Source organism: Petromyzon marinus, chromosome 2, assembly GCF_048934315.1.
Source record: "Petromyzon marinus isolate PM22_M1 ecotype Great Lakes invasive population chromosome 2, UKy_Petmar_22M1.pri1.0, whole genome shotgun sequence".
Taxonomy (NCBI): Eukaryota; Metazoa; Chordata; class Hyperoartia; order Petromyzontiformes; family Petromyzontidae; genus Petromyzon; species Petromyzon marinus.
The window spans coordinates 7,400-151,578 of record NC_133668.1 but is presented as its reverse complement, the minus strand read 5'-3'; the positions used below and the strand labels follow the sequence as shown (position 1 = coordinate 151,578).

The 144,179-nt window shown below is 50.9% G+C and overlaps 2 protein-coding genes across 5 annotated transcripts; one reads left to right on the top strand and one right to left on the bottom strand.

Annotated features, from left to right (window-relative positions):
- Positions 1–73,158: 73,158 nt before the first annotated feature.
- LOC116950738 (solute carrier family 23 member 1-like) lies at positions 73,159–103,948 on the bottom strand. Of its 4 annotated transcripts, none has more exons than XM_032968760.2 (12): positions 103,861–103,948; positions 95,533–95,694; positions 91,301–91,458; positions 90,823–90,982; positions 88,063–88,244; positions 87,229–87,346; positions 83,036–83,192; positions 81,422–81,675; positions 80,705–80,869; positions 79,175–79,283; positions 76,740–76,835; positions 73,159–74,165 (listed from the first exon to the last, which is right to left on the bottom strand). In XM_032968760.2, exons 1-12 carry the CDS (start codon positions 103,906–103,908, stop codon positions 73,942–73,944), a joined length of 1,833 nt encoding a protein of 610 aa, XP_032824651.1. In that variant the 5' UTR covers positions 103,909–103,948; the 3' UTR covers positions 73,159–73,941. The 4 variants fall into 4 exon arrangements, with proteins under 4 accessions (XP_032824651.1, XP_075924768.1, XP_075924770.1 ...); XM_076068653.1 differs by lacking the exon at positions 103,861–103,948 and adding an exon at positions 96,806–97,104 and having other exon boundaries at positions 88,063–88,295; XM_076068655.1 differs by lacking the exon at positions 103,861–103,948 and adding an exon at positions 96,614–96,798 and having other exon boundaries at positions 88,063–88,295.
- Positions 103,949–126,551: 22,603 nt separating this feature from the next.
- LOC116950749 (UDP-GlcNAc:betaGal beta-1,3-N-acetylglucosaminyltransferase 7-like) lies at positions 126,552–134,011 on the top strand. Its single transcript, XM_032968777.2, has 3 exons — positions 126,552–128,148; positions 130,551–130,725; positions 132,023–134,011. The coding sequence occupies exons 1-3, from the start codon at positions 127,936–127,938 to the stop codon at positions 132,910–132,912; spliced, it is 1,278 nt and encodes a 425-aa protein (XP_032824668.1). The 5' UTR covers positions 126,552–127,935; the 3' UTR covers positions 132,913–134,011.
- Positions 134,012–144,179: the final 10,168 nt, after the last annotated feature.

The window sequence follows — 144,179 nt, the reverse complement described above, 5'->3', positions numbered from 1 at the left end:
ACACAGAGACACACAGAGACACAGACACACAGAGACACATACATACACACAGAGACACACAGACACACATACATACACACACAGAGACACACAGAGACACAGAGACACAGATACACATACATACACACAGAGACACACAGACACACATACATACACACACAGACACACAGAGATACACACATACACACATACATACACACACAGATACACATACAGACACACACACAGAGACACACACAGACACATACACACACACAGACACATACACACACAGAGACACACACAGACACACTCACAGACACACACACAGACAACAACAACAACAACCGCCATTCGCCACTAAGTGCGGTGACGTCACCACGACGCTTGTGCCAGGCTATGTGCACCCTGAGGCCACGTGAAGTGTCGAACACCCGCTGGCAGGAGGTCACGGGGCAGACCCAGGTGCCACGGGTCGACTGACTGAGATGACTGGCTGATGCACCACCTGTGCCCCCTACTGTGCCAACCTGCTGTGCTTTAGCCACCCGGCACTCCGCTCGTTGTTCTGAGCGTCGCTCCTCCGCCCTCCGTTGTTGTTGGAGGGCGACTGCCTCTAACTGCCCAGTAGCATCCTTCACGAGCCTCCTCCACAGAGGCCAATCTTGACACCGCTGGTACCAGTCATCGGCAAGTCCACTCAGCTCCACGTCCTCCTGTACCACATCACTCCATCTCTTCTCTAGCCCGTGCCGCACCCGCTTAGCCCCCTCAATCCGGCCAAACAAAAGCTGTTTCGGCATGCGGTGGCTGGGCATGCGGGCTACATGACCCAGCCATCGCAGCCTTGCCTGCCGGAGGAGCTCACCGATGGGACCCTGCCCAGATCTTTCAAGGATTTGTGAGCTCCTCACACAATCCAGTCTGGTTAAACCCAGGATGGATCGTAGGCATGCCAGCCTAAATGTTTCTAACCGGCGAAGATGTTCCATTAGGGGGGTCCACGTTTCGCAAGCGTAGAGAAGGGAGGGAATGACCGTGGCCGAGAAGACCTGAAGCTTAGTGCGGAGCGACAGACCAGGTAGCTTCCACACAGCGTTACGCAACCGATGAAAAGATATTGCCGCTCGACTGATTCGGAGTGAGACCTCTGCTGTTAAACTGGAGCCAGTCATAAGCACACTGCCCAGGTATGGGAAACTCTCCACTCTCTCCACAACTGCCCCATCACCGATCGGGAGTTGTGGGGGTGGAGTGTCCGATGGTACAAAATACCCAGGCAGGTGCTTAGTTTTGGTGGGGCTGATGGTAAGGCCCCACCTCTTAGTGGCACGCTCCAGTCTCAGCAGCAGCATCTCCAACTCCTCCTCTGACTGAGCAGCTATTACCAAATCATCAGCATACATAACGTGGTTGAGCAATAGGGAGCCATCCCTTGACTGCACCCGGGCATCGATTAGCCTCCCATTATATCTGTACCATATGGAGATTCCCCCGGTACAGCTATTGAAGGCTTCACGAACTACGTGGTCAAAATAGATGTTAAATAATGTGGGAGCCAGAGGACATCCCTGTCGCACCCCAAGGTGTACAGGGAATGGCTCTGACTCCCGGCCACGTAGTTTTACCCGGGCCCGCTCACCATCATGAAGGTCCTTAATGATCGTGAGCAGAAGGTCAGCTACTCCAAAAGCACGAAGAACGACCCAGAGCCCAGGCCTACTGATGGTATCATAGGCCTTGACCAGGTCAATAAAGCAGAGATGTAGGTCTTGTTGGAATTCCCTACACCTCTGCTGTAGCAGACTGACAGAAAATATGGCATCTGTGCAGGACCGCCCTTTCCTGAAACCGCATTGGGGCTCCGCAAGCCTCTCCTCAGCGTGCCTGGCAAGGTGATGCTGAATAATCCTTGCCAGGACCTTTCCCGGCACACTGAGGAGTGAGATGCCCCTGTAGTTGTTAAAGTCTGTGCGGTCCCCCTTCTTAAAAAGGGGGACCACCAGGGCATCCTTCCAATCCTGCGGAACCCGTCCAGTGGTCCAGACTGTTGTTATGATGTCATATAGGGCAGTCTGTGCACAAACGCCACCCTCCCTCAGCATTTCGCTTGGGAGATCATCTCTGCCCGCTGCCTTTCCTGGTCTCAGACTCCGGATCGCCTTCAATACTTCCTCAGCAGATGGCACCTCAGCCAGCCACTCACAGGGGGTGACTTCTTCCAATATTTGAGGCACCGCAGCCTCAGCAGGGTCATCCTCACTTTGTGCCACGATGTTTTCCTGGCTGAGGGATTTTCCCTCCCCCAGGACCTCACAGAAATGCTCAGCAAATCTGCGAACCTGTTCCTGGGGGTCGGAGATTGGATCACCGTTTTTTCCCCTAATGATGGTAATAGGTGTGGCGCTGCAGGTTACTTTTTTGATGGAGTTTAATAGAGATTTGTGATCACGGGCCACTGAGGCAGACTCCATCTCCTCAGCAACCCGCGACCACCACCCATCCTTGCAGCGCCTCACGGCTCTCCGAACCTCCGAGCGAAGGCTGCGGTAAGCCTCCTCATTCTCTGACGTGGGATTCTGTAGCCGATGACAGTGGGCCTGTCGCTTTTTCTCAACCATCCTGAACACCTCCTCTGTCAGCCAGGGTCTCTGGGGAGGTCTGGACCGCGTACCCAAAGCAGCCATTGCAGCTGCATGAGTCACAGTCCTAAACCTCGCCCATTTACTCTCGACATCAGGAGGAGTCGGGGACGATGCCAATCCCAGCCGCAAGCGATGATGAAATTCTCGCTTGCAACTTTCATCAGATAACTGAGACCAGGCCACTTTATGTTGGAATGGGGTCCTGGGTGTACACCCACCACCGGAGTCGAAGAATGGCAGGCGCATCTTACAGATGACTAGTCGATGGTCAGAGGGCAGATCAGCTCCACGGTAGGTCCTGGTGTCAAGGACATGGGCTCGCATTCGCTGGTCCGTCACTATGTAGTCCAGCAGATGTTCTTGCTTGGACCCGGCATGCATCCATGATGTTGTGTGGATGCGCCGATGCCGGAACAGCGTGTTGGTAATTACAAGCCCATGGGCTGCACAAAAATCTAGCAGCCTCCTACCGTTGTTATTGAGCTGATCTGGCCCATGCCCTCCAATCACTCCAGACCAGGTGCCAGTATCATGACCAACTCGGGCATTGAAGTCACCCAACATGATGACTCTATCCCGAGGGGCCACTTTAGCCAGCACCTGTGACAGGAGGTCATAGAAGGCATCTGACTCATCGGCTTTGCCTGCATCCCTCCACGGATGTTCATCTTCGGTGGGGGCATAAGTAACCACGACCACCATTCCTCGCCTCCGGTTGATGGGAATGCGAGCCCAAAGTAGCCTGGGGCTTACAGCTTCCCACACCTCACCGCCACGCTCCCACGCCCCCTTCATTCTTTTGTTCAAAAGAAGACCCACACCCTGTTGTTTGGCAGTCTGCTGCCCCGAGTAGAGGACTGTCCACCCCTCATGGTGGCAGGAGCCAGAGCCGGTCCACCGGACCTCCTGAATGCCGCATAGATCCAGGCGGTACCGGTCCAGCTCCCGACAGAGGAGTGGCAGCCTCTCCTCTGCAGTGAGCGTTCGAACATTCCACGTGGCCACCCGTAGTGGCTTTTCGTTGTTTCTGGAGTAGCCCCGAGGGTAGGTATTCAATCTCCTGGCTCCGCCAATTGGGGTTTGGCCAGGAGACGTCATAGACGCCTGGCCCCCCGGGGCCTCCGGCACAAGCTTATTAGTTACATATTTCAGTTTAATTCGTGGTTTCGTGGTAATTAATTGAAGGTGGAGGGGTTACCAGCCCCTCGCACCCGTCCAGAGCCCCCGTTTAGCCCCTGTGGTGGACATATATGCCATGAGGGGAGGAGCCAATCAAAATTGGATCTCCCCCCACAGCACTGTCCACGACAGAGTTGCCCGTCCGGCACCGCGAGGAGGTAGGGGGTTGTTTTGCCATACTACACAGACACACACACACTGAGACACACACACACAGACACACACACAGAGACACACACACAGAGACACACAGAGACACACACAGACACATACACACAGACATACAGAGACACAGACACACACAGACACACTGAGACACACACAGACACACTGAGACACACTGAGACACACACACAGACACACACACATGCACACAGACACACACACAGATACACACACAGACACACACCACGTCTTCTCATTAACAATAGGTACATTTCACAATATCACTGTCCTGGTCACAAAAGTAAAGTTTGTGGGGAGTAACAATAGCCACTTTCTGTAGTTATGAGGCATACGCAATTATAAAATAACACTTACTACGCAGAAACGAAAAAAGATATGTTTTGATAGGCAGTGAAACTCATTAATGACTCGACACACCGTGACTGTTCACGAGTAAACTCGTGAACAATCACGACTAATAGATACTCGTGAACAATCACCACTAATAGATACTCGTGAACAATCATCACTAATAGATACTCGTGAACAATCATCACTAATAGATACTCGTGAACAATCATCACTAATAGATACTCGTGAACAATCATCACTAATAGATACTTGTGAACAATCATCACTAATAGATACTCGTGAACAATCATCACTAATAGATACTCGTGAACAATCATCAATAATAGATACTCGTGAACAATCATCACTAACAGAAACTCGTGAACAATCACCACTAATAGATACTCGTGAACAATCACCACTAATAGATACTCGTGAACAATCACCACTAATAGATACTCGTGAACAATCATCACTAATAGATACTCGTGAACAATCATCACTAATAGATACTCGTGAACAATCATCACTAATAGATACTCGTGAACAATCATCACTAATAGATACTCGTGAACAATCATCACTAATAGATACTCGTGAACAATCACTACTAATAGATACGCGTGAACAATCACCACTAATAGATACTCGTGAACAATCATCATTAATAGATACTCGTGAACAATCACCACTAATAGATACTCGTGAACAATCACCACTAATAGATACATGTGAACAATCACCACTAATAGATACTGGTGAACAATCATCACTAATAGATACTCGTGAACAATCACCACTAATAGATACTCGTGAACAATCATCACTAATAGATAATCGTGAACAATCACCACGACCCCTGCTTTTGTCCCCCTCACCTGTCCCCTTGTCCCTCTCACCTGTCCCCTTGTCCCCCTCACCTGTCCCCTTGTCCCCCTCACCTGTCCCCTTGTCCCCCTCACCTGTCTCCTTGTCCCCCTCACCTGTCCCCTTCACCTGTCTCCTTGTCCCCCTCACCTGTCCCCTTGTCCCCTCACCTGTCCCTTTGTCCCCCTCACCTGTCCCCTTGTCCCCCTCACCTGTCCCCTTGTCCCCTCACCTGTCCCTTTGTCCCCCTCACCTGTCCCCTTGTCCCCCTCACCTGTCCCCTTGTCCCCTCACCTGTCTCCTTGTCCCCCTCAACTGTCCCTTTGTCCCTCTCACCTGTCCCCTTCTCACCCTCACCTGTCTCCTTGTCCCCCTCACCTGTCCCCTTGTCCCCCTCACCTATCCCCTTCTCACCCTCACCTGTTCCCTTGTCCCCTTCACCTGTCTCCTTGTCCCCCTCACCTGTCCCCTTCACCTGTCCCCTTGTCCCCCTCACCTGTCTCCTTGTCCCCCTCACCTGTTCCCTTGTCCCCTTCACCTGTCCCCTTGTCCCCCTCACCTATCCCCTTCTCACCCTCACCTGTCTCCTTGTCCCCCTCACCTGTTCCCTTGTCCCCTTCACCTGTCTCCTTGTCCCCCTCACCTGTCTCCTTGTCCCCCTCACCTGTCCCCTTGTCCCCCTCACCTGTCCCCTTGTCCCCTCACCTGTCTCCTTGTCCCCCTCACCTGTCCCTTTGTCCCCCTCACCTGTCCCCTTCACCTGTCCCCTTGTCCCCCTCACCTGTCCCCTTGTCCCCCTCACCTGTCCCCTTGTCCCCCTCACCTGTCCCCTTGTCCCCCTCACCTGTCCCCTTGTCCCCCTCACCTGTCCCCTTGTCCCTCTCACCTGTCCCTTTGTCCCCCTCACCTGTCCCCTTGTCCCCCTCACCTGTCCCCTTGTCCCCCTCACCTGTCCCCTTGTCCCCCTCACCTGTCCCCTTGTCCCCCTCACCTGTCCCCTTGTCCCCTCACCTGTCCCCTTGTCCCCCTCACCTGTCCCCTTGTCCCCCCCCCCCCCCGCAGCGCCTCCCACCCCTCTGGGCGAGTTCGCACGGTGACGTCACCGTCGGGGATTTCCGAAGCGGCGCGAGTCCGGGTCGGGTTGAGAGAAACGCCGCGGAAATCCCCTTCGCCAGGGGACCAATCAGAGCGCGCGACGAGCCCCGTTGCACCGCTCTGATCGGTCCCCGTCTCAGCACGTAAACACATTCTGGTTGCTCTCTCGCTCCGACTGGTCGCCTCACGGTGGTGCATTCTGGGTAGGGTTGAGGCATCGAACTCTGCACCAACGATTTGAATAAATTTCGATTTAAAACTTTCGTGACTGCAAGGATTCATCTTCTTTGGTTCTTTCGGTAAAGTCACGTAGAATGAGAATAAAATAATAAATTGATAAAATAAAATAACACAATAAAATTCTCACGACGTTTCGGCCACAACACAAGCGGCCTTCATCAGGTGAAGGGACGAGACTGTCTGGAGGACAGCGCTGGAGCGAAAAAGCCACGCTCAGATTGCGACCTTTAAGCTGTATGAGAAGAAACAAAGCGCCTTGACAAAGGAATTAGCATAGAATTTAGCATTGAAATGGCTGAGTGATTAGCTTGTGACTGGTCACAGAAATGGCTATGTTAAAGCATACACATCCGCAGAGGCACCCCTTGACAAAGGAATTAGCATCGAATTTAGCATTGAAATAGCTGAGTGATTAGCTTGTAACTTGTCACAGAAATAGCTATGTTAAAGTCAGAGCATTCACAGAGGCACCTAGTACAAATAAAACAGGAGAATTTAGCATTGAAATAACTAGGCGAATTTAGCATTGAAATAACTGAGTGATTAGCTAGTGACTGGTCACAGAAATGGCTATGTTGAAGTCAAGGCCTACACATCTGAGCTATTCACAGTAACTGGGTATACACTACAATATATAATGAAAACTACATAGTGAATCAATAAAAAACTAACATATAAATTACCTCAATGTTATCAATAAACTCTATATATTCTCCAATCAGCTATGCTACCAACAATAAGTCGTTATTTATCACAATGCTATATGGCGAAAAAATAGGTGGATTCTTACCCTCAACTTTAGCAACACGAATAGCTACGGGCCCCGTTCAGACGGACGAGTTCATCCATGGTCGGAACAGAGGAGGGAGATAGAGACAGCTGCGAGGCGCTGTTATACTCCATGTTGTAAACCATACCATTAACCGTGGTGTGAGAGGTATTAAGAGTCAATGCCAGCGAAAGAGCTGCGGTCTGAAGTTCATCGTAAAATACAATTAATTAAGAACGGAAATGGTTTAAAACATTTTTCCAATGGTTACTAAGCCAGAATCCATCTTCTCGGTTGAAATTGTCTCTGTGCTTGTATATGTGAATGGCCTCATGAACGAATCTCTCATGGTAGCCGGTTGGTTTGCAAAGAACCTCCGTCTTGGAGAAGTCAATGTCATGTGAGCCCACTGAATTATAACAGTGATCTGCCACGGCAGAGGAGTTCGTTCTACCGTGTTTCAAGTCTGCTTTATGTTCGCGGATGCGGTCCGAGATATGTCGTTTGGTTTCTCCAATGTAGCTACTACCACAGAGGCACTTTAGTTTGTAAACGCCCGGGTACTGTATGTCTGGGGCGTTTACAAACTAAACCCGGGCATTAACAATCCAAAGTGCCTCTGTGGTAGTAGCTACATTGGAGAAACCAAACGACATATCTCGGACCGCATCCGCGAACATAAAGCAGACTTGAAACACGGTAGAACGAACTCCTCTGCCGTGGCAGATCACTGTTACAATTCAGTGGGCTCACATGACATTGACTTCTCCAAGACGGAGGTTCTTTGCAAACCAACCGGCTACCATGAGAGATTCGTTCATGAGGCCATTCACATATACAAGCACAGAGACAATTTCAACCGAGAAGATGGATTCTGGCTTAGTAACCATTGGAAAGATGTTTTAAACCATTTCCGTTCTTAATTAATTGTATTTTACGATGACCTTCAGACCGCAGCTCTTTCGCTGGCATTGACTGTTAATACCTCTCACACCACGGTTAATGGTATGGTTTACAACATGGAGTATAACAGCGCCTCGCAGCTGTCTCTCTCCCCCTCCTCTGTTCCGACCATGGATGAACTCCTCCGTCTGAACGGGGCCCGTAGCTATCCGTGTTGCTAAAGTTGAGGGTAAGAATCCACCTATTTTTTCGCCATATAGCATTGTGATATATAACGACTTATTGTTGGTAGCTTAGCTGATTGGAGAATAAATAGAGTTTATTGATAACATTGAGGCAATTTATATTTTAGTTTTTTATTGGTTCACTATATAGTTTTCGTTATATATTGTAGTGTATACCCAGTTACTGTGAATAGCTCAGATGTGTAGGCCTTGACATCAACATAGCCATTTCTGTGACCAGTCACTAGCTAATCACTCAGTTATTTTAATGCTAAATTCGTCTAGTTATTTCAATGCTAAATTCCCCTGTTTGATTTGTACTAGGTGCCTCTGTGAATGTGTATGCTCTGACTTTAACATAGCTATTTCTGTGACCAGTTACAAGCTAATCACTCAGCTATTTCAATGCTAAATTCGATACTAATTCCTTTGTCAAGGGGTGCCTCTGCGGATGTGTATGCTTTAACTTTAACATAGCCATTTCTGTGACCAGTCACAAGCTAATCACTCAGCCATTTCAATGCTAAATTCTATGCTAATTCCTTTGTCAAGGCGCTTTGTTTCTTCTCACACAGCTTAAAGGTTGCGATCTGAGCGTGGCTTTTTCGCTCCAGCGCTGTCCTCCAGACAGTCTCGTCCCTTCACCTGATGAAGGCCGCTTGTGTTGTGGCCGAAACGTCGTGAAAATTTTATTGTGTTATTTTATTTTATCACTTTATTATTTTATTCTCATTCTACATGACTTTACCGAAAGAACCAAAGTAGATTTGAATAAATCTGATTGAAGCAAAACGCTGCTGGCTTTTTTGTTGTTCGATATTCGACGTTTCGATGTCTTGTTCAGAGCAATGTACACATTTGAAATGTGTATTATTGAAGTAAGTAATAAAATGTAATGGAAAAACGAATAACCTGCACTGTCATTGCAGGGTCATCACAATCTTTATTTAGGGTGGAAGGAGGAACCCGATGAGCTCTGATGCTCTTTCTCACAGATATCACAAATATCACAGAATGTTACAACAAACAGATATCTTGTAGGAGGGGTGGGACAGAATGTTACAACAAACATATATCCTGTAGGAGGGGTGGGACAGAATGTTACAACAAACAGATATCTTGTAGGAGGGGTGGGACAGAATGTGACAACAAACAGATATCTTGTAGGAGGGGTGGGACAGAATGTTACAACAAACAGATATCCTGTAGGAGGGGTGGGAAAGAATGTGACAACAAACAGATATCTTGTAGGAGGGGTGGGACAGAATGTTACAACAGATATCCCGTAGGAGGGGTGGGACAGAATCTTACAACAAACAGATATCCTGTAGGAGGGGTGGGACAGAATGTTACAACAAACAGATACCCTGTAGGAGGGGTGGGACAGAATGTTACAACAAACAGATATCTTGTAGGAGGGGTGGGACAGAATGTTACAACAAACAGATACCCTGTAGGAGGGGTGGGACAGAATGTTACAACAGATATCCTGTAGGAGGGGTGGGTCAGAATGTTACATGTTTGTCGTTTATTGTGAAAATTCGGTCACAGTCCCTATGATCACTGTTACATTGCTTTTATGGATCTGTTTTGGTGATTTCGAAAAGTTTTTTGGTTTGGACATGTTTGTTTGTTGTAGTACGGAGTTAGAATGATGGCCTTAATCTAAGTTGTCTTGTGGTTGTTGTTGTTGTTGACTTGCATCCCACTGGGATTTTTTGCACACAGCGTTGGTGTACGGTGCTTTTACTGGAATATTTTGCTGTTTTTTCCTCGATTTTCTCTTTGCACAGTCACACAAAGTCACTTTAAGATGTTTTTCTTGTTCGTGTTTTTTGTTTGTTGCGGTTGCACCCGATTCAAGAGCCGAATGGCTCACAGGGCTATACCAAAATAAATGAACTTGAACATGTCCCCTTGTCCCCCTCACCTGTCCCCTTGTCCCCCTCACCTGTCCCCTTGTCTCCTCACCTGTCCCCTTGTCCCCCTCACCTGTCCCCTTGTCCCCCTCACCTGTCCCCTTGTCCCCCCCCCCCCGCAGCGCCTCCCACCCCTCTGGGCGAGTTCGCACGGTGACGTCACCGTCGGGGATTTCCGAAGCGGCGCGAGTCCGGGTCGGGTTGAGAGAAACGCCGCGGAAATCCCCTTCGCCAGGGGACCAATCAGAGCGCGCGACGAGCCCCGTTGCACCGCTCTGATTGGTCGCCGTCTCAGCACTTGAACACATTCTGGTTGCTCTCTCGCTCCGACTGGTCGCCTCGCGGTTGTGCATTCTGGGTAGGGTTGAGGCATCGAACTCTGCACCAACGATTTGAATAAATTTGATTGGAACAAAAACGCTGCTGGCTTTTTTGTTCGATATTCGACGTTTCGATGTCTTGTTCAGAGCAATGTACACATTTGAAATGTGTATTATTGAAGTAAGTAATAAAATGTAATGGAAAACTAATAAACTGCACTGTCATTGCAGGGTCATCACTCACAATCTTTATTTAGGCCGGAAGGAGGAACCCGATGAGCTCTGATGCTCTTTCTCACAGAAATCACAAATATCACAGAATGTTACAACAAACAGATATCTTGTAGGAGGGGTGGGACAGAATGTTACAACAAACAGATATCTTGTAGGAGGGGTGGGACAGAATGTTACAACAAACAGATATCTTGTAGAAGGGGTGGGACAGAATGTTACAACAGATATCCCGTAGGAGGGGTGGGACAGAATGTTACAACAAACAGATATCTTGTAGAAGGGGTGGGACAGAATGTTACAACAGGTATCTTGTAGGAGGGGTGGGACAGAATGTTACAACAAACAGATATCTTGTAGGAGGGGTGGGACAGAATGTTACAACAAACAGATATCTTGTAGGAGGGGTGGGACAGAATGTTACAACAAACAGATATCTTGTAGGAGGGGTGGGACAGAATGTTACAACAAACAGATATCTTGTAGGAGGGGTGGGACAGAATGTTACAACAAACAGATATCTTGTAGAAGGGGTGGGACAGAATGTTACAACAGATATCCCGTAGGAGGGGTGGGACAGAATGTTACAACAAACAGATACCCTGTAGGAGGGGTGGGACAGAATGTTACAACAGGTATCTTGTAGGAGGGGTGGGACAGAATGTTACAACAAACAGATATCTTGTAGGAGGGGTGGGACAGAATGTTACAACAAACATATATCTTGTAGGAGGGGTGGGACAGAATGTTACAACAAACAGATATCCTGTAGGAGGGGTGGGACAGAATGTTACAACAAACAGATATCCTGTAGGAGGGGTGGGACAGAATGTTACAACAAACGATACGAAAAACGATAGGAGTGCAAAGTATAGGAGAGGTAAGCAAGTCACCAAGAATAAATAAAAACAAAGTATAGAAGTAAAACAACGTATAGGAGTTTAAATTGCATAAACATTAATCGAAGGTGTTGGGGGAGATGGCTAGTTTGTACATGGTGTGATATTTTGTACATTTCACATTTTCTCAGCGTGAAAATCACAACATTGAAAGCAACGCATCGAAAGTAAATCATCGATATTCTTAGCTCTTTCGGTAAAGTCACGTTGAAGGGAAACAATCAAATAATAAAATATACGTAAAACAATAAAAATTCTCACGACGTTTCGACCATAACACAAACGGTCGTCATCAGGTGTGAAAGCCAACGGCAAGAAACATTTGAAAGAAGTGTCGGTTTGCATTAATTTATTTATAAACCGAGTATTTATTTATTAAAAAAACGTCAGCGCCACGTCCTTCTAAATAAACTGCCATATCGCTGCCCGTGGCGCTGACGTTTTTTATAAACAAATAAATACACCGTTTAAAAATAAATTAATTAATGCAAACCGACACACCTGATGACGACCGTTTGTGTTATGGTCGAAACGTCGTGAGAATGTGTATTGTTTTATATATTTTTTATTGTTTCCCTTCAACGTGACTTTACCGAAAGAGCTAAGAATATGAATTACTGCAGTCACGAAAGCTTTAAATCAAAATTTAAATAATCGATGTTCAGTTGTTATTAGATACATCACCAATTATGTAAAGCGCTGATGTATTGGGACCAAAACATCGATGCTACTGATGCGTCAGTGTTGTCCTGGCGTCATTCCCAGCAGACATGAAGACACAAGCACGTGACTGAGGCTACTGTCCCCACTGCTGCAGTGACGAGCCTCTGGCTTGGTGGACAATGTCTGCAGGCCGAGCTGTCCACCTCTGGCTAGGTGGACAATGTCTGCAGGCCGAGCTGTCCACCTCTGGCTAGGTAGACAATGTCTGCAGGCCGAGCTGTCCACCTCTGGCTAGGTGGACAATGTCTGCAGGCCGAGCTGTCCACCTCTGGCTAGGTGGACAATGTCTGCAGGCCGAGCTGTCCACCTCTGGCTAGGTGGACAATGTCTGTAGGCCGAGCTGTCCACCTCTGGCTAGGTGGACAATGTCTGCAGGCCGAGCTGTCCACCTCTGGCTAGGTGGACAATGTCTGTAGGCCGAGCTGTCCACCTCTGGCTAGGTGGACAATGTCTGCAGACCGAAGTGACTTTAAGATGTTGGACAAATCTATCAGCAAGAAATGAGTCACTAAGTAGACAATGAACACACAAACTCAGCACATTCGTCACTAACACTGCCTTTAAACAAATAGGAGACGTTTTGGGCATTGGCCGTTCTTCAGGAGACACAAAGTGCCAGGAGATAAAGTGGCCTAAGTGCTGTGAAGAAGAAGCATCGCCCATCCCATGAATACTTATTTACTTCCCTCTCCAGCCTACAGACGTATTGACGACTGTGCCGAGTCGGTGTTCATTGTGCACCACTGCCGGAATCAGAATCTTTGTTATTTATCCTGGAGGAATCCGATGAGCTACGAAGCTCTTTGTCACAGGTGGAGCAGCAAGTTAGGACAATAACAAAGTGCCACGCAGCTTCAACCAAACAATTTGTTCATAATAACAATTTGTTCACAATTTGTCCACAAAGCCTCGCAGTGACGTCACTGCCGGGCTACCCGCGAGGATCTTCACTGGCGGGGTCACGGGGTCACGGGCTCGACCCTGAGCGCCCGATACAAATCACATTGGCAAAGGTGATTTCTATCTTCGATCCTTACCACCCGTGCATCGATAGCTCGATGTGTTCATGTGCCGTGTTCCTGAGGGACGACTCTGTTGTCTTGCTGTGGTCTGGGACTGTTGTTGTTGTTTTGCTGCCTTGTCCAAGGTTGCATTCAGCGTTGACAGATCGGCAGTACTGTATGTACTGTATGTACTGATGCAATGTCTACTTCTATACTTTATATATTTTATTTATTTATAGTCACTTGCTTCCCTTTCCTCGACTTTGCACTCCAATCGTGTTTTTGGATTGTGCCCCTACTAGACATGTGACAAAGAGCTTCATAGCTCATCGGATTCCTCCATGATAAATGCATATACATATTCTGAGTTAGCCACACACGTAGATGTAACAACACGTAGATGTAACAACACGTAGATGTAACAACACGTAGGTGTAACATGTAGATGTAACAACACGTAGATGTAACAACATGTAGGTGTAACAACACGTAGATGTAACAACATGTAGATGTAACATGTAGGTGTAACAACATGTAGATGTAACATGTAGATGTAACAACATGTAGATGTAACAACACGTAGATGTAACAACATGTAGATGTAACAACATGTAGGTGTAACAACACGCAGATGTAACATGTAGGTGTAACAACATGTAGATGTAACATGTAGATGTAACATGTAGATGTAACATGTAGATGTAACAACATGTAGATGTAACAACACGTAGATGTAACAACATGTAGATGTAACAACATGTAGGTGTAACAACACGTAGATGTAACAACACATAGGTGTAACATGTAGATGTAACAATACGTAGGTGTAACATGTAGATGTAACAACTTGTAGATGTAACAACACGTAGATGTAACAACATGTAGATGTAACAACATGTAGGTGTAACAACACGTAGATGTAACATGTAGGTGTAACAACATGTAGATGTAACATGTAGATGTAACAACATGTAGATGTAACAACACGTAGATGTAACAACATGTAGATGTAACATGTAGGTGTAACAACATGTAGATGTAACATGTAGATGTAACAACATGTAGATGTAACAACACGTAGATGTAACAACATGTAGATGTAACAACATGTAGGTGTAACAACACGTAGATGTAACAACACATAGGTGTAACATGTAGATGTAACAATACGTAGGTGTAACATGTAGATGTAACAACTTGTAGATGTAACAACACGTAGGTGTAACAACACGTAGATGTAACAACATGTAGATGTAACAATACGTAGGTGTAACAACACGTAGGTGTAACAACACGTAGATGTAACAACATGTAGATGTAACAACATGTAGGTGTAACAACACGTAGATGTAACAACACGTAGATGTAACATGTAGATGTAACAACATGTAGATGTAACAACATGTAGATGTAACAACATGTAGGTGTAACAACATGTAGATGTAACAACATGTAGATGTAACATGTAGATGTAACAACACGTAGATGTAACAACACGTAGATGTAACAACATGTAGGTGTAACAACACGTAGATGTAACAACATGTAGATGTAACAACATGTAGGTGTAACAACACGTAGATGTAACAACACGTAGATGTAACATGTAGATGTAACAACATGTAGATGTAACAACATGTAGATGTATCAACATGTAGGTGTAACAACATGTAGATGTAACAACATGTAGATGTAACATGTAGATGTAACAACACGTAGATGTAACATGTAGGTGTAACAACATGTAGATGTAACAACATGTAGATGTAACATGTAGATGTAACAACACGTAGGTGTAACAACATGTAGATGTAACATGTAGGTGTAACAACATGTAGATGTAACAACACGTAGATGTAACAACATGTAGATGTAACAACACGTAGATGTAACACGTAGGTGTAACAACATGTAGATGTAACAACATGTAGGTGTAACATGTAGATGTAACAACATGTAGATGTAACAACATGTAGGTGTAACATGTAGATGTAACAACACGTAGATGTAACAACACGTAGGTGTAACAACATGTAGATGTAACATGTAGGTGTAACAACACGTAGATGTAACAACATGTAGATGTAACAACACGTAGATGTAACAACATGTAGGTGTAACAACACGTTCATATTCTTTGAAAGAACCAAAGAAGATGAATCCTTGCAGTCACGAAAGCTTTAAATCAAAATTTAACACGTTCATAGTTCATAGTTGCATTTATTTGGTATAGCCCTGTGAGCCATTCGGCTCTTGAATCGGGTGCAACCGCAACAAACAAAAACACGAACAAGAAAACATCTTAAAGTGACTTTGTGTTACTGTGCAAACAGAAAATCCAGGAAAAAAACATCAAAATATTCCTGAAATAGTACCGTACACCAACGCTGTGTGAAAAAATCCCAGTGGGATGCAAGTCAACAACAACAACAACCACAAGACAACTTAGATTAAGGCCATCAGTCTAACTCTGTACTACAACAAAACAAACATGGCCAAACCAAAAAACTTGTCGAAATCACCAAAATAAAACCATAAATGCAATGTAACAGTGATCATAGGAACTGTGCGAGTCTGGTTGTCGTGGTTACCAATCACTCACGCACCACACCCGCGGTCACCATGGTAACGGGAGGGTGACCGGTGTCGCGTGAGGTCGGCCACGTGACCTCGGAAACCCCCCGATGGGTCCGAGATAGAGAGCGTGTGTCTGTGTGTGACAGGGTGTGTGTCTGTGTGTAGTTAGACAGCGTGTGTCTGTGTGTGACAGGGTGTGTGTCTGTGTGTAGTTAGACAGCGTGTCTGTGTGTGACAGGGTGTGTGTCTGTGTGTAGTTAGACAGCGTGTGTCTGTGTGTATATAGACAGCGTGTGTCTGTGTGTGACAGGGTGTGTGTCTGTGTGTAGTTAGACAGCGTGTGTCTGTGTGTGACAGGGTGTGTGTCTGTGTGTAGTTAGACAGCGTGTCTGTGTGTGACAGGGTGTGTGTCTGTGTGTAGTTAGACAGCGTGTGTCTGTGTGTAGATAGACAGCGTGTGTCTGTGTGTGACAGGGTGTGTGTCTGTGTGTAGTTAGACAGCGTGTGTGTGTGTGACAGGGTGTGTGTCTGTGTGTAGTTAGACAGCGTGTGTCTGTGTGTGACAGGGTATGTGTCTGTGTGTAGTTAGACAGTGTGTGTCTGTGTGTGACAGGGTGTGTGTCTGTGTGGAGTTAGCGTGTGTCTGTGTGTGACAGGGTGTGTGTCTGTGTGGAGTTAGACAGCGTGTGTCTGTGTGTGACAGGGTGTGTGTCTGTGTGTAGTTAGACAGCGTGTGTCTGTGTGTGACAGGGTGTGTGTCTGTGTGTAGTTAGCGTGTGTCTGTGTGTAGTTAGACAGCGTGTGTGTGTGATAGACAGGGTGTGTGTGTGTGTGATAGACGGGGTGTGTGTGTGATAGACAGGGTGTGTGTGTGAGATAGACTGTGTGTGTGTGTGTGATAGATAGGGTGTGTGTGTGTGCGATAGACAGGGGGTGTGTGTGTGTGTATGTTAGACAGGGTGTGTGTGTGTGAGATAAACAGTGTGTGTGTGTGTGATAGACAGTGTCTTTGTGATAGACAGGGTGTGTGTGTGTGTGTTAGACAGGGTGTGTGTGTGTGTGATATAAACAGTGTGTGTGTGATAGACAGTGTCTTTGTGATAGACAGGGTGTGTGTGTGTGTGATAGACAGGGTGTGTGTGTGAGATAGTGTGTGTGTGTGATAGACAGGGTGTGTGTGTGTGCGATATACAGGGTGTGTGTGTGTTAGACAGGGTGTGTGTTTGTGAGATAGACAGTGTGTGTGTGTGATAGACAGTGTCTTTGTGATAGACAGGGTGTGTGTGTGTGTGTGATAAACAGGATGTGTCTGTGTGAGATAGACTGTGTGTGTGTGATAGACCGGGTGTGTGTGTGTAATAGACAGTGTGTGTGTGTGTGTAGTTAGACAGCGTGTGTGTGTGTTTGAGAGATAGACAGCGTGCGTGTGTGAGATAAACAGCGTGTGTGTGTGTAGGATAGTGTATGTGTGTGTGTGTGATAGACAGTGTGTGTGTGTGATAGACAGGGTGTGTGTGTGTGATAGACAGGGTGTGTGTGTGATAGACCGGGTGTGTGTGTGTGTGATAGACAGGGTGTGTGTGTGTAGTTAGACAGCGTGTGTGTGTGTTTGAGAGATAGACAGCGTGTGTGTGTGAGATAAACAGCGTGTGTGTGTGTAGGATAGACAGTGTATGTGTGTGTGTGTGATAGACAGTGTGTGTGTGTGTGATAGACAGGGTGTGTGTGTGTGATAGACAGGGTGTGTGTGTGATAGACAGGGTGTGTGTCTGAGATAGACAGGGTGTGTGTGTGATAGACAGGGTGTGTGTGTGTGTGATATACAAGGTGTGTGTCTGTGTGAGATAGACATTGTGTGAGTGTGTGTGTGATAGACAGGGTGTGTGTGTGTGATAGATAGATAGGGCGTCTGTGTGTGTAGTTAGACAGCGTGTGTGTGTGTGAGATAGACAGTGTGTGTGTGTGATAGACAGGGTGTGTGTGTGAGATAGAGAGGGTGTGTCTGTGTGTGACCGGGTATGTGTCTGTGTGTAGTTAGACAGCGTGTGTCTGTGTGTGACAGGGTGTGTGTCTGTGTGGAGTTAGCGTGTGTCTGTGTGTGACAGGGTGTGTGTCTGTGTGGAGTTAGACAGCGGGTGTCTGTGTGTGACAGGGTGTGTGTCTGTGTGTAGTTAGACAGCGTGTGTCTGTGTGTGACAGGGTGTGTGTCTGTGTGTAGTTAGCGTGTGTCTGTGTGTAGTTAGACAGCGTGTGTGTGTGATAGACAGGGTGTGTGTGTGTGTGATAGACAGGGTGTGTGTGTGAGATAGACAGTGTGCGTGTGTGTGTGATAGACAGTGTATGTGTGTGATAGACAGGGTGTATGTGTGTGCGATAGACAGGGTGTGTGTGTGTGTTAGACAGGATGTGTGTGTGTGAGATAGACAGTGTGTGTGTGTAATAGACAGTGTCTTTGTGATAGACAGGGTGTGTGTGTGTGTGATAGACAGGATGTGTGTGTGTGTGAGATAAACAGGGTGTGTCTGTGTGTAATAGACAGTGTGTGTGTGATAGTGTGATAGACAGGGTGTGTGTGTGTGTGTGATAGACCGGGTGTGTGTGTGATAGACAGCGTGTGTGTGTGTGAGAGATAGACAGCGTGTGTGTGTGAGATAAACAGCGTGTGTGTGTGTATAGGATAGACAGTGTGTGTGTGTGTGAGATAGACAGGGTGTGTGTGTGAGATAGACAGTGTGTGTGTGTGTGATAGACAGGGTGTGTGTGTGTGTGATAGACGGGGTGTGTGTGTGATAGACAGGGTGTGTGTGTGAGATAGACTGTGTGTGTGTGTGTGATAGATAGGGTGTGTGTGTGTGCGATAGACAGGGGGTGTGTGTGTGTGTATGTTAGACAGGGTGTGTGTGTGTGAGATAAACAGTGTGTGTGTGTGTGATAGACAGTGTCTTTGTGATAGACAGGGTGTGTGTGTGTGTGTTAGACAGGGTGTGTGTGTGTGTGATATAAACAGTGTGTGTGTGATAGACAGTGTCTTTGTGATAGACAGGGTGTGTGTGTGTGTGTGATAGACAGGGTGTGTGTGTGAGATAGTGTGTGTGTGTGATAGACAGGGTGTGTGTGTGTGCGATATACAGGGTGTGTGTGTGTTAGACAGGGTGTGTGTTTGTGAGATAGACAGTGTGTGTGTGTGATAGACAGTGTCTTTGTGATAGACAGGGTGTGTGTGTGTGTGTGATAAACAGGATGTGTCTGTGTGAGATAGACTGTGTGTGTGTGATAGACCGGGTGTGTGTGTGTAATAGACAGTGTGTGTGTGTGTGTAGTTAGACAGCGTGTGTGTGTGTTTGAGAGATAGACAGCGTGCGTGTGTGAGATAAACAGCGTGTGTGTGTGTAGGATAGTGTATGTGTGTGTGTGTGATAGACAGTGTGTGTGTGTGATAGACAGGGTGTGTGTGTGTGATAGACAGGGTGTGTGTGTGTAGTTAGACAGCGTGTGTGTGTGTTTGAGAGATAGACAGCGTGTGTGTGTGAGATAAACAGCGTGTGTGTGTGTAGGATAGACAGTGTATGTGTGTGTGTGTGATAGACAGTGTGTGTGTGTGTGATAGACAGGGTGTGTGTGTGTGATAGACAGGGTGTGTGTGTGATAGACAGGGTGTGTGTCTGAGATAGACAGGGTGTGTGTGTGATAGACAGGGTGTGTGTGTGTGATATACAAGGTGTGTGTCTGTGTGAGATAGACATTGTGTGAGTGTGTGTGTGATAGACAGGGTGTGTGTGTGTGATAGATAGATAGGGCGTCTGTGTGTGTAGTTAGACAGCGTGTGTGTGTGTGAGATAGACAGTGTGTGTGTGTGAAAGACAGGGTGTGTGTGTGAGATAGAGAGGGTGTGTCTGTGTGTGACCGGGTATGTGTCTGTGTGTAGTTAGACAGCGTGTGTCTGTGTGTGACAGGGTGTGTGTCTGTGTGGAGTTAGCGTGTGTCTGTGTGTGACAGGGTGTGTGTCTGTGTGGAGTTAGACAGCGGGTGTCTGTGTGTGACAGGGTGTGTGTCTGTGTGTAGTTAGACAGCGTGTGTCTGTGTGTGACAGGGTGTGTGTCTGTGTGTAGTTAGCGTGTGTCTGTGTGTAGTTAGACAGCGTGTGTGTGTGATAGACAGGGTGTGTGTGTGTGTGATAGACAGGGTGTGTGTGTGAGATAGACAGTGTGCGTGTGTGTGTGATAGACAGTGTATGTGTGTGATAGACAGGGTGTATGTGTGTGCGATAGACAGGGTGTGTGTGTGTGTTAGACAGGATGTGTGTGTGTGAGATAGACAGTGTGTGTGTGTAATAGACAGTGTCTTTGTGATAGACAGGGTGTGTGTGTGTGTGTGATAGACAGGGTGTGTGTGTGAGATAGTGTGTGTGTGTGATAGACAGGGTGTGTGTGTGTGCGATATACAGGGTGTGTGTGTGTTAGACAGGGTGTGTGTTTGTGAGATAGACAGTGTGTGTGTGTGATAGACAGTGTCTTTGTGATAGACAGGGTGTGTGTGTGTGTGTGATAAACAGGATGTGTCTGTGTGAGATAGACTGTGTGTGTGTGATAGACCGGGTGTGTGTGTGTAATAGACAGTGTGTGTGTGTGTGTAGTTAGACAGCGTGTGTGTGTGTTTGAGAGATAGACAGCGTGCGTGTGTGAGATAAACAGCGTGTGTGTGTGTAGGATAGTGTATGTGTGTGTGTGTGATAGACAGTGTGTGTGTGTGATAGACAGGGTGTGTGTGTGTGATAGACAGGGTGTGTGTGTGTAGTTAGACAGCGTGTGTGTGTGTTTGAGAGATAGACAGCGTGTGTGTGTGAGATAAACAGCGTGTGTGTGTGTAGGATAGACAGTGTATGTGTGTGTGTGTGATAGACAGTGTGTGTGTGTGTGTGATAGACAGGGTGTGTGTGTGTGATAGACAGGGTGTGTGTGTGATAGACAGGGTGTGTGTCTGAGATAGACAGGGTGTGTGTGTGATAGACAGGGTGTGTGTGTGTGATATACAAGGTGTGTGTCTGTGTGAGATAGACATTGTGTGAGTGTGTGTGTGATAGACAGGGTGTGTGTGTGTGATAGATAGATAGGGCGTCTGTGTGTGTAGTTAGACAGCGTGTGTGTGTGTGAGATAGACAGTGTGTGTGTGTGAAAGACAGGGTGTGTGTGTGAGATAGAGAGGGTGTGTCTGTGTGTGACCGGGTATGTGTCTGTGTGTAGTTAGACAGCGTGTGTCTGTGTGTGACAGGGTGTGTGTCTGTGTGGAGTTAGCGTGTGTCTGTGTGTGACAGGGTGTGTGTCTGTGTGGAGTTAGACAGCGGGTGTCTGTGTGTGACAGGGTGTGTGTCTGTGTGTAGTTAGACAGCGTGTGTCTGTGTGTGACAGGGTGTGTGTCTGTGTGTAGTTAGCGTGTGTCTGTGTGTAGTTAGACAGCGTGTGTGTGTGATAGACAGGGTGTGTGTGTGTGTGTGTGATAGACAGGGTGTGTGTGTGAGATAGACAGTGTGCGTGTGTGTGTGATAGACAGTGTATGTGTGTGATAGACAGGGTGTATGTGTGTGCGATAGACAGGGTGTGTGTGTGTGTTAGACAGGATGTGTGTGTGTGAGATAGACAGTGTGTGTGTGTAATAGACAGTGTCTTTGTGATAGACAGGGTGTGTGTGTGTGTGATAGACAGGATGTGTGTGTGTGTGAGATAAACAGGGTGTGTCTGTGTGTAATAGACAGTGTGTGTGTGATAGTGTGATAGACAGGGTGTGTGTGTGTGTGTGATAGACCGGGAGTGTGTGTGATAGACAGCGTGTGTGTGTGTGAGAGATAGACAGCGTGTGTGTGTGAGATAAACAGCGTGTGTGTGTGTATAGGATAGACAGTGTGTGTGTGTGTGAGATAGACAGGGTGTGTGTGTGAGATAGACAGTGTGTGTGTGTGTGATAGACAGGGTGTGTGTGTGTGTGTTAGACAGGGTGTGTATGTGTGTGTGTGATAGGGTGTGTGTGTGTGTGAGATAGACAGTGTGATAGACATGGTGTGTGTGTGAGATAGACAGGATTTGTGTGTGTGTGATATACAGGGTGTGTGTCTGTGTGAGATAGACAGTGTGTGTGTGTGATAGACAGTGTGTGTGGGTGTGTGTGATAGACAGGGTGTGTGTGTGAGATAGACAGTGTGTGTGTGTGTGTGATAGACAGTGTGTGTGTGTGTGTGATAGATAGGGTGTGTGTGTGTGCGATAGACAGGGTGTGTGTGTGTTAGACAGGGTGTGTGTGTGTGAGATAAACAGTGTGTGTGTGTGATAGACAGTGTCTTTGTGATAGACAGGGTGTGTCTGTGTGTGTTAGACAGGGTGTGTGTGTGTGATATAAACAGTGTGTGTGTGTGTGTGATAGACAGGGTGTGTGTGTGAGATAGACAGGGTGTGTGTGTGATAGACAGGGTGTGTGTGTGTGATAGACAGTGTGTGTGTGATAGACAGTGTGTGTGTGATAGACAGGGTGTGTGTGTGTGCGATAGACAGGGTGTGTGTGTGTTAGACAGGGTGTGTGTGTGTGAGATAGACAGTGTGTGTGTGATAGACAGTGTCTTTGTGATAGACAGGGTGTGTGTGTGTGTGATAGACCGGGTGTGTGTGTGTGTGTGATAGACAGCGTGTGTGTGCGTGTGAGAGATAGACAGCGTGTGTGTGTGAGATAAACAGCGTGTGTGTGTGTATAGGATAGACAGTGTGTGTGTGTGTGAGATAGACAGGGTGTGTGTGTGAGATAGACAGTGTGTGTGTGTGATAGACAGGGTGTGTGTGTGTGTGTTAGACAGGGTGTGTATGTGTGTGTGTGATAGGGTGTGTGTGTGTGTGTGAGATAGACAGTGTGATAGACATGGTGTGTGTGTGAGATAGACAGGATGTGTGTGTGTGTGATATACAGGGTGTGTGTCTGTGTGAGATAGACAGTGTGTGTGTGTGATAGACAGTGTGTGTGGGTGTGTGTGATAGACAGGGTGTGTGTGTGAGATAGACAGTGTGTGTGTTTGTGTGATAGACAGTGTGTGTGTGTGTGATAGGGTGTGTGTGTGTGGGGAGCGATAGTGTAGCGGTTAGCGCGCTGCACTATGAACCTGGCGACCCGGGTTCGATTCCCGCTCACGGCCAACACCAGTGACGATTATCTGAACCGGTCCCGGGCCTCCCCTAGGTCGACTCAGCCTCAAATGAGTACCTTGTGCGGTGTGTAAACATCGTCACTAGGGAGACAAAGGCGGTCGGGCGTGGTGCTGGCCACCCACCCCCTCGTGTACCGTTACCGGCCTTCATAGGTGCTCGCTAACAGCACTTGCCCCTACAGTCTGTTAAGGCTATACGGGGGATCTTTGTCTTTGTCTTTGTCTTTTTGTGTGTGCGATAGACAGGGTGTGTGTGTGTGTTAGACAGCGTGTGTGTGTGTGAGATAAACAGTGTGTGTGTGTGATAGACAGTGTCTTTGTGATAGACAGGGTGTGTGTGTGTGTGTTAGACAGGGTGTGTGTGTGTGTGTGATATAAACAGTGTGTGTGTGTGTGTGATAGACAGGGTGTGTGTGTGAGATAGACAGGGTGTGTGTGTGATAGACAGGGTGTGTGTGTGAGATAGACAGTGTGTGTGTGTGATAGACAGTGTGTGTGTGATAGACAGGGTGTGTGTGTGTGCGATAGACAGGGTGTGTGTGTGTTAGACAGGGTGTGTGTGTGTGAGATAGACAGTGTGTGTGTGTGATAGACAGTGTCTTTGTGATAGACAGGGTGTGTGTGTGTGTGATAGACAGGATGTGTGTGTGTGTGAGATAAACAGGGTGTGTCTGTGTGAGATAGACTGTGTGTGATAGACCGGGTGTGTGTGTGTAGTTAGACAGCGTGTGTGTGTGTGAGAGATAGACAGCGTGTGTGTGTGAGATAAACAGCGTGTGTGTGTGTAGGATAGACAGTGTGTGTGATAGACAGTGTGTGTGATAGACAGGGTGTGTGTGTGATAGACAGGGTGTGTGTGTGAGATAGACAGTGTGCATGTGTGTGATAGACAGTGTATGTGTGTGATAGACAGGGTGTGTGTGTGTGTGCGATAGACAGGGTGTGTGTGTGTGTGTTAGACAGGATGTGTGTGTGTGAGATAGACAGTGTGTTTGTGTGATAGACAGTGTCTTTGTGATAGACAGGGTGTGTGTGTGTGATAGACAGGATGTGTGTGTGAGATAAACAGGGTGTGTCTGTGTGAGATAGACTGTGTGTGTGTGATAGACCGGGTGTGTGTGTGTAATAGACAGTGTGTGTGTGTGTAATAGACAGTGTGTGTGTGATAGTGTGATAGACAGGGTGTGTGTGATAGACCGGGTGTGTGTGTGTGTGATAGACAGGGTGTGTGTGTGTAGTTAGACAGCGTGTGTGTGTGTGAGAGATAGACAGCGTGTGTGTGTGTGTGTAGGATAGACAGTGTGTGTGTGAGATAGACAGGGTGTGTGTGTGAGATAGACAGTGTGTGTGTGTGATAGACAGGGTGTGTGTGTGTGTGTTAGACAGGGTGTGTGTGTGTGTGTGATAGGGTGTGTGTGTGTGAGATAGACAGTGTGATAGACATGGTGTGTGTGTGTGTGAGATAGACAGGATGTGTGTGTGTGATATACAGGGTGTGTGTCTGTGTGAGATAGACAGTGTGTGTGTGTGATAGACAGTGTGTGTGGGTGTGTGAGATAGACAGGGTGTGTGTGTGATAGACCGTGTGTGTGTGTGTGTGTGATAGACAGGGTGTGTGTGTGTAGTTAGACAGCGTGTGTGTGTGTGAGAGATAGACAGCGTGTGTGTGTGAGATAAACAGCGTGTGTGTGTGTGGGATAGACAGTGTGTGTGTGAGATAAACAGCGTGTGTGTGTGTGGGATAGACAGTGTGTGTGTGAGATAGACAGGGTGTGTGTGTGAGATAGACAGTGTGTGTGTGATAGACAGGGTGTGTGTGTGTGATAGACAGGGTGTGTGTGTGTGTGTGTGATAGGGTGTGTGTGTGTGGGTCGTTCTTCGTGCTTTTGGAGTACCTGACCCTCTGCTCACGATCATTAAGGACCTTCATGATGGTGAGCGGGCCCGGGTAAAACTACGTGGCCGGGAGTCAGAGCCATTCCCTGTACACCTTGGGGTGCGACAGGGATGTCCTCTGGCTCCCACATTATTTAACATCTATTTTGACCACGTAGTTCGTGAAGCCTTCAATAGCTGTACCGGGGGAATCTCCATATGGTACAGATATAATGGGAGGCTAATCGATGCCCGGGTGCGGTCAAGGGATGGCTCCCTATTGCTCAACCACGTTATGTATGCTGATGATTTGGTAATAGCTGCTCAGTCAGAGGAGGAGTTGGAGACGCTGCTGCTGAGACTGGAGCGTGCCACTAAGAGGTGGGGCCTTACCATCAGCCCCACCAAAACTAAGCACCTGCCTGGGTATTTTGTACCATCGGACACTCCACCCCCACAACTCCCAATCGGTGATGGGGCAGTTGTGGAGAGAGTGGAGAGTTTCCCATACCTGGGCAGTGTGCTTATGACTGGCTCCAGTTTAACAGCAGAGGTCTCACTCCGAATCAGTCGAGCGGCAATATCTTTTCATCGGTTGCGTACCGCTGTGTGGAAGCTACCTGGTCTGTCGCTCCGCACTAAGCTTCAGGTCTTCTCGGCCACGGTCATTCCCTCCCTTCTCTACGCTTGCGAAACGTGGACCCCCCTAATGGAACATCTTCGCCAGTTAGAAACATTTAGGCTGGCCTGCCTACGATCCATCCTGGGTTTAACCAGACTGGATTGTGTGAGGAGCTCACAAATCCTTGAAAGATCTGGGCAGGGTCCCATCGGTGAGCTCCTCCGGCAGGCAAGGCTGCGATGGCTGGGTCATGTAGCCCGCATGCCCAGCCACCGCATGCCGAAACAGCTTTTGTTTGGCCGGATTGAGGGGGCTAAGCGGGCGCGGCACGGGCTAGAGAAGAGATGGAGTGATGTGGTACAGGAGGACGTGGAGCTGAGTGGACTTGCCGATGACTGGTACCAGCGGTGTCAAGATCGGCCTCTGTGGAGGAGGCTCGTGAAGGATGCTACTGGGCAGTTTGAGGCAGTCGCCCTCCAACAACAACGGAGGACGGAGAAGCGACGCTCAGAACAACGAGCGGAGCGCCGGGTGGCTAAAGCACAGCAGGTTGGCACAGTAGGGGGGCACAGGTGGTGCATCAGCCAGTCATCTCAGTCAGTCGACCCGTGGCACCTGGGTCTGCCCCGTGACCTCCTGCCAGCGGGCGTTCGACACTTCACGTGGCCTCAGGGTGCACATAGCCTGGCACAAGCGTCGTGGTGACGTCACCGCCACTTAGTGGCGAATGGCGGTTGTTGTTGCTGTTGTGTGTGTGAGATAGACAGTGTGATAGACATGGTGTGTGTGTGTGTGAGATAGACAGGATGTGTGTGTGCGTGAGATAGACAGGGTGTGTGTGTGTGTGAGATAGACAGCGTGTGTGTGTGAGATAAACAGCGTGTGTGTGTAGGATAGACAGTGTGTGTGAGATAGACATGGTGTGTGTGTGTGAGATAGACAGGATGTGTGTGTGTGTGATATACAGGGTGTGTGTGTGAGATAGACAGTGTGTGAGTGTGTGTGTGATAGACAGGGTGTGTGTGTGTGATAGATAGGGCGTCTGTGTGTGTAGTTAGACAGCGTGTGTGTGTGAGATAGACAGTGTGTGTGTGTGTGTGTGATAGACAGGGTGTGTGTGATAGACAGGGTGTGTGTGTGTGTGTTAGACAGGGTGTGTGTGTGTGAGATAGACAGTGTGTGTGTGTGATAGACAGTGTGTGTGTGTGATAGACAGGGTGTGTGTGTGTGCGATAGACAGGGTGTGTGTGTGTGTGCTAGACAGGGTGTGTGTGTGTGAGATAGACAGCGTGTGTGTGTGAGATAAACAGCGTGTGTGTGTAGGATAGACAGCGTGTGTGAGATAGACATGGTGTGTGTGTGTGTGTGTGAGATAGACAGGATGTGTGTGTGTGTGATATACAGGGTGTGTGTGTGAGATAGACAGTGTGTGAGTGTGTGTGTGATAGACAGGGTGTGTGTGTGTGATAGATAGGGCGTCTGTGTGTGTAGTTAGACAGCGTGTGTGTGTGAGATAGACAGTGTGTGTGTGTGTGTGAGATAGACAGCGTGTGTGTGTGAGATAAACAGCGTGTGTGTGTAGGATAGACAGCGTGTGTGAGATAGACATGGTGTGTGTGTGTGAGATAGACAGGATGTGTGTGTGTGTGTGATATACAGGGTGTGTGTGTGAGATAGACAGTGTGTGAGTGTGTGTGTGATAGACAGGGTGTGTGTGTGTGATAGATAGGGCGTCTGTGTGTGTAGTTAGACAGCGTGTGTGTGTGAGATAGACAGTGTGTGTGTGTGTGTGATAGACAGGGTGTGTGTGATAGACAGGGTGTGTGTGTGTGTGTTAGACAGGGTGTGTGTGTGTGAGATAGACAGTGTGTGTGTGTGATAGACAGTGTGTGTGTGTGTGTGATAGACAGGGTGTGTGTGTGTGCGATAGACAGGGTGTGTGTGTGTGTGCTAGACAGGGTGTGTGTGTGTGAGATAAAGTGTGTGTGTGTGATAGACAGTGTCTTTGTGATAGACAGGGTGTGTGTGTGTGTGTGTTAGACAGGGTGTGTGTGTGTGAGATAGACAGTGTGTGTGTGTGATAGACAGTGTCTTTGTGATAGACAGGGTGTGTGTGTGATAGACAGGATGTGTGTGTGAGATAAACAGGGTGTGTCTGTGTGAGATAGACTGTGTGTGTGATAGACCGGGTGTGTGTAATAGACAGTCTGTGTGATAGTGTGATAGACAGGGTGTGTGTGTGATAGACAGGGTGTGTGTGTGTGTGATAGACCGGGTGTGTGTGTGTGTGATAGACAGGGTGTGTGTGTGTGTAGTTAGACAGCGTGTGTATGATAGACATGGTGTGTGTGATAGACAGTGTGTGTGTGATAGACAGTGTGTGATAGACAGTGTGTGTGTGTGTGATAGACAGTGTGTGTGTGATAGACAGTTTGTGTGTGATAGACACGGTGTGTGTGTCTGATAGGGTGTGTGTGATAGACAGTGTGTGTGTGATAGACACGGTGTGTGTGTCTGATAGGGTGTGTGTGTGTCATGGCCTGCGAGCAGCCACCATAACTACGCAATAGGGGAAGAAGTGGAGCTGCTTGGACTTGGCGATATCTGCAGACATTGCGTACGGTGTGAAAGAAGTTCAACAAACATCAACGTCGGCCTCTGTGGATGCAGTCGCCCTCCAACAACAACGGAGGGTGGAGGAGCGACGCTCACAACAGTGGAGCGGCGGGTGGCTAAAACGCATCCAGTTGGCACAGTAGGGGGCACGGGTGGTGCATCTGCCAGGCATCTCAGTCAGTCGACCCGTGGCACCTGCTGGGTCTGTCGCGTGACCTGCCAGCAGCGAACCTTCAACACGTCACGTGACCTCCTGCCAGCAGCGAACCTTCAACACGTCACGTGACCTGCCAGCAGCGATGCTTCAACACGTCACGTGATGTCACAGCGTCTCTTCAACACGTCACGTGATGTCACAGTGTCTCTTCAACACGTCAAGTGATGTCACAGTGTCTCTTCAACACGTCACGTGATGTCACAGCGTCTCTTTAACACGTCACATGATGTCACAGCGTCTCTTCAACACGTCACGTGATGTCACAGTGTCTCTTCCCTGGCTCAAGCATCGTGGAAGCGTCACGGTTATTTCGTGGCAGATGGCAGCTGCTGCTGCTGTTGTTTTTACACAAACATCAGCTTTATCCATTCCGCATCTGGGCGCAGCAGAACTGAGAGCTTCCTGTCCCAGACCTCACTTCGATCTTTCCAAGAAAGGGAACTCTCCAATCGAAGTGTTCGCCATCTGAGCTCTTAAACCAACCTTGCCTATACTCGGATTGTGGTTGGAAACGTAGTCAGAATTAACAACGTGTAAAGCTGACTGGCTATACAGGTTCAACAGGGCTGTACACAAACAGGTTATAAAAACACGGCGACATGATATAAACACGCTGCTCTCACAACATAATAGTAACTTGTAATAGGCATCGAAGAATTGTTGTTACCCTTTCTGGCAATGACACAGGAGGTGTTAGGAAGTGAAAACACCAAACAGAAACCTTTTGCACAGACAATGCATCATATCCTACCAGAGCATGATTGTGTTTGCATGATCACCACACGAACCGTGTGTGGTTAATGCAGACACGATTCACTGCTAAAGGTCTCTGGTGTTTTAGCTTCTTTACACCTCCTGTTTTTAGTGCCAGAAAGGGTAACACCAATTATATATTTTGATACTGGCAAAAAGATCCCACGTTGTATAGGCAGAGAAAGGCTCTCGGCTGAATTGTGTTGATTCGCCTTTAAAGCGTTACATCAGCAAGACGTGAGACTGTGGTAAGACGTGACCCAGTGTGCACTGTGGCAGTGAGTGGCATGTGCCCACCACCGTGAGGTTTAAACAGCCCCAGTCTCGTTGAGTTTAACTTGGCAGTGCTCTCTGCATGAGGGTGGCCGTGTTAGATCGAGATTCTTCCCTCACCGCATCCCATTTGATCAGAGCAAAATCAGTCCCAGCAACAGCCATTCATAGCACTTTGTCGATCCACACCTGGATGGAACAAATTGTTTGGTAATTCTGCGTTGGCAGCGGAGCACAAGGGCAGTGAGCAGAACAACGTCAATAACACCGCCTTCAAACGAAACGCGTGTAATAGGCGATGTTTCATCCAGTCTCCACTTAAATAACAAAACAAAAACACTCGTGTCTGGAGGCCTGCCCACGCTCTCGTGGTCATGGCGGTTGTTTGGCCCCACGTGACCCCACCAGGTATTGCGGTGAGTCACGTGGTTTCAGGTATCGCCCACACCACGTGGTAGCCACGCCACCCGTTTGAACTCGGGTGGTCGGGTTCACGGTGCTGATTGTTGCGGAGAGCCTCGACGTGGCAACTACCGCTGCCTGCCGCCCCAGCAGCATCGCTCACTCGTACCGCATGTCCATCGACGCCGATGTTTACACTCAGCATGCGAAATCATCGATGGCGCAACATGGTAACACTTGCACCTCGCAGCAAGAAGGAGCGGGGTTCGAGTTCCCGACATGGAGACTGAGAAAGAGAAGGGAGGGAAAGACAGCAGGAGCACAACGCCAGGAGAGAGGAGTGCTCGGAACGACACTGAGACGCTAAAGGAGCAATCCGCGCATCAGGTGACACTCACAGCACGTCTAACGAGGACAAGACGAGTTTAACTTTTTTTTATGTGGGAGTCGTTCAAGCCCCTGCAGTCCAAGTTGACTGACAGTCAAAGATGATATTCAAGCAAGTGTGCGTTCCAATACGTGGTGTGCCGTAGGTGAAGCTACAAATAGGGCAGGGTTCGTCTCGCGCTCAACAACAACGCCGAGTGTGTTAAGAGGCGATGCGTTCTGTCAGTCCTGCCGGCTGAACGGTATCCAGTTTGAATCTGAGGGCGCCTTCTCTCATTTCTGGTCCCATTCCCACCAGAGATTAAAACAAGGCCATGGCCAAGACGCGTCCCTGGGGCTTGCGAGCCACCGGCCAAGTGGTGAGCCACGGGACACATCTGGCATGCCGAGCTGGCAATATGTCGGGCAAATGTATCACCAAGAAAGAGACACACAGACCCGTCTCTACACAAACACCAAGAAAGAGACACACAAAGTCACCTTCATAGACCCGTCTCTACACGAACACCAAGAAAGAGACACACAGTCTCCTTCATAGACCCGTCTCTACACAAACACCAAGAAATAAACACACAAAGTCACCTTCATAGACCCGTCTCTAAACAAACACAACCCGTCACGTGCATCATTCCAGTGGCATTGATTCAAAACAAGGAACTCTGGAGCGGTGTTGACATACAGCGAGTGTCTCGTCAGCAAAGTCACGCTGATTTACATCAACCATGGTGAACTGGCGATCTTGCAGGCAAGGGCTCTCTCTGTGCCACGTAGGTCGCAGTGCATCGCTCAATCATAAACACCACAAAGACACGAGTCGCTTGGGTAGGCAATGGGCCGCGCTTCCCTGCAACAGTCACCGTGGATGCAGTGGCAGCAGCATTCTAGAATTGTACTTGAATACAAATTAGATAATGCGCACATTTATGGTTTTGAAGGGTTTGTCTGTCACTCAATAGCTATGAAAATGTATCACTATTCAAGTGTCAACATGAAACTATTCTTCTGTAAACATTAAAAACAAGGGATTTAGAGAAGATGTTGGCCAACTGGGCGCTGCAGTGGAGAGATGTCTCCTTCGCCTGGTAGGCAGGAGGTCGTGGGCTCCATCCCGACACTGACGCCTGCTGCTGTATATTGGAGTTTGTGTCTCTCTCCCCGTGGTCGCGTGGATTTTCCCCGGGTCCTCCTGTTTTCCCCTCCACATTAAGAAACACGTGGTACAAACACGCGTTTAGAGTATTTGGCTACTGCCATCAATGTCTACAGGAGCAGCCACTTCGTTGGGCCATCACTTGTGGCCAGGTCGCTTCTGAAAAAGAGCTGTATCGTTCAGTGGGCTTTACCTGTTAGAATACAACGTTTACTTTAACTTTTAACTGTATTGAGTTAAGTTGTTATTTGTCCACCACAATCAACGCAGAATCGTCGCACAATGTCGTGCTACGGGACGAACTTGGGGATTTCCAAAGGCGGGGCCACGGGTGGGGTGCTGTGAATAGAAAGACGCGGGCCGGGAGCCGCGTGTGGGTGGTGGGGGTCCCGGCCACGGCACGGGCGTGGACGCCAGCTCCAGGCAGCAGGGACATCCCCTGCGCCGCAGTGGCGGGACGGCGGATGGGGTCCGTGTCCTTGACACCGGGACCTCCCGTGGAGCTGGTCTCCCCATTCACCATCGGTTTGTCATCTGTGAGATGTGGCTGCCAGGCTTCCACTCGCCTGGGACCCCGTTTAAACCCACGGTGGCCTGGTCTCGGCGAGGTGATGGAAGTTGCACAGCGGAATTTCATCATCGCTTGCAGATGGAGTCGCGAACTCCTCCGAACCCCCTCCTCCTCTCGATGCCGAGGGGAAATCGGTGAGGTGCAGAACTGTGCCTCATGCAGCTGCTATGGGTGCATTGGGTAGGCAGTGCAGACATCCCCATAGACTGTTGCTGACAGAGGAGGCGTTCTGGCGAGAGAAAGCGACAGGCCCACTCCCACTGTCTATCACAAACATGCCGGAGAATGGTGGTGAGTGGTGGTGAGTGGTGGTGAGTGGTGATGAGTGGTGGTGAGTGGTTGTGAGTGGTGATGAGTGTTGGTGAGTGGTGATGAGTGGTGGTGAGTGGTGGTGAGTGGTGATGAATGGTGATGAGTGTTGAGTAGTGGTGAGTGGTGGTGAGTGGTGATGAGTGGTGATGAATGGTGGTGAGTGGTGATGAGTGGTGGTGAGTGGTGATGAGTGGTGGTGAGTGGTGGTGAGTGGTGATGAGTGGTGGTGAGTGGTGGTGATGAGTGGTGGTGAGTGGTGATGAGTGGTGGTGAGTGGTGATGAATGGTGGTGAGTGGTGATGAGTGGTGGTGAGTGGTGATGAGGGGTGGTGAGTGGTGATGAGTGGTGGTGAGTGGTGGTGAGTGGTGGTGAGTGGTGATGAGTGGTAGTGAGTGGTGGTGAGTGGTGGTGAGTGGTAGTGAGTGGTGATGAGTGGTGGTGAGTGATGGTGAATGGTGATGAGTGGTGATGAGTGGTGGTGAGTGGTGATGAGTGGTGGTGAGTGGTGGTGATGAGTGGTGGTGAGTGGTGATGAGTGGTGGTGAGTGGTGATGAGTGGTGGTGAGTGGTGATGAGTGGTGATGAGTGGTGGTGAGTGGTGGTGAGTGGTGATGAGTGGTGGTGAATGGTGATGAGTGGTGATGAGTGGTGGTGAGTGGTGATGAGTGGTGGTGAGTGGTGATGAGTGGTGGTGAGTTGTGGTGAGTGGTGATGAGTGGTGGTGAGTGGTGATGAATGATGAGTGGTGATGAGTGGTGGTGAGTGGTGGTGAGTGGTGATGAGTGGTGGTGAATGGTAGTTGCGGGTTGCTGAGGAGATGTAAAATGCCCCAGTAGCTCGCGATCACAAATCACTCTTTAATTCCATGAAACAAAGTAACTTGTATATCCACCATTGTTGCTCTCCTTAAGCAGACAACCGGTCATCTCCGACCCCCAGGAACAAGTTTGCAGGTTTCTCAAGTATCCCTGTGAGGTCTCGGGAGAGAGGAAATCCCTCAGCTCAGATGCCACCACAGGTTCATGGGGCAAGGCGGGCGCGACCCTACTGGGTGACTATGCAGGAGGCTCGTGATGGACCCTGCTGGGTGACTATGCAGGAGGCTCGTGATGGACCCTACTGGGTGACTATGGAGGAGGTTCGTGATGGACCCTACTGGGTGACTATGCAGGAGGCTCGTGATGGACCCTGCTGGGTGACTATGCAGGAGGCTCGTGATGGACCCTACTGGGTGACTATGGTGGAGGCTCGTGATGGACCCTACTGGGTGACTATGGAGGAGGCTCGTGATGGACCCTGCTGGGTGACTATGGAAGAGGCTCGTGATGGACCCTACTGGGTGACTATGGAGGAGGCTCATGATGGACCCTGCTGGGTGACTATGCAGGAGGCTCGTGATGGACCCTGCTGGGTGACTATGCAGGAGGCTCGTGGTGGACCCTACTGGGTGACTATGGAAGAGGCTCGTCATGGACCCTACTGGGTGACTATGGAGGAGGCTCGTGATGGACCCTGCAGGGTGACTATGGTGGAGGCTCGTGATGGACCCTGCTGGGTGACTATGGAGGAGGCTCGTGATGGACCCTGCTGGGTGACTATGGAGGAGGCTCGTGATGGACCCTACTGGGTGACTATGCAGGAGGCTCGTGATGGACCCTGCTGGGTGACTATGGAGGAGGCTCGTGATGGACCCTACTGGGTGACTATGCAGGAGGCTCGTGATGGACCCTACTGGGTGACTATGCAGGAGGCTCGTGATGGACCCTGCTGGGTGACTATGGAGGAGGCTCGTGATGGACCCTACTGGGTGACTATGGAGGCTCGTGATGGACCCTACTGGGTGACTATGGAGGAGGCTCGTGATGGACCCTGCTGGGTGACTATGGAGGAGGCTCGTGATGGACCCTACTGGGTGACTATGGAGGCTCGTGATGGACCCTACTGGGTGACTATGGTGGAGGCTCGTGATGGACCCTACTGGGTGACTATGGAAGAGGCTCGTCATGGACCCTACTGGGAAGTGGGAGGCAGTCGTCCTCCCACAAAGCAGAGGAGGGACACTCACAACAACGAGCATAGCAGCGGGTGGATAAAACGCAATTCATTGGTAGGTAGAGACCACAGGTGGTACTTCTGCCAGTCATCTTATTCAGTCAACCTTTGGCACCTGGGTCTGTTCCGCGACCTCCTGCCAGCGAGCCTTCAACACTTCACGTAGCCTCAAAGTGCACCTAGCCTGGCACAGGCGGTGTGATAACGTGACAGTCACTGAGTGGCGAATGGCGGTTGTTGTTGTCTGAGTGTATGGGGAGTGGCAGCGCAGCGGTTAGCGCTCTGCATTACGAACCCGGCCACACGAGTTCAATTCCTGCTCACGGCAACAGTGGATTTTTATCTGAACCGGTCATGGGCCTCCCCTAGGTCGACTCAGCCTCAAATGCGTACCTGGTACGATGTGTAAACATCGCAACTAGGGAGACAAAGGGGGGCCGCGCGTGGTGCTGGGCTGCTAGCCACCACCCACCGCCTCGTGTGCTCTGCGGGCATTCGTAGGTTCTGGCTAACAGCACTTGCCTCAAACGTCTGTTGAGGCTCTACGGGTCGTCTTTGTCTTGTGTGTGAGAGTTTGCTTGCGTCTCGACACGGATCGGGTCGGTTCCGCTTCTCTCGAGACGCGGCCATCGCCACGCACCTGGGCCAAGCAGAACTGACGACTTCCTGTCCCAGACCTCACTGCGATGTTTCCGAGAACGTGAACAACCGAATTACGAGGTATTCGTAATCTCAGCTCTAAGCCAACCTTCCCTATAATCTGTTTGCGGTTCGAATTGTATCCAGAAAAATACGAAAGTATAACAGATTGCTGCTGATATCGCTTCAGGATGGTTTTACACGTAGACTTTCGCGGGGTGAGATCGCGGAAACATTTTCACGCGATCTAACCCCCAACCCCACCCCTGTGTTATGGAGCTTCAGGATGGAATTACAAAATGAGGTTAGAAAACAAAGATCACGTGATGCGAACACCAGCAAACGTGAGACTTTGGCAAGACGTGACCCAGCATGCACTGCGGCAGTGAGTGGCACGTGCACACCACAGTGACCATTCAACATCCCCCGTCTCGTTGAGTTCAACTTGGCAGCGGTGCGTGAGGCTGCGGCTGGCGGTGTGGTCGTGGGAGCGGTGGTGCGGTGGTTAGCGCGCTGCTACGACCCGGCCACCCGGGTTCGAATCCCGCTCACGGCCAACACCAGTGACGATTGTCTGACCGGTCCTGGGCCTCCTCCCCTAGGTAGACTTAGCCTCAAATGAGTACCGAGTGCGATGTGTAAAAATCAGCACCAGGGATACAAAGGCGGCCGGGTGTGGTGGTGGCCACCGCTCTCCTCGTGTGCCGTGCCGGCCTTCATAGGTCCTCGTCACAACAGTCTATTGATGCTGCACGGGGGATCTAATGGATGAAGGCAAGGCCGCTCCATTTCGGTTTTGGGGTTATTTGGCCATTCTTGACCGCACTAGCCAGTGCGACGAGTCACGTGGGTTCAGGTATAACCCACACCACGTGTTAGCCATGCCACCGCTTGAACTCAGCTGGTCAGGTTCATAGTGCCGATGTTGCAGAGACCTCGGCGTGAAAACCACGGCTACCTCGCACTCCAGCAGCATAGCTCAGTAGTCAGGAGCCTCTACTGTCAAATGTTCCACTCACGAAATAATCGATATGGCAACACTTGCGCCTCACAGTAAGAAGCACCGTGGTTCGATTCCCGACTCGGGCGCCTTTTTGCGTGGAGTTTGTTTCTCCCCCCCCCCCTTCCCTGCACGAGCGTCCCCCAGTTCCCTGCTAAAGCTGAAACACAACAGAGAGGGGTGAGTGGTGTTGGACTAACATCCCAATGTTTACACATTGACGGCAGATCACTCGATTGGCACGACAGCAACATCGCCCCCTCCCGCCTGCGAAACCTTGACAGGAACCTCCTGAAAGAGAGTCTTGAGACTCGGCAAGGCTTGGCTGGGTCAAGGAGCGTAACGAGAAGAGGAAGAAGCAGCAGCAGCGAATGGAACTTCGAAGACGCATCGGGGCACGTGACCAGCGTGGGCAGCCCCCAGCCTCTCACCCGGACACAGCTCGCACCCAGTCTCAAGCCCGCAGGCGCGGGTGGGAGTGAGAGGTCAACCAGCGGCGAGCCGCTGGTTGACCTCTCACCTGCAGGTGCGAGCTGGGTGGGGGAGGTCAACCAGCGAGTCACTGGTTGACCTCTCACCTGCAGGTGCGAGTGGGAGGTCAACCAGCGACTCGCTGGTTGACCTCCCACCTGCAGGTGCGGGTGGGTGTGGGAGGTCAACCAGCGACTCGCCGCTGGTTGACCTCCCACCTGCAGGTGCGAGTGGGAGTGGGAGGTCAACCAGCGAGTCGCTGCTGGAGCGCTGCGCCTGTGCGTTCGGGCGGGACGACTCTGAGTGGGCAGTCGGAGGCAGTCGCCCTCCAACAACCAGCGGAGGAGGGCAGAGGAGCGACGCTCACAACAACGAGCGGAGCGCCGCGCAGCTAAAGCACATCAAGTGGTGTCAGTCACCTCAGTCAGGTTAACAAGTCGTGGGCTTTGGTGACCAATATCATCCATAATAGAGGTGTTTGGGTTAGATCGCGTAAATGTATAAATGTGTCGTTAAAACCCACCACCACCCGACACAGCCAACTCGTAAGGGTTGTCACGGTAACAGAACGTGGCCAATTCGTCACTCGTACAGCAACACCGGTAGTGTGTTTGGAGAGCCAAGCCACAACACCTCAGCCAGTCAATCCATGGCACCAGCTGGGTCTGCCCCGTCACCTCCTGCCAGCGAGCCTTCGACACTTCACGTGGCCGCAAAGTGCACCTAGCCTGGCACAATGTATATGTGGTGAACTTCCTCCGCACCGTACGTAGCCACACGCGGGGGAAGGACGTCACCGCCACTTAGTGGCGAATGGCGGTTGTTGTTGCGCATTGTTGTTGCGCATTGTTGTTGCCCATTGTTGTTGTTGCGCATTGTTGTTGCGCATCGTTGTTGTTGCCCGTTGTTGTTGCGCATTGTTGTTGTTGCCCATTGTTGTTGTTCCGCATTGTTGTTGTTGCGCATTGTTGCTGTTGCCCATTGTTGTTGCGCATTATTGTTGCGCATTGTTGTTGTTGCCAAATTGTTGTTGTTGCGCATTGTTGTTGTTGCCAAATTGTTGTTGTTGCGCATTGTTCCCTGGGCCCCTTCCCTTGGACCCCGAGCTGGCATCGTAGACGAGACCCAAAGTGGAGCCTTGAAACGCGATGCGTGCGGATCATTGCCTCGTCCTCGTCCTGCTGCTGCTGCTGCTGCCCGACAGCCACCAGCCCTCCCTCTCGTCCTTCTCGCTTCAGGGACTCATCAGAGGGATGAGACATCAAAGGAAAGACGTCGGACTAGCGACCCCACGCCGCTTTTTTATTTCAATGTGAACAATCTTCAATGTGAACAATCTTCAATGTGAACAATCTTCAATGTGAACAATCTTCAATGGGAATAATCTTCAATGGGAACAATCTTCAATGTGAACAATCTTCAATGTGAACAATCTTCAATGTGAACAATCTTCAATGTGAACAATCTTCAATGGGAACAATCTTCAATGTGAACAATCTTCAATGTGAACAATCTTCAATGTGAACTATCTTCAATGTGAACAATCTTGATTTGACGCTTTCGTGACTGCAGGAATCCATACTCTTTGGTTCTTTCGGTAAAGTCACGTAGTAGGTAGAAATAATAATAATGTGAACATCGGATTCGCACCGAAAACAACCTCGTAAGGCAAACATCGATGTCTTCTCCATGCATCACGTTGGTGATTTTACTCAATGGCCGTGTTGACAAGAACACAGCCACGGACGTAAAAGTATTCACGGGCGATGGGTGCTGTGGGAGAAAGTAACGACGAACGAGTCGCGTGAGAGCAAAGCACGGAGCAGTCACGGGGCACAGCAAAACTGCCGTCGAAGGCTCAGCGAGGCACGGCGACGTTCCGTGACTCAACAGATAACTCTTCACGAGGTGGAGCGACTGACGGGGCTGCGCCGATGCCATCGCAGCGACGGCCGCTCCGTCGAGCCGCGCGCTCCACACGCGGCCGATCCGCCGCTGGGTGGCCGTGCCGGTTCCAAGGGGGGTGATTGGCGATACTTCAGCACGCCGATCGATTGATCAGCGCGGGTAGTGGGGCTGGAGGGAATCCGAGAGTCGAGTTGGATCGCGTGGCCGCGTGGCACATCGGTGGCTCGCTCTGAAGCGGTCTCTGCCGCCTCCCCGCCCTGGTTATCGCTGCGCCGCCTGCTTCACAGAGGAGGACGCTGGAGACGCCGTGGCGTCATCCGCGAGAGGCGCCCGCTGTGAGCCGGCGTCGCGGTACCAAATTTGCCAAATTGGTAAAATTATCCCGCAAAAGACTCCGCAGTTGGAGTATCGCGATCATTGACCGCCCACTGAGAACGCACGGCAGGACCCTCTTGAAAGAGAGCCGCGAGACTCAGTGAGACTATCCAGGCTAAACACAAACTACAGTACAACAACGATAATGGAATAGTTCATTATAATCAGTTAATTATAATTATCATTAACACGAACTAAAGGTTTCACCCGAGTCAGTGTCTCGCGGCGCCAAGGACTGCCCAGTGCGTGAGTGTGAGGAGCGGTGGCGCAGTGGTTAGCGCGCTGTGTGGGTGTGGGGAGTGGTGGCGCAGTGGTTAGCGCACTGTGTGGGTGTGGGGAGCGGTGGCGCAGTGGTTAGCGCACTGTGTGTGTCGGGAGCGGTGGCGCAGTGGTTAGCGCACTGTGTGGGTGTGGGGAGCGGTGGCGCAGTGGTTAGCGCACTGTGTGTGTTGGGAGCGGTGGCGCAGTGGTTAGCGCACTGTGTTTGTCGGGAGCGGTGGCGCAGTGGTTAGCGCACTCTGTGGGTGTGGGGAGCGGTGGCGCAGTGGTTAGCGCGCTGTGTGGGTGTGGGGAGTGGTGGCGCAGTGGTTAGCGCACTGTGTGGGTGTGGGGAGCGGTGGCGCAGTGGTTAGCGCACTGTGTGTGTTGGGAGCGGTGGCGCAGTGGTTAGCGCACTGTGTGGGGAGCGGTGGCGCAGTGGTTAGCGCACTGTGTGTTTGTCGGGAGCGGTGGCGCAGTGGTTAGCGCACTGTGTGGGTGTGGGGAGCGGTGGCGCAGTGGTTAGCGCGCTGTGTGGGTGTGGGGAGTGGTGGCGCAGTGGTTAGCGCACTGTGTGGGTGTGGGGAGCGGTGGCGCAGTGGTTAGCGCACTGTGTGTGTTGGGAGCGGTGGCGCAATGGTTAGCGCAGTGTGTGTGTGGGGAGCGGTGGCGCAGTGGTTAGCGCACTGTGTGGGTGTGGGGAGCGGTGGCGCAGTGGTTAGCGCGCTGTGTGTGTGGGGAGCGGTGGCGCAGTGGTTAGCGTGCTGTGTGGGTCTGGGGAGCGGTGGCGTAGTGGTTAGCGCACTGTGTGGGTGTGGGGAGCGGTGGCGCAGTGGTTAGCGCACTGTGTGGGTGTGGGGAGTGGTGGCGCAGTGGTTAGCGCACTGTGTGAGTGTGGGGAGCGGTGGCGCAGTGGTTAGCGCACTGTGTGGGTGTGGGGAGCGGTGGCGCAGTGGTTAGCGCACTGTGTGGGTGTGGGGAGTGGTGGCGCAGTGGTTAGCGCTCCGCTACAAAACCAGCAGAGTCCCGAGTTCGATTCCCGCCCACGGCCACCACCACGAGTGGCGAATTAATTATCTGAACCTTCTCCCCAAGGTCGACTCAGCCTCAAATGAGTAGCTGGTGCTGCGTGTAAAACATCGCAACGAGGGAGACAAAGGCGGCCGGGCGTGTTGCTGGCCACCCACCCCGTCGTGTGCCCTGACTGCCTTCATGGGAGCTAACAGGACTTGCCCCAAGGCCTGTGGAGGCTATACGGGGGATCTTTGTTGTTTTGCAGCCTTCAGCGTGCCACGGAATCTGGGCACAGAGCCCCGGCAGGTTGGGTTACTCAGCCCGCCCGCCCGCCCGCCAGCCACTTAATATTTAATCCCGGCGCTCATTACTCCCGCCCGGCAGGCCACAGTGGCAGCCCCCGCCTGGACAATGCTCCCACATGTGGGTCGGGGCCAGGCGGGACGGGTCGCTCAGCCCGAGGGGCCCTCCACCAGCTGAATGCTACAGCTGGGCCACGTCTGCCACTTCTTGGGAGGAGAACTGCTCAGTTCATCGCGCAGCCTTTGCCCCTCGGCTCGGCTCGATGAGTCTTGGACGGTTGCCACTGACTCGAAGGGATCCGCAATGCGCTGCGTGGTTGTCGGCTCTGGGTGGACGTTGGTGACCCGTGGCTCGTGAACGCACCGCCCGTGAAGGTAATGTTCGGTACTCTTATCTCGTTCTTCCTTCGTGCTGTGAGTCTCCTCCCCTTGCGCACGATGGCAGCCACGTGACGATGTCGACGTCTGCTGCTGGCCACGACGAGAGGGCTTCAGCGTCGCAGACCACGGCGCTTCACTACACGGGCCACAGTCTGGGTCGCATGGCCACGATCACACCACTGATTTCTTGTCTGACATGTATCTCTGTGTATCTATAAGAGTATCTCGATGAGTCCTTTATGCATCTCCGTGCCCCTATGGGTTTACTCTCTGGGTCCATAGTCTGCCTCGCATGGCCACAGTCGCGCTGCTGCGGCGGCGTCAGACTTACATTTGGGATCCGTGCACGAGACGCGCGAGGGGGCTGCCCCCCAGCGTGACTCGCTACCCCCACCCCCCCCCCCAGGGTGAGTCGCTACCCCCACCCCCCCCCCAGCGTGAGTCGCTGCCCCCCCCCCAGGGTGAGTCGCTACCCCCCCCAGGGTGAGTCGCTACCCCCCCCCCAGGGTGAGTCGCTACCCCCCCCCCCCAGGGTGAGTCGCTACCCCCCAGGGTGAGTCGCTACCCCCCCCCCCCCAGGGTGAGTCGCTACCCCCCAGGGTGAGTCGCTACCCCCCCCCCCCCCAGGGTGAGTCGCTACCCCCCAGGCGAGCACTGCCCCAGCACTGCCCCAGTGCTCGCCTCGGCAAAGGCAGCGGCCGTGAGGGGAGCTGCGCCCTGAGGCGTCACAGAGCGAGATGTGAACTCCCTCGCCTGGTGTGCAGGAGATGTGAACTCCCTCGCCTGGTGTGCAGGAGATGTGAACTCCCTCGCCTGGTGTGCAGGAGATGTGAACTCCCTCGCCTGGTGTGCAGGAGATGTGAACTCCCTCGCCTGGTGTGCAGGAGATGTGAACTCCCTCGCCTGGTGTGCAGGAGATGTGAACTCCCTCGCCTGGTGTGCAGGAGATGTGAACTCCCTCGCCTGGTGTGCAGGAGATGTGAACTCCCTCGCCTGGTGTGCAGGAGATGTGAACTCCCTCGCCTGGTGTGCAGGAGATGTGAACTCCCTCGCCTGGTGTGCAGGAGATGTGAACTCCCTCGCCTGGTGTGCAGGAGATGTGAACTCCCTCGCCTGGTGTGCAGGAGATGTGAACTCCCTCGCCTGGTGTGCAGGAGATGTGAACTCCCTCGCCTGGTGTGCAGGAGATGTGAACTCCCTCGCCTGGTGTGCAGGAGATGTGAACTCCCTCACCTGGTGTGCAGGAGATGTGAACTCCCTCGCCTGGTGTGCAGGAGATGTGAACTCCCTCGCCTGGTGTGCAGGAGATGTGAACTCCCTCACCTGGTGTGCAGGAGATGTGAACTCCCTCGCCTGGTGTGCAGGAGATGTGAACTCCCTCGCCTGCTGTGCAGGAGATGTGAACTCCCTCGCCTGGTGTGCAGGAGATGTGAACTCCCTCGCCTGGTGTGCAGGAGATGTGAACTCCCTCGCCTGGTGTGCAGGAGATGTGAACTCCCTCGCCTGCTGTGCAGGAGATGTGAACTCCCTCGCCTGGTGTGCAGGAGATGTGAACTCCCTCGCCTGGTGTGCAGGAGATGTGAACTCCCTCGCCTGGTGTGCAGGAGATGTGAACTCCCTCGCCTGGTGTGCAGGAGATGTGAACTCCCTCGCCTGGTGTGCAGGAGATGTGAACTCCCTCGCCTGCTGTGCAGGAGATGTGAACTCCCTCGCCTGGTGTGCAGGAGATGTGAACTCCCTCGCCTGGTGTGCAGGAGATGTGAACTCCCTCGCCTGGTGTGCAGGAGATGTGAACTCCCTCACCTGGTGTGCAGGAGATGTGAACTCCCTCGCCTGGTGTGCAGGAGATGTGAACTCCCTCGCCTGGTGTGCAGGAGATGTGAACTCCCTCGCCTGGTGTGCAGGAGATGTGAACTCCCTCGCCTGGTGTGCAGGAGATGTGAACTCCCTCGCCTGGTGTGCAGGAGATGTGAACTCCCTCGCCTGCTGTGCAGGAGATGTGAACTCCCTCGCCTGGTGTGCAGGAGATGTGAACTCCCTCACCTGGTGTGCAGGAGATGTGAACTCCCTCGCCTGGTGTGCAGGAGATGTGAACTCCCTCGCCTGGTGTGCAGGAGATGTGAACTCCCTCGCCTGCTGTTCAGGAGATGTGAACTCCCTCGCCTGGTGTGCAGGAGATGTGAACTCCCTCGCCTGGGTGTGCAGGAGATGTGAACTCCCTCGCCTGGTGTGCAGGAGATGTGAACTCCCTCACCTTGGGTGCAGGAGATGTGAACTCCCTCGCCTGGTGTGCAGGAGATGTGAACTCCCTCGCCTGGTGTGCAGGAGATGTGAACTCCCTCGCCTGCTGTGCAGGAGATGTGAACTCCCTTGCCTGGTGTGCAGGAGATGTGAACTCCCTCGCCTGCTGTGCAGGAGATGTGAACTCCCTCGCCTGGTGTGCAGGAGATGTGAACTCCCTCGCCTGGTGTGCAGGAGATGTGAACTCCCTCGCCTGGTGTGCAGGAGATGTGAACTCCCTCACCTGGTGTGCAGGAGATGTGAACTCCCTCGCCTGGTGTGCAGGAGATGTGAACTCCCTCGCCTGGTGTGCAGGAGATGTGAACTCCCTCGCCTGGTGTGCAGGAGATGTGAACTCCCTCGCCTGGTGTGCAGGAGATGTGAACTCCCTCGCCTGGTGTGCAGGAGATGTGAACTCCCTCACCTGGTGTGCAGGAGATGTGAACTCCCTCGCCTGGTGTGCAGGAGATGTGAACTCCCTCGCCTGGTGTGCAGGAGATGTGAACTCCCTCGCCTGGTGTGCAGGAGATGTGAACTCCCTCGCCTGGTGTGCAGGAGATGTGAACTCCCTCACCTAGTGTGCAGGAGATGTGAACTCCCTCGCCTGGTGTGCAGGAGATGTGAACTCCCTCGCCTGGTGTGCAGGAGATGTGAACTCCCTCGCCTAGTGTGCAGGAGATGTGAACTCCCTCGCCTGGTGTGCAGGAGATGTGAACTCCCTCGCCTGCTGTGCAGGAGATGTGAACTCCCTCGCCTGGTGTGCAGGAGATGTGAACTCCCTCGCCTGGTGTGCAGGAGATGTGAACTCCCTCACCTGGTGTGCAGGAGATGTGAACTCCCTCGCCTGGTGTGCAGGAGATGTGAACTCCCTCGCCTGCTGTGCAGGAGATGTGAACTCCCTCGCCTGGTGTGCAGGAGATGTGAACTCCCTCGCCTGGTGTGCAGGAGATGTGAACTCCCTCGCCTGGTGTGCAGGAGATGTGAACTCCCTCGCCTGGTGTGCAGGAGATGTGAACTCCCTCGCCTGGTGTGCAGGAGATGTGAACTCCCTCACCTGGTGTGCAGGAGATGTGAACTCCCTCGCCTGGTGTGCAGGAGATGTGAACTCCCTCGCCTGGTGTGCAGGAGATGTGAACTCCCTCGCCTGGTGTGCAGGAGATGTGAACTCCCTCGCCTGGTGTGCAGGAGATGTGAACTCCCTCGCCTAGTGTGCAGGAGATGTGAACTCCCTCGCCTGCTGTGCAGGAGATGTGAACTCCCTCGCCTGGTGTGCAGGAGATGTGAACTCCCTCGCCTGGTGTCCAGGAGATGTGAACTCCCTCACCTGGTGTGCAGGAGATGTGAACTCCCTCGCCTGGTGTGCAGGAGATGTGAACTCCCTCGCCTGCTGTGCAGGAGATGTGAACTCCCTCGCCTGGTGTGCAGGAGATGTGAACTCCCTCGCCTGCTGTGCAGGAGATGTGAACTCCCTCGCCTGGTGTGCAGGAGATGTGAACTCCCTCGCCTGGTGTGCAGGAGATGTGAACTCCCTCGCCTGGTGTGCAGGAGATGTGAACTCCCTCGCCTGGTGTGCAGGAGATGTGAACTCCCTCACCTAGTGTGCAGGAGATGTGAACTCCCTCGCCTGGTGTGCAGGAGATGTGAACTCCCTCGCCTGCTGTGCAGGAGATGTGAACTCCCTCGCCTGGTGTGCAGGAGATGTGAACTCCCTCGCCTGGTGTGCAGGAGATGTGAACTCCCTCGCCTGGTGTGCAGGAGATGTGAACTCCCTCACCTGGTGTGCAGGAGATGTGAACTCCCTCGCCTGGTGTGCAGGAGATGTGAACTCCCTCGCCTGGTGTGCAGGAGATGTGAACTCCCTCGCCTGGTGTGCAGGAGATGTGAACTCCCTCGCCTGGTGTGCAGGAGATGTGAACTCCCTCGCCTGGTGTGCAGGAGATGTGAACTCCCTCGCCTGCTGTGCAGGAGATGTGAACTCCCTCGCCTGGTGTGCAGGAGATGTGAACTCCCTCACCTGGTGTGCAGGAGATGTGAACTCCCTCGCCTGGTGTGCAGGAGATGTGAACTCCCTCGCCTGGTGTGCAGGAGATGTGAACTCCCTCGCCTGCTGTTCAGGAGATGTGAACTCCCTCGCCTGGTGTGCAGGAGATGTGAACTCCCTCGCCTGGGTGTGCAGGAGATGTGAACTCCCTCGCCTGGTGTGCAGGAGATGTGAACTCCCTCACCTTGGGTGCAGGAGATGTGAACTCCCTCGCCTGGTGTGCAGGAGATGTGAACTCCCTCGCCTGGTGTGCAGGAGATGTGAACTCCCTCGCCTGCTGTGCAGGAGATGTGAACTCCCTTGCCTGGTGTGCAGGAGATGTGAACTCCCTCGCCTGCTGTGCAGGAGATGTGAACTCCCTCGCCTGGTGTGCAGGAGATGTGAACTCCCTCGCCTGGTGTGCAGGAGATGTGAACTCCCTCGCCTGGTGTGCAGGAGATGTGAACTCCCTCACCTGGTGTGCAGGAGATGTGAACTCCCTCGCCTGGTGTGCAGGAGATGTGAACTCCCTCGCCTGGTGTGCAGGAGATGTGAACTCCCTCGCCTGGTGTGCAGGAGATGTGAACTCCCTCGCCTGGTGTGCAGGAGATGTGAACTCCCTCGCCTGGTGTGCAGGAGATGTGAACTCCCTCACCTGGTGTGCAGGAGATGTGAACTCCCTCGCCTGGTGTGCAGGAGATGTGAACTCCCTCGCCTGGTGTGCAGGAGATGTGAACTCCCTCGCCTGGTGTGCAGGAGATGTGAACTCCCTCGCCTGGTGTGCAGGAGATGTGAACTCCCTCACCTAGTGTGCAGGAGATGTGAACTCCCTCGCCTGGTGTGCAGGAGATGTGAACTCCCTCGCCTGGTGTGCAGGAGATGTGAACTCCCTCGCCTAGTGTGCAGGAGATGTGAACTCCCTCGCCTGGTGTGCAGGAGATGTGAACTCCCTCGCCTGCTGTGCAGGAGATGTGAACTCCCTCGCCTGGTGTGCAGGAGATGTGAACTCCCTCGCCTGGTGTGCAGGAGATGTGAACTCCCTCACCTGGTGTGCAGGAGATGTGAACTCCCTCGCCTGGTGTGCAGGAGATGTGAACTCCCTCGCCTGCTGTGCAGGAGATGTGAACTCCCTCGCCTGGTGTGCAGGAGATGTGAACTCCCTCGCCTGGTGTGCAGGAGATGTGAACTCCCTCGCCTGGTGTGCAGGAGATGTGAACTCCCTCGCCTGGTGTGCAGGAGATGTGAACTCCCTCGCCTGGTGTGCAGGAGATGTGAACTCCCTCACCTGGTGTGCAGGAGATGTGAACTCCCTCGCCTGGTGTGCAGGAGATGTGAACTCCCTCGCCTGGTGTGCAGGAGATGTGAACTCCCTCGCCTGGTGTGCAGGAGATGTGAACTCCCTCGCCTGGTGTGCAGGAGATGTGAACTCCCTCGCCTAGTGTGCAGGAGATGTGAACTCCCTCGCCTGCTGTGCAGGAGATGTGAACTCCCTCGCCTGGTGTGCAGGAGATGTGAACTCCCTCGCCTGGTGTCCAGGAGATGTGAACTCCCTCACCTGGTGTGCAGGAGATGTGAACTCCCTCGCCTGGTGTGCAGGAGATGTGAACTCCCTCGCCTGCTGTGCAGGAGATGTGAACTCCCTCGCCTGGTGTGCAGGAGATGTGAACTCCCTCGCCTGCTGTGCAGGAGATGTGAACTCCCTCGCCTGGTGTGCAGGAGATGTGAACTCCCTCGCCTGGTGTGCAGGAGATGTGAACTCCCTCGCCTGGTGTGCAGGAGATGTGAACTCCCTCGCCTGGTGTGCAGGAGATGTGAACTCCCTCACCTAGTGTGCAGGAGATGTGAACTCCCTCGCCTGGTGTGCAGGAGATGTGAACTCCCTCGCCTGCTGTGCAGGAGATGTGAACTCCCTCGCCTGGTGTGCAGGAGATGTGAACTCCCTCGCCTGGTGTGCAGGAGATGTGAACTCCCTCGCCTGGTGTGCAGGAGATGTGAACTCCCTCGCCTGGTGTGCAGGAGATGTGAACTCCCTCGCCTGCTGTGCAGGAGATGTGAACTCCCTCGCCTGGTGTGCAGGAGATGTGAACTCCCTCGCCTGGTGTGCAGGAGATGTGAACTCCCTCGCCTGCTGTGCAGGAGATGTGAACTCCCTCGCCTGGTGTGCAGGAGATGTGAACTCCCTCACCTGGTGTGCAGGAGATGTGAACTCCCTCGCCTGGTGTGCAGGAGATGTGAACTCCCTCGCCTGCTGTGCAGGAGATGTGAACTCCCTCGCCTGGTGTGCAGGAGATGTGAACTCCCTCGCCTAGTGTGCAGGAGATGTGAACTCCCTCGCCTGGTGTGCAGGAGATGTGAACTCCCTCGCCTGCTGTGCAGGAGATGTGAACTCCCTCGCCTGGTGTGCAGGAGATGTGAACTCCCTCGCCTGGTGTGCAGGAGATGTGAACTCCCTCACCTGGTGTGCAGGAGATGTGAACTCCCTCGCCTGGTGTGCAGGAGATGTGAACTCCCTCGCCTGCTGTGCAGGAGATGTGAACTCCCTCGCCTGGTGTGCAGGAGATGTGAACTCCCTCGCCTGGTGTGCAGGAGATGTGAACTCCCTCGCCTGGTGTGCAGGAGATGTGAACTCCCTCGCCTGGTGTGCAGGAGATGTGAACTCCCTCGCCTGGTGTGCAGGAGATGTGAACTCCCTCACCTGGTGTGCAGGAGATGTGAACTCCCTCGCCTGGTGTGCAGGAGATGTGAACTCCCTCGCCTGGTGTGCAGGAGATGTGAACTCCCTCGCCTGGTGTGCAGGAGATGTGAACTCCCTCACCTGGTGTGCAGGAGATGTGAACTCCCTCGCCTGGTGTGCAGGAGATGTGAACTCCCTCGCCTGCTGTGCAGGAGATGTGAACTCCCTCGCCTGGTGTGCAGGAGATGTGAACTCCCTCGCCTGCTGTGCAGGAGATGTGAACTCCCTCGCCTGGTGTGCAGGAGATGTGAACTCCCTCGCCTGGTGTGCAGGAGATGTGAACTCCCTCGCCTGGTGTGCAGGAGATGTGAACTCCCTCGCCTGGTGTGCAGGAGATGTGAACTCCCTCACCTAGTGTGCAGGAGATGTGAACTCCCTCGCCTGGTGTGCAGGAGATGTGAACTCCCTCGCCTGATGTGCAGGAGATGTGAACTCCCTCACCTAGTGTGCAGGAGATGTGAACTCCCTCGCCTGGTGTGCAGGAGATGTGAACTCCCTCGCCTGCTGTGCAGGAGATGTGAACTCCCTCGCCTGGTGTGCAGGAGATGTGAACTCCCTCGCCTGGTGTGCAGGAGATGTGAACTCCCTCGCCTGGTGTGCAGGAGATGTGAACTCCCTCACCTGGTGTGCAGGAGATGTGAACTCCCTCGCCTGGTGTGCAGGAGATGTGAACTCCCTCGCCTGGTGTGCAGGAGATGTGAACTCCCTCGCCTGCTGTGCAGGAGATGTGAACTCCCTCGCCTGGTGTGCAGGAGATGTGAACTCCCTCACCTGGTGTGCAGGAGATGTGAACTCCCTCGCCTGGTGTGCAGGAGATGTGAACTCCCTCGCCTGCTGTGCAGGAGATGTGAACTCCCTCGCCTGGTGTGCAGGAGATGTAAACTCCCTCGCCTGGTGTGCAGGAGATGTGAACTCCCTCGCCTGGTGTGCAGGAGATGTGAACTCCCTCGCCTGGTGTGCAGGAGATGTGAACTCCCTCGCCTGGTGTGCAGGAGATGTGAACTCCCTCGCCTGGTGTGCAGGAGATGTGAACTCCCTCGCCTGGTGTGCAGGAGATGTGAACTCCCTCGCCTGGTGTGCAGGAGATGTGAACTCCCTCGCCTGGTGTGCAGGAGATGTGAACTCCCTCGCCTGGTGTGCAGGAGATGTGAACTCCCTCGCCTGGTGTGCAGGAGATGTGAACTCCCTCGCCTGGTGTGCAGGAGATGTGAACTCCCTCGCCTGGTGTGCAGGAGATGTGAACTCCCTCGCCTGGTGTGCAGGAGATGTGAACTCCCTCGCCTGGTGTGCAGGAGATGTGAAATCCCTCGCCTGGTGTGCAGGAGATGTGAACTCCCTCGCCTGCTGTGCAGGAGATGTGAACTCCCTCGCCTGGTGTGCAGGAGATGTGAACTCCCTCGCCTGGTGTGCAGGAGATGTGAACTCCCTCACCTGGTGTGCAGGAGATGTGAACTCCCTCGCCTGGTGTGCAGGAGATGTGAACTCCCTCGCCTGCTGTGCAGGAGATGTGAACTCCCTCGCCTGGTGTGCAGGAGATGTGAACTCCCTCGCCTGGTGTGCAGGAGATGTGAACTCCCTCGCCTGGTGTGCAGGAGATGTGAACTCCCTCACCTGGTGTGCAGGAGATGTGAACTCCCTCGCCTGGTGTGCAGGAGATGTGAACTCCCTCGCCTGGTGTGCAGGAGATGTGAACTCCCTCGCCTGGTGTGCAGGAGATGTGAACTCCCTCGCCTGGTGTGCAGGAGATGTGAACTCCCTCGCCTGGTGTGCAGGAGATGTGAACTCCCTCACCTGCTGTGCAGGAGATGTGAACTCCCTCGCCTGCTGTGCAGGAGATGTGAACTCCCTCGCCTGGTGTGCAGGAGATGTGAACTCCCTCGCCTGCTGTGCAGGAGATGTGAACTCCCTCGCCTGGTGTGCAGGAGATGTGAACTCCCTCGCCTGGTGTGCAGGAGATGTGAACTCCCTCGCCTGGTGTGCAGGAGATGTGAACTCCCTCGCCTGGTGTGCAGGAGATGTGAACTCCCTCGCCTGGTGTGCAGGAGATGTGAACTCCCTCGCCTGGTGTGCAGGAGATGTGAACTCCCTCGCCTGGTGTGCAGGAGATGTGAACTCCCTCACCTAGTGTGCAGGAGATGTGAACTCCCTCGCCTGGTGTGCAGGAGATGTGAACTCCCTCGCCTGCTGTGCAGGAGATGTGAACTCCCTCGCCTGGTGTGCAGGAGATGTGAACTCCCTCACCTGGTGTGCAGGAGATGTGAACTCCCTCGCCTGGTGTGCAGGAGATGTGAACTCCCTCGCCTGGTGTGCAGGAGATGTGAACTCCCTCGCCTGGTGTGCAGGAGATGTGAACTCCCTCGCCTGGTGTGCAGGAGATGTGAACTCCCTCGCCTGGTGTGCAGGAGATGTGAACTCCCTCGCCTGCTGTGCAGGAGATGTGAACTCCCTCGCCTGGTGTGCAGGAGATGTGAACTCCTTCGCCTGGTGTGCAGGAGATGTGAACTCCTTCGCCTGGTGTGCAGGAGATGTGAACTCCCTCACCTGGTGTGCAGGAGATGTGAACTCCCTCGCCTGGTGTGCAGGAGATGTGAACTCCCTCGCCTGGTGTGCAGGAGATGTGAACTCCCTCGCCTGGTGTGCAGGAGATGTGAACTCCCTCGCCTGGTGTGCAGGAGATGTGAACTCCTTCACCTGGTGTGCAGGAGATGTGAACTCCCTCGCCTGGTGTGCAGGAGATGTGAACTCCCTCGCCTGCTGTGCAGGAGATGTGAACTCCCTCGCCTGCTGTGCAGGAGATGTGAACTCCCTCGCCTGGTGTGCAGGAGATGTGAACTCCCTCGCCTGCTGTGCAGGAGATGTGAACTCCCTCGCCTTGTGTGCAGGAGGTCGCGGGTTCGATCGCCACCCTGACGACGCCTGCTGCTGCTCTATACTTGGAGTTTGTGTCTCTCTCTACCCCGTGGTCGCGTGGATTTTTCACGGGGTCCTCCGGTTTTCCCTTTCCACATTTAGAATCGACGTGCGGGTATATGCATGGTGCTTAAAAAAATGTTAACACTTAGGAGAATTTGCAACAACACCACGTGACATGTACTGCCTCCTGGCTCTGGAGACCACCTGGAGAAGATTCCAGGCAATGTGTTGACAATGATGGCGAACACGTGGAGACTCTTTGACTTTTTGAAGCTATTACCATACAATTTTTTTTATCACGTCACAGTGAATTATTTATCCGTTCTTTTTCCATTTAAAACGATAGTCCCATATAAATGTTAACATTTTTTGAAGCACCTTGTATATATTGGAGGTGCGCTCAGATTATTGGGCTGCTTCTACAAATTTCCACATGCGAAGCCACTTCGCTAAGCCATGACGTGTGGCCAGGTCGCTTCTGAAAAAGATGCTCTACAGCTGAGTGGGACTTGCCTGCTACAGTCAGAACATAGTGTCATAGTTTAGTTGTCGTGGAGACTTGCCTGCTACAGTCAGAACAAAGTGTCATAGTTTAGTTGTCGTGGATAGTTGCCTGTTACAGTCATACCATAGTGTCATAGTTTAGTTGTCGTGGAGACTTGCCTGTTACAGTCAGAACAAAGTGTCATAGTTTAGTTGTCGTGGAACTTGCCTGTTACAGTCAGAACATAGTGTCATAGTTTAGTTGTCGTGAGACTTGCCTGTTACAGTCAGAACATAGTGTCATAGTTTAGTTGTCGTGAGACTTGCCTGTTACAGTCAGAACAAAGTGTCATAGTTTAGTTGTTGTGGAGACTTGCTTGCTACAGTCAGAACATAGTGTCATAGTTTAGTTGTCGTGGAACTTGCCTGTTACAGTCAGAACAAAGTGTCATAGTTTAGTTGTCGCGGAGAGTTGCCTGTTACAGTCAGAACAAAGTGTCATAGTTTAGTTGTTGTGGAGACTTGCTTGCTACAGTCAGAACATAGTGTCATAGTTTAGTTGTCGTGGAGAGTTGCCTGCTACAGTCAGAACAAAGTGTCATAGTTTAGTTGTCGTGGAGAGTTGCCTGTTACAGTCAGAACATAGTGTCATAGTTTAGTTGTCGTGGAGAGTTGCCTGTTACAGTCAGAACAAAGTGTCATAGTTTAGTTGTTGTGGAGACTTGCTTGCTACAGTCAGAACATAGTGTCATAGTTTAGTTGTCGTGAGACTTGCCTGCTACAGTCAGAACATAGTGTCATAGTTTAGTTGTCATGGAGACTTGCCTGCTACAGTCAGAACAAAGTGTCATAGTTTAGTTGTCGTGGAGACTTGCCTGCTACAGTCAGAACAAAGTGTCATAGTTTAGTTGTCGTGGAACTTGCCTGCTACAGTCAGAACATAGTGTCATAGTTTAGTTGTCGTGGAGACTTGCCTGTTACAGTCAGAACAAAGTGTCATAGTTTAGTTGTCGTGGAGAGTTGCCTGTTACAGTCAGAACAAAGTTTCATAGTTTAGTTGTCGTGGAGACTTGCCTGTTACAGTCAGAACATAGTGTCATAGTTTAGTTGTCGTGGAGAGTTGCCTGTTACAGTCAGAACAAAGTGTCATAGTTTAGTTGTCGTGGAGACTTGCTTGCTACAGTCAGAACATAGTGTCATAGTTTAGTTGTCATGAAGACTTGCCTGCTACAGTCAGAACATAGTGTCATAGTTTAGTTGTCATGGAGACTTGCCTGCTACAGTCAGAACAAAGTGTCATAGTTTAGTTGTCGTGGAACTTGCCTGTTACAGTCAGAACAAAGTGTCATAGTTTAGTTGTCGTGGAACTTGCCTGTTACAGTCAGAACAAAGTGTCATAGTTTAGTTTTCGTGGAGACTTGCCTGCTACAGTCAGAACATAGTGTCATAGTTTAGTTGTCGTGGAGGGTTGCCTGTTACAGTCAGAACAAAGTGTCATAGTTTAGATGTCGTGGAGACTTGCCTGCTACAGTCAGAACATAGTGTCATAGTTTAGTTGTCGTGGAGACTTGCCTGCTACAGTCAGAACATAGTGTCATAGTTTAGTTGTCGTGGAGGGTTGCCTGTTACAGTCAGAACAAAGTGTCATAGTTTAGATGTCGTGGAGACTTGCCTGCTACAGTCAGAACATAGTGTCATAGTTTAGATGTCGTGGAGACTTGCCTGCTACAGTCAGAACAAAGTGTCATAGTTTAGTTGTCGTGGAACTTGCCTGTTACAGTCAGAACATAGTGTCATAGTTTAGTTGTCGTGGAGACTTGCCTGCTACAGTCAGAACAAAGTGTCATAGTTTAGTTGTCGTGGAGAGTTGCCTGTTACAGTCAGAACAAAGTGTCATAGTTTAGTTGTCGTGGAGACTTGCCTGTTACAGTCAGAACAAATTGTCATAGTTTAGTTGTCGTGGAACTTGCCTGTTACAGTCAGAACATAGTGTCATAGTTTAGTTGTCGTGGAGACTTGCCTGCTACAGTCAGAACAAAGTGTCATAGTTTAGTTGTCGTGGAGAGTTGCCTGTTACAGTCAGAACATAGTGTCATAGTTTAGATGTCGTGGAACTTGCCTGCTACAGTCAGAACATAGTGTCATAGTTTAGTTGTCGTGAGACTTGCCTGTTACAGTCAGAACATAGTGTCATAGTTTAGTTGTCGTGGAGACTTGCCTGCTACAGTCAGAACAAAGTGTCATAGTTTAGTTGTCGTGGAACTTGCCTGTTACAGTCAGAACATAGTGTCATAGTTTAGTTGTCGTGAGACTTGCCTGTTACAGTCAGAACAAAGTGTCATAGTTTAGTTGTCGTGGAACTTGCCTGTTACAGTCAGAACATAGTGTCATAGTTTAGTTGTCGTGGAGACTTGCCTGCTACAGTCAGAACAAAGTGTCATAGTTTAGTTGTCGTGGAGAGTTGCCTGTTACAGTCAGAACATAGTGTCATAGTTTAGATGTCGTGGAACTTGCCTGCTACAGTCAGAACATAGTGTCATAGTTTAGTTGTCGTGAGACTTGCCTGTTACAGTCAGAACATAGTGTCATAGTTTAGTTGTCGTGGAGACTTGCCTGCTACAGTCAGAACAAAGTGTCATAGTTTAGTTGTCGTGGAACTTGCCTGTTACAGTCAGAACATAGTGTCATAGTTTAGTTGTCGTGAGACTTGCCTGTTACAGTCAGAACAAAGTGTCATAGTTTAGTTGTCGTGGAACTTGCCTGTTACAGTCAGAACATAGTGTCATAGTTTAGTTGTCGTGGAGACTTGCCTGCTACAGTCAGAACAAAGTGTCATAGTTTAGTTGTCGTGGAGAGTTGCCTGTTACAGTCAGAACATAGTGTCATAGTTTAGTTGTCGTGGAACTTGCCTGCTACAGTCAGAACAAAGTGTCATAGTTTAGATGTCGTGGAGACTTGCCTGCTACAGTCAGAACAAAGTGTCATAGTTTAGTTGTCGTGGAACTTGCCTGTTACAGTCAGAACATAGTGTCATAGTTTAGTTGTCGTGGAGACTTGCCTGCTACAGTCAGAACAAAGTGTCATAGTTTAGTTGTCGTGGAGAGTTGCCTGTTACAGTCAGAACAAAGTGTCATAGTTTAGTTGTCGTGGAGACTTGCCTGTTACAGTCAGAACAAATTGTCATAGTTTAGTTGTCGTGGAACTTGCCTGTTACAGTCAGAACATAGTGTCATAGTTTAGTTGTCGTGGAGACTTGCCTGCTACAGTCAGAACAAAGTGTCATAGTTTAGTTGTCGTGGAGAGTTGCCTGTTACAGTCAGAACATAGTGTCATAGTTTAGATGTCGTGGAACTTGCCTGCTACAGTCAGAACATAGTGTCATAGTTTAGTTGTCGTGAGACTTGCCTGTTACAGTCAGAACATAGTGTCATAGTTTAGTTGTCGTGGAGACTTGCCTGCTACAGTCAGAACAAAGTGTCATAATTTAGTTGTCGTGGAACTTGCCTGTTACAGTCAGAACATAGTGTCATAGTTTAGTTGTCGTGAGACTTGCCTGTTACAGTCAGAACAAAGTGTCATAGTTTAGTTGTCGTGGAACTTGCCTGTTACAGTCAGAACATAGTGTCATAGTTTAGTTGTCGTGGAGACTTGCCTGCTACAGTCAGAACAAAGTGTCATAGTTTAGTTGTCGTGGAGAGTTGCCTGTTACAGTCAGAACATAGTGTCATAGTTTAGATGTCGTGGAACTTGCCTGCTACAGTCAGAACATAGTGTCATAGTTTAGTTGTCGTGAGACTTGCCTGTTACAGTCAGAACATAGTGTCATAGTTTAGTTGTCGTGGAGACTTGCCTGCTACAGTCAGAACAAAGTGTCATAGTTTAGTTGTCGTGGAACTTGCCTGTTACAGTCAGAACATAGTGTCATAGTTTAGTTGTCGTGAGACTTGCCTGTTACAGTCAGAACAAAGTGTCATAGTTTAGTTGTCGTGGAACTTGCCTGTTACAGTCAGAACATAGTGTCATAGTTTAGTTGTCGTGGAACTTGCCTGCTACAGTCAGAACATAGTGTCATAGTTTAGTTGTCGTGAGACTTGCCTGTTACAGTCAGAACAAAGTGTCATAGTTTAGTTGTCGTGGAGAGTTGCCTGTTACAGTCAGAACATAGTGTCATAGTTTAGTTGTCGTGGAACTTGCCTGCTACAGTCAGAACAAAGTGTCATAGTTTAGTTGTCGTGGAGACTTGCCTGTTACAGTCAGAACAAATTGTCATAGTTTAGTTGTCGTGGAACTTGCCTGTTACAGTCAGAACATAGTGTCATAGTTTAGTTGTCGTGGAGACTTGCCTGCTACAGTCAGAACAAAGTGTCATAGTTTAGTTGTCGTGGAACTTGCCTGTTACAGTCAGAACATAGTGTCATAGTTTAGTTGTCGTGAGACTTGCCTGTTACAGTCAGAACAAAGTGTCATAGTTTAGTTGTCGTGGAACTCGCCTGTTACAGTCAGAACATAGTGTCATAGTTTAGTTGTCGTGGAGACTTGCCTGCTACAGTCAGAACAAAGTGTCATAGTTTAGTTGTCGTGGAGAGTTGCCTGTTACAGTCAGAACATAGTGTCATAGTTTAGATGTCGTGGAACTTGCCTGCTACAGTCAGAACATAGTGTCATAGTTTAGTTGTCGTGAGACTTGCCTGTTACAGTCAGAACATAGTGTCATAGTTTAGTTGTCGTGGAGACTTGCCTGCTACAGTCAGAACAAAGTGTCATAGTTTAGTTGTCGTGGAACTTGCCTGTTACAGTCAGAACATAGTGCCATAGTTTAGTTGTCGTGAGACTTGCCTGTTACAGTCAGAACAAAGTGTCATAGTTTAGTTGTCGTGGAACTTGCCTGTTACAGTCAGAACATAGTGTCATAGTTTAGTTGTCGTGGAACTTGCCTGCTACAGTCAGAACATAGTGTCATAGTTTAGTTGTCGTGAGACTTGCCTGTTACAGTCAGAACATAGTGTCATAGTTTAGTTGTCGTGGAGACTTGCCTGCTACAGTCAGAACAAAGTGTCATAGTTTAGTTGTCGTGGAACTTGCCTGTTACAGTCAGAACATAGTGTCATAGTTTAGTTGTCGTGAGACTTGCCTGTTACAGTCAGAACAAAGTGTCATAGTTTAGTTGTCGTGGAGACTTGCCTGCTACAGTCAGAACAAAGTGTCATAGTTTAGTTGTCGTGGAGAGTTGCCTGTTACAGTCAGAACATAGTGTCATAGTTTAGTTGTCGTGGAACTTGCCTGCTACAGTCAGAACAAAGTGTCATAGTTTAGTTGTCGTGGAGACTTGCCTGTTACAGTCAGAACAAATTGTCATAGTTTAGTTGTCGTGGAACTTGCCTGTTACAGTCAGAACATAGTGTCATAGTTTAGTTGTCGTGGAGACTTGCCTGCTACAGTCAGAACAAAGTGTCATAGTTTAGTTGTCGTGGAACTTGCCTGTTACAGTCAGAACATAGTGTCATAGTTTAGTTGTCGTGAGACTTGCCTGTTACAGTCAGAACAAAGTGTCATAGTTTAGTTGTCGTGGAACTTGCCTGTTACAGTCAGAACATAGTGTCATAGTTTAGTTGTCGTGGAGACTTGCCTGCTACAGTCAGAACAAAGTGGCATAGTTTAGTTGTCGTGGAGAGTTGCCTGTTACAGTCAGAACATAGTGTCATAGTTTAGATGTCGTGGAACTTGCCTGCTACAGTCAGAACATAGTGTCATAGTTTAGTTGTCGTGAGACTTGCCTGTTACAGTCAGAACATAGTGTCATAGTTTAGTTGTCGTGGAGACTTGCCTGCTACAGTCAGAACAAAGTGTCATAGTTTAGTTGTCGTGGAACTTGCCTGTTACAGTCAGAACATAGTGTCATAGTTTAGTTGTCGTGAGACTTGCCTGTTACAGTCAGAACAAAGTGTCATAGTTTAGTTGTCGTGGAACTTGCCTGTTACAGTCAGAACATAGTGTCATAGTTTAGTTGTCGTGAGACTTGCCTGTTACAGTCAGAACAAAGTGTCATAGTTTAGTTGTCGTGGAACTTGCCTGTTACAGTCAGAACATAGTGTCATAGTTTAGTTGTCGTGAGACTTGCCTGTTACAGTCAGAACATAGTGTCATAGTTTAGTTGTCGTGAGACTTGCCTGTTACAGTCAGAACAAAGTGTCATAGTTTAGTTGTCGTGGAACTTGCCTGTTACAGTCAGAACATAGTGTCATAGTTTAGTTGTCGTGAGACTTGCCTGTTACAGTCAGAACAAAGTGTCATAGTTTAGTTGTCGTGGAACTTGCCTGTTACAGTCAGAACATAGTGTCATAGTTTAGTTGTCGTGAGACTTGCCTGTTACAGTCAGAACATAGTGTCATAGTTTAGTTGTCGTGAGACTTGCCTGTTACAGTCAGAACATAGTGTCATAGTTTAGTTGTCGTGAGACTTGCCTGTTACAGTCAGAACATAGTGTCATAGTTTAGTTGTCGTGAGACTTGCCTGTTACAGTCAGAACAAAGTGTCATAGTTTAGTTGTCGTGGAACTTGCCTGTTACAGTCAGAACATAGTGTCATAGTTTAGTTGTCGTGAGACTTGCCTGTTACAGTCAGAACATAGTGTCATAGTTTAGTTGTCGTGAGACTTGCCTGTTACAGTCAGAACAAAGTGTCATAGTTTAGTTGTCGTGGAACTTGCCTGTTACAGTCAGAACATAGTGTCATAGTTTAGTTGTCGTGAGACTTGCCTGTTACAGTCAGAACAAAGTGTCATAGTTTAGTTGTCGTGGAACTTGCCTGTTACAGTCAGAACATAGTGTCATAGTTTAGTTGTCGTGAGACTTGCCTGTTACAGTCAGAACATAGTGTCATAGTTTAGTTGTCGTGAGACTTGCCTGTTACAGTCAGAACATAGTGTCATAGTTTAGTTGTCGTGAGACTTGCCTGTTACAGTCAGAACATAGTGTCATAGTTTAGTTGTCGTGAGAGTTCACCCCGGTGTCGTGTCCACGTGCAGGGCTCCACTCCTCGCGGCGTCCCCATGGAGGAGGGGGGGGGCACGGCGAGCGCCTTCCTCGACTCCGTGCTCTGCTGCCTGCTGCACGACAGCGCGCTCTGTGCCCAGCCCTGCCCCGAGCACAGCAGAGGCACGGGTGTGTGTGTCTGTGTGTGTGTCTGTGTGTGTCTGTGTGTGTGTGTCTGTGTGTGTGTCTGTGTGTGTGTGTGTGTGTGTCTGTGTGTGTGTCTGTGTGTGTGTCTGTGTGTGTGTGTGTGTCTGTGTGTGTGTCTGTGAGTTCGACACTTCACGTGGCCTCACGGTGCACATAGCCTGGCACAAGCGTCGTGGTGACGTCACCGCCACTTAGTGGCGAATGGCGGTTGTTGTTGTTGTTGTCTGTGAGTGTGTGTGTCTGTGTGTGTGTGTCTGTGTGTGTGTCTGTGTGTCTGTGTGTGTGTGTCTGTGTGTGTGTGTCTGGTGTGTGTGTCTGTTTGTGTGTCTGTGTGTGTGTCTGTGTGTGTGTGTCTGTGTGTGTCTGCGTGTCTGTGTGATTGAGTGTCTGTGTGTGTGTCTGTGTGAGTGTGTGTCTGTGTGTGTGTGAGTGTCAGTGTGTGTCTGTGTGATTGAGTGTCTGTGTGTGTCTGTGTGAGTGTGTCTGTGTGAGTGTGTGTCTGTGTGTCTGTGTGATTGAGTGTCTGTGTGTGTCTGTGTGAGTGTGTGTCTGTGTGTGTGTGAGTGTCAGTGTGTGTCTGTGTGATTGAGTGTCTGTGTGTGTCTGTGTGAGTGTGTGTCTGTGTGAGTGTGTGTCTGTGTGTGTGTCTGTGTGTGTGAGTGTGTGTCTGTGTGTGTGTCTGTGTGTGTGTGTGTCTGTGTGTGTGTCTGTGTGTGTCTGTGTGTGTGTCTGTGTGTGTGAGTGTGTGTCTGTGTGTGTGTCTGTGTGTGTCTGTGTGTCTGTGTGATTGAGTGTCTGTGTGTGTGTCTGTGTGAGTGTGTGTCTGTGTGTGTGTGTGAGTGTCAGTGTGTGTCTGTGTGATTGAGTGTCTGTGTGTGTCTGTGTGAGTGTGTCTGTGTGAGTGTGTCTGTGTGAGTGTCTGTGTGATTGAGTGTCTGTGTGTGTGTCTGTGTGAGTGTGTGTCTCTGTGTGTGTGAGTGTCAGTGTGTGTGTCTGTGTGATTGAGTGTCTGTGTGTGTCTGTGTGTGTGTCTGTGTGTGTGTGTGAGTGTGTGTCTGTGTGTTGGCCTTCATAGGTGCTCGCTAACAACACTTGACCCTACAGTCTGTTAAGGCTATATGGGGGATCTTTGTCTTTGTCTGTGTGTGTCTGTGTGTGTCTCTGTGATTGAGTGTCTGTGTGTGTGTCTATGTCAGTGTGTGTCTGTGTGTGTGTGAGTGTCAGTGTGTGTGTCTGTGTGATTGAGTGTCTGTGTGTGTCTGTGTGAGTGTGGAGGAGTTGGAGACGCTGCTGCTGAGACTGGAGCGTGCCACTAAGAGATGGGGCCTTACCATCAGCCCCACCAAAACTAAGTACCTGCCTGGGTATTTTGTACCATCGGACACTCCACCCCCACAACTCCCAATCGGTGATGGGGCAGTTGTGGAGAGAGTGGAGAGTTTCCCATACCTGGGAAGTGTGCTTATGACCGGCTCCAGTTTAACAGCAGAGGTCTCACTCCGAATAAGTCGAGCGGCAATATATTATCATCGGTTGCGTAACGCTGTGTGGAAGCTGCCTGGTCTGTCGCTCCGCACTAAGCTTCAGGTCTTCTCGGCCACGGTCATTCCCTCCCTTCTCTACGCTTGCGAAACGTGGACCCCCCTAATGGAACGTCTTCGCCGGTTAGAAACATTTAGGCTGGCCTGTCTACGATTCATCCTGGGTTTAACCAGACTGGATTGTGTGAGGAGCTCACAAATCCTTGAAAGATCTGGGCAAGGTCCCATCGGTGAGCTCCTCCGGCGGGCAAGGCTGCGATGGCTGGGTCATGTAGCCCGCATACCCAGCCACCGCATGCCGAAACAGCTTTTGTTCGGCCGGATCGAGGGGGCTAAACGGGCGCGGCACGGGCTAGAAAAGAGATGGAGTGATGTGGTACAGGAGGACGTGGAGCTGAGTGGACTTGCCGATGACTGGTACCAGCGGTGTCAAGATCGGCCTCTGTGGAGGAAGCTCGTGAAGGACGCTACTGGGCAGTTGGAGGTAGTCGCCCTCCAACAACGGAGGGCGGAGGAGCGACGCTCACAACAACGAGCGGAGCGTCGTGTGGCTAAAGCACAGCAGGTTGGCACAGTAGGGGGCACAGGTGGTGCATCAGCCAGTCATCTCAGTCAGTCGACCCGTGGCACCTGGGTCTGCCCCGTGACCTCCTGCCAGCGGGCGTTCGACACTCCACGTGGCCTCAAGGTGCACATGTCCTGGCACAAGCGTCGTGGTGACGTCACCGCCACTTAGTGGCGAATGGCGGTTGTTGTTATTGTGTGTGTAAATGTGTGTGTGAGTGTGGGGAGCGGTAGTGTAGCGGACAGCACCAGTGACGATTATCTCAACCGGTTCTGGGCATCCCCTAGGTCGACTCAGGCTCAAATGAGTAACTTTTGCGGTGTGTAAACATCGCCACCTGGCGGTGGGGTGTTGGTGCTGGCCACCCACCCCCTCATGTGCCGTGCCGGCCTTCATAGGTGCTCGCTAACAGCACTTGCCCCAACAGTACGTTAAGGCTATACGGGGGATCTTTGTCTTTGTGTGTGACGGTAAATTTATGACATCCAGGGCCGTCCCCTAGGGGGGCTTGGGGCGAACCCCACGGTGTGGGCCCCCGACACCTTCAAACTAAACTGGGAGTGCCACATCTGACATTGGGACGTCCAAGCACGTGGTCCCCCAAAGCGTGGGGCCCGGGGCGGTCGCTCCGATTCGCCGTGCCCTAGGGGCGCCTCTGGTGACATCACACGTTGACTCCTCTCTGTCTATCTGTCTCTCTCTCTGTCTCTCTCTTTGTCTCTCTGTCTCTCTCTGTCTCTCTATCTGTATGTCTCTCTCTCTGTCTCTCTATCTCTCTGTCTCTCTCTCTGTCTCTCTATCTGTATGTCTCTCTTTTTGTCTCTCTGTCTATTTCTCTGTCTCTCTCTTTGTCTCTCTCTCTGTCTCTCTGTCTATCTGTCTATCTATATGTCTCTCTCTGTGTCTCTCTCTGTATCTCTCTCCGTCTCTCTGTCTCTCTGTCTCGCTCCCGTGCCCCCGTGTCTCTGCAGTGCACGTGACGGCTACGCCCTGGGAGGGAACGAGCCCTGCTGCCGAGGGGCGCACCCAGGGCAGAGACTCCATCACCCTGCCCGTGCTCCTCGTGCTCGGTACGAGCGCGCTGCCCCCCCCACCCCCGCTAGGGACTCCTCTGCTGTTGGGGAGCGGTGGTGCAGCGGTTAGCGCTGCGCTACGAACCCCAGGGCCACCCGAGTTCGATTGCCGCTCACGGCCGCCGAGGATATTCTGAACCGGTCCTGGGCCTCCCCTAGGTCGACTCAGCCTCTAATGAGCACCTGGTGCAGTGTGAAAGCATCGCCGCTGGGGAGACAAAGACGGCCGGGCGTGGTGCTGGCCACCCACCCCCTCGTGTGCCGCGCCGGCCTTCAAGCAGCACTTGCCCCTGCAGTCTGTTACAGGCTACACGGGGGGTCTATTTGTCTTTTGTTTTGGTGAACCCCCCCACCCCCAAGCGTGTGCGGTGGGGGCGCCCCCGCACTCGACTGGGAGCCCCCCCCCCCACTCGGGCTCCCCTCCAAACCCACTCCAGACCTAGGACGTAGCCCCCCCCCCCACCCCTGGGGGTACCCCTCCGCCCCCTGCCTCGCGCCGTTCACCCTCTTCACCCTCTTCACCTCTTCACCCTCTTCACATCAAGTTTTCAAGTTTCAAGTTTAATTTATTAGGTATAGCCCTGTGAGCCATGCGGCTCTTAAGTCGGGTGCAACCGCAACAAACACAATTTGAACACAGAACATCTTGAAGCGACAACGCGTAACAGAAACATCCTGGAATAAACCAGAAAATATTCCACACAAAAAAACATGTTAAAACGCTGTGTGTTAAAATCAATGTGGTGCAAGCCAACAACAACAACCATTAGACAATTTAGATTAACCATATGTTTTCGAATCACCAAAATAAAGCTATAAAAACAATGTAACAAAATTCTAAACAAACACAAATTCCAGGTCCGGTTCAATACAGTACATAAAATTCGTGATCTGATCCCATCCGTGAAGGATGTCATTCCTGACTTACAGTACCCCGGGGTTTACAAATTGAGTTGTACCTGCGGTGATTGCTATATCGGGGAGACAAAGCGACATGTCTCTGACCGAATTCGCGAACACAAATCAGATTTGAAACACGGCAGAACGAATTCTTCTGCCGTGGCTGATCACTGTTACAACGCTGTGGGTGATCACGATATAATTTTCTCTGATACCAAGGTTCTTTGCAAACCCACGGGTTTTTTTTATCAGAGATTTGTTCACGAGGCAATTCAGATCTACAAACACAGACACAATTTCAACCGAGAAGATGGTTTCAAATTTAGCAACCATTGGAAAGATGTTCTAAATCGAACTAAACATTAAATTAATTTTCATTGTAACAGTATATTTTTTCAAGTAGTGGTACCCCAAACTTTCGCAGCACAGGCTGGTGCACTGCCGGTGCCGATCACTGTGCTACACCTTTTATCATAAGTCCGCCAATCAAATGCGAATTTTTACGCTAATTCCTTTGTCAAGGCACCTTAATCCCTCTCACACAGCTTAAAGGTGCACTGCCGTGTGCTACGCCTTTCATCATGCTAAGTCCACCAATTAAATGCAAATTTTTTATGCTAATTCCTTTGTCGAGGCACCTTAATCCCTCTCACACAGCTTAAAGGTCGCAGTCTGAGCTTGGCTCTGTTTCACTCCAGCGCAGTCTTCGAGACAGGCTGGTCCCTTCAACTGATGAAGGCCGCTTGTGTTGTGGCCGAAACGTCGTGGTTTTTGTCGTTTCATTTTTATTTATTTTATTTTTTACCTACGTGACTTTACCGAATAGAACCAAAGAGTATGGATCCTTGCAGCCACGAAAGCTTCAAATCTAGAATGTAACAACAGTAATCAACGAACTGTGATTTTAAATTTAACAATAAACGATATACATAACGCGTACGACAAAAAACTGCAGCCATAGCTGGCAGCACGACACTCCCAGTGTATGATGTGCGAGTGAGTCAGCAGCAGTGTGAGTGAGTGTATGATGTGCGAGTCAGCGTATGATGTGTGAGTCAGCGTATGATGAGTGAGTCAGTGAATGATGTGTGAGTGAGTCAGCGATAGCGTGAGTGTACCTGTGTATGATGTGCGAGTGAGCCAGCACACGATGAGTGAACCTGTGTATGATGAGTGAATGGGTCAGTGGTTGTGCGAGTGTATAATGTGTGAGTAAGCGCATGATGAGCGAGTCAGTGCATGATGCGTGAGTGAGTCAGTGCATGGTGTGAGTGTATGATGTGTGAGAAAGTCAGTGTCGGCTCCCTCTGCTCGCGCCGTCGCCCCCCCCCCTCTTCACCTATTCACCTCTTCTCCCTCTTCACCCTCTTCACATCTTCACCTCTTCTCTCTCTTCACCCTCTTCACCTCTTCTCCCTCTTCACCGCTTCACCCTCTTCACCTCTTCACCCTCTTCACCGCTTCACCCTCTTCACCTCTTCACCCTCTTCACCTCTTCTCCCTCTTCACCATTTTCACCTCTTCACCTCTTCACCTCTTCTCCCTCTTCACCTCTTCTCCCTCTTCACCTCTACTCCCTCCTATCTCTCTTCACTCTCTTCACCTCTTCACCCTCTTCAAATCTTCACCTCTTCTCCCTCTTCACCTCTTCTCCCTCTTCACCCTCTTCACCTCTTCTCCCTCTTCTCCGCTTCACCCTCTCCACCTCTTCATCCTCTTCACCTCTTCTCCCTCTTCACCTCTTCTCCCTCTTCACCGCTTCACCCTCTTCACCGCTTCACCCTCTTCACCTCTTCTCCCTCTTCTCCGCTTCACCCTCTCCACCTCTTCATCCTCTTCACCTCTTCTCCCTCTTCACCTCTTCTCCCTCTTCACCGCTTCACCCTCTTCACCTCTTCACCCTCTTCACCTCTTCACCCTCTTCACCTCTTCTCCCTCTTCGCCTCTTCTCCTTCTTTACCCTCTTCTCCCTCTTCACCTTGTCTCCCTCTTCACCCTCTTCACCTCTTCTCCCTCTTCACCTCTTGACCTTCTTCACCTCTTCACCCTCTTCACCTCTTCTCCCTCTTCACCCTCTTCTCCCTCTTCTCCCTCTTCACCTCTTCACCTCTTCTCCCTCATCACCATCTTCACCTCTTCACCCTCTTCACCATCTTCACCTCTTCACCTCTTCACCCTCTTCACCTCTTCTCCCTCTTCACCCTCTTCACCTCTTCACCCTCTTCACCTCTTCTCCCTCTTCACTCTCTTCACCCTAAATTTTGATTTAAAGCTTTCGTGACTGCAGTTATTCATATTCTTAGCTCTTTCGGTAAAGTCACGTTGAAGGGAAACAATAAAATAATAAAAAATATATAAAACAATAAAAATCCTCACGACGTTTCGACCATAACACAAACGGTCGTCATCAGGTGTGAAAGCCAACGACAAGATGACGACCGTTTGTGTTATGGTCGAAACGTCGTGAGAATTTTTATTGTTTTATATATATTTTATTATTTTGTTGTTTCCCTTCAACGTGACTTTACCGAAAGAGCTAAGAATATCTCTTCACCCTCTTCACCTCTTCTCCCCCTTCACCCTCTTCTCCCTCTTCACCCTCTTCACCTCTTCTCCCTCTTCACCCTCTTCACCTCTTCTCCCTCTTCACTCTCTTCACCTCTTCTCCTTCTTCACCTCTTCACCCTTTTCTCCCTCTTCACCTCTTCGCCTCTTCTCTTTCTTCACCTCTTCTCCCTCTTCTCTCTTCACCTCTTCTCCCTCTTCACTCTCTTCACCTCTTCACACTCTTCACCTCTTCTCCCTCTTCACCTTTTCACCCTCTTCACCTCTTCTCCCTCTTCACTCTCTTCACCTCTTCACCCTCTTCACCTCTTCTCTCTCTTCACCTCTTCTCCCTCTTCACTCTCTTCACCTCTTCTCTCTCTTCACCTCTTCTCCCTCTTCACTCTCTTCACCTCTTCACACTCTTCTCCCTCTTCACCTCTTCACCCTCTTCACCTCTTCTCCCTCTTCCATTGGTCAACGTCCCCCTGACGTCACCGCGCTCACCCGCGTGTCGCGTTCTGCATGGGAACCCCCGCCAGGACCCCCCCCGCCCCCTCCCCGCCCCCCCAGGTGCGTGGAGTCGTCGTGGTCCCCTTCTGCACCTCGCGGCTGGTCGAGACGACCGCGCAGCTCTAAGAGGCGGGGAGCGCCTCCATATCGGGGTGCGGGGCTTGGGGCAAATCGCACTTCAAAAACGAACCCAGAGTATTCGACGTGACACCGTCAGGTCGGAGCACGCCCCCCCCCCCCAAAGCGCGGGGCCCGGGGCAGTTGCCCCGATTCACCATGACCCCTAGGGACGGCCCCGGCCGTATCAGCCCGCCCAGACTCCGTGTGTGGCCTAAGTAGCCCTCGCTGTGCGCGCTCACCGCTGCCCTCCCGTTCCTGCTGCTCCCCCCTCCTCCCCCGCCGCTGATCCGCGCAGGGCTGCTGGCGCTGGTTGGCCTGGGTGCCCTCGGCTGTTGGTTCGCGGCGAACGCGGAGCGGCTGCTGCGGGGTCGCCGCACCCCGGTGAACGTGGTGAAGCCGTGCCCCCCGCAGGCGAGCCACGAGGGTCCCGGCGCGCGGCCCGTGTCCTCCGCCACCCCCGTGTCCGTCACGGCCTGAGCCCTGGGGTTGGATGCGGCCCGCGGGGCTTGCCTGGTCGTTCTGATCGTGCGCGCGATGCCGATGTCGAGGCCTGACAGCTGCGACGAGGCGGCTCGTTTTGTTCTTCCTCCTACGTTGAAGGAGCGCAGGCGACAGTGGATTCATTTATGGTCCATCTACTTACACTGCCCATAGACTTACACTGCCCATAGACTTACATTGGCCATAAACTAACAATGCCCATAGACTTACATTGTTGAAACACGTGACAGCAGTAATAACCAGGCCAGGTTATAACTGCTGAATCACGTGACAGCAGTAATAACCAGGCCAGGTTACAACTGCTGAATCACGTGACAGCAGTAATAACCAGGCCAGGTTATAACTGCTGAATCACGTGACAGCAGTAATAACCAGGCCAGGTTATAACTGCTGAACCACGTGACAGCAGTAATAACCAGGCCAGGTTATAACTGCTGAACCACGTGACAGCAGTAATAACCAGGCCAGGTTATAACTGCTGAACCACGTGACAGCAGTAATAACCAGGCCAGGTTATAACTGCTGAACCACGTGACAGCAGTAATAACCAGGCCAGGTTATAACTGCTGAATCACGTGACAGCAGTAATAACCAGGCCAGGTTACAACTGCTGAATCACGTGACAGCAGTAATCACCAGGCCAGGTTATAACTGCTGAATCACGTGACAGCAGTAATAACCAGGCCAAGTTATAACTGCTGAATCACGTGACAGCAGTAATAACCAGGCCAGGTTACAACTGCTGAATCACGTGACAGCAGTAATAACCAGGCCAGGTTATAACTGCTGAATCACATGACAGCAGTAATAACCAGGTCAGGTTATAACTGCTGAATCACGTGACACCAGTAATAACCAGGTCAGGTTATAACTGCTGAATCACGTGACAGCAGTAATAACCAGGCCAGGTTATAACTGCTGAATCACGTGACAGCAGTAATAACCAGGCCAGGTTATAACTGCTGAATCACGTGACAGCAGCAATAACCAGGCCAGGTTATAACTGCTGAATCACGTGACAGCAGCAATAACCAGGCCAGGTTATAACTGCTGAATCACGTGACAGCAGTAATAACCAGGCCAGGTTACAACTGCTGCCACGATCAGGATCCCATCCGTGAGACTGTAATCATTGCCGCCCGATACAAGTAGCGACAATCAAGGCGACCTCTTTCTGAAATGACAATTAAAGTCTCACCTTCTGTTTCGAGTGCTGAGACAGTGGTTGAAACTCCACATTCTTGTGACGGGAACGGGTATCTCTATACGTGACAACCGCTGTCGCCTTCCCCACAAAGTTTTCCTGAATCTGGGGACCCTGGAGGGGACGAGGGGCGATGGTTGGTGGCCGAGTCAACCCCCAACCGGGATTTTAACTCGGACTGTGAACGTCCACGATCACCGTCGCGTCCTTGTGGACAAATATCGTAACGAGATACCAAACCACGTGACATGGAGCTAACCACGTGTACCTGATGCAAAATCTACAGTGCACAAATGTATATGTCTCATGAAAAATTACCAACTTGCTGTACTGAAAGTCTCCTTGTTTTGAGTCCAGCTCTGTGGAGTTCCAAGCAGGCTGTCTCTCAGTGTGTAGCTGCCCGTGTAGCGACAGCTCGGTGTTCATGTGCCGTGTTACTGAGGGACGACTCCCTGTTGTCTTGCTGTGGTCTGGGACTGTTGTTGTTGTTTTGCTGCCTTGCCCAAGGTTGCATTCAGTGTTGACAGATCGGCAGTAATGTATGTACTGTATGCACTGATGCAATGTGCACTTCTATACTTGATTATTTGATTTATTTTCAGTCACTTATTTACCTTTCCTCTACTTTGCACTCCTATCGTGTTTTTGGATTGTTGCAGCTCGCTGACCACGTGTCCCTACTGGGCATCTGTGACAAAGAGCTTCATAGGTCATCGGATTCCTCAAGGATGAATACAGATACATATTCTGAGTTAGCCACATACACACGTATATTTAACCACAGGTAGATTAAACAACACGTAGATTTAACCACAGGTAGATTAAACAACACACAAACGAGGTGCAGCACAGCGCACATGAAGCGCTCAGAGTCTAAGCCATCTCGTAATGGCTCGCAGACCTCCACATTGCCATTCAGCTCCTGAACTTATCACTGCAAGTCTTAGCTTATCACTGCAAGTCTTAGATTATCACTGCAGTCTAAACTTATCATTGCAGTCTCAGCTTATCACTGCAGTCTTAGCTTATCACTGCAGTCTTAACTTATCACTGCAGTCTTAGCTTATCACTGCAAGTCTTAGCTTATCACTGCAGTCTTAGCTTATCACTGCAAGTCTTAGCTTATCACTGCAGTCTTAACTTATCACTGCAGTCTTAGCTTATCACTGCAAGTCTTAGCTTATCACTGTAGTCTTAGCTTATCACTGCAAGTCTTAGCTTATCACTTCAGTCTTAACTTATCATTGCAGTCTCAGCTTATCACTGCAGTCTTAGCTTATCACTGCAAGTCTTAGCTTATCACTTCAGTCTTAACTTATCACTGCAGTCTTAGCTTATCACTTCAGTCTTAACTTATCATTGCAGGCTCAGCTTATCACTGCAGTCTTAGCTTATCACTGCAGTCTTAGCTTATCACTGCAAGTCTTAGCTTATCACTGCAAGTCTTAGATTATCACTGCAGTCTTAGCTTATCACTTCAGTCTTAACTTATCACTTCAGTCTTAGCTTATCACTGCAGTCTTAGCTTATCATTGCAGTCTTAGCTTATCACTTCAGTCTTAGCTTATCACTGCAGTCTTAGCTTATCACTGCAGTCTTAGCTTATCACTTCAGTCTTAGCTTATCACTTCAGTCTGAACTTATCACTGCAGTCTTAACTTATCACTGCAGTCTTAGCTTATCACTTCAGTCTTAGCTTATCACTTCAGTCTTAACTTATCACTGCAAGTCTTAACTTATCACTTCAGTCTTAACTTATCACTTCAGTCTTAGCTTATCACTTCAGTCTTAGCTTATCACTGCAGTTTCAGCTTATCACTGCAGTCTTTGCTTATCACTGCAGTCTTAACTTATCATTGCAGTTTTAGCTTATCACTGCAGTCTTAACTTATCACTGCAGTTTCAGCTTATCACTGCAGTCTTAACTTACCACTTCAGTCTTAGCTTATCATTGCAGTCTTAACTTATCACTGCAGTCTTAGCTTATCACTTCAGTCTTAACTTATCACTGCAGTCTTAGTTTATCACTGCAAGTCTTAGCTTATCACTTCAGTCTTAGCTTATCACTTCAGTCTTAACTTATCACTGCAAGTCTTAACTTATCACTTCAGTCTTAACTTATCACTTCAGTCTTAGCTTATCACTTCAGTCTTAGCTTATCACTGCAGTTTCAGCTTATCACTGCAGTCTTTGCTTATCACTGCAGTCTTAACTTATCATTGCAGTCTTAGCTTATCACTGCAGTCTTAACTTATCACTGCAGTCTTAGCTTATCACTGCAGTCTTAGCTTATCACTTCAGTCTTAGCTTATCACTTCAGTCTGAACTTATCACTGCAGTCTTAACTTATCACTGCAGTCTTAGCTTATCACTTCAGTCTTAGCTTATCACTTCAGTCTTAACTTATCACTGCAAGTCTTAACTTATCACTTCAGTCTTAACTTATCACTTCAGTCTTAGCTTATCACTTCAGTCTTAGCTTATCACTGCAGTTTCAGCTTATCACTGCAGTCTTTGCTTATCACTGCAGTCTTAACTTATCATTGCAGTTTTAGCTTATAACTGCAGTCTTAACTTATCACTGCAGTTTCAGCTTATCACTGCAGTCTTAACTTACCACTTCAGTCTTAGCTTATCATTGCAGTCTTAACTTATCACTGCAGTCTTAGCTTATCACTTCAGTCTTAACTTATCACTGCAGTCTTAGTTTATCACTGCAAGTCTTAGCTTATCACTTCAGTCTTAGCTTATCATTGCAGTCTTAACTTATCACTGCAGTTTTAGCTTATCACTTCAGTCTTAACTTATCACTGCAGTCTTAACTTATCACTGCAGTCTTAGCTTATCACTTCAGTCTTAGCTTATCACTGCAGTCTTAACTTATCACTGCAGTATTAGCTTATCACTGCAAGTCTTAGCTTATCACTGCAGTCTTAGCTTATCACTGCAAGTCTTAGCTTATCACTGCAGTCTTAACTTATCACTGCAGTCTTAGCTTATCACTGCAAGTCTTAGCTTATCACTGCAGTCTTAGCTTATCACTGCAAGTCTTAGCTTATCACTTCAGTCTTAACTTATCATTGCAGTCTCAGCTTATCACTGCAGTCTTAGCTTATCACTGCAAGTCTTAGCTTATCACTTCAGTCTTAACTTATCACTGCAGTCTTAGCTTATCACTTCAGTCTTAACTTATCATTGCAGGCTCAGCTTATCACTGCAGTCTTAGCTTATCACTGCAAGTCTTAGCTTATCACTGCAAGTCTTAGATTATCACTGCAGTCTTAGCTTATCACTTCAGTCTTAACTTATCACTTCAGTCTTAGCTTATCACTGCCGTCTTAGCTTATCATTGCAGTCTTAGCTTATCACTTCAGTCTTAGCTTATCACTGCAGTCTTAGCTTATCACTGCAGTCTTAGCTTATCACTTCAGTCTTAGCTTATCACTTCAGTCTTAACTTATCACTGCAGTCTTAACTTATCACTGCAGTCTTAGCTTATCACTTCAGTCTTAGCTTATCACTTCAGTCTTAACTTATCACTGCAAGTCTTAACTTATCACTTCAGTCTTAACTTATCACTTCAGTCTTAGCTTATCACTTCAGTCTTAGCTTATCACTTCAGTCTTAACTTATCACTGCAGTCTTAACTTATCACTGCAGTCTTAGCTTATCACTTCAGTCTTAGCTTATCACTTCAGTCTTAACTTATCACTGCAAGTCTTAACTTATCACTTCAGTCTTAACTTATCACTTCAGTCTTAGCTTATCACTTCAGTCTTAGCTTATCACTGCAGTTTCAGCTTATCACTGCAGTCTTTGCTTATCACTGCAGTCTTAACTTATCATTGCAGTCTTAGCTTATCACTGCAGTCTTAACTTATCACTGCAGTTTCAGCTTATCACTGCAGTCTTAACTTACCACTTCAGTCTTAGCTTATCATTGCAGTCTTAACTTATCACTGCAGTCTTAGCTTATCACTTCAGTCTTAACTTATCACTGCAGTCTTAGTTTATCACTGCAAGTCTTAGCTTATCACTTCAGTCTTAGCTTATCATTGCAGTCTTAACTTATCACTGCAGTCTTAGCTTATCACTTCAGTCTTAACTTATCACTGCAGTCTTAACTTATCACTGCAGTCTTAGCTTATCACTTCAGTCTTAACTTATCACTGCAGTCTTAGCTTATCACTGCAAGTCTTAGCTTATCACTTCAGTCTTAGCTTATAACTGCAGTCTTAACTTATCAATTCAGTCTTAGCTTATCACTGCAGTCTGAACTTATCACTGCAGTTTCAGCTTATCACTTCAGTCAACTTATCACTGCAAGTCTTAACTTATCACTGCAGTATATTCTTGGTTATTTCGGTAAAGTCACGTTGAAGGGAAACAATGAAATAATAAAATATGTATAAAACAATAAAATTCTCACGACGTTTAGACTAACAAAAACAGCCATCATCAGGTGTGAAAACCAACGGCAAGAAACATTTGAAAGAAGTGGCGGTTTGTATTTATTTATTTTCAAACGTTAGCACCACGGATAGCGATTTGACAGTTTGTTTAGATGGACGAGTCCATCTATGTTCGGAAAAGAGGAGGGGGAAACGAAAAATTAATGTATGCTGTCTGACATTGACTTCTCCAAGACAGAGGTTCTTTGCAAGCCATGTGGCTACCATCAGAGATTCGTTCATGAGGCTATCCACATATACAAACACAGAGACAATTTCAACCGAGAAGATGGATTCTGGCTTAGCAATCATTGGAAGGATTTGATAAACCATTTTGGGTCTTAATTGATTGTTCATGCTTACGGTGGCTTTCAGACAGCATACATTAATTTTTTGTCTTCCCCCTCTTCTTTTCCGAACATAGATGGACTCGTCCATCTAAACAAACTGTAAAATCGCTATCCGTGGTGCTAACGTTAAAAAATAAATAAATACAAACCGCCACTTCTTTCGAATACTTCTTGCCGTTGGTTTTCACACCTGATGATGACTGTTTGTGTTACAGTCGAAACGTCGTGAGAATTTTATTGCTTTATATATTTTATTATTTCATTGTTTCCCTTCAACGTGACTTTACTGAAAGAACCAAGAATATGAATCACTGCAGTCACGAAAGCTTTAAATCAAAATTGATCACTGCAGTCTTAACTTATCACTGCAGTCTTAACTTATCACTGCAGTCTTAACTTATCACTTCAGTCTTAACTTATCACTGCAGTCTTAACTTATCATTGCAGTCTTAACTTATCACTGCAGTCTTAACTTATCACTGCAAGTCTTAACTTATCATTGACATCTTAACTTATCATTGCAGTTTCAGCTCATCACTGAAAGTCTTAACTTATCACTGCAGTCTTAACTTATCACTGCAGTCTTAACCAGGGCGGCCCATGGAATCCGAGCCGCGAGCCCCTGCAACGAGCAGCGGACGCTCTCCCACTGTGCCACAGCCTCATCGCCCACGAAACATTTTGTTGAGTATTCGCGATAGCTACATGACAACATGATACTCACTAGTCATTATATATACTGTACTGTTGCAATTACAATGGTTACATGATGTATAATATGTTGAAAAAATAATTGGCTTTACCCTTTCCGGCAAGTATACAGGGGGATTTAAGACGTTCAAACACCAAACGGACGCCTATCGCCACGTCTGCATTAACCACACATCATGCTTTGTGGTACAACATGCACATTATCAAGGGAGTCTTACAGTTAACTGATTGAGATTATCACAAAACATATTATTTATTTGAGCATGTAAAACAGCAAGATACAATCTGTATTACACAAAAATCTGTATTCATCTGTGAAAAGAGCTACATTATTACTATGGCTAATATGCTCGTTTACCTAGGAAGGCCTCACTGAGTCTCAAGGAATCTGTTTCAGGAGGATTCTGCCAATTTTCCGCAGTAGGGGGGCGATGTCGCAGCTGCTGCTGTGATCCCAATTGCGTAGTTTGCGATGTAACGTCACAGCACTGAGAACACGTGATCAACGCACTATGCTTGGGTCTTTGGTTCTTTCGGTAAAGTCACATAGGTAGAAAAATGTATTTTATTTTTCTACTTACGTGACTTTACCGAAAGAACCAAAGAGTATGGATTCCTGCAGTCACGAAAGCTTCAAATCAAGACTGCTTGGCTCGATTTGGCTGAAGCTGGGGTGCTGTGGGGGCGAGATGTTATCTCCCTCGCCTGGTATGCCGGAGGGTGTGGGCTCAATCTGGACCCTGACGATGCCTGTATATTTGGAGTTTGCGTTTAATCTCTCCACATTTAAAAAACGTGCGTTTAGATTATTTGGCTGTGACTGGCTTACATGGTAAGCCACTTCGTTGAGCTATCATTTGTGGCCAGGTGGCTTGTGAAAAAGAGCTACATAGCCCAGTGGGCTTCACTTGGTAACAACAACAACAACAACAAATCGTAGAATTTGTTTTATGGTAATCCCATGCCGTCGCCGATCCATCCTCCAAGCCGGGTGCTCCGCCGTCGCCACGGCTACGCGGCGCAGTTCATTCCCACGGCGATCGGCGCGCCAGCCGGCCTCTGCCCGAAGGTCGGGCAGACGGGGACGCGGCGCGGCCACGTCCACTTGCGCAGCAGCGACGCGATGAGCGGCAGGTCGTAGACACGCGTCGCGGCGTCGCCCCCGCCCTGGGCGCCGTCCGGGTCACTCTGCCCGTGGCTCCTCCACGCCAGCAGCCCACGCTCCTCCACGGTGCCTGGCGGAGCGACGGGCGGCGAGATGGGATGGGGGGGGGGGCAGGCCGGGAGTGGCAATTGCACCGCGTAATCAAAGTGCCGCCACGCCGCCACCGCCGTGGTTCAAACAAGCGCCCGCCGTCGTCGTTTTGACCGTCGTGTTATCCCGATCGTGCCATTCGCGTTTTGAGAAGGGGCCTTCGCAGAAGAGGACATCCTGGAGTTGCCTCTGAGATGTACGGTCCAGTCAGAGTCTGGGCGACACTTTTTCACGCACTCCGCACGCGAGAGTGAGGTTGCGTCGTTTCGTGATGACTCGAACCATTCCTTTAAATACTTAGGAGTTGGAGTTCATCGCTGACTGGGCTGAGGCCATCAGCTCTCTACGCTTGAGAACCCGGTTGAGTGACTGCCGGATGAAACCCGGACCCGGCCATCGCCTTGCTCAGCGCTCTGACCTCTGAGCAACCCGGCCTGCTCTGGACGAAGCCCCATCTTGGCGCACCGCACTCTGGTGACCTCAGAGGGATGGCTGCATTTACCCGGGCGCTTCGGTTTTCCTCCCACACGTACAAACATTAAATTGGAGTTGATCAAACATCCCATGGTAGAACCACAGAGCTCGGGCAATCATTGGGGATTGCGTGTTGCAATCGCATGGATAGGTTTTCTCCGGGTTTTTTAGTTTTCCTCTCACACGCACAAGCGCTCATTATTTGGTGGAAAATATCTGAATGTAACGAGAACCAGCAGAGCTTGAGCAACAGCTGGCGACGCCGGCACAGCGCCCGGTCGCTGCCTCCCCCATCGCCTGTGGTTCCTCGTGTCTATCCTTCCGTCTCTCCCTCTCTTGCGTATAATGGCAGCAGCAGCAGCAACCTGTTGAGGAGCTGAATGCCAATGTCGAGCGTTGCTGGCTACGACGAGAGGGCTTCAGCAGAGAGAGATAGAGAGTTGTTTTGCTACTCGTCCTCCGTTGTCGGAGCGCAGACTCCATAGTGATTCAGTGCGCACTGTTAGATGCGTGCGGCGCGCTGTGAGATAACTAAATTATTTTTATTTCACCAGGCAAGGCCCACTCAGCTATTTCGCTCTTTTTCAGAAGCGACCCGGCCACAAATGAAAGCTCAACGAAGCGGCTTATCACGTGCAAATGTATTGCTGCCAAATGCTCTAAACTCGTGATGTTGATTATAAATGTGGAGGGAAAAACCGGAGGACCCGTAGAAAAATCCACGCGACCACGGAGAAAACATTCAAACTCCAATACACAGAAGGCGTCAGGGTCGGGATCGAACCCACAACCTCCTGCATACCAGGCGAGGGAGTTAACATCTCGCCACAGAGACACGCTTGACGCACCATGAGACTCGCGTGACGTGAGACTCGCGTGACGTGAGACTCCCATGATGTGAGACTCGCGTGACGTGAGACTCCCATGATGTGAGACTCCCATGACGTGAGACTCGCGTGACGTGAGACTCGCGTGACGTGAGCCTCCCATGACGTGAGACTCGCGTGACGTGAGACTCCCATGATGTGAGACTCCCATGATGTGAGACTCGCGTGACGTGAGACTCCCATGATGTGAGACTCGCGTGACGTGAGACTCCCATGATGTGAGACTCCCATGACGTGAGACTCGCGTGACGTGAGACTCGCGTGACGTGAGACTCCCATGATGTGAGACTCCCATGACGTGAGACTCGCGTGACGTGAGACTCGCGTGACGTGAGACTCCCATGATGTGAGACTCCCATGACGTGAGACTCGCGTGGCGTGAGACTCCCATGATGTGAGACTCGCGTGACGTGAGACTCGCGTGACGTGAGACTCCCATGACGTGAGACTCGCGTGACGTGAGACTCGCGTGACGTGAGACTCGCGTGGCGTGAGACTCCCATGACGTGAGACTCGCGTGACGTGAGACTCGCGTGGCGTGAGACTCCCATGACGTGAGACTCGCGTGACGTGAGACTCCCATGATGTGAGACTCGCGTGACGTGAGACTCGCGTGGCGTGAGACTCCCATGACGTGAGACTCGCGTGATGTGAGACTCGCGTGACGTGAGACTCGCGTGACGTGAGACTCGCGTGACGTGAGACTCGCGTGACGTGAGACTCGCGTGATGTGAGACTCGCGTGACGTGAGACTCGCGTGACGTGAGACTCCCATGACGTGAGACTCGCGTGATGTGAGACTCGCGTGACGTGAGACTCGCGTGACGTGAGACTCGCGTGACGTGAGACTCGCGTGATGTGAGACTCGCGTGACGTGAGACTCGCGTGACGTGAGACTCGCGTGACGTGAGACTCGCGTGGCGTGAGACTCGCGTGATGTGAGACTCGCGTGACGTGAGACTCGCGTGACGTGAGACTCGCGTGACGTGAGACTCGCATGACGTGAGACTCGCGTGGCGTGAGACTCGCGTGACGCACCGTGAGACTCGCGTGACGTGAGACTCGCGTGACGTGAGACTCGCGTGACGCACCGTGAGACTCGCGTGACGTGAGACTCGCGTGGCGTGACGTGAGACTCGCGCGCGACGTGGACGGATCACTCCACGGTGAGACTCGGTGAGAGGACAACGAACCGGGCACGGTGTTGTCGAGGACGAAGCCGAGGAATCCTCCCACGAACATGCTCATGGTGCACAGCACGGTCAGCGTCTGGTCGATCGGCGCCACCCCTGCCCAACGCGGAGGGAGAGACAGAGAGACGGGACCGCTGTCACCGTCTGCTGCATGCCCCCACGTGCTACACGACTCCCTCCGGCTCCCTCCCACAGCTGAGCAACACAACGCGCGGTGTAACCGCAATCGACCAACAACATCCCAATGCTGAAATATCACCTGCAGGTTGTGTGTGTGTTGACTTCTTTTGCACCACACGTAGCCAACCGTGCTCGTCGGAGGTGTGGGGGGAAGGACAGCAAACTAAACACTCAATGTGGACTGCACATTGCAGCAGCAGCAAGGTCGCCCTCTACTGTGAAAACTTGGAACAACGCTCCTTAAAAATCAGTCGAGACTCCGAGGGGATTTCCTTGGGCAAGCAATAATAGTACGGTAGTAGTACTTTTCAAACAAGCCCCATAGTGGATAGCGAGGCCTTCATCTAGCAGTGGATTACAGACGACTGTGAATAATGATATCCTTGCGCATGACGGCAGCACTTTGCCCAGGAGCTAAATGCCATAATAATCGTGGTGTTTTCTTTGGTTCTTTCGGTAAAGTCACGTAGAATGAGAATAAAATAATAATTTGATAAAATAAAATAACGCAATAAAATTCTCACGACGTTTCGGCCACAACACAAGCGGCCTTCATCAGGACGAGACTGTCTGGAGGACAGTCCTCCAGACAGTCCTCCAGACAGTCGCGTCCCTTCACCTGATGAAGGCCACTTGAATATGAATCCTTGCAGTCACGAAAGCTTTAAATCGAAAAATGGTGGCGTTTGTTTTAACTTCGCTCGAGAAGAGCTGTTGTAGGCGGACCAAAAAAATAAAAACTGTAACATTGAGGGGTGGAAGAGAGCAGGTCGGAGGGCTCTTAGGAAATCTGAACTTGGATCCCAAACAAGAAAGTTTCACGTCAGGGCGCACTCCCAGCGATGCTGCATGGCCCAGACACGCCACTGATCGTTCACGGTCGACACAGAGAAAGAAACCTGAAGAGTGGACAAAGAAGCGTGGAGAGCGGCACGCTGGGAGCTGCGCTGTGAGACACACAGAGCAGCACGTGGAGGAGAGTGCATGCGCACGATGTTACAGACAAAGAATGGGGAATTTTTTCTTTACTTATTATTTATTTTATCCACTCCTTATCTTGCTAGTCGTTGTGCATGGCTGTACTTTATTTTTCGCTATCTTGTAATTTACTCTGCTCAGTCGGTGCGAGCCGCTGAGGGCGTGATGGGTCTCTGTCTTCATTCCTGTTGCTCCGTGCCATCGGGACCGTTCCAGTTCTGCTGTAATGTGCGCCGATGCCGACCTTATTGAGGGCGATATTGGCACGTGCAATAAAGATCGATTGGTTGGTTATCCGAAGTGTAAAGAAAATGGAGTGAGGCGAGAGCCGGTCGCATCACGGCCAGAAGAGACGGTGGGCGGCGAAGATGACGGAGCGGCAGCCAGGGAGTGGAACGCGTCCCGGAGTCATCCCGTGGGGAGACGGAGCGGTGAAAGCAGTTCGTGTGCAGGGTGGAACGCTGCATCGCCAGCATCGCGAGAGGTGGCAGCGGCTTGGGGATGATTTCATCCAATAGTGGATCGAACATGGCTGATGGTTTTTATTTATTTTGTTTGTTGACCCAAGGAAGGCTCAAGACTTTCAGGAGGGTCCTGCCAAGTGCGACCCCAATTGAATAATCTGCAGAAAATACTTCAGCATTGGGCTGTTTGGCCAGTACCAGGTACATTGTGTGCGTGTTTTATTTTAAGCTCACGATGATGTTAAAAGAGCAGTCGGAGCACAAATCACAGGCAACATCCGTCTTCCACTTCCATCGTTGGTGTCGTGACAGTCCACACGGCCCCAGCGTGGCCGTCTCAACACGTTGATGGCGAGTTGTGGTTTGGTAGAGCGCCCTCCTTTACATCTCGCGTCTCATCTCAACGAATTGGACAGGGCACCCCCGGTGGCAGCTCTCCCTGTGTGGGTACAAGTTGACTCGGCACGTGGCCTGCGAGCGGTCGTAGTCTGCCAGTAGGGGGGGGGGGGGGTGACGATTGCTGCCGCACGTAAATCCCAATTGAGAGATTTGCGGTGTAAGTTTCCCAGTTGCAAAATGTGGACCACGACGCCGGCACGCGATGGGCCGCTACTCGCTCCGAACGACGTCGCGCCGAACCTTTAACGTCCACCGTGAGGGAGGCAGACGGCGCGTCGGGGTTTAGCGGTTATTACACCGCAGCATTTACCAGGGTGGGCTGGGGGATTCGAACCGCGAGCCTGCGTAAGAACGAGCGGCGGACGTGCTCCCGCCGGGCTGCGTGCGTGGCGCCTGTGAGCGGTGGGTCCCTACCGGTGTTGATGGCCCCGGGGTTCTCCTTGAGCCAAGCTGGAATGGCCAGACCCGAGAAGATGGACAGCCCAACGATGAACACGTTCCTGGATGAGTTCATGTCTGCGTACTGACACGGCAGGGGCACGGTGAGCTGGCGGGCTAAGCGATAACACTGCCAAGGCATTCAGCTCTTGTGAGCCGGTGGTCTCGACAAGGCTGACAGCATTGTGCACGCGATGCGCAGGTTTATATGTGGGTGGCAGGGTGGGTGGCATAGCCGGTGCTTCGCAGCAAAAAACCACCAGGGTTCGATTCCCAAATCGGGCGCCTTTTCTTGTGAGGTTTGTATATTTTGACCCCTGTTCTGCAGAGTGTGAGTGGGTCCGAGTATGGCGTTTGTGTGTTCTTCCCCTGTTTCCAGAGGAAACCTATGCAATCATACAATGGCATTGGTGTTGGTCAAATAGCCCAATGTAGCAGGACTCAGTGTGGCTGTCCTGGGTAAATGAGAAGTAAATTTTGACACGCAAAGCATACGGATGGGGAGTTGTGTCTTGTTGCTATTTGCGAGCACACTTCTGCACCCATTTAAAACCCACCGAGAGAATTTATGACCTCCCAGGAGAGAACAAACGTCGGCAGTGAGATTCCACAAAGACAAAGATCCCCCGTATAACCTTAACAAATGCTGTTAGTGAAGGGATGGTTGGCCAGCACCACGCCCGACCGCCTTTATCTCCCCAGTGGCGATGTTTACACACCGAACCAGGTACTCATTTGATGCTGAGTCGACCTAGGGGAGGCCCATGACCGCTTCAGATGATCGTCACTGCTGTTGGCCGTGAGCGGGAATCGAACCCGGGTCGCCGGGTTTATAGCGCAGCGCGCCAACTGCTACACTACCGCTCCCCAAACACAAATACACACAGACACACACACAGACACACACACAGACACAAACACACATGGACACACAACAACAACCGCCATTCGCCATTAAGTGGCGGTGACGTCACGACGCTTGTGCCAGGCCAGACACACACACACAGACACAAACCCACACAAACACACACAGATACAAACACACACACAGTCACACACAGTCACACACAGACACACACACAGACCGACAGACACACACACAGACACACGCAGACAGACAGACACATACACAGAGCAGCCGCATATCATGCCAACCCCGTGTGGGACAAGCAGCAGGAATCAGCCTGCGGGTAGCTCAGGCGACAATTGCCACTGTTTGTGTAAAACCAACGGAGTTGCGAAATCTCCCAATTATTTTGAATTTGGCAAAGTTGTAGCATGAGGCCGCCACACAATGGGCTCTTGCTGTTTTCCAACAACACTGCGGGATCTTTTGCGTCCACCCGTGAAGCGGAGGGTGAGTGTTTTTTTTAAGGTGAATACATCGCCGCAGTGTTAACCAGTGTGGCCTGCCGGGTCCGAACCGCGAACATCTGCATTCCTCCTGCACGGTATCCACACCGCAGCCTGCCGCACGAACCGGATGCGCACGGGGCGACCCCCAACCTGCAGGGTGGAGATGCCCACGGCGGCGATCATTCCAAAGGTGCCCAGGAACATGCCGCCGATGATGGGCTCGGGGATGGTGATGAAGACGGCTCCACACTTCCCGAAGATCCCCATCAGCACGAGGATGACTCCGCTGACCTGCAGCACCAGCCGACTGCCCACCTGCATTGTCACGCAGCGAGACAAAGGTCCCCTGCTGTGTAGACTTCAACAGGCTGTCGGGGCAAGTGCTGTGAGCGAGCACCCGTCTGCGTGGCCAGCACCACGCCCCCTAGTGATGATGTTTACACACCGCACCAGGTACTCATTTGAGTTCAAAAAATCTTCACTGGTATTGGCGGGAATCTACACTACCGCTCCCCACGCAACGAGACACACACATACACACACTCACACAGATACACCCACAGACACACACAGACACACACGCAGACACTCACACAAACACTCACACAGATACACCCACAGACACACACAGACACACTCACACAATCACACAGACACTCACACAGATACACCCACAGACACACACAGACACACACACACAGACACTCACACAAACACTCACACAGATACACCCACAGATACACACAGACACACACACAGACACTCACACAAATACTCACACAGATACACCCACAGACACACACAGACACACACACAATCACACAGACACTCACACAGATACACCCACACACGGACGGCCACCATCACCCTGGTGATGCCGAGCGCGGCGATGTTCTGGCTGAAGGAGGTGGTGCCGTTGCCCGTGCCCAGCGCCCCGGCTAGCAGGCAGCCGAGACCCTCGGCCGCGAGGCCGCGGCTCACGGCGTGCGCCGGCGGCGGCGGCGCTCCGGCGAGGCGGGCGCAGGCCGCGTAGTCCCCCACGGACTCGAGCGCCGAGGCCAGCACCCCGCACAGCATGCCCAGCACCGAGGCGGCGCCCAGCGTCGGCGCGCCCCACTGCCCTGCGCGGGGGACACGGGGGCAGCCGTCGTCACCGTCCGGTTCGGGGTGGCGGGGAGAATTCACCTCCCTCGCCTGGTGCGCAGGAGGTCGCGCGGGTTCGATCCTGACGCCTGGGTATGTGGAGTTGCATGTCGCATGTTGCATGTTGCATGTCGCATGTTGCATGTCGCATGTTGCATGTCGCATGTACTCCCAGTGGGTGTCCCCGTGGATGTCCTCGTGAATGTCCCCGTGGATGTCCCCCTGGATGTCCCCGTGGATGTCCCCGTGGTTGTCCCCCTGGATGTCCCCGTGGATGTCCCCCTGGATGTCCCCCTGGATGTCCCCGTGGGTGTCCCCGTGGATGTCCCCGTGGATGTCCCCCTGGATGTCCCCGTGGATGTCCCCGTGGATATCCCCGTGGTTGTCCCCGTGGATGTCCCCCTGGATGTCCCCGTGGATGTCCCCCTGGATGTCCCCGTGGTTGTCCCCGTGGATGTCCCCGTGGTTGTTCCCGTGGTTCTCAATAATACAGGACACACCAATACACATATGAATGTGCATATTATTATTTAGTAATTTGCTGGTAATTTTCAGCTCCAGGGTTATTTGGCTAATAGCAGTTACATTATTATAGTATACATATTAGCCATGGCATAGTTCAAAGGAAACTAATATGGAACACTGTGGCGCAGCCTGCAGGTGAATAGCGCTGCGTTATTGGTCAGGACGCCCTTGGAGCCGCGTGCATCCACTGGGGGCCCGCCACGGCGACGATGCCGTAGGCAGCCTGCGAGCGCTACGCGGGGCGGTCAGCAGAGGGCGCACGAGAACCACTGTTGTACCTCACTACGCGCCCACGTCTTTGCGACCAGACGTCACCCACGCGCACTGACCCACGTGCTGAGGGGTAGCGAGTGGCGCCCGTGCCAGGTCGCTGCGTGTTGCAGAGGTTTGCGGTTAGAATCTGGCAGGCCGCCCTGGCCATTGCTGCTTTGCGTGTGGAGGGCTGTGTGTGTGTGGTGAGTAGTGGTGCAGTGGTTAGCACGCTGTGTATGTGTGCGGAGCGGTTGTATAGCGCTTTGCGCTATGCAGCGCTCCGAACCCGAAGACACGGGTTCGATTCCCGCTCATGGCAAAAACTAGTGACGATTATCTGAACCGGTCCTGGGCCTCCCCTAGGTCGATTCAGCCTCAAATGAGTACCTGTTGCTATGTGTAAACATCGCCACTGGCGAGACAAAGGCGGCCGGGCGTGGTGCTAGGCTGCTAGCCACCCACTCCCTCGTCTGCCGTGGCGGCCTTCATAGGTGCTCACTAACAGCACTTGCCCCAAATCTGTCAAGGCTCCACGGGGGATCTCTGTCTTTGTGTGTGCACCTGGGTAGGGGACGCGGAACCAGGGCGCATGCTGGATGGCTTGCAGGTGGAGGTCGGTTCTGGCGAGGTGACCCGGCACGCCCGGCTCTGCTGGGAGCGCGTCTGTCAGCGTGAGGATGTAGCACAGCAGCCACGAGATGCACATGGCCAACAGCACCTGCGCCAGCCGCAGCAGCAAAAGTAGTAATAATGATGATGATCATTTACAGCGTGCGACGGCGCACAGCATCAGCTCGCTCTCGAACAGAGTGAATTACTCGAGAAGAACCACAGGCAAGCTGGAAGGCAGCCACGCGATAGCCGCCAACAATTGGTCCTCTGAATATGAAGGTGATGCCGACCAATTAATGAACGTTTACACGTGGGAGGAAACCGGAGTGCTCGGAGAAACCGCACGCATGAGAAGGGGAAACACTCGATCCCATACAGAGGGAACAGGTGGAGTCCACTTTTGTGCTATACTGCTCTCTCCTGGCGAGCCCCACGGTACGACACCTGAATGCCCACGGGGAGTCGTGTGAGCCACCAACGCTCGCCTCCACAATGCTGCATCACAGGCCACGTGCATCACCAAGCAGTCAAATGTCCCTGGCATTGTATATACAGTACTAACAATAATAATACTGTCATATACATTGGAGTATCATCTTCCATTGAGGGTCCCTTTGTGCAGACAACGCTTCTGGCAGCGCTCCCTACAATGGTTCAAGCGAGAGACACGGCGGGTCGCGAATGGCCCAGAGTTCTGCTTGTGCCGAAGTCAATGCGGCTGAAATTAGTGTACTCCCAGGAAGCTGTGGTGCCTGATGGGAGGTGTGCCAATTTTTAATTAAAAAATTTTAATTGGCACAATTTTTAATACGTTGGAGACGGATATATGATGGAAAAATGCATCAAATGGTCCGCTCCACGCTATCAGTGTCTCTGTCCCCCTTCTGTACCCTGCCTTCTCGACTTGCACTCGGCTCTTACCCAGCAGCAATGCGTTCCGTCTTGAGGTCTGCTGCTGCCGCTGGCCACGACGAGAGGGAGGCTTCAGCCCAGAGAGGGAGAGAGAGAGAGAGTCCGTGTCCTTTTACTGATCCTGCTCCTGCGGTAAAGGAGCCGAGGCTACAGTGGTTCACTATTTGGCCCATAGGCTGCCATTCCCTATGTTTTTGAATGTACTGCAGCAAGATGATGGAGATGGTGGAGTGTAACACCTGCACCGTCCTACGACGGTACAGAGTTTAGACAGTACAGATCTAACATCGCCCATAGACGTACATGGATCTCTGTGAGTTCACTATGAGTTTACGATGTGGCCCATCACGCGGGTTGCATGGCCACAATCGCACTTGTACCCTCTTCAGTTAAATCTCCCCGCACTCTCTCTGGCCCCAGGTGGGCCTCACCAAGTGATTGCCTCTCTCTGCACCTGATCATTTAATATGTTCATGCCCACCTGGCTTTGAGTTCCACTCTGCACGAGTGCCGCATTCAGTTTCTCTCGCACGCCCTTCCACTCCGCATCCCTCCACTTGGTCACCCTCATCCAGTGCCCCTCTCACTGACATCGTACCCCTGGTTAATTGCTAGCTAAGCGTGCACGCATTGACAAACGGATCAGCCACGCATGCACACACACAGATCACATATACAAAGGCAAAAATCGCCCACATAGCCTTTAACAGACTGTTCGGGCAAGTGCTGTTAGCGAGCACTTATGAAGACTAGCATGGTACAGAAGAACATTACCACCAGCCGCCTTTGTCTCCCTAATAGTGATGTGTACACACCACACCATGATCAAACACACACATATACTTCAGGCACACAGACACATATTCCTCGTTAAGCCTAAGAGTTTTGAAGCAAGAGCTGTTATATCCCCTCGTCTCACCTTGACAGACTGTTGGGGCAAGTGCCGTGAGCGAGCACCCACGAAGGCCGCTACGGCATACGAGGGGGTGGCTGGCCAGCGCCACGTCCTGCCGCCTTTGTCTCCCCAATGCTGATACTCATTTATGACTGAGTCGACCTAGGGGAGGTCCAACACCGGTTCAATATTCACTACTTTTATGGGTCGTGAACGGTTTGGGAATCAAACTCCTGTCGCCGGGTTTGTCAGAACCTGTATTTAGACTGTAGGAGGAATCCGATGAGCTATCAAGCTCTTTTTCAATTGAAGCTCTTTTTCAGCAAGTTTGTCGCGCTGTGCGCTAACCACTGCGCCACCGCCACACCGCGTGAGTTGGAGTTAGACTCGGATCGCTAGCCCTGTGACGACACAACAGATTTTCAGGTGGCTCAGAAGTCAGAGCGCTGGGCCGTACACCGCTCAGGTCCTGGGTTCGAATCCAGGTTCCAAGCCACTTGTGAGCTGATGGTCTCAGCCTGGTCACCAACATAGTCCTCATCAGAATCTTTATTTAGACTGGAGGAATCCGATGAGCTATGAAGCTCTTGCTCACAGATGTCCGTGAATGATCATCGCATGCTGAGAGGGGAGACTTCTGTTCGGATGTGTGACCTATTCCAGTGAATGGTTAAACGCCGCTGTCCGTCTTCAGTTGCGTAACGAGAAATTACTTTTCCAAACAGGAACAGCGTGTGCGGAGCTATAATGTTTAACACGGAACGTTCTCCAACATTCATGGTCTCAAGGTCTACATAACCTCATGTCCAACACATCGTTGTTGTTATTGTGTAATGCCCGGTTTATTGCTGGCCCTGAGACGGCTGTGGAAATTCCACGTTCCTGTGGAAGGGACCTCTCTCGTGAACATAACGAGCATGGCGGCCGCATGGCCCAGCAGCGGTAGCACGTTCGCCCCTTGTTGCCGAGGTTCAGACCCGGAAGGTCACCCTGGTTACTACCGCGCCACCGCGTTAACCGTAACAGCACCGCGCGCCGTCTGTCTCCCTCGCGGTGGACGTTAAAAGTCCCGCGTGACGGCGTTCGTGGCGAGTCGCGGCCCATCGCGTGCTGGCGTCGTGGTCTAAATTTTCCAAAACTCAAAAAATGCCACCGCGAATCACTCAATTGGGATTTACGCACGGGAGCCATCATCACCCTCCCCTCCCTCCTGGTGGACTACGCCCACTCGCGGGCCACGTGCCGAGGGACAGCTCCCACCGGGGGTGCCCTGTTCACTGTGCTGAGATGAGATGTGAGTCACCCATCGCGTGTAAGGCGCTCTGACACTCCCCTGCGTGACGGTGGGCGGCTTGATCAGGAACAGTTTCCGTGTCATCGTGAACGTGACCATGATGACATCGTTAGTAGTGGTGGCTTCTCTCCATGATACTCACAGCATCATTCTATTCTTACGCGTGATGACAGCAACGTGTTCAGGAGCTAAATGCCAATGTCGAGGTCTGCTGCTGCTGCTTCTGGCCACGACGAGAGGCCTTCAGCAGAGAGAGAGAGAGTTCGTGTCGCTGTTCCTCCACCTCCTCCATTAAAGTGCTTTAATATATGGGCCACAGTTTTGGTTGCATGGCCACGACCGCACCAATGTGGCTCGGTTTGAATTTCCCACTTACTAAGGAGATGTGCACAGAGGCCTGTTGATGTTCTGATGCGGTTGACGCTTCCACCGGCGTCTTCAAAGAATATCAAGGCAGAAGGTGCGTGACATTTGGGTGTCTAGACGAAATGGCCGTTGTTAATGAAAAGTGCCATGAGATTGTGCCTAAACGTTCTCAATCTGAGCATATTTCTTGCAATTCACATCGACCATCGACCAGGTGTGTGGAGAGTGATATAGGCTCAAATCTGTTCTTTGGTTCTTTCGGTTTTATTCTCATTCTACATGACTTTACCGAAAGAACCAAAGAAGATTAATCCTTGCAGTCACGAAAGTTTTAAATCGAAAAAGGCTCAAACCTGTCGTTTACAGGTTTGATTGAGTGTTGCCTTTAGGCGAGTGGTAACGGGGGTCACTCGAGTGTAAAGGTACAAGTCCTCACCACATACAAGGCTTCCAGAGGAATATGGCAGCAGTCAACATTGATTGACTGTACTGATGAGCACGGTGGAGACAAGGATGGAGATGATGATGGAGATGATGGAGATTATGATGGAGATGATGGAAATAATGGAGATGATGAAGATGATGATGGAGATGATGATGGAGATGATGATGGAGATGACGGTGGGTGGGGGGGGGGCTGAATGCAAGGGTGCGCCCGTGCAGGTGGAGGCTCACAGAGAACATCTTGAAGACGGGATACCTCACCACGCGGCACCGCCCCCCGGCGAACCCCGGCATCGGCACGGCGACATCGCGCAGGTACTGGGAGAAGAGCACGATCAGGGCCACGGTCCTAGACACACGCGTAGGTGCGCGTCATCACTCGTGGTGTAGCGACTTACAGCCGTGGCGGTTTCTAATGGCTTTGGATTTCGATAGGACCAACACATTCACACGATTCCCATTCAGTACCCGTCAGTGTTATACATTTTTTTGCCAAGTTGGAAAAGTTCAGTACCTGCAAATTATTCAATGAGGATTAGCAGCAACATCGCCCTCTACTGTGGAACTACTGCACACTGCACTTTGGTGGCTGAGTGAGCACGCGAGTGAGTGGGGCGGTTCGCGCTACGAACCTGCTGACAGGTTAAATTCCCGTTCACGGCCAATACCAGTGACGATTATTTGAACCGGTTCTGGGCCTCTCATAGGTCGACTCAGTCTCAAATGAATACCTGGTGCGCTGTGTAAACATCGCCACTGGGGAGACAAAGGTGGCCGGGCATGGTGCTGGCCACCTACCCCCCTCGTGTGCCGACTCGGCCTTCATAGATGCTCGCGATCAGCACTTGCCCCAACAGTCTGTTAAGGCAATTAAGGGGATCTTTACCTTTGAGTGGGTGAGTGAGTGGGTGAGTGAGTGGGTTAGTGGGTGGGTGAATGAGTGAGTGGATGAGTGAGTGGGTAAGTGAGTGGCTGAGTGAGTGAGTGGGTGAGATAGTAGGTGAGTGAGTGGGTGAGTGGGTGGGTGAGGTTTAGGCCGTGGTGGCGAGGGTGGTGCCCACTCACAGGCACGCGATTCCCCAGTGGCCGCCGCTCTTGCGCCCGGCCTCCCCAAAGAGCGAGAGGCCGATGAGGGTGATGGTGGGCGCGATGGACAGCGGCCCGATGAGGCGCAGGGCCGGTCCCATGGCGCCCGTGAGGCCCAGCGCCACTTGGAAGAGCGACGCGACCATGATCGCGCCCTGGAGCTGCGTGCGCCCGTCACCAAGGGTCAAACCAACAGCTGGGGGCGTGCGCCGCTGTGGAGCGCTGAGCTTGGGGCTCGCGTCAGGGTTCACGAGGTGCGGGAACCCCACAGCGTGGGCGCCAAGTGGCCCTGGATTGTGGGCGCTTGGCCAACAATCCCCGTGCAGGTGGCAAACAGATGGCAATTCATAATAATACTAATAATTTTTATTTAAAGCTTTCGTGACTGCAGGGATTCATATTCTTGGTTCTTTCGGTAAAGTCACGTAGAAGGGAAACAATAAAGTAATAAAAATATAAAACAATAAAATTCCCACCCATCAAGACTCTGCACCATAGAGCCCAATGCATATCCGACCAGGAACACATAGCCAGTGAACTCAAGCACGTACACCAAGCTCTTACGGCTAATGGTTACTCCGACTACACAATCCGCAAAGCTATCACTCCAACCATAAAGAAGGACCCTCTTGTGGAGCCTTTCAAAACCATCACTTTACCCTACATTGCGGGAATCACAAAAAAGATCTCCAAAATCTTGAATAAACACAAGATCCAGGTCCGATTCAACACATTACATAAAATCCGTGATCTGGTTCCGTCTGTAAAATATGTGATTCCGGACATACAGTACCCTGGCGTCTACAAACTAAGTTGCCTCTGTGGTAGTAGTTACATTGGAGAAACCAAACGACATATCTCGGACCGCATTCGTGAACACAAAGAAGACCTAAAACACGGTAGGACCAACACCTCGGCCATGGCAGATCACTGTTATTATTCAGTAGGCTCACATGACATTGACTTTTCCAAGACAGAGGTTCTTTGCAAGCCATCTGGCTACCATGAGAGATTCGTTCATGAGGCTATCCACATATACAAACACAGAGACAATTTCAACCGAGAAGATGGATTCTGGCTTAGCAATCATTAGAAGGATTTGATAAACCATTTTGGGTCTTAATTCATTGTTCACGCTTACGGTGGCTTTCAGACCGCATCCATCATTTTCGTCTCCCCCCTTCTCTTTTCCGAACATAGATGGACTCGTCCATCTGAACAAACTATCAAATCTCGATTTAAAGCTTTCGTGACTGCAAGGATTCATCTTCTTTGGTTCTTTCGGCAAGGTCACATAGAATGAGAATAATATAATAAAATAACAGAATAAAATTCTCACGACGTTTCGGCAACAACGCATGCGGCCGTCTTCAGGTGAAAGGTACAGACCTGTCGGGACGACAGAGCTTCAATGAACGATGTTAAGATTCGTAGCGACTTTTAAGCTGGTTGGGAGAAGTGAGGCACCTTGACAAAGGTGTTTACATATCAAATAGCTGAGGGATTAGCTTGTGACTGGTCACAGGAATGGCTATGTTAAAGTCAAAACCTACACATCCACAGAGGCAACTAGCAATTTAGCATTGAAATAGCTAAGGGATTAGCTTGTGCAAATAGCTGAGGGATTAGCTTGTGACTGGTCACGGAAATGGCTATGTTAAAGTCAAAACCTACACATCCACAGAGGCAACTAGTAATTTAGCATTGAAATAGCTAAGGGATTAGCTTGTGACTGGTCACAGAAATAGATGTTAAAGTCAAAGCCTACACATCCACAGAGGCACCTCGTACATGGACGCCAAAGGGGGCTGCAACAACTCAACTGTTATACAGTAAACCGATGTGAAAAACCTAATTCTAAATTACATCAATATAATAAATGTACTCAATATATTCTTCAATAAGCTGAGCTATTAACATTAACTGGGTATACACTACACTATATAATGAATACCACATAGTAAACCAATAAAAAACTAAAATATAAACTATCTTAATGTTATATCACAATGGTGATATAACATCACCACATCGTTCATTGAAGCTCTGTCGTCCTGACAGGTCTGTACCTTTCACCTGAAGACGGCCGCTTGCGTTGTGGCCGAAACGTCGTGAGAATTTTATTGTGTTATTTTATTATTTTATTCTCATTCTACGTGACCTTACCGAAAGAACCAAGAAGATGTTCACATAATGATATCCCCGTACGGACAGAAAGATACGTGCGAGAGTCCACTTGCTGCCTTCTCCTGGCAAGGCAGGGTATGCTCAGCGCTGCTAGGTTACAGGCAGCCGCGTGCGTCGGTCATCACGACAAATACCCCTGGCAAGTTGAGAGATAGATCCATTTCATTGTTGATTGGTGCAAGGATGCATAATGCTTCGTGTCGTGAGAAACCCTCCACCACCGGACACAGCCAAGCGAATTGAATTGACACACGCTTACCAACTCGCCAGTTTTGATTGGTTGGCCTCACTCACACCGTGTGAGTTGCAGTCATTCTGCCAACAGAGTTTAGCAGCGATTAGATAAGTGGCGTCCCTTGTGAAGCCTCGGCAAACGTCGTCCATCAGCACAAGATCCAGAAAGTGAGAGGCCCGATCCACCAAGTCAGTCACCTGAACAGAGGGGGCATCACCTCGCAGGAACAAACCAATAAGATTTGAACCAAACTCAGATTTAAACCTGCCGAGCAAATCAACGCAATATCCTCTTTCGTGGCTCTGTGCCTCTCTCACCTCCCGCATGCGAGGCTGCCACACCTCGGGCTCGCTGGGCCGCGCGGCGCCGTGGGCGGCCTCCGTGCCATTGAGCGCCGGGCACTGCCACTCGGGAAGAGCGAGGATGGCAAAGGCCGGAGCCACGAAGCTCAGGCTGCCACCCTGCAGGATGGGCAACCTGGGCACACGGGGAGGGGTGGTCAATCTCTCGCTCGCTCACCCACGCACTCACCCACACACTCACACACTCACTCAAACACTCACGCACTCACCAACGCACTCACGCACTCGCTCACGCACTCACACACTCACACACCCACACACTCACCCACGCACGCACTCGCACACTCACCCAGGCACTCACCCACGCACTAACACACTCACCCACGCACGCACTCACACACTCACCCAGGCACTCACCCACGCACTAACACACTCACCCACGCACGCCCTCACACACGCACTCAAGCAACCACCGACCCACCGCGCGGCCCACCTCGTGCCCAGCGTGGTCTGCAGCAGCGTGGCGAGCCCCGACGCGAAGAACATCGTGTTGATGAGGAGCCCCTTGACGAGGTCGTCGCCGCCCGCGCACAGCGGCTCGGCCAGGATGAGTGGGATGGCGATGATGCCGCCGAACGCGAGGAGGTAGTGCTGTGGACAGGCAGGTGAGGCGCACAGGCATCCAGACGCCTCCTGCTCTCTCTGCTATAGCTACTCCCCTGCGATTTGTGAGCCCCTCAAACAATCCAGCGCGCTAACCACTACACCGCCGCTCCCCACGCTCACGCGCGCAAATACAAAGACAGAGATCCCCCGTGTAGCCTTAACAGACTGTTGGGGCAAGTGCTGTTAGCGAGCACCTATGAAGGCCGGGTCGGCACACGAGGGGGTGGGTGGCCAGCACCACGCCCGGCAGCTTTTGTCTCCCCAGTGGCGATGTTTACACATCGCACCAGTTACTAATTTGAGACAGAGTATGCCTAGAGGGGCCCAGGACCGATTCAGATCGTCACTGGTGTTGATCATGAGTGAGAATAGAACTCGGGACACCAGGTTCGTAGCGCAGCGTGCTAACTGTTAAACCACCGCTCCCCGTACTCATAACACTCTCACACACTCACAGCAACAGAAACCAGGCTAAGTGCACCTTGAGGCCACGTGAGATGTGGAAAGCTCGCTGTTTTTTTTCATGGATTTTCTGTTTGCACAGTCACATAGTCACTTTAAGATGTTTTCTTGTTCGTGTTTTTGTTTGTTGTGGTTGCACCCGATTCAAGAGCCGAATGGCTCACAGGGCTCTACTGTACCAAAATAAATAAACTGAAACTGCAAAACTGCTGGCAGCAAGGTCACAGAACAGGCCCAGGTGCCATTGGTTGACTGACTGAGATAAGGGGCAGATGCATCACCTGTGCTCCCCACTGCGCCAACTCGCACACACTCGCACACTCACTCACACACTCACTCACACTCACCGTCACTCACCGTCACACACTCACTCTCACTCACCGTCACACAACAACAACCGCCATTCGCCACTAAGTGGCGATGACGTCACCACGACGCTTGTGCCAGGCCATGTGCACCTTGAGGCCACGTGAAGTGTCGAACGCCCGCGGGCAGGAGGTCACGGGGCAGACCCAGATGCCACGGGTCGACTGACTGAGATGACTGGCTGGTGCACCACCTGTGCCCCCTACTGTACCAACTTGCTGTGCTTTAGCCACCCGGCGTTCTGCTCTTTGTTGTGAGCGTCGCTCCTCCGCCTTCCGTTGCTGTTGGAAGGCGACTGCCTCAATCTGCCCAGCAGAGTCCTTCACGAGCCTCCTCCACAGAGGCCGATCTTGACACCTCTGGTACCAGTCATCGGCAAGTCCACTCAGCTCCACGTCCTCCTGTACCACATCACTCCATCTCTTCTCTAGCCCGTGCCGCGCCCGTTTAGCCCCCTCGATTCGGCCGAACAAAAGCTGTTTCGGCAAGCGGTGGCTGGGCATGCGGGCTACATGACCCAGCCAACGCAGCCTTGCCTGCCGGAGGAGCTCACCGATGGGACCTTGCCCAGATCTTTCAAGGATTTGTGAGCTCCTCACACAATCCAGCCTGGTTAAACCCAGGATGGATCGTAGGCAGGCTAGCCTAAATGTTTCTAACCGGCAAAGATGTTCCATTAGGGGGGTCCACGTTTCGCAAGTGTAGAGAAGGGAGGGAATGATCGTGGCCGAGAAGACCTGAAGCTTCGTGCGGAGCGACAGACCAGGTAGCTTCCACACAGCGTTTGTGGTGCGGCCGCAGCGGAGCCGCTCCGTCGGGCCGTGCCCACCGCCGTGACGCCACCACCGGAGAGTGACGACGCCGACGCTGCACGCCCCTCACCGCCCCCCACATGAATGCACGGCATACCCCACGTAAAGCCGGGAGGGAAGGTCACCTGGCCGACAGGTTTTCATCCAGAAGCCCCTAATGAGATCAAGCTTCATGGTTTCCTGCGGCCGGGAAATTGGGCGACCTACCCCCGAGGCTGACGTGCACCACGGCGTCGTGACCTGATATTAAAATGGCATGGTCACGGCAGGGGCTGTTGAGCCACCGCGAGTGGAACCACACACACACAACACGAGCCAGTGGGCGGATAGCGGAAAGAACGGAGAGCGGACGTCGAGGGAACCACTGCGGTGACGTCACCAGAGCTGGGATCCGAGTATCAAAAGGGCGGGAAAATCCAGGCCTCTGATTGGACAGGAGGCCAAGGAGAGTACAAGCATCGGAATGCCTTTGTTATAGGGAGGATAAGAGGAGGGGGATTCAGGGCAGTAAAGGTTAGAGTTCTTCAAGACATCGAGAGCAGCGGGGTGTTGGAGTCAGCCGTTCGAGTCGTCCGTGTGACGAGCTTAAACGCAGCCAGGCACAACCCTCCACGGAGATGACCCACAGCATCGCCCTTCTACAGCTTCTGGCGCATCAGAGTGGAAGTAAGCGTAAGTAAGAGAGAGGTGAGTTTGAGCTAATTAATCAGAGGGTAGAAAGTGGAGCGCCAGGTAGGATAAATTTAGCCCAGAATCCCCGAAGGAGAGGCTAGGTAGTGTCTGCTGACTCACACAAACACACGTAGTTTAGCGGGTTATTCGCGGGGAATAAAACCGCCAGTAGAGGATAAAACTGTGTCGTGTGGTCGCTGTGAGTGCGAAGAGGGGGGTGGAGTGCTTTGTGTTCGCGTGCATACGCGGCTGTTTACGGCGAATAGGAGAGTGTAGCGTCTGGTGTTCGCGGAGTGACTCCCTCCAATCAGTTGCGCGCGCACGGTGGGTACCTCTGCCCTCTAACCCCTGACCCCAAGTCCCTCGCGTGTGATTGGTGTACGGAGTCGGGCAGGTAGCGGAGTCGGGTTCGTTAGCACCTGGGCACGTAGGGCGTGTATGCGAACGGATCACGGGGGCTAAGCGCCGGCCGCAGAGTCACGCGTCGGCACGCTGTACCCTTTCGTTCGCGCACGAGACGGGGTTTTACTTCGCGAGCGCGCTCACCGCAGCACGCCCACTACTAAGCCCGCGTAGCGCGTCGTAAGCGTAAAGCCATCGACCCTAACGATCGAACCATGCCTACGCGGGCAGCAGCAAAGGCGGGGGCACAGGGGGGCGAGGAGTTGTAAGTCGGTAGCCCGAACCCGACAGGGCAGTCGGGGGTAGTAGTATGACTGCGACGGAGGAGACGGGGGATGGCGGGATTAGGATGGAGGAGGCGGGGGGCAGCAGCCCCCGCAGTAGCGAGGTCGTAACGGGGGAGTCGGGGGACAGCGGCCCCGACAATTCAGTGGAGGCGAGGGGCAGCAGCCCCCGCACGTTATGCAACCGATGAAAAGATATTGCCGCTCGACTGATTCGGAGTGAGACCTCTACTGTTAAACTGGAGCCGGTCATAAGCACACTGCCCAGGTATGGAGTGTCCGATGGTACAAAATACCCAGGCAGGTGCTTAGTTTTGGTAGGGCTGATGGTAAGGCCCCATCTCTTAGTGGCACGCTCCAGTCATACACTCACTCACCGTCACACACTCACGCACCGTCACACACTCACACACTCACTCACACACTCACTCACCGTCACTCACCGTCACACACTCACTCACACTCACCGTCACTCACCGTCACACACTCACTCTCACACACTCACTCACACTCACTCACACTCACATACTCGCACTCACAGTAGCCAATGCCAGAATGTTTTTATTTATCTCGCTATGTGAAGATGGAACCGGAGAAGTCAGAGGACAGCCACTGCAGAGCAGCAGGGAACAAACAAAACTCCACACAGAGAGAGAGAGAGCAGCGGGGAAACAAACTCCACACACAGAGAGAGAGCAATGGGGAACAAACAAACTCCACACAGAGAGAGAGAGAGCAATGGGGAACAAACAAACTCCACACACAGAGAGAGAGCAATGGGGAACCAACAAACTCCACACAGAGAGAGAGAGAGCAATGGGGAACAAACAAACTCCACAGAGAGAGAGAGAGCAATGGGGAACAAACAAACTCCACACAGAGAGAGAGAGAGCAATGGGGAACAAACAAACTCCACACACAGAGAGAGAGCAATGGGGAACCAACAAACTCCACACGCACAGAGAGAACGGCGCTCGAATGGGGAATGGAGCCCAGTCCCCGGCTTGCTGTGTCGCGCGAGTGCCGCCACCCGCCCCGCTGACGTTGACCATTCTCCTGACCTGGAAGCCGAGGATGATGCAGAGGAGGATGGGCGGCCGATCCTCGAGGCCATAGAGGAGCGCCTCTTCGCGTTTCTCCACGGGGGCTTCGTCGCTCGGAGGCCGCTCTCCGGCGACGATCGCCGCCTCTTTGCCGCCGTCATCGCCATCGCCGCCTTCTCCCTGCTCGGTGCCGGTGGAACAAATCAACGACGGCGCGGCCGCTTCCCCCCGAGCCGCGCGCTCGACGCGCGCCCCGGCGACTGACGCCGGGGCGCGCGGTGGACGCGGGGAGAGCGACGGCGCCCGGGGTGGCTCAGAGGTCGAGAGGTCAGAGCGCTGAGCCGCCCCCGCGTGGACACGACGGTGGCGGTGGTGGTCGGGTTCGGGTCCAGGATTCCACCATCGCCCGCGATTCGACCGAGTTCTCAAGTGTGGTGACATTGATGGTCTCGGCTCGGTCGCCCACTAACGACTGCACGGAAAAAGCCACCACGTTAAATGTGGTTCTGCGCTTAATTTTTCATGAGCTAATCCTTGTGCATCTCACAAGAAGATTCCTGGGTTCGATTCCCTGACAGACTCCCACGCTCAACCACTTGCTCGCTCATACACCCACCTGCTCACTCACTTACTCACCTGCTCACTCATTTACTTATCCAATCACTCGCTCACTCACCCTACTGCAGGTGGCACCGCTTATTATTATTTCAGCTCCTTCCCTTTCCACGGCTCCAATTTTAAATTCCCTCCTCCCATCGTCGTCTCGTTTCCCCCAAGCTCTTATCATGAAGATAATAATAATAACCTTGCTCAATCAAATAAACGTGTTACACTCGTATCTACTGCAACCTTAACCGTGATTTTTGATGCTAGCCACTTGATATTTCGGGTCGTTGGGCCGGTGGCTCATCATCGTGTCCCCGCGACGTGCCAGGCCCTGCCCAGCTAAGCAAATGTCCCGGACAATCGCCTGACAACTCGTCATGCACGCTTCACGTGGAGCACGCGGACAGCTGCTTTGGAGCTGCACGCAGCCCCACTATTTACCTTTTGTTTTATCCGCTGCCCACATTACCCTGCGATTAACTTAACCACTCACCGTTTGCCATCCACCTAATCCGCTGGGCCCTCAACAAAAGCCGTATTGTCCCGATGGTAATGGAGGACTGTGGGTTATCAGGAGTGAATTCTTCTCTAGGGTTACCCCTTCAGCCCAGCGCGCTGGCTTCCTAGGCAGCAGCGCGTGGACTGGACGTGGGATCGCTAATGAGTGCCTTTCGCGGTGATTTACCGAGGTCTTTATGACGCAGTACTTGCAATAATGCATTCTTCACTCTCGCCGCGGTCAAGTTATAATAATATAAAATGAAATAAAATGCTAATAATATAATACTATAAATTTATGTCATGTCATCCACCCTACGTAACTGCACGCTGCGTCGCCTTATGAAGGCTTTGCCTTTTTATTCCTCATAAATCCCTCCTCGTGTGGTCCAATATCCGACTTTAAATTCCAATTATTAACTGCGTCTTTGTGGTTAATAAGTCCAATATTACACGGGTGTTTAACAACTGGCCAAGATACGAGATGTTACCGGAGACACACTGAGAGCAGTGGGGTTCGAGAGCTGATCCTGACCTAATGGTTGAACCGCTGAGCAAATACTGCTGAGATGAGCTTTCTGAGTGAGCAATGCCCCTGGGTGGAATTTCACCCCCTCTCAGCTGGGGTCACTGTGTTCGTGTTGAAGATGCTAACTCAGTGCCAATTCTCTTCTTGGGCGTGATGGCAACAGTATGTTCTGGAGCTGAATGCCAATGTCGAGGTGTGCTGGCCATGACGAGAGGGCTTCAGGATAGAGATTTTGTGTTGTTCTTCTTACTCGTCAGTGGAAGGAGCGCAGACCACAGTGATTCACTATACGGGCCATCGTTTGGCTTGCATGGCCGCAATCGCACCACTGTGGCTTGTCTATAATTTTTGTTACATTCGCGAAGGAGATGTTCACAGCAGACTAGTGATGTTGTGTGTCGTAAAGGAATGTCAAAGCCAGGAGGTGTTCTAGGCGTCCGCGTTTTCCACTCTGCACATCAGCAGCGTTCTTCCAGATCTGGGTGACATTCTGGAATGGAGACGGCAGCACCTATCAAGTGGACGTCGTTCATTCGAAGCCAATGCCCTTGCGATCTTGAGCATAGCCGGTGAGCTCGAGTGACAAACACCACGCCCGGCCCCCTTTGTCTCCCGAGTGGCGATGTTTACACAACAAGTACCCATTTGAGGCTGAGTCAACCTAGGGGAGGCCCAGGACCAGTTCAGATAATCGTCACCGGTGATGGCTGTGAGAGGGAATTGAATTCGGTTCGCCAGGTTCGTAGTGCAGCGTGCTCACCGCTAAACTACCGCTCTCTATACACAACCACACACACAGTGACACACAACCACACACAATCAAAATTGGCAGAACCGGGGGAGGTTATACATCCTTCACACAGAAAGGAGCCCGATTCTGGAATCGAACCCAGGTCCCCTTGTCGTGAGGCACGAATGTCGCCACAGCGCCACCAAAACCACCTTGCAGCCCACCTTGTGGGCAAGGAATGAAGGACCCGGCAAAGATTCGTGTTGTTTTTGAACGTGTCTGTGCGTATACCTCTGAGTGTTACCCCCTTATCCGTGCCTCAATGGCATTGGGCAAACATTCCGATGCAAGGTCCTTCTCAAACAGACTCTTAGGACTTGGTCAGACTTTACTGAGTAAGCACGGCATGAGATTGTTATTGTCGTTGTCTGCCCTGAGTGTGCCAGTGACGCCACCCAGTGGAAGTGTGATTGGTCGCTTGTTGACGAGGTTCATGGTTCGAGTGCATTATCTACAACATCATGTGGCCGGTGGATGTTAAAGAACCCCCGATGTCTTTAGAGACGAGTAGGCCATTGTGTGCTAGCCTTACGATCCAAATTTGACAAAATTTCAAGTTAAACCGCAATAATTACTCAAGTGGATTACCCGTGACAATCAGCACCCCTTTACTGGCAAGCGAATTTCCCACTTGCAGACCATGTGCTGAGAGTGAAATTTGTGCCACACAGGGACAGCTGCCACTGGGGGTGCGCTTTAAAAATGTTGAGATGAGATGTAAGTCACAGATCACTGTATGAAAAACAAGTCGTGATTATTATTTTTGTTAGTGACACTCTTCATGACAAGTCCATACCACCACGAATATTCCTACTCACGCACTCGTGAGCAGTGGTTGGTTACGTACGGTGTGCAAGAAGTTCAACATACATACGCTCACCCATCCACTTACTCTAACACTCACTCACCAACAAAAGACACAGATCAACCATATAGCCTTAACAGACTGTTGGGGCAAGTGCTGTTAGCGAGCACCTATGCAGGCCTGCACAGCACATGAGGGGGTGGGTGGCCAACACCACGCCCGGCCACCTTTATCTCCCGAGTGGCGATGTTTACACACTGCACCAGAGGGGAGGCCCAGGACTAGTTCAGATAATTGTCGCTGGTTATGGCCATTTGGGTCGCCAGGTTTGTAGCGCAGCGTAGCGCTAACCGCGACACTACCGCTCACTCACCAACCTAACCACTCACACACTCACCCAGTATCTCACAAACTCACCCACTCACCGTATCACCCATCCCCTCACTCGTCTGCTCACTCCCACTTACACTCACCCACTCACCAACTCACTCACATTGTCACCCATTCACCCACCAAATATCTCACTAACTCACTCAAACACACAGCCACACAAACTCAACCACTCACCCGCCCACTCACTCACCCCACTGCAAGTCCCCTCACTTCTCTCTCAGCCTCTTGCCGCTGCTCCACTCTGGAATTCGTCTCTCTACCCCAAGCTCTTATCATAACCTCAAGTCACGTGTTACACTGTCGTCTAGTGCAACGCTGTGCTGTTTACTGCTGCCTGCTTGGCGTTTTCTGGGCATTTGGACCTGTGCTCAAGTAACGGTGAACAATAAAAACAAAACAAATGAATCTAAGCAAGGAGCGGTGAATCATTGAACAATCAAATAACACCGTCATTCCTCTACATAACGAGCAACTCATTTACAGCCACTACCGGGTGAAGGACTCGCCACGCAAGTGTCGACCATGGGGTTGGGTTGACCCCTTCACGATGGCCAGTGATGGCCGGTGCAGAGAGTGTGACCAGGATTCGGGTATCAGATATCCATCACTCGCCAATGATGTTTGCTGTGATCAGGACGTTGGGAGAGGGAATTCCAGGAGTGGAGCAGTGCGAGGGGAGAAGCAGAAAGAGAGGTGAGGCTGACCTGCAGTGTGGTGAGTGGGAGGGTGAGTGGGTGGGAGGGTGAGTGGATGAGAGAGGTTGGTGAGTGATTGAATGGTTGAATAAGTGAGTATGATATTGAGTGGGTAAGTACGTTGGTGAGTGAATGCCTGAGTGTTGAAGTGAGTGAGTGGGAAGGTGAGTAGGGAAAAAAATAGGCAAATTGTTGAGTGAGTAAATAACTTAGTGGTTGAGTGAGTGGGAATGTGAGTGGATGAATGAGTAAGTTGTTGAGTGAGTAATTTAGTGTTTGGTGAGTGCGGAGTTCGGTGAGTGATTGGCCACACGTCTCGAAAGAGTCTGGATTACCCACATTTTCCCCCATCATACGACACCTGCTGATCCACTTGAGTACTTGTGGTGAACCCATGCACACTGCTGGGCTGACCGAAGCAGTGGCAGTGATTAAAAAAAAAAAACCTTTTGCTTGTTTGGACTGCCGCGCCTGGAGATCGAACAGAACCGAAGCGAGTCCAAGTCCAGCCTGGCCACTCACCATTGAATCCACGGTCATTAGCTAAACATTGTTCGGCATGACTCATTGACTTTGGTGGCATTGGCATCCAAACATGTTGAGTGCTTGACTTCAAGCTTTTGTGACTGCAGGAATTCGTATTTTTTGGGTCTTTCGGTAAAGTCACGTAGATAGGTTCAAGAAAATAACAAAAAAACCTATCTACGTGACTTTATTGAAAGACCCAAAGAATATGTTGAGTGTAGGTTTTCCCCCTTTTTTCTGGCAACAAAACAGGTGTTAAGATGTTAAAACACCAAACTGAAACCTTTTACAAGGAATCATGTCTGCATTAACCACAATGCTTGTGGTCAGAATGCAAACAAAAAACATACTCTGCTAATATTTGCACTGTCCTTGAAACTTATTGGTCCACACCAGAGACAACTTTCTTTTGAGCCTCGTCTCAAACGGTGTTAGACCAGAGGACGCCAAAAGGCGTACAGCACAAAGACTGTCACTATCAGAATAATGAGGGCTCGGGGTGAGCATCTACATCATGGGACCTCCTTTGTCAGTACCAAAGTATGATAATAGGTTTTCCCTCTTTTTTCTGGCAACAAAACAGCTGCGTTAAGATGTTAGGCAAAGGAGGTCTCATGATGAAATATGTTGAGTGCTGTACTGCTGCCATCTACTGGTACCTTGCGAGCACACCGCGGTCTGTGCGTGACCCAGCAGCGCTGAGTGATTCCACAGCGATGCCACAAGGCCAGTCGATCAGCCTCTGTCGACTTCCTTTGAGGCGGTACTCAATGCTCATGAGCGTACACTGACACATTCGCGCGTATGTTCTCTAATCCACGTGTTCCTCTTTACGTATCTTCAGTGAATTTTCACAATCGGAGTGCCTACGTTGTCTACGCACGGTGCGAAATAAGTTCTATGTACACCCGTCGCGGCCTAGGGAGTCACTTCCCACTGCTCACCCTACGGACACCGTTCACCAAGATGAAGGAACGAAGAAGAGCTACAAATGACCGAAAACAACGACCCCTTTCAGGGCCGGCACTCACAGTGGCACCGTGAACACCGAGGGCTCTCCTCCGTCAACCAACGGCCACTCGCCACAAAGGGCTGACGAGCAGCACACCACGAAAACCCGGCGGTTGCAAAAGCTCATGAACGATACGGCGATGCAATCTGCGTGGAATCGGTCCTGTCAATCGAGACAGCCTCCATGACAATAACGACACTGACATCCTGAACGTTAGCATAGGAGACATCTCAGTTACATCAGTCTACAAATCACCAAAGAAGAGACGTGAATTATCTGCACCAGGGACTTAGCCAAATAAAATACAGATCGTCATTGGTGGCTTTAACAGCCACAGTCACAGCTCGGGCTACGACACCACCAACGGAGACGCAGAGGGGGTGGAGACCTGGGCGAGAGGCAAACGAGCTGAGCCTGATTCACGACTCCAAACTCATTCAGCAGTGGACAGTGGCACAGGGCTTACAACCCTCACATCGACGTTGTCAGTCCACAATTCCGCAGCTCTAAGCTGCAAGGTGGTCATGGATCCCATTCCATATTCCCAACACCGCCCCCTCCCAATTCACATCATACCAAAGGCAATGCCAAAGGCAGTGCCAAAGGCAGAACCATTCCACCGTCGCTTCAACTTTGCCAGAGCAAACTGGCAGGAACTGACCGTAGAGCTCGACAGAGCAGTAGCAGACATCGAACCCAACCTAGAACACTACAAACACTTTGTCAACGCGGTGAAAAGTACTGCCAGAAGACGCGTCCCCCAAGACTGCAGGACAAGATACCAGGACTCACGCATGAGCGGGCCAGCAAATATGAAAAGTCCATTAACAAAATTAACACCAACTTCTTCTCTGAGGTGTTTTGTGATTAGGTGATGATAATTTAGGCCTCTGGAGTTGAATCGAATCGTGCATTTTTTTATTTCATGATGCTTTTCTTTGACCAGGGTTCAACAGATATTTTCAGGATCAATGCAACCATGTATTTTCAGCAGGGAGTATATGTGTTGGGCACTGCCACGAGAGTGCAAGGTACTCCTGATATTTTGTTTTATTTTATGTTACCAGGTAAGGCACACTGAGCTATGTAGCTCTTGTTCAACAGCGACCTGGTTAACACAAATGATAGCTCAACGAAATGGCTTATCGTGTGCAAACGTCGAGCAGCCAAATACTCTAAACGCGTGTTTCTATATGTGGAGGGAAAACACGGAGGACCCAGATATACAGGCGTCAGGGTTGGAATCGAACCCACGACCTGCTGTATACCAGGCAAGGTAGTTAACATCTCGCCACCAAGATGTTAACCCGGTGGCGAGTGAACACCTCGTCTGGCCATAACATTCGTTTACCATTGCAACCTTTGCTGCTGTGGTGGTGGGGGGCAAGCTGGTGGCACAACGGAAAGGGGCCTGGGTTGGGCGCCTTTCCGTGTTGGGGTCTGTGCGTCTGCTGCCCTGAGTGTGCGTGCGTGCGTGATTGGGCGAGTGGAGTCTGTGGTCTCCCCCTATTCTGCATGGGTTTCCTCTGGGTTCTACAGTTTCCTGCCATGGCTGAATAAACACACAATGCAAAGAGTGTTTAAAATTTACCAGCAAATCACTCCATTGGGACCTTTTCTTATCTTAATGAGATTCATATATTAATGTTACGCCTTTTCCAAGGCGCTTTAAGGCAATTATAGAAGCGTACATAGCATGACACGTAATCGGGCATCATTGCATTTGGAAGGCAAAGAGGGACGGAGAGGGCTGGAGCCAGGAGGGAGTGGGGGCCACCGCAAGCGAGTCCCCCAGACACAGCAGCAGCAACATCGCCCACCTGACTCAGATAACTTGGCAGGACCCTCTTGAAAATTAATCTTGAGACTCATATCCTGCGGACAACGTTAGGGCAATCCAGGGTGCCATGTAGACAAAATAAGGCGAGATGCGCGCTGGCGAGCCGGATTGAGATTTGTCACCTTCAGAACTCCCTTGCTTGGGCGGAGATAGCTGGAGATCGTGACAAGTCGTGTCCCTTCGCACGTTGAGTGAGACGGCGTTATCAGTCTCACATTGCACTCGAAGATGGGCCCGGATCCATGTCTCGTGCTAAAGCTGCCCAGACCTCATGCGTGTTGATTTTAAGTGGTTCATTACGACTGAAAACACAATTTCAGAGACCCCACAAAAATATTAAAATATCAACTGAAAGAAAGCACATCAATATACAATTCTCCCTCCTCCCACCGCCACACACAAACACAGAGGTCTCCCTTTGTAGCCTGCATGGGCTGCCAGAGAAAGTACCGTGAGCGGTCCCCTGCCTGCGAGTCGGCCTGGGGCACACCACGCCAGGGCACTCGGGGCAGATGTCAGATGTCACCCGTGCCACTGACGTGATCCGTTAATGAGAATTGAACTCAATTCTCGAGGTTTGGCGCGCAGCCCACAGCACCACGGCTCCCCACACCGCGCTGCATGCCCCACGGACCCCACCGCTCGCTCCTCACCGAGAAAGCGGCGTTCTCGCTGCAGCCACCGCCGCCACTCGCCTCCATGCCGCGAGCGCCGCGGTGCCACCGACGCCTCTTCAACGCGCGCCCCGCAAGGTGCATGGGGGGAGGTGGGGGGGGAGAGGTGGGGGGAGGTGGGGGCCGGAGGAGTTCAGGGGAGACGCATTCCATGGGGCTGCGCGTGGAGTGAGCGGGACCTGTGACCTGAACCTCCCCTAGGTGGACTCAGCCATAAACGAGTGCCTATGGCGCGGCTGTTTGAACATCAGCACCGGGGAGACGAAGGCGGCCGGGCGTGCTGCGGGCAAACCCACACCGCCGTGCTCCGTGCGGAGCTTCGTAGGCGCTCGCTTAACGGCACTTGTCCCAACTCTCTGTTCGAGGCTAAACGGGGGATCTTTGTATTTGCTGTGACCTGGACGTGAGTTGAACTCCAGTGACACATTGGGCTAACGAAGTTCCGTTTTAACTTTGGTTGATTACCCAGCATAGCCACACTGACTCTCAAGAGTCTTCTTTTTCACTCCAAGTTTACGTAGTGATAGAAGAAGACTTTACTGCGCAATCTCAAGAGTCATTTGCAGGTACAGACTCACTGACTCTCACTCACACTCACTGAGGAACAGGAGAACATACACACTCTACACAGACTCACTGACTCTCACTCACACTCACTGAAGAACAGAACATACATACTCTACAGTCTACACAGACTCACTGACTCTCACTCACACTCACTGAGGAACAGGAGAACATACACACTCTACGCAGACTCACTGACTCTCACTCACACTCACTGAAGAACAGAACATACATACTCTACAGTCTACACAGACTCACTGACTCTCACTCACTCTCACTGAGGAACAGGAGAACATACATACTCTACACAGACTCACTGACTCTCACTCACTGAGGAACAGGAGAACATACACACTCTACACAGACTCACTGACTCTCACTCACTCTCACTGAGGAACAGGAGAACATACATACTCTACACAGACTCACTGACTCTCACTCACACTCACTGAGGAACAGAACATACATACTCTACAGTCTACACAGACTCACTGACTCTCACTCACTCTCACTGAGGAACAGGAGAACATACACACTCTACACAGACTCACTGACTCTCACTCACACTCACTGAGGAACAGGAGAACATACACACTCTACACAAACTCACTGACTCTCACTCACTGAGGAACAGGAGAACATACACACTCTACACAGACTCACTGACTCTCACTCACACTCACTGAGGAACAGGAGAACAAACACACTCTACACAGACTCACTGACTCTCACTCACACTCACTGAGGAACAGGAGAACATACACACTCTACACAGACTCACTGACTCTCACTCACACTCACTGAGGAACAGGAGAACATACACACTCTACACAAACTCACTGACTCTCACTCACTGAGGAACAGGAGAACATACACACTCTACACAGACTCACTGACTCTCACTCACACTCACTGAGGAACAGGAGAACATACACACTCTACACAGACTCACTGACTCTCACTCACACTCACTGAGGAACAGGAGAACATACACACTCTACACAGGCTCACTGACTCTCGCTCACTCTCACTGAGGAACAGGAGAACATACACACTAGACCAGTGGTTCTTAACCTGGGTTCGATCGAACCCCAGGGGTTCGGTGAGTCGATCTCAGGGGTTCGGAAGAGCCCCCGCCACGGAGGTCCGGACACACTTGAATTATTGTGTAAATTTGTGATAACACACACGGCCCGCTTGGCCATCACTGGCTGCAGATGATCATGCTACACTGCTTGGCCAATCAGCGCTGCGGGGAATTTAGTGCGTACTCAGTAGTCAACGTGTGACTGTTGTTGTCGTACGTCGTGTGATTTCTTTAATATTTTATCCATACTAACTATGTCGGGCAAAAGAAGAAAGTGGTCGGACGAATATGTACAACATGGATTCTCATGTATCACGGAACGTGATGGGAGTGAGCGTCCTATCTGCATGATTTGCAACGCCAAGTTGAGCAACTCTAGTCTTGCACCGGCAAAACTAAAGGAACACTTCTTGAAGCTGCATGGAGACGGGGAATACAAGAACACAACACTTGCTGAATTCAGGGTGAAGAGAGCCAGATTCGATGAAAGGGCCACTCTGCCTGCTCTTGGATTTGTACCTGTTAACAAACCGATCCTGACAGCATCGTACGAAGTTGCTTACCTGATCGCAAAGCAGGGCAAGCCACACACCATTGGTGAAACACTTGTGAAACCAGCTGCATTAAAGATGGCGAATCTGATACTCGGAACAGCGGCCGAAGGTAAATTATCCCAAATTCCCCTTTCAAATGACACCGTCAGTGACAGAATAGAAGACATGAGTAAAGACATCTTGGCTCAAGTAGTCGCGGATCTGATTTCAAGCCCGGCAAAATTCAGCCTTCAACTCGACGAAACCACAGACGTTTCTGATCTAAGCCAGCTTGCTGTTTTTGTACGCTATGTGAAAGACGACATGATAAAAGAAGAGTTTTTATTTTGTAAGCCTCTTACAACAACAACGAAGGCAGCCGATGTGAAGAAGCTTGTGGATAACTTCTTCAGAGACAACAATCTTTCATGGGATATGGTTTCTGCAGTTTGTACGGACGGAGCTCCAGTCATGCTGGGAAGAAAGTCTGGTTTTGGTGCGCTAGTAAAGGCCGATGCACCACACATCATTGTGACGAATTGTATTCTGCACAGGCATGCGTTGGCAACAAAAACCTTACCTCCAAAAATGACAGAAGTATTAAAAACTGGTGGAATGTGTGAACTATGTGCGAAAAAGTGCTCTGAGGCACCGCATCTTCAGTGAGCTGTGTAAAGAAATGGGCTCTGAATTTGAGGTACTTCTGCTCCATTCTAATATTCGGTGGTTATCCCGGGGACAGGTGCTGAATCGTGTTTTTGCCATGCGTGTGGAATTAGCCCTGTTTTTGCAAGAGCACCAACACTGCCATGCAGATTGCTTCAAAAATCCTGAGTTCATTCTCATTTTAGCGTACATGGCTGATATATTCGCAGCTCTCAATCATCTCAATCAGCAGATGCAGGGTGGTGGAGTCAATATCATGGAAGCGGAAGAACACCTGAAGGCTTTTCAAAAAAAGCTACCGTTATGGAAACGACGAACAGAGAACAATAACTTCGCAAACTTCCCGCTTCTGGACGACTGTGCAAGTAAGATCGAAGATGTGTCTGGAATCGGAGATATTTCTGTATCCACGGAACTGAAGCAAACAATTGCCACGCACTTAGATGAGCTTGCAAAGTCTCTCGACGGATATTTCCCTACAAGAGAGTCATATCCAGCATGGGTGAGACAGCCGTTCACGTTTGCTGTTGAAACAGCAGATGTCAATGATGAATTCCTCGACGAAATCATTGAAATTCAGCAGAGCCAGGTTCAACAGCAACTCTTCAGGACAACAACGCTCTCAACGTTTTGGTGTCGACAAATGAACAAGTATCCAGTTATTGCTAAGAAAGCCCTAGATTTTTTTATACCATTTGTTACAACATATCTTTGTGAGCAATGCTTTTCGAGGATGCTGGACATAAAAACGAAGAAAAGGAACAGACTTTGCTGTGAAAATGACATGAGAGTGGCACTTGCCAAGGTGAAGCCACGCATATCTGAACTGATCTCTCAAAGGCAACAGCAGAAGTCACATTGATTTCCAGGTATGTAATTTGTTGTGAGTTTATGCATTGTGTTGGTTTTATTCTTTGAACAAGGTAATGTTCATGCACGGCTCATTTTGTGTACCAGTAAAAAACATATCTACGTCTTGAATTTGAAAAAAATCACATTTTATTTTTCACTAAAGAGGGGTTCGGTGAATGCGCATATGAAACTGGTGGGGTTCGGTACCTCCAACAAGGTTAAGAACCACTGCACTAGACTAATCGCCATCTGGAAACTGATGTCGACGAGTCTACTTGCTGTCCTACCTTCTCTTGGCAGAGCCAGGGTACGGCTCCTCCTCGATGCCCTCGCTGCTGGTTGCACAGCGCTGCTGGGCTACAGTCAGCCACGTGCAGCAGCTTAGCCACCACCACCGCCACGCGACGTGCAACCTCGAGGTCGCCATCTTCGACTCCATCTCCCGTCGAGGCAGTTGACAGAATAGCGCACGTTTCTTAAATCCCCCCAACTATGCCTCCAACCACGAGTTAGTTGATCGGTAGGTCGCGTGTGGTGGGGTAAAGCGTGGCTAATCCCGACTCTACCAAGACGTCTGGCTAGTGTGAAGAGTATGAGGAGTTTTGATTTAAAGCTTTCGTGACTGCAGTAATTCATATTCTTAGTTTTTTCGGTAAAGTAACGTGACTTTACCGAAAAAACTAAGAGTATGAGAAGTCTTACCTGCTACCAGTCGCCTCCATATCACTCTTTTATTGCTACTGCGATGGTTACTGTTCCCGTGCACTTCATTAATTAATTCCTCGTCGAGGGCTCAGTGTACCAGACACTGTTTGTCTCATCCATGCTCTGGTCAACGATGACACTGCAGCCCATGACAACACACTCACTCACTCACTCTGTAGACTCACTCAACCACTCAGTCACTCACCAACCTACTCACTCAACCACTCAGTCACTCACCAACCTACTCACTCAACCACTCAGTCACTCACTAATCTACTCAACTCACCCACTCACACAACTACTCAGTCAGTCACGGACCTACTCACCCACCCAGACACCCACTCACCTTGCAGGTCACCCCCTCACTTATTTGCATGCTTCTCCCCCCCGCACTGCTCCACTCTTGAGTGAGTCTGTGTGGAGTTTGTATGTTCTACTCCTTCTTGTGCAGAGTGTGATTGAGTGTGGGTGTGCAAGGGGCTGGTAACTCCTCCACCTTCAATTAATTACCACTAAACTACGACGGAATTTTTGTATTGATAAGCTTGTGCTGGAGGCCCTGGGGGGACAGGCGTCTATGATGTCTCCTGGCCAAACCCCATTTGGTCGGTGCCAGGAGACTGAATCCTTACGTTCGGGGCTCCTCCAGAAACAACAAAAAACCACTACGTGTGGCCACGTGGAATGTTCGAACGCTCACTGCGGAGAGGCTGCCACTCCTCTGTCGGGAGCTGGACCGGTACCGCCTGAATCTCTGTGGTATTAAGGAGGTCCGGTGGACCGGCTCTGACTCCTGCCACCATGAGGGGTGGACAGTCCTCTTCTCGGGGCAGGAGACTGCTAAACAACAGGGAGTGGCTCTTCTTCTGAACAAAAGAATGATGAGGACGTGGGAGCATGGCGGTGAGGTGTGGAAAGCTGTAAGCCCCAGGCTACTTTGGGCTTGCCTTCCCATCAACCAGAGGCGAGGAGTGGTGGTCATGGTTAATTATGCCCCCACCAAAGACGAACATCCGTGTGGAGGGATGCAGGTAAGGCTGATGAGTCAGATGCCTTCTATGACCTCCTGTCACAGGTGCTAGCTAAAGTAGCTGCTCGGGATAAAGTCATCTTGTTGGGTGACTTCAATGCCCGAGTTCGTCATGATGCTGGCACCTGGTCCTGAGTGATTGGAAGGCATGCGCCAGATCAGCTCAATAACATTGGCAGGAGACTGCTAGATTTTTGTGCAGCCCATGGGCTTGTGATTACCAACACACTGTTCCGGCATCGGCGCATCCACACAACATCATGGATGCATGCCGGCCCAAGCAAGAACATCTGCTGGACTACGTAGTGACGGAACAGCGGATGCGGGCCCATGTTCTTGACACCAGGACCAACCGTGGAGCTGATCTGCCCACTGATCATCGACTTGTCATCTGTTAGATGCGCCTGCCATTCTTCCACTCCGGTGGTGGGTGTACACCCAGGACCCCATTCAAACCCTTAGTAGCATGGTCTCAGCTAGCTGATGAAAGTTGCAAGCGAGAATTTAATCATCGCTTGCAGCTGGGGTTAGCATCGTCCCCCACTCCTGATGACGAGGGGAAATGGGCGAGGTTTAGGACTATGGTTCATGCAGCTGCAATGGCTGCTTTGGCTACACGGTCCAGACCTTCCCAGAGACCCTCGCTGACAGAGGAGGTGTTTAAGCTGGCTGAGAAAAAGCGACAGGTCCACTCTCATCGGCTACAGCATCCCACGTCGGAGAATGAGGAGGCTTACCGCAGCCTTCGCTCTGAGGTTCGGAGAGCCGTGAGGTGCTGCAAGGATGGGTCATGGTCGCGAGTTGCTGAGGAGATGGAGTCTGCTTCAATGGCCCGCGATCACAAATCGCTCTTTTATTCCATCAAAAAAGTAACCTGCAGCACCACACCTATTACCATCATTAGGGGAAAGAACGGTGATCCAATCTCCGACCCCCAGGAACAGGTTTGCTGATTTGTTGAGCATTTCTGTGAGGTCCTGGGGGAGGGGGAAATCCTTCATCCTGGAAAACAATATGGAATAAAGTGGGGATGACCCTGCCGAGGCTGCAGTGCCTCAAATATTGGAAGAAGAAGTAATGCACTGTAAGTCACGGGCTGAGCTGCCATCTGTTGAGGAAGTACTGAAGGCGATCCAGAGTCTTAGACCAGGAAAGGCACCGGGCAGAGATGATCTCCCAAGCGAAATGCTGAGGGAGGGTGGCGTTTGTGCACATACTGCTCTAAATGACATCATAACAACAGTTTGGACCACTGGACGGGTTCCGAAGGATTAGAAGGATGCCCTGGTGGTCCCCCTCTTTAAGAAGGGGGACTGCACAGACTGTAACATCTACAGGGGCATCTCACACCTCAGTGTGCCGGGAAAGGTCCTGGAAAGGATTATTCAACATCGCCTTGCTAGGCACGCTGAGGAGAGGTTTGTGGAGCCCCAATGTGGTTTCAGGAAAGGGCGGTCCTGCACAGATGCCATATTTTCTGTCTGTCTGCTACAGCAGAGGTGTAGGGAATTCCAACAAGACCTACATCTCTGCTTTATTGACCTGGTCAAGGCCGATGATACCATCAGTAGGCCTGTGCTCTGGGTTGTTCTTCGTGCTTTCGGAGTCCCTGACCTTCTGCTCACGAGCCATTCCCTGTACACCTTGGGGTGCGACAGGGATGTCCTCTGGCTCCCACATTATTTAACATATATTTCGACCACGTAGTTTTTGAAGCCTTCAATAGCTGCACTGGAGGAATTTCCATCTGGTACAGATACAATGTAGAATCATCGATGCCCGGGTGCGGTCAAGTGATGGCTCCCTATTGCTCAACCATGTTTTATGTATGCCCATTATCTGGTAATTGCTGCTCACTCAGAGAAGGAGTTGGAGGCGCTGCTGCTGAACATGGAGCTTGCCACTAAGAGGTTGGTCCTTACCATCAGCACACCAAAACTAAGCACCCGCCTGGGTATTTTGTACCATTGGACACTCCACCCCCACAATTCCAATAAGGCAGTTGTGGAGAGAGTGGAGAGTTTCCCATACTTGGGCAGTGTGCTCATGACTGGCTCCAGTTTAACAGCAGAGGTCTCACTCCAAATCAGTCGAGTGGCATTATCTTTTCATCGGTTGCATAACGCTGTGTGGAAGCCACCTGGTCTGTCGCTCTGCACGAAGCTTCAGGTCTTCTCCGCCACAGTCATTCCCTCCCTTCTTTATGCTTGCGAAACGTGGACCCCCCTAATGGAACATCTTCGCCGGTTAGAAACATTTAGGCTAGCCTGCCTACGATCCATCCTGGGTTTAACCAGGCTGGATTGTGTGAGGAGCTCACATATCCTTGAAAGATCTGGACAAAGTCCCATCGTTGAGCTCCTCCGGCAGGCAAGGATGCCTTGGCTGGGCCATGTGGCCCGCATTCCCAGCCACCGCATGCCTAAACAGCTTTTTATTTCGGCCGGGTCGAGGGAGCTAAACGGGCGCGGCATGGGCTAGAGAAGAGATGGAGTGATGTGGTACAGGCGGACGTGGAGCTAAGTGGACTTGCCGATGACTGGTACCAGCGGTGTCAAGATCAACCTCTGTGGAGGAGGCTCGTGAAGGACGCTACTGGGCAGTTGGAGGCAGTCGCCCTCCAACAACAACGGAGGGCGGAGGAGCGACGCTCACAGCAACGAGTGGAGCGCCGGGTGATTAAAGCACAGCAAGTTGGCACAGTAGGGGGCACAGGTGGTGTATCAGCCAGTCGTCTCTGTCAGTTGACCTGTGGCATCTGGGTCTGCCCCGTGACCTGCTGCCAGCGGGCGTTCGACACTTTATTTGGCCGCAAGGTGCACATAGCCTGGCACAAGCGTCGTGGTGACGTCACTGCCACTTAGTGGTGTGATAATAGGCGAGTGAGTATGTGTGGAGTTTGTATGTTCTACTCCTTGTTGGGCAGACTGTGATTGAGTATGGGTGTGTGTGTGTGTGTGAGTAGGTGAGTGAGTCTGTGTGGAGTTTGTATGTTCTCCCCCTTTTCTGCATAGGTTTCCCCTCGGGTGTCCGGTTTCTTCCCATGGTTAAAACAAACAAAAAGCATTGCAACTGGTATTGAAGAAAAACATCCCACTGCTAAAAAACTCCCTGCAGATCGCTAAATTGGGATGACACGCACAGCAATATCGCTCTACAGATATAAAATAGGCGGAACAAAGAAAACTGGCAGGACCCTCCTGAAATTCGTCTTGAGACTCAGTGGGTCTTTCCCGGATAAGCGAAAGTGAGAATAATGTGACCATTTACTCTTGATCGGCTTAGTGGGCCACACGCCACAATAGCGCCCTTGTGTGCCCCAGAGCCTCCCCGCGTCCCGCATACTTCACCGCGTCCCGGGAGGTTGCACCATTGCCACGTTCCATGAGTAGCGTTTACATGTCTTGTACTGAACTCGTTTACACGTCTTGTACTGAACTCGTTTACACGTCTTGTACTGAACTCGTTTACATGTCTTGTACTGAACTCGTTTACATGTCTTGTACTGAACTCGTTTACATGTCTTGTACTGAACTCGTTTACATGTCTTGTACTGAACTCGTTTACATGTCTTGTACTGAACTCGTTTACACGTCTTGTACTGAACTCGTTTACACGTCTTGTACTGAACTCGTTTACACGTCTTGTACTGAACTCGTTTACACGTCTTGTACTGAACTCGTTTACATGTCTTGTACTGAACTCGTTTACATGTCTTGTACTGAACTCGTTTACACGTCTTGTACTGAACTCGTTTACACGTCTTGTACTGAACACGTTTAAGCGTCTTGTACTGAACTCGTTTACACGTCTTGTACTGAACTCGTTTACATGTCTTGTACTGAACTCGTTTACATGTCTTGTACTGAACTCGTTTACATGTCTTGTACTGAACTCGTTTACATGTCTTGTACTGAACTCGTTTACATGTCTTGTACTGAACTCGTTTACATGTCTTGCACTGAACTCGTTTACACGTCTTGTACTGAACTCGTTTACACGTCTTGTACTGAACACGTTTACACGTCTTGTACTGAACTCGTTTACATGTCTTGTACTGAACTCGTGTAGCTTACATATCATGAGTGGAAAAGAAGGCCAAAGTACCCTCTAAAACTCCGGCTAGTGCAGTGGCGTGAGTGAGCAATTTCAGGGCCGCGCCTTTACTTTTTGACACTTGGCGTATAATTAGCATCACCACTTTTTAAACGAACCTCAGGATGATTCATTTTTTTACTTCGCTTGTTTACTCAGGAAAGTATCACTGAGTCTCAAGAATCGTATTCAGCAGGGTCCTGTATTGGGATGTCTGACCAACATGAACGGTATTTATATTTAGCAACGCACAACGGTGTGCAGTGTTACATTGTGCTTACAAAAGCTCTGAACCTCATCCAGGCCACGGTTGTCAAAGAGTTGAGAAACCATGATCACCCCAGCAATGAAATTCTTACTTGTTTAGCTACGGGAGGAAATCAAAGAACCCGGAGGACACCCACGCAAAACAGGGGGAGAACATCCAGACTCCAAACACGATGTCGGAAGCCTGTTAGGTGAGCACCTTGCTTGGCAACCAGCAGCAGCAGGTGGTGGTTGCCAACCACCTTGCCTGGCAACCAGCAGCAGCAGCAGGTGGCGGTTGCCAGGCACCTTGCATGGCAACCAGCAGCAGCAGGTGGCGGTTGCCAGACACCTTGCATGGCAACCATCAGCAGCAGCAGGTGGCGGTTGCCAGGCACCTTGCATGGCAACCAGCAGCAGCAGGTGGCGGTTGCCAGGCACCTTGCATGGCAACCACCAGCAGCAAGCGGTGGTTGCCAGGCACCTTTCATGGCAACCACCAGCAGCAGCAGGTGGCGGTTGCCAGGCACCTTGCATGGCAACCACCAGCAGCAGCAGCAGGTGGTGGTTGCCAGGCACCTTGCATGGCAACCACCAGCAGCAGCAGGTGGCGGTTGGGTGCAACTCTGCACCTCCCTGGCAGTTATTTTATAAATTGTTCGGAATAACTAAAATTTTCTTGCAATGAATACACACATCACCATGAATATAATTGTCGTCATCAGCAGCACTGACTCATCGATGTCTTTCGTAAGTTAGTCAGTGAGATGGATGCTGCCATTATTATCGTTATGCTCATTCAATGGTGGTATCGATCCCGTGATCCAGTTCCACGAACGCAAGGAATGGTTCCCCTCAGCCTTGAGGCCATCGGCATGGAGTTGCTCGCACATTCCACTGGAGCTGTTGGTGGCAACTGAATAATTCTTTCTCTGAGGGTGAATGGAAAAACTGTACGCGTTACACATTAAACAGCACTTTGATATTCAATTTGCACGAATGACAATAAACATGAACACATTAAGCGTAATAAAAAAGTGATGTTGCTCAGTTTAACACGTAGAAGGCTTTCGCGATCAATGTCATCCATAATACAGGGTTTTAGGTTAGATCGCGTAAATATATGAATGTGTCGTTAAACCCACCACCACCCGACACATCCAATTAGTAAGGTTTTTCACGTAAACAGAAGATGCCGGTGTGTTGGAGAGCAAATCCACAACATTTACAATCTGAGTAAGACGTTTCGCCCGTAATTTCAACTCGCTTCATCAGGCCACAGACAGATTTGTGGAGAAATCCTCCTGTTGTGTTCCTTAAATAGAGGGGTAGATGTGATGACATCACTTGCGAGCTCTTCTTGCGTGAAGTGGGGGGAGGGGGGGATTCATGAATGCATATAAATGACTATGGGTATCCATTGCCGTCTGGGTTATTTATATGGTAATCAATGGAGTGTCCTTGTTGGCACGCGTGTTCTGCCACTGCCGACAGTTGTGTAGTGTTGTAAGGACGAGCAGACTTCTTTAGGAGGCACACTCTGTTTATTGTATTATTTCCTTATACATCGCTTAACACACACAGAGGGATATTCGGTCCCCTCACCCGATACCCTAAGGAGGTACAGCCTCCGGACTTGGCGGGACTCACACGTCTACCGCTAACCTCCTTGATACCTAAGGAGGTACAACCTCCGGACTTGGCGGGACTCACACGTCTACCGCTATCCTAGTCCTCCGGCTAGGACCTAAGGGAGGCTATCTGACCCACCGCTGGCCCGGTGGGTCCTGACCACTGGGTATGCGGAGCCTTAGCCCTTAGAAGGGCTGGAAGGCTGGTCCAGGGTCCTAGCTAGGCTTCAGCCCAGTCTTCTGTCTTCGTGCAGGGAGCGAACTCCACGAGGTCCGTTGGGTCACCCGTCTTATACCCCTTCGTGGCCAGGTAGAACCAATCATACATTCCCACGTGGAACCGTCTGATTGGTTCGCACCAAACCCTGGCCACGATCCGTTTCACCTCGACTGACCCCAACCGTTGTACCCAGGGGTAATGCTGCACCGCCCTGGTGGCAACGCAGGTTACGCAACAGCGCGTAGTTAACACCTCTACATCACCCCCTCCTTCGGAAGCTCCAGCCGTCCCGGCTGCAACAATGGGAAACTCCGAAATTACCAATGGTAGAAGAATTGTGAGTGTGCCTCACGAACAACAAGAACAATTAAACCCTTATAAATACCCCCCTTAACAACATAACGTATGTACAAGGCACTAGACATGCCAAAAAAACATTATAACCACCGGCGAGATTTCGCGCGCGTGCGTTTCGCGGGACCATCGTAGGGGATGGCAGGCTTTGTCGGCGGCACAAGGGAAGGAGGAGGATGAGCCAGAGCATCCGGTGGGCCTTTATGCATCTCCACGGGGACACCTGCTGCTCCACGGTCCATTGAGGCCGAACGTGGCCTGCATGGAGCCGTCACTCCCGCGTCATCTGCAGGAGGAATGACACGCCTGCACTGCGGGTTAGGCACCAACGGGGCAACATCCGGCTCGTCGGACGCGTCGCACACTTGGCCCCCATGTCGTGTGTGTTGTGGAGGGACGCGTGGCGTGACGAAGGGTTTTAACCGAGAGGGGTGAACGCACCAGCGACGCCGTCCCCAGCTAATTTTAACACATTGGGGACGCAGGACTTCCACTACCTCAACCGGGCCTCGCCATGGTCTGAGGAGTTTGGCCGACGTGGACACCGGCACCTGGGGGCAGTGGAGCCATGCCCTGTCTCCCGGTGCCCACCGATGCGTGTACGACCGAGGGTCCCGCAGTCGCAAATTCGCCCTTTGGCGGGAAGCCGAATTTTCAATGGCGGCCTCCCGTGCCTCAGCCAACTTACGGAGGTTGAATCGCAAGTGGTCAACGAGCTTTGACTTTTGCGGTGGCTGTTCGATTTCCAGCCGAACGTCGGCGGGAGGAAAGGCATCCCTGCCGTACATTAGAAAGAACGGGGAAAATCCCGTCGCCGCGTGAGGTGCCATACGGTATGCGGCGAGGACCCCCGGAACCTGCAAGTCCCAATCGAGGTGGGATTCATCGACCTAATGGCATAACATAGCGGTGAGAGTTCTATGAAGGCGCTCCACCATGCCGTCGGTCTGGGGATGGTAGGGCGAAGTGCGCACTTTCTTAGTGCCCAACAGGCGGCACACATCAGTCAGCAAGGCTCCTGAAAAATTTCTTCCCTGATCGGTCAGCAACCGTTCTGGTGCGCCCTTGTCCAGGACGTAGCCTTGAACAAAGGCGTCCACAATGGCCGCCGCCGACTGGTTGGGGAGGGCCCAGGCCATAGGCCACCGTGTAAAATACTCTACCCCAACCAGAAGGTACTTATTACCCCGTGGCGTAGTAGGAAAAGGGCCCAAAATATCGAGAGCCACCAACTCATTTATACGAGAGACCGAAATGGGTTGCAGGGGTGGACATGCCGGTTTAGCCGGCGGTTTACGTTGCGCACAATGGGTGCATCCCAGCAAAATGTCAGTGACGTCGCGCAGCATGCCTGGCCAGAAAAATTGCAACCGCAACAACCCAATGGTCTTATGAACACCCAGGTGCAATAAACGCTCATGTGCCGCCCATACGGCCTTGCATCGCAAGGCAGATGGCACGACGATTTTATGTTGACACGAGTCAGCATCCCAATGCATCAACAAGCCGCGCTTCATGACAAATGAATTAAATTTGCCCTGTCTTGGAGCTGCATTATTCGCGTGGCGACGCAACCTCAATAACAACATGTCCTCGCCCTGGTACCGACCCCATTCGGCCAAAGTTAGCCCCAGCAAATCGTCACTGCCCATTGGATCTGCGTGATCCAACATCGGCGCTGAGGCGGCGGGAAGTGCGGCTGACACCGTTGTGAGAGGCGCGACCTGCGCAGGCAGTGGCGGCTTACAACGGCCCGAGCCCAAAAAACACGCACATTTTTGAGCCGGCGGAAGGCGAGACAACGCATCGACATTCGTGTGTTGTGCACCCCTACGGTAAGTGACATTGAAATCGTAGTCCTGAAGGACTTCGAGCCACCGAGAAAGCTGCCCGGACGGTTGGTCAACCCGCAGAGCGTACTGTAAAGCCGAATGATCAGATCGCACGGTAAAATGCTGACCATACAGGTACGGCCTGTATTGCTGAATAAAAAAAACAATGGCCAGCAGCTCACGTCTGGTCACACAGTATCTTTGTTCAGCAAGAGACAAGACTCTGCTACCATAGGCAACAACCCTTTCAATGCCGTCAACTTTTTGGGACAGAACACCCCCAATCCCCGTATTGCTAGCGTCGGTGTCCAACACGAATGGCACGGAAAAATCGGGGTACGCAAGGGACGGTGCCGTCACGAGCGCATTCCGCAAGGAGTCGAACGCAGCCTGTTCTGCGTCCCCCCAATGAAACGCCACCCCTTTTGACGTAAGGGCGTGGAGCGGCTTGGCAATCGTCGCGAAGCCAGCAACAAACCGCCGGTAGTACGACGCAAAACCAATAAAACTACGAACATCGCCCGCAGATGTAGGGGTCGGCCAATGTTGAACACATTTGGTTTTTTCAGGGTCGGTAGAGATGCCCGAGCGGCTAACTATGTGGCCCAGATAGCGCACAGACTCACGCAGAAGGTGACACTTCTGCGGCTTGAATTTCAAGTTAGCGGCCCACATTTTCAAGAAGACAGCACGCAACCGTTCGATGTGTTCGCCGAACGTGCGGCTAAAGACGATGACGTCGTCAAGATAAATGAGACATGAGTCCCACTGGAGCCCAGCGAGGACCAGCTCCATGAGCCTCTGGAACGTCGCTGGGGCCGAGTGGAGACCCATGGGCAATCTATTAAACTCGAAAAGGCCCTGTGGTGTCCGAAAAGCAGTCTTAGGTTTTGACGATTCGTCGAGGGGGAGTTGCCAAAACCCCGACAGAAGGTCCAAGGTGGAGAAATAGTGCGCCCCTGCCAGGGCATCCAATGACTCGTCCATACGAGGGAGAGGGTAGGCGTCCGCTACCGAGATTTTATTTAGGCGCCGAAAATCAACGCAAAAACGGAGACTGCCATCGCGCTTTTTGACCAGCACTATTGGAGCACCCCAGGGACTAGTGGAGGGAGAAATTATATCGGCCTTCAGCATGTCATCCACAGCCGATTTAACATGCTGTTTCTCCGCCGGGCTAAGCCGAAACGGGTTTTGTCGAATCGGGGCAGCGTCACCAGTATCAATGTGGTGACGCAGCAGCTTGGTGCAGCCAATATCAAATTTAGATTTACTAAAGACATCGGAAAATTCTCGCAGAAGAGCGCGCAATTTAATTCGCTGCGAATGAGACAGATCACCCGTGTCTTTGCAGAGCGCGTCCAACCATCTCTCATCCGATTCGGAAGGAGGTGGGACCTGCGGCGTGTCATGCACGTGTCCCGCGACTCCGGTCCCCAACGGCACCGGGGTCGCGTGAGCGAGCACAGTTCCTTGCGGAATGACGGTTGTGGACAATCCGACATTCAAAACCTGCAAGAACGGCTCCCTGTCGGCTGCTACGAGGGTCTGTGCAGCCACCAAATCTAACCCCTTAGCAGCTGCGTTTGAAGGCCCCAGCAAAATGCCATGTGCCGAGGCCTCCGGGGCTAGCGGTTTTTTAAGTTGCAAGGGCACGAGCATTTGTGTCCCTGGCGGAATGCGGACTGTGCTCGCAACAAACGCCTGCACCGAGGCACTAGCCATGCGCGGATGTGAGGGTGTGGGCAAGAACGCCATCCGTCGACCCGACGGGAGTTCGATGCAGCCTTGATCTACAAGGATCTTAATAGGCATTTTCGCGAGAAAATCAGTGCCTAACAAACACGGCACGTCGAGGGAAGAAGAGACCAAAATAGGCCCTGCCAATTTAATGTCTCCAATCGAAATTTGCGCCCGAATTTGCCCAATAATGCCAAGTGAACTGCCATTAACGGCGAAACACGGGATAGAAACCCGTTCCAAGGGGCGGCATCGTACGGGCAGTATATTGTAAATCAGATCCGAAATTATCGTAGCCGACGCACCAGTATCGACCAACACGCGAAATTCCACACCCTCGATTGATCCGACAACCACGGACGAACCTGCCGTCGCTGCGACTACCCTATGGGCCAACTCAGACCACTGCCCAGGTCCGAGTGGCCGCGAACAAACGCCAGAATACCCCCCATCACACGCCGAATCGCGAGCCCTTCTTATGGTGCGTTGCAGTGTGTATGGTGTGAATGAGGGCCGAGCGTGAGAGGCGTCGCGACTTGCCTGGTTTTGCCGCGATGCCGTGGACGTCCTGTAGTCCTGGCCCCGGGATGCGGAGGGGCGTCGTCGAGGCGCATGGCAGTCAGAGGAGATGTGGCCTCGTCGGCCACAGTTGAAGCACGTCAAGTCGCCGCGTGGAGCAGGCCGTCCCCGCTGCTGGTCGTTGCGGCGACCAGCGTGGTCGGACGATCGCCGGCCCGTTGACCTGGTCGCCATGAAGGCCCGGTCGGGGGAGAACTCGGCGTCCCTGCTGGCAGGCTCCGACGTCGAAGCCGAGGCGGCGATGGTCGATTCCGTGTGGAGCAGCAGATGTGCGTGGATGCACCGAGCGGCTCGTAGCGAGCACATACCGTCGTCGTCCACCGCTTGGATGACGATGCGCAGCTCGCGCGCCAGCTCCAGCATCTTCTGGAGAACGATGGCATCGATGGCCTCGTCGTCCATGCGAGGGTAACCCGCTCTTGCCATCGCCAGTAGAGCGGTCTGGAATGCCAACGGAGACTCTTTAGGGCGGCGTCGCCTGTCGTAAAATCGGCTGCGGACGTCGGATGGAGGCCCGTACACGTCGGACATCCGTCGGAGGGCCGATTGAAGAGTCGCCCTTTGTTGCCTGGGGATGGTGAGGAGCGAGGCGAGAGCGTCGTCATCCAAAGTGGCCGGTAGTGCTCGGAGCGCCTGTGCGTCCGACCAGCCCACCATCTCTTGGTGGCTCAGGAAGCGACGCTGGAACGCCGCCCAGTCGCCCCCTTCAGATGTGAATTCTCGGAAGATGGGCAGGCGTTGTTGGAGGGCGGACGTCGTCTCCCCCTCAGCTTGTACCGTCTCGAGCCGGAGATCGGCGATTTCCCGGCCGATAGAGTCTACTGTACCGTGTCGGTACAGTGATGACGCGACGTCCGCTGAGAACCTTGAATTCGCAGCGTCGCGTGCTGATGACGTTGCGGGTTGTGATGGGCCCCCCGCGTTCCCAGGATGCCCCTGGCTTCCGCTTCCGGCGGAATCACGTGGTTCCCCGGCGGGAAAATCAAAATGTCTGCCCCGGCCGATGGCGGGAACGTCTGCCGGCGGTTGACTCGGCCTGCCCGCAACCTCCAAGTTGATCTCTTCGAGAATGGAGGCCGCGGCGTGTAGGAGTTGAGCGAGACGGCCGTGTGCTGCCCTGAGTCCGTCCCCCATGGCAGGGGGAGCAACCGGCTGCTCAACCGGTGGCTGGGCGGCCGTCAACGCGGCAGCGTTTTCAGCGGAGCTGGTGGTGCTTGCAGGTGAGACAGCGTTATCTTCGTTCTGGCTCCGCGCGTGGGCTGAACTTCTGGTTTCCATTTCCAACCACTTCTGACTCCAGTTGTAGTGTTGTAAGGACGAGCAGACTTCTTTAGGAGGCACACACTGTTTATTGTATTATTTCCTTATACATCGCTTAACACACACAGAGGGATATTCGGTCCCCTCACCCGATACCCTAAGGAGGTACAGCCTCCGGACTTGGCGGGACTCACACGTCTACCGCTAACCTCCTTGATACCTAAGGAGGTACAACCTCCGGACTTGGCGGGACTCACACGTCTACCGCTATCCTAGTCCTCCGGCTAGGACCTAAGGGAGGCTATCTGACCCACCGCTGGCCCGGTGGGTCCTGACCACTGGGTATGCCGAGCCTTAGCCCTTAGAAGGGCTGGAAGGCTGGTCCAGGGTCCTAGCTAGGCTTCAGCCCAGTCTTCTGTCTTCGTGCAGGGAGCGAACTCCACGAGGTCCGTTGGGTCACCCGTCTTATACCCCTTCGTGGCCAGGTAGAACCAATCATACATTCCCACGTGGAACCGTCTGATTGGTTCGCACCAAACCCTGGCCACGATCCGTTTCACCTCGACTGACCCCAACCGTTGTACCCAGGGGTAATGCTGCACCGCCCTGGTGGCAACGCAGGTTACGCAACAGCGCGTAGTTAACACCTCTACAGTTGTATTTGGGAGAATTTAATATTTATTTGGTGTTCTTTTAGTCTCATCTTTGTTCCAGATATTAATTTCTGTATTTTATATGTACCGTGCCAAATCTGACTCGGATGTTTTGTTTTTCCAAACTTCTGGCTAGTTTATCAGTTGCACAGTGTTTTCATAGTTTGTATTACCGAAGCTATCAACAGAAGGCGTGTACCGGATTAATTGCACTTGTGGCAATGCTATGTTGGGCAAACATGACAAATGATCAACACGAGACTAAAAGAACACCAAATAAATATTAAATACTCCAAAACACAACTGTTAGCAGGAGCAGAACACGCGTGCCAATAAGGACACTCAATTGACTTTGATAATGTCGAAACTAGTTACTACTGGCCAAGACGAATTAGAGACTCTATCGAAATTGATTAAAAAAAAAGATTTTCACCGTTCGGATAGCTACAGGCTTAGTGTTGTGTGGAAGCGAATCATCAAATGTTCTGCCTCACCGCAGGTATGGGGGTGTGCGAACACAGGAATTTCCTGATGTGGTGTTGAGTTTGGTCACGTGACCAGGACGTTACGATTTAAGAGTCTCTAAGCCATGAGGCAGGGTGTCAGCCATTACACAGAGTATAAAATCGAGGCACACATAGCGTTCAGTGAAGACAGGTGCATCTGTTCATTGTGAGACTTTAAGAGGCATTGTCTGTAAGTTCGTTTATCTCCAAATATATAAAAGCAAAGTTGTGATTGTGTGTCTGTTCAAAATGTTTAGCATACTTCCCGAAATGCAACAAACTTGAAATTTGCCATGTGGGAACTTTCCAGACTCTACCCCATGCAAAATTTATAAAAATACACTTTTGGTTTTTTTTTTGGGGGGGGGGGAGCTCAATAATGCATTTTTTTGCACGGCAAGTGAGCTGTGACGTCAAATCTGTCACGTGACCCGTGCATGTGGAAGCGTAACGCATTGTAGTGTAGTGGTTAGCACGCCGCTCTACGAACCCGGCGATCCGAGTTCGATTCCCGCTCACGGCCACCACCAGTGACGATTATTTTTACCGGTCCTGGGCCTTCCCTAGGTCGACTCAGCATCAAACGAGTAACTGCTCTGCTGTGTGAACATCGCCACTGGGGGGACAAAGGTGGCCGGGCATGGTGCTGGCCACCCACCCCCTCGTGTGCCGTGCCGGCCTTCATAGGTGCTTGCTAACAGCACTTGCCCCCTACAGTCTCACAGGCTACATGGGGGATTTTTGTCTTTATCCTGTGTGTGTGGGAGGGGGGCAGCGACTGCTTAGCGATTCGCGCGCTGCGCTTCGAACCCGGCGACCCGAGTTCGATTCCCACTCACGGCCACCACCGGTGACGATTATTTGAACTGGTCCTGGGCCTCCCCTAGGTCGACTCAGCCTTAGCCTCAAAGACGTAACTGGTGTGGTGTTTTATATTTTTATTATTTTATTGTTTCCCTTCTACGTTACTTTACTGAAAGAACCAAGAATATGGTGTGGTGTGTGAACATCGCCATTGGGGAGACAAAGGCGGCCGGGCGTTTGTGAATCCAAGTCCCGGGCGAAGCCGGGTATTTAACCTAGTGTTCTTATAATACTGAGAATGCTGTTATGTTTAAAAACCACCTCTGCGATATTAAACTCTACTCACCTGGTATCGACAATCAAGGGTATTTCCCTGTCCCCAGACAACCTGCTTGTCAGTTTTGATGTGGTTTCCTTATTCACCAAAGTACCTGTACCTGACACCATCGCAATCATTGAAGACTTGGTTCATCAAGGACTGCATACTGATGTATCCCCCCTGGTGATACACTGCTTAACCAACAAATACTTCACCTGGAATGGAACTTTCTACAAACAAACTGAGGGCACCCCAATGGGCTCCCCCCTATCTCCGGTTGTAGCCAACGTTTTCATGGAACAAAAATTTGAGACTGACGCCATCCAGACTGCCACTCTATGCCCGACCTTATGGAAGAGGTACGTGGATGACACTTTTGTCATCTAGCCACATGGCCGGCCTGCTCTAGACCAATTCCTCGACCACATCAATTCCATACACCCAGCCATCAGATTTACCATGGAAGTCGAAAAAGATGGCAAGCTACCCTTTTTGGATGTCCTAATTAAAAGAAGACCTGATGGTTCAATGAGCCACTCTATCTACAGAAAAGCTACCCATACGGATGCTTACTTAAAACTGGATTCCCACCACCATCCATCCCAGAAGAATTCTCTCATCAAGACTCTATACCATGGAGCCCAATGCATCTCTGACCAGGAACACATTACTCTTTGGTTCTATTGGGTAAAGTCACGTAGGTGAAAATAAAATAACAAAAAATCCCGACGTTTCGGCCACAACACAAGCGGCCTTCATCAGGTGAAGGGACGAGACTGTCTGGAGGACAGCGCTGGAGTGGAAGAAGCCACGCTTAGATCACGACCTTTAAGCTGTGTGAGAAGAAAAAGACCAAGCGCCTTGACAAAGGAATTAGCATATAATTTAGCATTGAAATGGTTCATTGAAATAGCTAAGTTAAAGTATACACATCCGCAGAGGTACCCCTTGACAAAGGAATTAGCATCGAATTTAGCATTGAAATAGCTGAGTGATTAGCTTGTAACTGGTCACAGAAATAGCTGTGTTAAAGTTAGAGCATATACATTCACCGAGGCACCTAGTACTCATCAAACAGGAGAATTTAGCGAAACACAACCACGCTCAGACATCGGACCTGTGTGCGAGCAAACAAGGTGTTCTGACAAAGAAATTAGCATAAAAAGCAATTCAGATCTACAAACACAGACACAATTTCAACCGAGAGGATGGTTTCAAATTAAGCAACCATTGGAAAGATGTTCTAAATCGAACTAAACATTAAACTAATTTCAATGGTACAGTATATTTTTTCAAGTAGTGGTACCCCAAACTTTCGCAGCTCTTATAAATTCCCCCTTTTCACACCATCAATAGGTAAACTCCCCCTCCCCCTTTCCCCCCCCCCCGCGCCAAACTGCAAGTCCACCAGCATGTACATCACCTCTTTCCTAAAATCCGCCAATCAAATGCTAATTTTTATGCTAATTTCTAATAGCAGTGCGTACTGTGGTGGTACCTGCTATGATTACAGCAGTGCATACCGACTGTGGTGGTACCTGCTATGATTACAGCAGTGCATACTGACTGTGGTAGGACCTGCTATGATTACAGCAGTGCATACCAACTGTGGTGGTACCTGCTATGATTACAGCAATGCATACTGACTGTGGTGGTACCTGCTATGATTACAGCAGTGCATACTGACTGTGGTGGTACCTGCTATGATTACAGCAGTGCATACTGACTGTGGTGGTACCTGCTATGATTACAGCAGTGCACACTGTGGTGGTACCTGCTATGATTACAGCAGTGCATACTGACTGTGGTGGTACCTGCTATGATTACAGCAGTGCATACTGACTGTGGTGGTACCTGCTATGATTACAGCAGTGAATACTGACTGTGGTGGTACCTACTATGATTACAGCAGTGAATACTGACTGTGGTGGTACCTGCTATGATTGCAGCAGTGAATACTGACTGTGGTGGTACCTGCTATGATTACAGCAGTGCATACTGACTGTGGTGGTACCTACTATGATTACAGCAGTGAATACTGACTGTGGTGGTACCTGCTATGATTACAGCAGTGCATACTGACTGTGGTGGTACCTGCTATGATTACAGCAGTGCATACTGACTGTGGTGATACCTGCTATGATTACAACAGTGCATACTGCCTGTGGTGGTACCTGCTATGATTACAGCAGTGCAAACTGACTGTGGTGGTACCTGCTATGATTACAGCAGTGCATACTGACTGTGGTGGTACCTGCTATGATTACAGCAGTGCATACTGACTGTGGTGATACCTGCTATGATTACAGCAGTTCATACTGACTGTGGTGGTACCTGCTATTACCAGGGCCGAACTGAGGGCCGAACTCGTGGGGCTGGTGATCGGGACCTGCGCCGAAGCTGGGCCAGGTCAGATAGCCTCCTGAGAGAGGACCAGGATAGAGGGAACCAGGGAGCGAGCGTGGGCTAAAGCTCGGAAAACGTTCCCTCTATAGAGTACGGGTGAAGAGGCCGTTACCTCTTCAAGTATCAGATTAGCCACTGTAGAGTGAAGTGTCTGTAATAAATACGTGTTGCCTCCAAAGAACAGTCTCCGTCGTCAATAAGGCCACTACACAAGTAAAGCAAGTACGTTAGACAATGGGGGGGGGGGGGGGGGGAGGGACGGGGCAGAGACAGGCGGAGAGGGGGGGTAGAGGTGGAGCTGAAGGCGAGGGCGCAGTCCAAGTGTGTTAGACAATGGGGGGAGGTAGGGGGTAGAGATAGGGGGAGAGAGAGGGGGGCTAGAGATAGGGGTGGAGCTGAAGGCTAGGGTGCAGTCCAAGTGTGTTAGACAATGGGGGGAGGAAGAGGGTAGAGATAGGGGGGAGAGAGAGAGGCGGGGGGGGGGGTAGAGATAGGGGGAGAGAGGGTGGTAGAGATGGGGGGGGGGGCATTGCACCTCGTTACACCCATTCACACTGCTGACGGTAGAGGTTAGCAAGAAAACACAAATCAAGTCATGACCGAAAGTGGTTGATGATATCTTTCCAATGATTGCTGAGTTTAAGACCGTCGTCTCGGTTAAAATTGTGTCTGTGTCTATATATGGATGGCTTCGTGAACAAATCTTTGTTGATAGCCAGCCGGCTTGCAAAGTACCATCGTCTTAGAGAAATCAATTTCATGTGAGCCAGCCACATTAAAGTACCGCATTTTCCCGCATATAACCCGTGGGGTATACCACTTTTTACAAACAAAACAAGACCCTGCGGGGTATATGGAGGTGCGGACTATCAAAAAATAGCTTTCCCCCTTTTTTTCACCTGATGACAATTGCTTGTGTTGCGATCAAAACCTCGTGATATTATTTTTTATATTTTTTTCTATCTACGTGGCTTTACCGAAAACGCGTCCACCCAAGAGAACCAGTGAGACACACAGCCCATCACACAGAACCATTGATACAATTTCAACCAAGAAGATAGGTATATACTGAGCAATCATTGGAAGGACGTTTTAACCAAGCAAAGTCATAACTTGCTGTGGCGCTTCCATTCTTCCCTGACGTTTGGCTGTTATCTCCGACTCTCTGAGTTGCATTGCCCTGTTAGGTGCCTCTAACGGGCTGGGTCTCACTAACATAGTCACCTCTGCTCCCTTAGCCTCGATGTATCGATGGTTCTGGCTGTGTGATGGGCTCTGTGTCTCACTGGCACGACCACCGTTGCAGTGGTTCTCTTGCGTGGACGCGCTTGCCTCACAGAGTAGTTGGCAGCGCCGCAGCTTGTGTTACACATAGACATGACATTAGCTTGCTAATCCCCCTAATCTCCCTACCTAATCTCTCCCATCAACATAGTGCTAATCTCCCATTAGCACTGCTGTTGTGCGCATATGCGGGGACGATACTCTTATGCGGCAACGGAAGCTCATTTCATGTTAATCTCTCTCCCTAACCTCCCCCATTAACACAACTGACGTGCTTGCATCCGGGGATGGAATTCCTTTCCAGCTCAGACCTCGCCTGCTTGCCCATCCCCACATATATAACCTCTTGTTGTAACAGCTCTCTCGCTGGTTCAGCAGTTCCACTACTGGATATTTTTTTCCGCCTCAGGACGACCGCTTGTATTGCGATCGAAACGTCATGATATATTCTTTTTTGTTTGATTTTATTTTTCTACCTACATGACTTTACCGAAAGAACCAAAGAGTATAATATGCGGGTAATTTTTGAAATTCTCAAATGTGGACTCTGATGGCGACACTCTTGTGAGTGACATCACAGTTTATATTTGAGATATTATGCCCGCTGTTATAACCAGGGCAGCCATTGGAATTGAACTGTAAAACTCTTTAACAACGTAGAAACACGCGACACGCTGGGCCGTGTCACATGTATGTATTTCAGCTTTTGCACCCTATTTGGTGGGCTGTGGAGTTATCGTCAATGTGTTTCATTCCAGACTCCACTTACGAGCTGCTTCAGGCCATCAGTAAGTCCAATGTGTATGGCCGATACAAGTCGGTGGCTGAGGCCCTATATCTGTGCGAGGAGCTGGTGGAGATGCTGGCCATGCTGTCTGGGTGCTGGCCCGTGCACAGGAAGGTGAGCACTCGTACCACCGATGAGTCACCACTAATCTCGTGCGTCTGTGTTGTACTGCGTGAGTTCGTCCTGGGCGGCCGATGGATTGGAACTGTGAACCCCTGTAACAAGTGGCAAATGTGCTACCCGACAGGCCACGTGACCGGCCTAATCTAAGCTCATATTGTGACTGGAATCCACAGAATGAAACATGAATGAGATGCCACAGGTTGTCATCGACTATACGACGACAAAAATGTCAACCAAATTAACACATCTTAGCTGAACTGGCAATATTATTTTAGGAGTTAAGGGTTTTTGCCTTTATTTTCTACTTTGATGTCAGGTCTTAAAAATTCAGTACAATCCTTCCACCTCAAATTGTGTAACAGATTTGCATAGTCTACAGGCACACCGGAGAACATTTCACAGATGTTCTTCACACACCGTGCTTCCCCTACAATTGTGATATATATGGGAGGGCAACTGAGAACATTTCTGAAGCGATGGGATTCCAGGTGTGTTGGGAATGATCAGGTAATTAGTGGGAACCATGAGAGAGTGTTTTGTGTTCACTGCACACTCAGTTTTATTCACGTGTTTGTGATGTTCAACTCAGATTGCAACTTCTTAAAGTGGTGGTGGCGGTGACGTTGGTCGGAGCCATCCTCCTCCTCCCTGATTTGCCATACAATCCAGCATGGAAAAAGAGACCAGCATTGGTAAACACGGTGACAGCACCACCCAGTTTCTGTACAGCTCCCTCGAACAATCCTCTAATTCTAGATTTAAAGCTTTCGTGACTGCTAGGATCCATACTCTTTGGTTCAATAGAATCCTCTAATTGCAAGGAGTCATGGCACTCGGTGATGCCATTTGAGTTCTTTACACTGATAATTCTAAACTAAACTATTTTATTTTACCAGCCCACAGAGCTGTTAGCTTTTTTTCAGAAACGACCTGGCCACAATTATAGCTCAACGAAGTGGCTTATCATGTGGTAATTTATAACAGACAAATACTCTTAAACCCATGTTTCTAAATATGGAGGAAAAACCAGAGGACTCGGAGAAAAATCCACATGACCATGGGGAGGACATGCAAACTCCAAATATACACCAGGCATCAGGGTCAGGACCGAAATCATGACCTCCTGCATACCAGGCGAGGGAGATAACATATTGCCATCACGGCGCCCTTAATTTAAACCCATATCAACATATAAGATTGTTATTGTAGTCTGGAAACAAACAAATTTAACAACACGCAAATGCGCAGCGTTGGACATACAACAGCTCTCAGTCGCTTCCAGATCAACAGCTCAATGGACTGAATGCATTGCCGTTGTGTTACTTATACCACCAACTCAAGGGAGGTAAGAATATGCAGCCACCTTCCTAAATTGCGACACATTCAGTTCCTCTCAGCTGGTGGTCTGGATAAGGCTCAGATATTTTGTACATGCATACCACGTACAACATTGTGTATTGTTGAACCCATTGTGTTTCCAGCCCCGTGTTAATGTTTCTGTTGGGAATGGATTCCCTCACCATTTACAGATCTTAAATCACACAGTCCGACTCAAATGGTTAAGCGTATATCGCCTCGCTTCATGTTAATGATGTAAACCACCTCTCGTAGTTTAAATCATTAACATGAGTAACGAGCCGCCCTCCTTCACACGGGGACGCTTTACACACGATAAGCGCATCGCTTCTCATTTCAAAGGGCACCCCCAAAAACAGCTGTCCCTTTGGGCAATAGGTGACTCAGCACCTGGACAGCAAACGGTTAGTAGTCCGCCAGTTGCGGGCGATGGATGATTGCTACTGTGTGAGTATTTCCAATGGAGTAAGTTAGTAGATTGTGATCACAATACCTGCACGCTCGTTTAGAACGACGTCATGAGGTATTTGTTCACGTTCACCATGAAGCAAATGGCGCGTGTCGCGTGGTCGATGCACACCGCAGTATTAAGCAGGGAGGCCCGCACATGTAAACCTCTGCAACAAGTGGCAAAAACACTCTCACTGGTTCTGTCACTGCCCATTGCTTTCATCATCCTCATTCTCATCGTCATCATTGCCATCATCATTGGCAGCATTATTATTGTGTATTGGCCATGGTACAAGTGCAATTGAGAAAGATGGTGGTGATATTGATATTTTTGAAGATTTTCAAATGTTGATAACTATAAGAACAATTATGAGACTGCTGCTGATGCTGTACTGATGCTGCTAATGATGGCGCTGTGTTGATGTTCTTCCTACTGCTGCTGATGATATTACTGCTGCTAATGATGCTGTGGCTGCTGTTGATGATGGTGATGATGTCACTGCTGCAGATGATGATAATGCTGCTAATACTGCTGCTGATGATGGTGCTGCTGCTGCTAATGTTGTCACCCTGTCCACTATCCACAGGTACAAAGTTGCCACATGGGAAATCACTGCTGTCCCCTGGCAATGTCAGTGCCTCGAATAAAGAAGCAGGGACAATGCACACACAAGGATTGGGGCATTATTCAAAGTGACTGCATGGCCAACCATGATCTCATAGACACGGATTGGTTTAAATCTGTAGGTGACCACTTCAAAGGTAATTTTGGTACTCACTCGTTTGCTCACTTTCCCATTGACTCACTCATTCACTCACCCACTTCTTACTCAACCATTTACTCACCCGTTCACACACTCAATCACTCACCCGCTCACCAACTCACACAATCACAAAAGCAACAACAGCTGCCATTCGCCACTAAGTGGCGTTGATGTCACCATGGCGCTTGTGCCAGAGCTGGTGAATTCCGAGGCCACGTAAAGTGTCGAAGGCTCGCTGACAGGAGGTCACAGGATAGACGCAGGTACCATGGGTTGACTGAGATGACTGGCAGATGCACCAGCTGTGCACTCTGCTGTGCCAACTTCCTGCATTTCAGCCGCCCGGCACTCCACTCCTTGTTGTGAGTGTCACTCCTCTGCCCTTCGTTGTTGTTGGAGAGCGACTGCCTCCTACTGCCCAGTAGCGTCCTTCACGAGCCTCCTCCATAGAGGCTGATCTTGACATCGCTGGTACCAGTCTTCGGTAAGTCCACTCAGGTCCACTTCCTCCTGCACCGCATCAGTCCATTTCTTTCCAGCCCATGTCGTGCCCATTTAGCCCCCTCTAACTGGCCAAACAGAAGCTACTTGGGCATGTGGTGGCTGGGCTTGCGGACTCCATGACCCAAACAACACAGCCTTGCCTGTTGGAGGAGCTCATTGATGGGAATGTGTCCAGATCTTTCAGATCTTCACACACAATCAAAAGACAAAGATCTCCCTATAACAGTCTGTTGGGGAAAGTGCTGTTAGTGAGCACATATGAATGCTGGCCCCGCACTCAACGTGGTGGGTGGCCAACTCCACGCCCGGCCATCTTTATCTTTACACACCACACTACACCAGGTGCTCATCTGAGGCTGAGTCGACCAAGGGGAGGCCCAGGACCGGTTAAAATAATCGTCACCGATGTTGGCCTTTAGCGGAAATTGAACTCGGGTCAACGGGTTCGTAGCGCAGCGCACCAACCGCCACACTACCGCTCCTCACAACACGCCCACTCAATAAGAGAAAGATGCCCCGTATAGCCTGAACAGACTAGGAGCACGTCCACTCACACACTTACACTCACACACACTGATTCACTGCATGTATGTATGTTAAACTTCTTTCGTACCGTACGTAGTCAACCGTGCTAATCGGAGGTGCATAACGACGAGAACATACAAATTTCACAGTAAGGTGCCCGAGTTGGTAATTGAACCCATGCTCTTCTTGCGGTAAGCCACAAGTGTTGCGCCACCCTGCCACCCAAATTGCATGCTATTGTTGTCTTCTCTCTGTGTCTCGTCAAGATTTCATCCTCTACCGCGACTGCCACTATTTCCCAATGGTCCACAACCACCCAGAGAAGCTCGAGAGCTTTGAAGATGCGACGCTGAACCTCCTCCTGGTCGTCAAGAGCCTGGCCGAAAACTCCGAGCGGCGAGAAGCCGTGCGCAGCACCTGGGGCCACGAGAGGGACGTTCGACTCCGGACCAGGACCGGCAGCGAGATCGCCCGCGTGCGGACTCTCTTTCTTCTCGGACTCCCTCTGCCGTCACTGGTCCACACCCAGAAGTCCGTGGACCTGGAAGATTCTGTCCAGCAAGACATTCTGCAGTGGGAATTCTTTGACAACTTCTACAACCTCACCCTCAAAGACATGAACTTTCTACGTTGGATCAGTATCTACAGCAGCAGCGTGGCCTACGTGTTAAAGGGGGACGACATGTTTGTGAACATGGACAACATCCTCGAGTACCTCTTGGCAGCTCCACAAGATGGCGGCAGCCCTCTCCTCCTAGGTAGCGTGGTCACGGACTCGTATGTCGTTCGCGATGCCGGGAGCAAGTACTTCATACCCACTGTGATGTTCGACGGGTACATGTACCCGCATTTCGTGAGCTGGGGCAGCTACGTGATGTCCAGGGAGGTGCTGAGGAGGTTACAGGCCGTCTCGGGCGACGTGCAGAAGTTTCCCCTTGACGACGTGTGGCTGGAGATGTGCCTGCACAGAGCCAACGTCTCGCTCACGTCACACCAAGGCTTCAGAACGCTGGGTGTGCCTCAGCTCAAGAGCGCTGACATGCAGGTGTGCTTATACCGGGATGTGATGTCAGTCCATCGTTTTCTACCTACACAGTTGCTCAACATGTGGAAAATGTTTACTGACCCAACGATAAAGTGTACTCGACTTCATTAATTTCCAACTTTTTTTCAAGATTTTCTGGTTACAACATTAAAATGGTAATAATTATTTTCTGTTGATGAAGCACCCTTTACATACTTGGGTGTCTCAGAACGACTTACATCGCATCTCAAACCATTTAAAAGGGCACCCGCAGTAATTAAGTTGGAATGATCTCTCTATATATAAATCACAAGTGTCTATACGTCATAATTTGTATCTCCCAAACACTAAGTTGAAGGAAATAAATCAAAACCAAATATGTTCAACTTGTTGACTTTTTCGCAAAACTTTTTTACACTTGTAAATTCCGCCAAACACCTTAGAGCATTCAATAGGCCACCATTTGCAAATGATGATTTCATAGGAACGTGTTTCATTCGTAAAGACAAACAAAGAACGCTGGATACCCATAACCGACTGCCAGACCAGGTGCTGTGAGTGAGCAGCACCTATGAAAGCTGGCACGGCACACGAGTGGGTGGGTAGCCAACACCACGCCTAGTCGCCTTGGTTTATCAAGTAGCGATGTTTACACATCGCACCAGGTACTCATTTCAGGCTGAGTCGAGCTCAGGGAGGTTCAGATAATCGTTATTGGTGTTGGCCGTGAGCGGGAATCGAACTCGGGTTGCCGGATTCGTAGTGCAGTGTGCTAACTGCCGGTCCATCACTCCCCGCACACACAACAAATATCCCCCATATAGCTTTAGCAGACTATTTTAAGAACGAAACAGGATTTCTCTACAAATGTGGCTGTCGTCTGATGATGCCGTTTGCAATTCCTGGCGAAACATCATACTCAGATTGTAAATGTTGTGGATTTACTCTCCAGCACACCAGTGTGCTGTACTAGTAACGCATTGGCATGTTCTATTAACGTGACAAACTTTACAATTTGGCTTTGTCAGGCGGTGGCGGGTTTAACAACACACTTATATTTACGCGACCTAACCCAAAACACTTGTATTATGGAAGTTTTATATTAACAATGTATCTCTGCAATACACCAATACTTTTCTCCATATGGTACAAAAAAACAAATGCGCGCAACAAACACAAGACCCACACATATGCATCTGTATATATAGTAAACTTCTTTCGCACCGTACGTAACCAGCCGTGTTAATCTGCTGGTGATTCTCTTTTTTAGAGTTAATGGCGAGGTCGTCCATAAAAGTGTCATAGCTCGGCTTTTACCGAAGCCACTGCTGCTGTGTCTTGAGACTCGGTGTGAACACGTATAGTATTAACAATAATGCTAAGGGGTTGAGCTAGTGCTAATAATTGAATATGTTAACCCTCAGTTAAGACAGAGGTCATCGTTGGCTTAGCTGGAATGATATTAAATTCCCTTTTCACTATTCATTACTATGATGGATAGTATAAGAAGTTGCTTGGGAGGCTCAGAGTTCAAATTCAGGCAGCCAACAATGATTTAATCGGGTTCTCTAATGTAGTGAGTTAATACTCTCATCTCAGTCAACAATGATCAGTTAATGCATGTATGTTGAACTTCTTTCACATCATATGTAACCAACCATTCTAATGAATATCGTTCTAATGTGCAGTGAGAGTTGGCAAGTGACACCGCTTCATTTGTAGGGGTGCTATGGGGAATAAACACATGGCACGGGAAGGTGTGGTTCACCCACACCTTGGTGGCTACAACAACGTCCGCTAAGGCTCCAGTGGGTATAAAGTGCGGGGAGCCAGGGAGCTCGGGGCAGAGTGTGGGGCCCGAGGCTGAAGCAACCAGTGAAGAAAGAAGGCCAGCTAGGTGAGACCCTGGAACTCCTGTGACCGCTGCCCTTTTCAGGGCCGGCACAGCAAGCCAGTGGTGCGGCCCCAGAGCCCCAGAGTCAGAGTCCTTCTAAGGGCCGGCCTGGTCGGCGGGGTGCCGAGATCTGTGCCTAACCAGGGCCGGATCTGATAGCCTCCCTTAGAGCCCTACCAGGAGGAACTGGGAGCCTAGAGCTTAGGCTAGAGAGCCTGGGGTGTGTTCCTGAGTTATACGGGTGGAGGGGCCGCTACCCCTTCTAGTGTAACCCTTGTTAAGGTTTAAATAAATAGTGCTGCTTCCATTCCGCCGTCTCCGTGTCCTGGAACCCACTACAACTGGTGTCAGAAGTGGTCTTAAAATGGACACAAGGAGTACAAACCGATCACAGGAACCCCAGGAGGAGGACGGCTCGCCTGGGATTGCGCCAGAGGCCGCGGCCGACGATCCTGGGATGCCCCAGACGCCCCAACAGCAGCCGCCGCTGGAGGAGTGGCCGCCGATGGAGGACGGGTTGCAGGCGGCTCACTCTCGACTGGCTGAGCTGCTGTATGCCGCGGCTTCCACGCTGGAGGAAATCAACCGCGCGGGGCTGCGGGCGCAAAGGCGGCAGAGAGACGAACGCCGTTCAACGGCCATTCCCGCCGAAACACAGCCACCAGATTTCGGATTTGCCGCCATGACAGTGTCCGCCACGGCGATTGGAGGGTCGCAGCTCCACGTGGACGCTGTGGGCCAATCAGCGGTGGTGACGTCATCACCAACGGACGCCCGCTGTCAGGACCAATCGGCGGGCGCATCGTCATCACCTGCGCGACCGCCGATGGGTGTCCCCAGCCCCTCCAACACCGGCGGAGAGGCCGGAAATGGCGTGCGGCACCTCTCAGAGACGAAGCCATCGTTTCAACAACGCCTGCCGGTGTTGAAGGAGTTCGTTTCAGACGGCGGCGACTGGGGGTCTTTCAACGCCGCTTTCTCGCTCATCAAGAGATGGCCGGCTGGACGGACAACGAGGCGTTGAGTGCGCTACCGGCCATGCTGGACGATGACGCCCTTGCTACGCTCATCACAGCTCCCAGATCAACGCGATCTACGCTACAGTCGGCGCTCCAGGTCCTCACCATAGTCTATGGGCCATCGTCGGACTGCTGCAAACTCTTCCACGAGCGGTGCAGGGGCCACAAGGAGCCACCACTGGCGTATCGCACGGCTCTCCTGGCCCTCGCAAAAGCGGCTTTCCCGCGGATGGACGGCGAAGGGGTGGACACGATGGTGACGGAGAAGCTCCTTGCGTTGGCCCAGGAGCTACAGATCGTCATCGTCGCAGAGGACGACGCGGACATGTGCTCCTTGCGGGCAGCAAGACACATCCACGCGCACCTGATAGCGCAGCGTCGATCACCTCTCGTCCCCAAGGGCGCAGCTGCGGTGTGCGCTGGGACGCCGACCATCCCCCCCTCCGAGGAGGTCTTCGCGGCGGGTCGCCCGGTGGAGTGGAGATCCGGAGGGAGGCCGGCTCGGACAACACTGGATCGCCAGGAGCACCCCAAGGCGCTCATCACGTGCTACAACTGTGGCCGCAAGGGCCACGTGGCTGCGGAATGCCGGGCGCCTCGTCAACGACAGCCGGGACGGTCGGACGGCGCTACAGCCTACAGGCCTCCGCATCGCAACCCGGCAAGTCGCGGCACCCCACATGCTCGGCCTGTCCACACACCTGTCCCCACCTCACGCGTTTCGGTGTACGGGCCTCGGGGTACGCCCATTGGTTTGTTGGGTGGCGGCGGGGTCGAGAGGGTGCTCGGGCCGGGGCAGTGGACGGAATTGGCCCACCGCATTGTTGCTGCGTCGGCAGGCTCGTCCGTGGTCGCGGGTCGCATTGACGGGGTCGAGGTGCGTATCCTCGTCGATACGGGAGCTTCGGCGACCATTGTGTCAGACTTGATTTATAATATTCTTCCCGTTCAAAGCCGCCCCTTGCTCCCAGTCACCGTTCTGTGTTACGCAGCGAACGGGGGTTCGCTGGGTATCATAGGCCAAATTCGAGCACAAATTTGCATTGGCGATATCAAACTCTCCGGGCCGATATTAGTCTCGTCCTTGCTGGCGGTTCCGTGCTTGTTGGGGACAGACTTTTTGGGCAAAATGCCGATTAAAATTCTAATTGATCAGGGTTGCATCGAGCTTCCCTCGGGCCGACGGGAAACATTCCTGCCTTCCCGTCACCTCAAGGGCAGCGTGCGCATCGATACAAGCGTTCGTCACTCGGACGGTGCGTGTACCTCCCGGGGCGCAAATGCTCGTGCCCCTTCGCTTGCGTCGGCCTTTCGTGCCCGGTGTTCTAGACCAGGGAATTCTGTTAGGGCCCTCGAGGGCTGGGGAAAACGGGCTGGATCTGGTGGCTGCTCAAACGCTCGTTAAGGGGAGCGATGACCCGTTTATCCTCGTCCTTAACGTTGGCATACAGACGGCCGTCGTTTCTCAGGGAACTGTGCTCGCGCACGCGACGCCGGTCCCCGTGGTAGACACGGTTATGGGTAATGTGGGGACCGATCCTCTGGCTCAACCGCATTCTGAGGGGGACGATAGTTGGATGGACGCACTATGTTCGGGCACGAGTGATCTGTCCGACTCCCAGCGTGCCGGCCTACGCACCCTTCTGACGGAATTTTCCGATGTCTTTAGTAAACACAAATATGACATTGGGTGCACGAAATTGTTGCGTCACCACATTGACACGGGTGACAATGCCCCGGTACGCCAGAATCCTTTTCGGTTAAGTCCGGCCGAAAAAGATCATGTCAAATCGGTAGTGGATGACATGCTGGCTGCAGACATTATAGCCCCTTCCACCAGTCCATGGGGAGCACCCATAGTGCTTGTCAAAAAGCACTATGGGTCCTTGCGATTCTGTGTGGATTTTCGCCGCCTTAATAAGATCTCCGTGGCCGACGCGTATCCACTTCCCCGGATGGACGAATCTCTGGATGCTCTGGCTGGCGCACGTTTTTTTTTTCTATGTTGGACTTGTTATCCGGATTCTGGCAACTCCCATTGGATGATGAGTCCAAGCCAAAGACTGCGTTTCGCACACCACACGGCCTATTCCAATTTAACCGGTTACCTATGGGATTACACTCCACTCCGGCGACATTTCAGCGCCTTATGGAACTAGTTTTGGCTGGCTTACAGTGGAACGTCTGTTTGATGTATCTGAATGATGTCATCGTGTTCAGCAAGACATTTGACGAACACCTTTTGCGCTTGCGCGCCGTGTTCCTCAAAATGCGTGCTGCGAATTTGAAATTTAAGCCGCAAAAGTGCCACCTGCTACGGGAATCCGTACGCTATTTGGGGCACATCGTCAGCCGCTCGGGCATATCCACCGATCCCGCAAAGACGCAGTGTGTCAGCTCCTGGCCAACCCCCACCTCAGTGGCTGAGGTCAGGAGTTTCATTGGATTTGCGTCTTATTACCGGCGGTTCGTCGCGGATTTCGCGACCATTGCTAAGCCCTTACACGCTCTGACGGCGAAGGGAGTGAAATTTCACTGAGGCCAGGAGGAGGAGGTCGCTTTTTGTTCCCTTCGCGACGCTCTCGTGCAGGCCCCTCCATTGAGCTACCCCGATTTTTCGGAACCCTTCCTGCTCGATACAGACGCCAGCAATACGGGCATTGGGGGTGTGCTCTCACAGGTGATCTGTGGTGTGGAACGCGTCGTGGCTTATGGCAGTAGGGTTTTGTTTCCGGCGGAACAGAGATACTGCGTCACGCGTCGGGAACTCTTGGCTATTGTATTTTTTATGCAACAGTATCGCCCATACCTGTACGGTCGGCATTTCACTGTCCGTACGGACCATGCGGCATTACAATATGCCTTGCGGGTGACGCAGCCTTTGGGGCAATTGTCCCGATGGCTCGAAATCCTTCAGGATTATGATTTCACGACCACATATCGGAAGGGTGCTCGGCACACTAATGCGGATGCGCTGTCTCGCCTGCCGCCCGCCTCAGATTGCGCTTGTCTCAGGGGATCGGGGCGTTATAAGCCGCCAGAGGATAGCCCCCCCTTAGATATCCCGGTTCTCGCTGCTGCCACTGAGGACCCCCTGCCTGAGGGTCCTGTCGGGGAGGGAGGTGCGGACTCCTTGCTGGGGTTGTCCGTTGCGGAATGGGGGCGCCTCCAGATGGAGGACGCATCCCTCCTCGCGTTGCGTCGTCGCGCAGGGGGTTCCGTGCGGGGGGTCGCGGGGATTGATTCGTACGGGCTGCTCCAGGGGCTCCTAATGCATTGGGATGGGAGGGCCTGCTGTCACAGGCTTGTGGTGCCATCCGCTTTGCGGGGTAAGGCCGTTTGGGCCGCACACGAGCGGTTTTTGCACCTGGGGACCCACAAGACCCTTGTCGTGCTCCAGCTGGATTTCTTCTGGCCGGGTATGGCAAGGGATGTGGATGACCTCCTGGGTGCATGCACTCAGTGCGCCCAACGAAAACCACCAGCGAAAGGCGCCTGCCCACCGCTACAATCTATCACGGTCTCTCGGGTTAACGAACTCGTCGCACTCGATATATTGGGGCCCTTCCCTGCGACCCCTAGGGGTAACAAGTACCTGCTGGTTGGCATGGAGTATTTCACCCGATGGCCTATGGCATGGCCTCTCGCTAACCAATCAGCAGCAGCCGTTGCCGAGGCCTTTGTCCAGGGCTATGTCCTCGACAAGGGTGCTCCCAAACGGCTGCTGACTGACCAAGGGAAGAACTTCTCTGGCGTCCTTCTGCACGAGGTGTGTGCGCTTCTTGGTACGAAAAAGATTCGCACTTCCCCCTATCACCCATAAACTGATGGCATGGTGGAGCGGCTGCATAGGACGCTCACATCTATGTTGTGTCACCAGGTGTGTGACTCCCAGACCGATTGGGACCTTCACATTCCGGGGCTTTTGGCCGCCTATAGAATGGCTCCTCACGCGGCAACCGGCTTCTCGCCGTTCTTTTTGATGTACGGTCGCGACGTTGACCCACCAATTGCGACTCAGCTCCGTGTCTCGGAAACCAACAGAAAATCGAAATTGGTCGACCACGTTAAATTTAATATCCTGAGGTTGACCGAGGCGCGGGAGGCAGCGGCCCAAAACTCTTCCTCTCGGCAGAAGGCCAACGAGAGGTTGCGATCGCGCCAATCACGCACACATGCGTGGAAGCCAGGCGATCAAGCCTGGCTGCACTGCCCTCAAGTGCCGTTGGCGACCTCGGCGAAATTGTTGCGGCCTTGGAGGGGGCCTGTGGTTATTGTGAAGGTTATGCGGCCGCAGTGCGTTCGTATCCAGTGGGGGAAACGCTGCTGGTACGTACACCCCTCGCGTCTGAAGCCGTTTGTGGCGCCGCACGTCCCTCCACCACATTACACAGGCCGAGCATGTGATGTGTCCGCTGACTCCCGGACGGCGTCTTTGTCACCTGCCCTTGATGCTTCGCTAACTGTTCCACCTTCAGGCGCCTCAAGAATGACGGCTTCCAGCGCGCCTGCGCCACCCGGTGGGGACGGAGTTTGCCCTCCCGGGGTGATGGAAGACGGTGCACCTGCACAGCCGGTGCCCACAGCCGGGCCGACCGGACCCTCCCCCTATGATGGACCCGCGAAACGGACTCGCGCCAAAACGCGCCGCTTGTTGTAATAATGGTTCTTGTTACTCTTGTTGTTCACTGTTAAGTTTTCTAGCTGCGTTGATGGGGGGGGGGGGGGGGGGGTACAATGTATATGTGTATGTAGTGTAATTTTGTATAGGTGGGTTGGGTTATTTATTGGGGTGTTCGTTCTTATGAGGCACGCACGGGTGGGGGTTTGTTGTGTTTATTGTTCGAGTATTGTTGCAGCCGGGACGGCTGCGGGTTACACGGGAGGGGGTGATGTAGGGGTGCTATGGGGAATAAACACATGGCACGGGAAGGTGTGGTTCACCCACACCTTGGTGGCTACAACAACGTCCGCTAAGGCTCCAGTGGGTATAAAGTGCAGGGAGCCAGGGAGCTCGGGGCAGAGTGTGGGGCCCGAGGCTGAAGCAACCAGTGAAGAAGGAAGGCCAGCTAGGTGAGACCCTGGAACTCCTGTGACCGCTGCCCTTTTCAGGGCCGGCACAGCAAGCCAGTGGTGCGTCCCCAGAGCCCCAGAGTCAGAGTCCTTCTAAGGGCCGGCCTGGTCGGCGGGGTGCCGAGATCTGTGCCTAACCAGGGCCGGATCTGATAGCCTCCCTTAGAGCCCTACCAGGAGGAACTGGGAGCCTAGAGCTTAGGCTAGAGAGCCTGGGGTGTGTTCCTGAGTTATACGGGTGGAGGGGCCGCTACCCCTTCTAGTGTAACCCTTGTTGAGGTTTAAATAAATAGTGCTGCTTCCATTCTGCCGTCTCCGTGTCCTGGAACCCACTACATATTTGTGGATCAGAGGTGGCTTAAAGAGATAAAATGTGATATCCGCTTCAGCGGGTCAGTCCTTAACCCTTAACCCTTCGGAGGACCAGTCTCTAACCATAATCATTCCATGGGCCAGTCTCTAAGCCTAATCATTCACAGGCCAGACTCGAACCCTAAACTTTCCACGTGCCAGTCTCTAACCCTAAACCTTCCACGGGCCAGTCTCTTGACACTAAAGGGTGCACTGCTCTGCAAGAGATGTATATTGCGTCTCATGACGTGACACTGATAGCACAATCGGGATAACCTTGGGGAAACGATAGTAGAAAATTTTAATAATTATTAAGAATTCAGGTTTTCCATGATTATGTTGATAAACCATATACATTGATTTTTTTTACAATGTATTTCTTTCAAACGTATTTGCTTTGATTAAAATGAGTGGGAACCATTGCAAGTTATATTACTGGTTCTTGTTTGGTGCATTAAGGCTCACGTTTTCCTTGGGAATAAATTAATTGGAATTGATATAATTTGTCATCAATTCTAATATATTCTACGTGGTCAAATCTGCTCTCATCAATTACAATTGTGTAATTGTTTTATACATTAAACATTTGCATCTCTATGAATGTGTGAAAATGTATTTCAAACTAAATTATAGCAGGACTATAACAAATATGCGGAGGAGGCTGGAGCGTCTTTGGAAGAAAACTCGTTTGACTCGCTTACAGAGCGACCTGCAGATCTATCAACAGAGTCATTATTGAGTTTCACAGATCGTTCTATGCTTTGCACGTCAATGAGTCGGCTCGCGACCCCGGTGCTCTGGCGCGTCGTGCAGGGTCTGCTGCACTCCAACCACGCATCAACTAGTCGACCTGGTCTGTACACAATACTTGTGACGTTCTTCACCGATAAAATAGTGACGATCAAGACAGCAGTTTATATCTTGAAGGCAACGCATTACCCCCAGTCTGTCATCTGAGTTTGATCAACCTGGAATGAATGCATAACTCGAGACCCTGTCACCAACGTTTGTGGCAGAGGTATCAATGTTCATTGCACGGCTGTAAATAAGACAACGCCGCTTAACTACATCCACACGTCGATTGTCAAATCACCCTCAGACGTGCTCACGCTGCTGATTGTCCACCTGGCAAACTTTTCGTTTAGTGGGGGCTGTTTCCTAGACCGGTTCAAAATGTCGCAGGTAAAACTGCTCCTGCAGAATGTTGGTTTGAGCCATTGTGATCCCGTAAACTATCGTCTGATCTCAAACCTGAGTATAAAGGCTATATAGTGCCTTTGCCTGAAGTGGTTACCCACATCGCTCCCACAGGCAGCATACCGGAAATTACACAGCACTGAAGTGGCTCTACTAAAGATCACCGATGACCTCTACAAGATCATGGATGACCGGTGCGCTGCAGCATTGGCTGGCCACTATCTCTCAGCCGCCTTTGACACCAACGACCATGAGATCCTCATCGGGCGGCTAAGGTCAAGGTTCGATGTATTCGGTACGGCACGGGTGGATCGAGTCATACCTACATGGTCGATCACAGTTCGTCAAGCTGGGTGATGAACAGTCGTTACCTGTGCTGTGCCTAGGTGGCATGCCACAGGGGTTCGTCCTGGGGCCCTCCTATCTTCAACATGTCTCTCCGATAACTGATGTCATCTCATTGCATGACATTAAGTTCCATCAATGTGCTGCTGATGCACAATTGTACACTGCAGTGAAGTCAAAGTTAGATTTGGAGAGCTTTGGTAACCTTGAAGATTACTCTTTTTTTTTCGGTAAAGTCACGTAGAAATAAGAAATAATAAAATTGCATAATAGCGTACGACGTTTCGATTGCAACACAAGCAATCATCATCAGCTACAGAAGAGCTAAATTTAATAGAGGAAACACATAACCGCAGATATATATATACGGAGGAGCACACTAAATCAAACAGGGTGTAGTAAAATTTGGAAACCGTCTATATATCTGCGGTTATGTTTCCTCTCTCTCTTAAATGTAGCTCTTCTGTACCTGATGATGATTGCTTGTGTTGCAATCGAAATGTCGTACGCTATTATGTAATTTTATTATTTCTTATTTCTACGTGACTTTACCGAAAAAAACAAATAGTAATTCCTGCAGTCACGAAAGCGTCAAATCAAGTTTCAACCTTGAAGATTGCATGCGAGCAGTTGACGTGTGGTTTTCACAAAACGAAACACTGCTTAATGCGGAAAAATGGGAGGTTCTGCTGGATGGCACACAGGCTCAGGTAAAAAGAGTTGTTGGAGAATGGATATTTTAATATCAGGTCATTACGACACATTTGGCCACTATTGAGACATCACATAGCCAACACAGTGGTGTGTAGCAAAGTATCCAGAAGGCTCGATTTTTCCGACTCGCTACTCTCCGGCACATCTGGCAAAAACATTACCAAGCTGCAGCCTCTATAAAATGATTTGGCAGGCGTCATGACGGGTACTGCACAATTCGACCATGTCTGTCCAGTGCTCACCGAACTGCATTGGCTTCCTGTTGCCGAACTCGTACATTGTAAGGTTGCATTCATTACATACAAAGCGCTTGCCACAAATTAACCACAATACCTTGCTGACATCATCAAAGACAATAAACCATCACGCAAACTCTGGTCATCCTCGCAGCAGCTTTTGGCTGGTCATCGAACAAAGACGGTCGCTGCATTGCACGTTTTCAGATGCACTTCTGCAGCCGTCTGGAATGTTTTTCCTTCCGATATTAGGAAGTCACTGGAACTACGCATTTTTAAAATCTAGATTGAAAATACATTTTCTTTAGAACTGCTTTTCGTGCTTAGTTTGTTGTCCTTCCCCCGCACCTCCGATAAGCATGGTTGGCGATGTACGGTGTGAAAGAAGTTCAACATTCACACCAACATAAACACTCGCTAAATAACCTAACCATCATGGACACTCGCTAAATAACCTAACCATCATGGACACTCGCTAAATAACCTAACCATCATGGACACTCGCTAAATAATTCTAGATTTGAAGCTTTTTTTTTACGTACGTGACTTTACCGAATAAAACCAAAGAGT

Coding starts and splice junctions, on each gene's coding strand:
- LOC116950749 (XM_032968777.2), top strand. CDS start 127,936: ATGTATGTATTTCAGCTTTTGCACCCTATTTGGTGGGCTGTGGAGTTA. Junction 128,149..130,550: donor GCTGGCCCGTGCACAGGAAG/GTGAGCACTCGT, acceptor CACTATCCACAG/GTACAAAGTTGCCACATGGG. Junction 130,726..132,022: donor TGTAGGTGACCACTTCAAAG/GTAATTTTGGTA, acceptor TGTCTCGTCAAG/ATTTCATCCTCTACCGCGAC.
- LOC116950738 (XM_076068653.1), bottom strand. CDS start 96,841: ATGCATTATTGCAAGTACTGCGTCATAAAGACCTCG. Junction 91,459..95,532: donor GCATCATCCTCGGCTTCCAG/GTCAGGAGAATG, acceptor GCCTGTCCACAG/CACTACCTCCTCGCGTTCGG. Junction 80,870..81,421: donor CCGCGCTCGGCATCACCAGG/GTGATGGTGGCC, acceptor GTGACAATGCAG/GTGGGCAGTCGGCTGGTGCT.